Here is a 144179-nt window from a genome sequence, read left to right as displayed (position 1 = left end):
CAACCTCAGTGGAAAAAACCTGCTGCATTTACCCTATCTGTACCTTCATAATTTTGCATACTTCCAACAAATCCTCAAAACAATGTATAGTTTCCTTGTTTATGCTTAGAGCCTTGTTTAGGTGCATAAGATGATGAGGGGCATTGATCAAGTGGATAGTCAGAGGCTTTTCCCAGGGCTGAAATGGCTAACAGGAGGGGGCATAGTTTTAAGGCGCTTGGAAATAGATACCGAGGGAAAGTCAGGGGTAAGTTTTTGCATAGAGAGTGGTGTGTGGGTGGAATGCACTGCCAGCAGCGGTGGTTGAGGCAGATACAATAGGGTCTTAGACAGGTACATGGAGCTTAGAAAATAGAGGGCTCTGCGCGAGGGAAACTCTAGGCAGTTTCTAGAGTAAGTTGCATGGTTGGCACAACATTGTGGGCTGAATGGTTTGGAATCTGCTGTGGATTTCAATGTTCTGTGTTGAACAGTGAAATAACTTTGGCTATCCTACAACCCTCTGATAACCACCCTCCCCCCACCCCCCATTCACTAAGGATGATTTGGTTATCTCTGCTAGGGGCCCGACAATTTCTGCACTTGCCTCCTGTAGGGTCCGAGGGAGCACCATGTCATGTCCTTTTCCACACTCCCATAGACCCTGTGTCCATCTCCTGAGAAAATAGAGATGAAAACATATTTAACATCTCCCCATCTGCTTTGGTTGCACACGTGGATTGCCATTCTGGTCTTCCAGAGGACCCACTTTGTGCCTTGTAATCCTTTTGCTCTTAATCTATCGCTGGAATCCCTGATGATTATCCTTCATCTTTTTTGCGACAGCAACCTCATGCCTTCTTTTAGTCATCCTGATTTATTTCTTATGTGTTCTCTTGCATTGCTTATACTCTGTAACAACCTACCTGCCTATCCCTGTTATACAACTCCATTTTGTGCTTCACCAGGGTCTCAATATTTCTTGAAATCCAAGGTTCCCTACAGTTTCTATCTTTACCTTTTATTCTGAGAAGCACATACCCACTTTGCACTTTCAAAATTTCACTTTGAAGGCCTGCCATTTACCAAGCACACCTTTGCCATAAAGGAGCCTGTCCCAGTCCACAGTTGCCAGATCCTAGTGTCATAATTCCAGGTGTTGATCCATGCCCTGAACACATCCGCCTTTCCTACGCTGCTCCTTACATTGAGATATGACAGTGAGAGTAGGAATGGAATTAGGTGGAGGATGAATGCGTGGTTGAGGGATTGGAGCAGGGGGCAGGGATTCAAGTTTCTGGATCATTGGGACCTCTTCTGGGGCAGGCGTGACCTGTTCAAGAAGGACGGGTTACACTTGAATCCTGGGGGGACCAATATCCTAGCGGGGAGGTTTGCTAGGGCTACAGGGCAGACTTTAAACTAGTAAGATGGGGGGGTGGAAATCAATTTGAGGAAACTATGGGAGAGGAGGTTAGTTCACCAGTAGAGCAAGTAAGTAGACAGTGTGTGAGGGAGGAAAGGCAGGTGATGGAGAAGGGATGCGCTCAGCCCGAAGTTGTAGGGGAGAAGAAAGAAAAGGATAATAAATTTGAATGCATTGCTAGGGATGAAAAGAGAGGAGGAGGTGGAGAGTATCTTAAATGTATCTATTTTAATGCTAGGAGCATTGTAAGAAAGGTGGATGAGCTTAAAGTGTGGATTGATACCTGGAATTATGATGTTGTAGCTATTAGTGAAACATGGTTGCAGGAAGGGTGTGATTGGCAACTAAATATTCCTGGATTTAGTTGCTTCAGGTGTGATAGAGTAGGAGGGGCCAGAGGAGGAGGTGTTGCATTGCTTGTCCGAGAAAATCTTATGGCGGTGCTTTGGAAGGATAGATTACAGAGCTCCTCTAGGGAGGCTATTTGGGTGGAATTGAGGAATGGGAAAGGTGTAGTAACACTGATAGGAGTGTATTATAGGCCACCTAATGGGGAGCGTGAGTTGGAAGAGCAAATGTGTAAGGAGATAGCAGATATTTGTAGTAAACACAAGGTGGTGATTGTGGGAGATTTTAATTTTCCACACATAGATTGGGAAGCTCATTCAGTAAAAGGGCTGGATGGTTTAGAGTTTGTGAAATGTGTGCAGGATAGTTTTTTGCAACAATACATAGAAGTACCGACTAGAGATGGGGCAGTGTTGGATCTCCTGTTAGGGAATGCGATAGGTCAGCTGACAGATGTATGTGTTGGGGAGCACTTCGGGTCCAGTGATCACAATAGCATTAGCTTCAATATAATTATGGAGAAGGACAGGACTGGACCTAGAGTTGAGATTTTTGATTGGAGAAAGGCTAACTTTGAGGAGATGTGCAGGGATTTAGAGAGAGTGGATTGGGTCAAGTTGTTTTATGGGAAGGATGTAATAGAGAAATGGAGGTCATTTAAGGGTGAAATTATGAGGGTACAGAATCTTTATGTTCCTGTTCGGTTGAAAGGAAAGGTTAAAGGTTTGAAAGCGCCATGGTTTTCAAGGGATATTAGAAACTTGGTTTGAAAAAAGAGGGATGTCTACAATAGATATAGGCAGCATGGAGTAAAGGAATTGCTCGAGGAATATAAAGAATGTAAAAGGAAACTTAAGAAAGAGATTAGAAAAGCTAAAAGAAGTTACGAGTTTGGTTTGGCAAATAAGGTGGAAGTAAATCCGAAAGGCTTCTACAGTTATATTAAAAGCAAGAGGATAGTGAGGGATAAAATTGGTCCCTTAGAGAATCAGGGTGGTCAGCTATGTGTGGAGCCGAGGGAGATGGGAGAGATTTTGAATGATTTCTTCTCTTCGGTATTCACTAAGGAGAAGGATATTGAATGGTGTAAGGTGTGGGAAACAAGTAAGGAAGTTATGGAACTTATGACAATTAAAGAGGTGGAAGTACTGGCGCTTTTAAGAAATTTAAAAGTGGATCAATCTCCGGGTCCTGACCGGATATTCCCCAGGACCTTGAGGGAAGTTTGTGTAGAGATAGCAGGAGCTCTGACGGAGATCTTTCAGATGTCATTAGAAACGGGGATTGTGCCGGAGGATTGGCGTATTGCTCATGTGGTTCCATTGTTTAAAAAGGGTTCTAGAAGTAAGCCTGGCAATTATAGACCTGTCAGTTTGACATCAGTGGTGGGTAAATTAATGGAAAGTATTCTTAGAGATAGTATTTATAATTATCTGGATAGACAGGATCTGATTAGAGAGTAGCCAGCATGGATTTGTGCGTGGAAGGTCATGTTTGACAAACCTTATTGAATTTTTTGTAGTTACGAGGAATGTTGATGAGGGTAAGGCAGTGGATGTAGTCTATATGGACTTCAGCAAGGCCTTTGACAAAGTTCCACATGGAAGGTTAGTTAAGAAGGTTCAGTCGTTAGGTATTAATGCTGGAGTAATAAAATGGATTCAACAGTGGCTAGATGGGAGATGCCAGAGAGTAGTGGTGGATAATTGTTTATCGGGATGGAGGCCGGTGACTAGCGGGGTGCCTCAGGGATCTGTTTTGGGCCCAAATGTTGTTTGTAATATACATAAATGATCTGGATGATGGGGTGGTAAATTGGATTAGTAAGTATGCTGATGATACTAAGGTAGGAGGTGTTGTGGATAATGAGGTGGGTTTTCGAAGCTTGCAGGGAGATTTATGCCGGTTAGAAGAATGGGCTGAACGTTGGCAGATGGAGTTTAATGCTGAGAAGTGTGAGGTTCTACATTTTGGCAGGAATAATCCAAATAGAACATACAGGGTAAATGGTAGGGCATTGAGGAATGCAGTGGAACAGAGAGATCTAGGAATAACAGTGCATAGTTCCCTGAAGGTGGAGTCTCATGTAGATAGGGTGGTGAAGAAGGCTTTTGGAACGCTGGCCTTTATAAATCAGAGCATTGAGTACAGAAGTTGGGATGTAATGTTAAAATTGTACAAGGCATTGGTAAGGCCAAATTTGGAATATTGTGTACAGTTCTGGTCACCGAATTATAGGAAAGATAGCAATAAATTAGAGAGAGTGCAGAGACGATTTACTAGGATGTTACCTGGGTTTCAGCACTTAAGTTACAGAGAAAGGTTGAACAAGTTAGGTCTCTATTCATTGGAGCGTAGAAGGTTGAGGGGGGATTTGATCGAGGTACTTAAAATGTTGAGAGGGATAGATAGAGTTGACGTGAATAGGCTGTTTCCATTGAGAGTAGGGGAGATTCAAACGAGAGGACATGATTTGAGAGTTAGGGGGCAAAAGTTTAAGGGAAACATGAGGGGGTATTTCTTTACTCAGAGAGTGATAGCTGTGCGGAATGAGCTTCCTGTAGAAGTAGTAGAGGCCAGTTCAGTTGTGTCATTTAAGGTAAAATTGGATAGGTATATGGACAGGAAAGGAGTGGAGGGTTATGGGCTGAGTGCGGGTAGGTGGGACTAGGTGAGATTAAGAGTTAGGCACGGACTAGGAGGGCCGGAATGGCCTGTTTCCGTGCTGTGATTGTTATATGGTTATATACAGGGCTCAGCATATTCACTGCAACATGCTCAACGTTTTTCATTCCTGACCTTGTCTGAGGTCTGAACAACATCTGTCTCCACAACCTCTCCTCTATCTGTTCTGTCATTCCCCCTGCAACTTTAGTTTACCCACCCCCCCATGCCCCACCCCCCACCATGCAGCTCTATCACCCCTTTGGCTTTCATCTCCCAGATCAATAAAAAGGAGGTGCATACCAGGTACAGGCAGATAGGAACAAATGGGCTACTTATGAGATACAGGAAATTCAAGTGAACACTGATGAAAGAAGGCATGAGGTTGCCCCAGCAGACAAGGTGAAGGAGAATCCTCATGGATTCTGCAGATATGTTAAGTGGAAAAAGATTTCAAGGGAAAAAATTAATCCTTTGCAAAATTAGAATGGTAATCCGTATGAGGAGACAAAATAGATGGGGGAGATTTTTTCTGCATTCGTATTTACTCCGGAGGTGGACACAGAGTCTATAGAAGTGAGGCAAAGCAGCATCAACTTCATGGACCCTGTACAGATTACAGAGGTGGAGGTGTTTGCCGTCTGAAGGCAAATTGCCATGGATAAATCCCCAGGGCCTGACAAATTGTTCCCTCGGACCCTTTGGAAGACAAGTGCAGAAGTTGTCGGGGCCCAAGCACAGATATTTAAATCATCCTTAGTGACAGGTGAGGTACTGGAGGATTGGAGGACAACGAATGTTGTTCCGCTGTTCAAGAAAGGCTCTAAAAATAAACTAAGAAATTGTACATTGGTGTGCTTGACATCAGTAGGGGGAAAGTTATTGGAACTTATGTGCAGGAAATGGATATATAAGTATTTGGATAGATGTGAATTGATTAAGGATAGACAACATGGCTTTGTGCTTGGTAGTTCATGGCTCACCAATCTTATAGAGTTTCTCGAAGTTATCAGGAAATTGGATGAAGGCAAGTCAGTGGATGTTGTCTACATGGACTTCGGCAAGGCACTTGACAAAGTCTCATATGGGAGGTTGGTCAAGAAGGTTCAGTCACTCAGCATTCAAGATGAGATAGTAAATTGGACGAGACACTGGCTTTGGGAGAAGCCAGAGTATGGTAGCAGATGGTTGCCTCTCTGACTGGAGGTCTGTGACTAGTTGTGTGTCATAGGGATAAGTGCTTGATCTGTTGTTGTTTGTCTTCTATATCAGTAATCTGGATGATAGTGTGGTTAACTGGATCAGTAAATTTGTGGATGACACCAAGATTGGGGTGTAGTGGACAGCGAGGAAGACTATCATGGCTTACAGTGCGACCTGGACCAGCTGGAAAAATGGTTTGAGAAATGGAAAATGGAATTTAATTCAGACAAGTGTGAGGTGTTGCACTTTGGTAGGACCTACCACTGTAGGTCTTATACAGTGACTGGTTGGGCACTGAGGAGTGTTGTAGAGGAAAGGGACCTGGGAATACAAGTCTGTAATTCACTAAAAGTGGTATCACAGTTAGGTAGAGACGGAAAGAAAGATTTCAGCCCATTGGCCTTCATGAACCAAAGCACTGACAACAGTAGATAGATGAAAGTTGTAAAAGAGGTTCCGAGAGTTCAGAGAAAATTCACAAGGATTTTGCCAGGTCTGGAGGACTTGGGTTACAAGGAAAGATTGAACAGGTTAGGACTTTATTCCTTGGAATGTAGAAGATTGAGGGGAGATTTGATTGTGATAGAGGGGCATAGATAAAATGCAAGTTGGCTTTTACCACGGAGATGGTGTGGAACTACAACCAGAGGCCATGGGTTAAGGGTGAAAGGTGAAATGTTAAGGGGAACATGAGGGGAAACTTCTTCACACAGATGGTCATCTGGGTGTGGAATGAACAGCCAACACAAATGGTGAATGCGAGCTGGATTTCAACATTTAAGGAGTTTTGTGTAGGTACCTGAATGGTTGGGGTGTGGGAGTGGGGAGTTTAAATAGTTTAGCACAAGCTAGATAGCCCAAAGGGCCTGTTTCTTTGTTGGTACTTTTCTGCAAGAACCTTTAACAGCTGTGCGGACCAACCATTCATCTCAGCAAGAAATTTTTATAAGGCATTAAAATTGTGGCACTTTAAGTTAATAATACATATAAGAAAATCCCAGCTGCACGTCAAGAAAGACTATTTGTGTGAGAATTTTTCAGTTACTCTGTGGCCAGGCACCCATGCAGCTCAGCAGGAACAGGGAATAATACCAATGGAGGGAGCCAAACTGAGCCAAGGCACAAACTGGAGACCACAGAAATGCCCCATTCCTATAGAAACAAGAAGAGCATCAGGGAATTGATGGTTATTTCAGATACCAGCACTGTGCCCAGTTAGAAGATGATTTCTCTGTGCAACTTGGGTGGAACCTCACTGTAACAGTGTGATGCTGGATCAAACCTTGGCAACTCAAACCTTGGCAATCTCATCCGAAGTGTTGACCTACACCCATTGATGGATTTTGTAAATCTTTTTACAGGTTAAAAACGAGAAGGAATTTGTCTCCCGGAAGCTCAGACATGGCACACCAGTTTTCCTGTCTCTGTCTAGATATTTAAGAAGTGAAGCAAGGGATTCAATCGACCATCCTACCTGATCAGACTACGGGGCAGGATTCACTCAGTCATTTGACCAACTGGCACGCCCGTCATTTTACACAGGGGAGAGCCCATTCTTCTGCTCAGACATTGGGAATGGATTCAGACAGTCATCTCAACTGAAGGTACATCAGCAAGTTCACACTGAGCAAGGTCATTCACCTGTTCTGTGTGTAAGAAAGCACTTAGTCTGTCATCCCACATGTGGACACACCAGTCAGAAACTGGTCATCTGCTGATTTTCTGGGAAAGGATTCACTCTGTCATCTGACCTGATGGCACACCAGCGAGTTCAGACCGGGGTGCGGCCGTTCACTTGCTCGGACTGTGGGATGAGATTCACTCGGTCATCCACCCTACAGAGACACCAGAAAGTTCACACTGGGGAGAAGCCGTTCACCTGCTCAGTCTGTGGGAAGGGATTCACTGAATCATCTAAACTGAAGGTACATCAGCGAGTTCACACTGGGGAGAAACCGTTCACCTGCTCAGTCTGTGGGAAGGGATTCACTGAATCATCTAAACTGAAGGTACATCAGCGAGTTCACACTGGGGAGAAACCGTTCACCTGCTCAGTCTGTGGGAAGGGATTCACTGAATCATCTAAACTGAAGGTACATCAGCGAGTTCACACTGGGGAGAAACCGTTCACCTGCTCAGTCTGTGGGAAGGGATTCACTGAATCATCTAAACTGAAGGTACATCAGCGAGTTCACACTGGGGAGAAACCGTTCACCTGCTCAGTCTGTGGGAAGAAATTCACTTTGTCATCCAGCCTGCAGAGACATCAGTCAGTTCACACTGGGGAGAAACCGTTCACCTGCTCAGTCTGTGGGAAGGGATTCACTGAATCATCTAAACTGAAGGTACATCAGCGAGTTCACACTGGGGAGAAACCGTTCACCTGCTCAGTCTGTGGGAAGGGATTCACTGAATCATCTAAACTGAAGGTACATCAGCGAGTTCACACTGGGGAGAAACCGTTCACCTGCTCAGTCTGTGGGAAGAAATTCACTTTGTCATCCAGCCTGCAGAGACATCAGTCAGTTCACACTGGGGAGAAACCGTTCACCTGCTCAGTCTGTGGGAAGGGATTCACTTGGTCATCCCACCTACAGATACATCAGCGAGTTCACACTGGAGAGAGGCCGTTCACCTGCTCTGTCTGTGGGATCGGATTCACTCAGTCATCCACCCTACAGAGACACCAGAAAGTTCACACTGGGGTGAAGCCGTTCACCTGCTCAGTCTGTGGGAAGGGATTCACTGAATCATCTAAACTGAAGGTACATCAGCGAGTTCACACTGGGGAGAAGACGTTCATCTGCTCAGACTGTGGGAAGGGATTCACTCGGTCATTTGACCTAATGGCTCACCAGCGAGTTCACACCGGGGAGCGTCCGTTCACCTGCTCAGTCTGTGGGAAGGGATTCACTGAATCATCTAAACTGAAGGTACATCAGCGAGTTCACACTGGGGAGAAACCGTTCACCTGCTCAGTCTGTGGGAAGAAATTCACTTTGTCATCCAGCCTGCAGAGACATCAGTCAGTTCACACCGGGGAGAAACCGTTCACCTGCTCAGTCTGTGGGAAGGGATTCACTGGATCATCTAAACTGAAGGTACATCAGCGAGTTCACACTGGGGAGAAACCGTTCACCTGCTCAGTCTGTGGGAAGAAATTCACTTTGTCATTCAGCCTGCAGAGACATCAGTCAGTTCACACTGAGGAGAAACCGTTCACCTGCTCAGTCTGTGGGAAGGGATTCACTTTGTCATCCAGCCTGCAGAGACATCAGTCAGTTCACACCGGGGAGAAACCGTTCACCTGCTCAGTGTGTGGGAAGGGATTCACTCAGTCATCCAACCTGCTGAGTCATCAGTCAGTTCACACTGAGGAGAAACCGTTCACCTGCTCAGTCTGTGGGAAGGGATTCACTTTGTCATCCTACCTGCAGAGACATCAGTCAGTTCACACCGGGGAGAAACCGTTCACCTGCTCAGTGTGTGGGAAGGGATTCACTCAGTCATCCAACCTGCTGAGTCATCAGTCAGTTCACACTGGGGAGAAGCCGTTCACCTGCTCAGTCTGTGGGAAGGGATTCACTGAATCATCTAAACTGAAGGTACATCAGCGAGTTCACACTGGGGAGAAACCATTCACCTGCTCAGTCTGTGGGAAGGGATTCACTTACTCATCCAGCCTGCAGGGACATCAGTCAGTTCACACTGGGGAGAAACCGTTCACCTGCTCAGTGTGTGGGAAGAAATTCATTTTGTCATCCAGCCTGCAGAGACATCAGTCAGTTCACACCGGGGAGAAACCGTTCACCTGCTCAGTGTGTGGGAATGGATTCACTGAATCATCTAAACTGAAGGTACATCAGCGAGTTCACACTGGGGAGAAACCATTCACCTGCTCATTCTGTGGGAAGGGATTCACTCAGTCATCTAACCTACTGACACACCAGCGAGTTCACACTGGGGAGAAGCCATTCACCTGCTCAGAATGTGGGAAGGGATTCACTCAGCCATCTAACCTACTGAGACACCAGCGAGTTCACACTGGGGAGAAGCCTTTCACCTGCTCAGAATGTGGGAAGGGATTCACTCAGTCATCCAGCCTGCAGAAACATCAGCGAGTTCACACTGGGGAGAAACCGTTCACCTGCTCAGTCTGTGGAAAGGGATTCACTTCGTCATCCAACCTGCAGAAACATCAGCGAGTTCACACTGGGGAGAAACCGTTCACCTGCTCAGTCTGTGGAAAGGGATTCACTTCGTCATCCAACCTGCTGAGTCATCAGTCAGTTCACACTGAGGAGAAACCGTTCACCTGCTCAGTCTGTGGAAAGGGATTCACTCGGTCCTCCACCCTACAGAAACACCAGTCAGTTCACACATTTTGAACTATTCACCTGCTCAGAATGTTGGAAAGGATTCATTCAGTCATCCCAACTACTGGCACACCAGTCAGTTCACATTCTTATTAATTCCTTACTTTTGCTTGCTGAGGACATTCATTTTAAGAGAGCGAGTGATTAAGAAGGCAAATCAGTCGGGCTTGCAGCTTGTTTACATCGCTCACAGCTTGTTTAGTTTTAACCGAGGACTCAGACACTCAGAGTCAGATGGAGATGAAGGAGGAAAAATGGAAGGATCGAAACCAGGGAACTAGTAGCCAAGGGTCACTGTTTAGAGCTTTCCTATGCCCACAAGGGTGGGTTAAGTGTTGATTCACCATACATCGAATGTGTGGTTATCACCTCATTTGATCCATAGGTGTGGATCGGATTTGGGGTATCCTGTGAAGACTACTTATGTGTTAACGCTTGGCTGGGTGTGGTGTGATAATTCACTTGAAGGCGATACCCATTGTGACAAGTCACTTTCGGTGATAATTCGTATGTGGATTTGAAACGATGAAGCATAAAATCTACAGCAACTGTTCTCTCGTTTCACCACAATGGAACCTTTGGAAATCGACGTAATTGCCTTCTCTCGACATTTACCCTGGATTACAAATATCTCTCTCTCATCACCTATTCCGTGGATGAACTGAACTTCCATACTTTACCATCTCAAGACTCTAAGCCTTGTTTCCCCCGAGCTCAATAGTTTGGGAGTTATATTTTGTTACGCCTGTGCCCCAACTCTGAGGGGCTGAAGGGTACAAAGTAGCCCCCACCTTTTTGAGAATCGCAAGATCGCTATTAATTCAGGTCAGGAGACGCAGGAAATGAGAGAAAGACACGCAGAATCCACATGGGGTTTGGAACGTCCTGGCCCCTCAGCAATACAAAGCCACGGGAAATGGCCATTGTCTCTTGGAGACGGAATTGTGTATTGAGTGCTGTACTATTTATTTGAAGCCCTCAGGGAATGAGCCGAGGGGGCTGGCTGAGAGATTGCATCATCCCAACCTGATTGACATCTGAGACCCCATGAGTAAGGATAAAAGAGGGTCTGGGGAACAACCCCTTTAGACGCACCAGGAGAAACGATAGAAATCCCGTGACAGCGTTTAATAGTGACTGCCGGTGGTGACTTGTATGTGTGTCCATCCTTGCTCGGATGACGAGTTTTCCACGGAACGGCTTAGCTAAAGGACCGACTACAAAAACAGAACTCTCGAAGGATCGACATCATAAAAAGGAAAGCAGGCAAGTTTAAAACATCTGTCTCTCTTGACTCCAACAAAAGGCTGCAGCCTGCATGAACTTGAGTGACTTTTATATTTCCATCGGACAATACATTATCCCCTACACAACGATAGAGTTATTTCTTATTGATTATTATTATACCCGCGCTTTTAGATTTAGTATTGATGACGTATATATCTATGTTTGCATTGAGATTATTTTTGTGTATTTTTATCAATAAATACTGTTAAAAATAGTACCATCAGATTTCAACGGACCTCTCTATCTTTGCTGGTAAGTGACCCAGTTTTGGGGTACGTAACAATTTACACACATATATACACATAAAACTGTTAACTTTTGTTTATCTTGCTTAATTTACTTTATTATAAGTAAATACTAATAAAGATAGTGGTTTTAACATCAAAACTAGGCTCCAGGAGTAGTCTATTGTTGCTGGTTAATTTCTAAAGCTTTAGTTTCTAAATATTTGTTCATAACAAAATTGGGGCCTGCATCTGGGATATGAACAAATTTGAGGGCGTGTTGATTAATTAATTATCGATTTCATTGGGGAAATCCCTTTTGATTTATTTGTGTGTGCAAAATCAGCAGCAATGGATGTTGATAAATGTCTGGAAGCACCAACCTCTGAGGCATTAGAGGACGCCAGAAGGATCATGTTGTTGTGTATTGTGAAAAGGTTTAAACTTGCTAAGGTGAAATTGACAATCAGGAAGGCACAGATGCAGAGGATTAGATAGATAGATAGATAGATACTTTATTCATCCCCATGGGGAAATTCAACATTTTTTCCAATGTCCCATACACTTGTTGTACATACAATACTTAACTCAGTAATAATATGATATGCATCTAAATCACTAACTCAAAAAGCATTAATAATAGCTTTAAAAAAAAAGTTCTTAAGTCCTGGCAGTTGAATTGTAAAGCCTAATGGCATTGGGGAGTATTGACCTCTTCATCCTGTCTGAGGAGCATTGCATCGACAGTAACCTGTCGCTGAAACTGCTTCTCTGTCTCTGGATGGTGCTATGTAGAGGATGTTCAGGGTTTTCCATAATTGACCGTAGCCTACTCAGCGCCCTTCGCTCAGCTACCGATGTTAAACTCTCCAGTACTTTGCCCACGACAGAGCCCGCCTTCCTTATCAGCTTATTAAGACGTGAGGCGTCCTTCTTCTTAATGCTTCCTCCCCAACACGCCACCACAAAGAAGAGGGCGCTCTCAACAACTGACCTATAGAACATCATCAGCATCTCACTGCAGACATTGAATGACGCCAACCTTCTAAGGAAGTACAGTCGACTCTGTGCCTTCCTGCACAAGGCATCTGTGTTGGCAGTCCAGTCTAGCTTCTCGTCCAACTGTACTCCCAGATACTTGTAGGTCTTAACCTGCTCCACACATTCTCCATTAATGATCACTGGCTCCATATGAGGCCTAGATCTCCTAAAGTCCACCACCATCTCCTTGGTCTTGGTGACATTGAGACGCAGGTAGTTTGAGTTGCACCATATCACAAAGTCCTGTATCAGTTTCCTATACTCCTCCTCCTGTCCATTCCTGACACACCCCACTATGGCCGTCTCATCAGCGAACTTCTGCACATGGCAGGACTCCGAGTTATATTGGAAGTCAGATGTGTACAGGGTGAACAGGACCGGAGAGAGTACGGTTCCCTGTGGCGCTCCTGTGCTGCTGACCACTGTGTCAGACCTACAGTCTCCCAACCGCACATACTGAGGTCTATCTCTCAAGTAGTCCACTATCCAATCCACCATGTGAGAGTCTACTCCCATCTCCGTTAGTTTGTGCTTTAAGATCTTGGGCTGGATGGTGTTAAAGGCACTAGAGAAGTCAAGGAATGTAATCCTCACAGCACAACTGACCCCATCTAGGTGAGAGAGTGATTTGTGCAGCAAATACGTGATAGCATCCTCCACTCCCACCTTCTCCTTATACGCAAACTGAAGCGGATCCCGGGCGTGCCTGGTTTGTGGCCTCAGATTCTGTATTATCAGCCGTTCCTTGGTCTTCATCACGTGCGACGTCAAGGCAACAGGTCTGAAGTCATTCAACTCCTTTGGTTGTGGTTTCTTCGGTACCGGGACCATACAAGATGTTTTCCACTGTCTGGGTACTCTTCTCTGATCTAGACTCATGTTGAAGATGCGCTGTAGTGGTTCTCCCAGTTCAGTTGCACAGGCCCTCAGTAATCGTGGGGAAACTCCATCCGGTCCAGCCGCCTTGCTGGTACAGATCTTCCTCAGTTGACCTTCCACCTGTGCAGCTGTAAACCTGGGCGTGGGCCAGGTCTCCTGTGAGTGGATATTTTCCTGTGAGGGAAGTAAGCCTGGTGTGGAGTTCTGCAGTGAGGGTGAGATTGTGCTGTCGAACCTATTGAAGAAGCTGAACATCATGTATCTGAGGTGTGTTTAAAGTGGAGGAGTTGGAGGTGTTTCCTGAAAGTAAACCTAGTGAGCTTGAGCTCCATTACAAGTTAGAAAAATTAAAGATGGAGCCTGCGGAAAGGCAGAGGCAGTTTGAGGCTAGAGAGGCAGAAAAACAGAGGGAGGAAGCAGAAAGACAGAGGGTGTTCGAGCTGGAAAACATAGAGAGATTGCAGAAAAGGGGTCTAGCGTTAGACTCTGGTGATAAGTTTGAGGACAGTCGGGAAGTTAAATTGGTACCTCCACTTGACGAGGCAGAGGTTGATAAATACTTTCAGCATTTTGAGATGGTTGCTCGGAGTTTAAAGTGGCCAGAAAAGGGTTGGCCTATTCTCTTACAATGTGTAATTGAGGGGAAGGCTCAGCAAGCCTATTCTGCTTTGACAGTTGATGAAGCAGCTGATTATGACATAGTGAAACAGGTTATGCTCAAACTTACAAGTTGGTCCCAGAATCATACAGGCAAAAGTTTAGAAATTCAAGGAAATCTGTGAACCAGACTTATATGGAATTTTCTTGTGAGAAGTTTGTGTTTTGGCTGGTGCAGATATAAAAATATAAATGATGATTTTAACAGCTTGAAAGAGTTGGTTGTAATTGAAGAATTCAAAAGGTGCGTCCCTGATGACATAAAGACGTATTTAGATGAAAAAGATGCTGCTACATTGCAGGAGTCTGCTAGATTAGCAGATGAGTTCGCTTTAACTCATAATGTTAAATTTACCCAGAATAAGAGTTTCCAAAAAGAGTAGCAGGGATCACTAGGGTAAACCAGAAATTAAAGCTGGGACTAGTGACACGAGTAAGGATGTAGGGAAGCAGTTGAAGGAGAAATATTCAGGTCTTACTTGTTACTATTGTAAGAAGTTGCTCATATGATGGCTAACTGTTCTATCCTGAAGAAGAAAAAGAAAAAGGAGGCAGTCCCAAATGCCTGTGTTCAGTATGTTGAAGCACCTATAACCCCACAGGGTTCTGAACATTCTGTTGAGACTCAGTTAAGGACTGAGAGGTCTGACCGAGTTAAGAAGGTATTTGATTATTTTATGTCTGATGAGTTTGTATTAGTAAAGGAAGGGTCTACGAAGGTACCAGTGAAAATTCTTCAAGATGCTGAGGCTTCTCAGTCACTTATATGAGACAGCGTTCTAAAGTTTGGTGATGAGACTGACACTGGTGAGGTAAATCTTATTAAATGTATTGGGGGCGGCGTGGTTTTTGTGCCATTGCCCAAGGTACCTTTACAGTCAGGGTTGGTTTCCAGACCTGTTAAGATCAGATTGTGCTCCAGTTTACTGGTGGAAGATGTTACTTTGCTGTTAGGGAATGACCTGGCAGATGGTAAAGTTGTTCCTGTAGTGCAGTTGACAACTAAACCAACCACTGACGACCCACAGATGGATGTTAACATTTATCCTTCCTGCGCAGTAACTCACAGTATGGCTAAAAAGTCTGCCGACGCAGACAGTTCTGTGCAGCATGATTCTGATACCAGTGATAGCCAAAATTGGGATTCAAATTATGCTGACTTGTCAGGGACTTTTCTGTCGTCATTGTTTCAACAGGATTCATGTAGACAGTCTGATGAGAAAGACTTATCCCTGTCTCGGAAGGAGTTTATAGCAGAACAGAACCGAGACCCTGAGATTGAAGCTTTAAAAGAAACAGCTCTCTCTGATGATGAGATTAAGAAAGTGCCAGTCGGGTATTATCCCAAGGATGGAGTGTTAATGAGGAAGTGGATGCCACCTGCTACACCTGTGAGTGAGAAATGGGCAATTGTTCACCAATTTGTAGTTCCTAAATTTTCAGTCCTGTAAACTTTAACTTCGCCCCACAGTATGTCCTTAGGTGGCCATTTTGGAGTGAATTAAACTGTAAAAAGGATTATGAACGAACTTTACTGGCCTAATTTGAGGAAAGATGTTGTGACCTTTTGCAGAGCCTGTCACACTTGTCAAGTTGTGGATAAACCTAATCAGGTCACCCCAGTGGCCCCACTCCGGCCTATACCTGCATTCAGTGAACCCTTTTCCAAAGTTATAGTGGATTGTATTGGCCCATTGGCAAAGACTAAAGCTGGCCATCGGTATTTGCTAACTATTATGAGTACCTCATCCAGATTCCCAGAGGCAAAACCTCTCAGGAATATTAAAGCTCAAACTGTGACAAAGGCTCTTACTAAGTTTTTTTACTCTATTTGGTTTGCCTAAAGCAATCCAGACTGATCAAGGAAGTAATTTTACATCTGGTTTATTCCAGCAGGTGGTTTATGAACTGGGAGCTAAATGAATTACATCATCTGCATACCATCCGGAATCACAAGGGGCTTTAGATAGATTTCATTCCACCCTCAAAACAATGAATAAGACATACTGTGTTGAAAATGGAAAATACTGGGATGAAGGAATATATTTGTTTTTGTTCACAGTAAGAGAGTCAGTACAGGAATCACTGGGCTTTAGTCCATTTGAATTTGTATTTGGTCACTGCGTGAGGGGACCTTTGACCTTGTTAAAGGAACAGTGGATTGATGGGATGTACATGTTAACTTCTTAGACTATGTTTTGAAGTTCAAAAACAAACTACACCAGTCCTGTAGCCTAGCAAGACAAAACTTATAGATTTCTCAAAGCAAAATGAAGTTTTGGTTTGATAAGCAGGCTTGTGAAAGAAAATACCAGGTGGGGGGTGAGGTGGTTGCCTTATTTCCAATGTGGATGAATCCAGTTAAGGCGAAATTCAGTGGACCGTATGAAACAGTCTCTCGTTAATGATGTGAATTATGTTATTAAGACACCCGACCGATGCAAACCAACACAGGTGCTACACATAAATACGATACAGACTTATTTTGACAAGCAGGCACCATCTGTGGGTTTTATTATCAAAACATATGAATCTGGCAACCCTGAGAATGAAACAATTAACTCATCTGAGACTTTTCACAAGCCAAACACGGTCCCAGTTAGGCTAATGAACTCGGTTGTTCAAGAAAACATTGATAATAATTTGGCTCATCTGCAGCCAAAGCAACAACAACAGCTGAAGAAATTAATTCTGAAGTTTAAAGATTTATTTCCCAATGTTCCCAGGCAAACCACGGTCTCAGTACACGACGTAGATTTCGGACCAGCCAAACTGATTAAACAACACCCATATTGCATGAAGGTAGAAAAGTGTAAATTGGTTGAGCAAGAAATTGAATATATGCTGAACAATGGTATTATTAGACCTGTGATTATGGACTGTGCCTCCAAGAACCATGTCTGTAAAAGAGAGAGAGAGAAGAGCACAAGCAGCTTGTTACAGAGACAGATAGAGCGGAGGGCCTGCATGATGGACAGCTGGTGTTCAGCACAATGGTATTTAAAGGAGTGTTGCTGTTTGTTTCATAGGACAGGCAGACACACGAAGGCTAGTGGGAAGAGTTGTCACTGAAGTTTTAAATGCCCACGGGGGGTGGGGGGAGGAGGTTGAGGATCAGTTAAGAGGAATCAGTCTGTGACTATTAGTGCGTGTAAGAGCGACCCTGTGAAATCTGCTAGAAACCCTTGCCTGGGTTGGTAGACTGTCACTTGAAGACGGTGCTCTTAAGTTGGTCATGTTTGGCTAACTTGGAAGATTTGGAGGACATCGGAAGAGGGTCGACAACACCTGTTTGGATGCCAGATCTCTCACTCACTTCAATCCCGTGAACTGAACTAAATATCCTTACCACACCAGCGTAAGACTGCATCATTTACCAGCTAAGTTTGGAAAATATATATTTACACCTATATATGCATAACACTGCTAGATTTTGCACTGATTATGGAAAGGTAAATGAAGTAACAAAAACAGATGCATATCCTATCCGTAGGTTGGACGATTACATCGATAAGGCTGGAAAAGCTAAATTTCTTACAAAGATTGATCTGTTGAAAGGGTATAGGTGTGTTCCATTGACGGACAAAGGTAGAGAAATTTCTGTGTTTGTGACACCTTCTGGGTTGTACGAATACAATGTTTTGCCCTTTGGAATGAAAAATGCTCTAGGAACATTCCGGAGAATGATTGATTCTGTAATTCGAGGGTTGGAACACACAGATACCTATACTAATGACGTAGTCACAGGGAGTGACACTTGGAATGACCGTATCTCTGCAGTAGAAAAGCTGTTTGACAGGCTTTCCCAGGCCAGACTTACAGTTAACTTACCTAAGAGTGAATTTGGCCATGTCACTGTGACATATCTCGGCAATGTTGTAGGTCAAGGCAAATTGGTTCCTGTTCAGGCAAAAGTCCAGGCAATTTTCTGAATTTTCTATTTCGACTGGTAACAAGGCTCTTGGAAGGTTTCTGGGAATGGTTGGATATTATTGTAAGTTCTTTAAGAACTTTGCTGGTATCGCTCTTCCGCTAACTAATCTCCTGAAGAAGGGTGAAAAGTTTGTTTGGACCGAGCCTTGTCAGAAGATTGATTGAAAGTTATTATTTGAGATTAGGCCAATCAGTGTAGTGTCGTCAACAAATTTAATTCGCAGATTGGAGCTGTGAGTGGCGACACAAGTCATGGGTGCACAGAGAGTAAAGGAGGGAGCCAGGGAGACAACCCTGTGGGGTATGTGTGCTGAGGGTCAGAGAGACAGAAGTGAGGGAGTCCACACTTAGCACCTGCTGGCGATCTGACAGGAAGACCAGGATCCAGCTACACAAGACAGGGTGAAGGCCGAGGTCTCTGAGCTTCTTGTTGAAACTTCACGCCTTGGTATGGCTACTGCTCTGCTCATGACTGCAAGGAACTGCAGAGAGCTTTGGAGAACAGAGAACATCAGAGAAACAAGCCTCCCCTCCATGGACTCTTCCTACACTTCCCCTGCCTCGGAAAAGCAGGATAAGAACTCAAAGATCCTCACAATCTGGACATTCTTGCAGCCAACCTGCTCTCCCTTCAAGGAAGCTATACAAAAGCCTTAAAGTGCATACCAGAAGGCTCAAGGTCGGCTTCCTGTCTGTGGTTATAAGCCAAATGTATGATAAAATGGACTCGAGCTCACAATGTAACTTGACATGACACTGCACCATATGTCTATCTGCACTGCAATTTCTCTGCAGCCATAATGCTTTGTTACAGTTATTGTCTTGTCGTATATCAACTCAATGTACTGTTGTATTGTATTGATCTGTGTGGATGGTACATCAGGCAAATTTTTCACTGTAGTTCAGTACATGATGATAATAACAATATCCCCATTTTAATTGTGTGGAAAGATTAGACAGACTGAGCTTCTGCTTTGGAATCACAGAAGGAAAATTAACTGTTGCCTTTTCTGAGGAATGCAAATAAATAGAAAAGGCTTCAATCTCGCATTACAATCTGCGGTAACTGGGATCAGGTGACCGGTGGTGGGTCTCCAATATCAGAATCAGGTTTAATAGCACCAGCATATGTCATGAAATTTGTTGTCTCTGCAGCAGCAGTAGAACCTAACTCATAACAATAGATATTGACAATTGTGAGTTAAAATAAGAATATACATATTAAAAGGTTAAATTATATAAGTAGTACAAAAAATGTAATAAACTATTTTAATAGTGTGGAACTATTTGACTGACTGGGTTGTTGCTTTGGAAATTCTGGAGTGAAGCTTCGCTGAACTGTACACATTTATGAGAAGCTGAGATAAATCAAAAGGCTAAATTCTCACATAAATGGGTCACACATCCAGAAACATCGGCTGCACTTCAGCAGGTAAAACAGTGGAATGAAACATGCTGAACGTATTGCAGAAAAAAACATTGTCCACCCACCATGAGAGGAAGTGACAGATCTGGATCTCACTGCCTTGTCTGTACGGGTGAAAGATGAAGCTACACATACACGTAGAGCAGTGACCCACAGATGCTGCAGAGAAACGTGAACAGGAAACGGGATCAGGTGGCGGTTGGAGGGTCAACCACCTGAACCAGTGACTCTGCTCCTCACCCTCACACGCTGCCCGACCCATTGGCCGCATTTCCCACATTATTTCATATTTACACCAGATACATATTTCGTTCTTCCCTCCATGTCTTCCCCATCCCTTTCCCTCCACCTCCAGGTCACAAAGTCATGGGCTCGATTCACATCCCAGTCCAAGACACAACTCAGACCCAAACAGGAAGTGCGCAGGTTTCATTTAAATCAGTTTATTCACATTCCTCCAGCCTCACTGGACAGGAACACTGAGACATCAAGTGAGAAACAGCAGGAAGAGGCCATTCAGCCCCTCTAACCATCAATGAGATGGTGTCTGCTCTCCCATCTCAGACAAATGTTTCTGCCCGATCCTCATTTCCTCGATCCCTTTGGTCTCCACACATCTGCTGGCTTCGGTTTTATGTGAGGACGGTCACTGAGGGTGGTAATTTACAGACAGTCGCCACCTTCAGAGGGGAGACATTTCCCCTCATCTCAGTCCCAGACAGTCCACCCCATTTTTCAGAGACTGGGATCCCTGGTTCAACTGGTAATGATGTTGTGCATTTCAATGTGTTCACCTCTCAGTCCTCGATTCTCTAAATGAAAGGGTTATCACATTTGATCTTTCTCCATCTGATGATGACCCACCACTCCAGGGGCCAGTCTGGTAAATCTTCATTGCACTCTCTATAACAAATACTCTCTAACCTCTTTGTTAATCCTTTATGGAATTTATTTCCATCGTCTGCAGCAATGGACGATGTTGCCATGTTGCCCCAACCACTCACCTCCCACCCCTGTCACTATTTCCACCTTCCCACCTCCCCCCTCACCTGGATCCACCTCTCACTCCCCAGCTCTTGCCCCATCCCCACCCCTCACCTCTTTTCTCTGACTATTTCCCGTCCACTCTCAGTCCAGAGGGAGGGTCTCGGCCCGAAATGTTGACGGTCCATTTCCCTCCACAGATGCTGCCCGACCCACTGAGTTCCTCCGGCAGTTTGTTCTTTGGTCTGTATAACCCGTGTTAGTATGGGGAGCGGGATTTTACACCACATTCCAGGGACAGTCTCAACAAAGACAAATAATTGTCACTTTGCCCGGACCATTGGCCCCGCTTGCAGGGCAACAGTCTGCCGGTGTTTGCCCCCTAATGTGGTGAATCCCTCTGCTCGCCACCACCGTGGGCTCAGACATTTCCACAGATGAGCCCCTCCTGTCCCCACCGGGACAAACATCCTGTCCGCCCCGTCTCTCACCATCTTCATCCTTTCAGTAAAATCCCCCTCTCCCTCCCTCCCCGGGGAAACGGCATCAAACCGACGGGCCGAGCGGTCTCCTCCTACCTCTCAGTGATACATCAGACTCCGGCCGCAGGAGACGCTGCACAAACGCCCCAACTTCCCTCGGAGGGAAATAGAAATCAGAAAGCGGACATTTACATTGAGATTTGTTCCGCTCTGTCCAGACTCCGGCACCGCAGCGAGAGACGAACTCAGCGGGGTAACGCCCTCTCGGCTTGTCCGCTTCCGCTATTGGGTGTAACCAGTGATTGACATTCCTGCGCACCAATGGAAAAAGCGAAGCTCTTGAAGCTTTGTTTTTCAGCGGTGGGGGAGGGGATGGTCACGTGATTGGTAGCTCAGCCGTTAAACCGATAAAGCTCGAGCTCTCCAGCGCGCGGGTGACGTAAACACCGCGCACGCGAGGGCAGGTCCCGGTGTGGGGAGCTCCCGTGTGACGTCAGTCGCGTGGATTCACCTATGTGACGTCACCCGTGGGAGAGCGCTCCCATTTGAAAACACCTGAATGGACGTTTCTGATGATTTCAGTGGGACAACAACATTATTCACGGGTTTCTTCAATGAATCCAGTGTTGTCTGATGTAAAGTTCCCTGTTATGTGTCCGGCTGTGCCGTGTTGATGGTGGAGTGGGCAGCGTGGTGTTTGTCTCGATACGGGTCACACCACCAGAATTGCCAGCGGGGTCCACACACAGTGTATTAGTCAACAGAAAATCTCTCGTCCCTGCAGTCTTTGTCTCCTGGTAAACTCAACACCCTGACAATGTGGACCATAGACACCCCTTCCTCTTTAAAGTCAGTCATTCATTCAGACAGCTGATCGCTGAGAGGAATTATATTTATTGGTCATTAAAGTTCGCCCAGATTCGTTTGGACGGATTTGATGTGGAGTTCGGGGTGTCACAGTGAATGGGCCGGACGGCCGAACTCTCTCTGTTGTCCAAACATCCTTCCAGGTGAGGCGACACTTCACCTGTGAATCTTCCGGGGTCGCCTATTGTGTCCGCTGCTCCCGATGCGGCCGCCTCTACACTGGTGACACCAGCTCCTCCGCAGTTGTGCGGGGTAGGGTTGTATTTTGGGGGGTCGGTTCAATGTTATTGTTCCCTTCTGTGCTTGGGGGTGGGTTTTGGGGTTTGATGATCGGGATGCCGTTCTTTTTGATGCGGGGGGTGGGGTGGGAGTTTGATTTTTCTCTCTGAACGACTTTCATGCTCTTTCTTTGTTTTGTGGTTGTCTGGAGAAGAAAAAAACCCGCGAGAAATGTTTATGGATACCTGCTTTCATAATAAACTGATCTTTGAACTATCCGCTCCCAGCGGGACTTCCCGGTGTCCAAACATTTTCAATTAGATTCCGATTCCCATTCCCGTCCCGACGTGTCAACCCATCGCCTCCTCTTGTGCTAAGCTGTGGTCACCCTCAGGGTCCAGGACCTGCACCTTATATTCCGTTCGGGTAACACCCCCCCCCCCCCACCACCACCACCTGTTGGCAAGAATATCGATTTCTCCTTCCGGTGAACAAATCTCCCTCCCTCTCACTCCCTTTCTTCCTCTCTGACTTTTCACGTCCTCTCACGTGCTTATCACGTCTCTCTGGGGCCACTGCTCCTATTCTCCACTCTCCTCCCCTATTAGATTCTATTTTCTTCTGCTCGAGCTTTCCCACCTACCTGGCTTCACCTATCACCTTTCAGCTAGATATTTCCTCGCCTGCCCCGATTTTTTCACATAATTCCCCCATTCCATTTCAATCCTGAAGGAGGGTTCACTTTTCGATAGATGCTGCCCGGCCTGCTGAGTTCCGCCAGCATTTTTGTGTGTGTTGCTCTGTATTTCCAGCATCTGCAGACTTCGTCGTTTGTGATTTACCTCTCCGTTGTCCCTCCGCCCTCCGGCCACAGGTGGTGATGTGCAGACCTACAGCCACTGGTGGCGCCATACAGACCTCCGGCCACTATTGGCGCTACGGTGAACCTCCTGCGTCTTGCCGACCGCAGCGTTTGCCGGTGTTTTTCCTATTTGGGCGGTGGCCAGCTCCGTGTTAAATGTTTAACCTTCACGGTGACTGAATGAAGCTGCAGGTTCATGAGGGACTGTTACTGTCAGATTCGGCAGTTCTTGCGGCTGCTCATCGGACCCAGGACTGATGTTTAATATTGTGGATCTGTGAATGTTGAATAGGTTCTGTATCAAATCCCCTGTCACAGGTACTTACTGTCTCTACCACACTCACAATGTACACTAGAAAGACCACTCGGCCAATCTGGTCCCAGCCCATATTTCTGTTCCGTATCAGTATATCAAAATCTATTCCTGCTGTTCACCTCTCACTCTCCCCGTGATGACAGGTTGCAACTGGTCACCAGTTCGTCGGAGAAGAGATTTCCCTTGAATTTCAGAGAATCACAGAAATCTACAACACATTACATGACCTTCGGCCCACAATGTTGTGCCGACCATGTAACCTACTCTAGAAACTGCCTAAATTACCCTACCTCATAGCCCTCTATTTTTCAAGGCTCTATGTACCAATCTAAGAATCTCTTAAAAGACCCTATTGTATTAGCATCTACCACCGTCGCTGGCAGCGTATTCCGCACACAGACACCACTCTTTGTTTAAAAAACTTGGCTCTGACGTCTCCCCTGTGCCTACTTCCAAGCAGCTTAAAACCATGCCCACTCGTGTTAGCCATTTCCGTCCTGGGAAAAAAGCCTCTGGCTATCTGATGCGCCATCAATAACTCTCAGAGACGTGAGTCAAGGTAGGCTTTTACTGGCTGGAAGAAAGCACCGTCAGCAGCAAGCAACCACCACACAACATCCTGGAGACTGAACGAGGAGCAGTGCCTCCAATAGCCTTTATACAGGGGTTTGTGGGAGGATATATGTCAAACTCAAGGCCCGCGGGCCAAATCTGGCCCGGGGTGGAATTATCTTTGGCCCGCGAGATAATATCTAATTACTATTAAAGCTGGCCCCAGTAATCGAAGCGCCTATGGCGTATGATATGGTTAATACTGAGTTTATTCAGGTACCAGGTTTTCAGGGTTTTTAGTGTTTATTCGGCAGTCTTCTTCATAAGAAACGGAATTTGTAAAGTGAAACACTTTGTAGTTATAGCAGAGACTGAGACACATGAGAGCAGGCTGAAAAAACGGAGGCAACGAAAGCTGCGTTCGCACGCGTCCGACTGATCCGGCTCTCATGAAGCTGCATTTTGCTCAATCTGGCCCGTGATCTCAAATGAGTTTGACACCCCTGAAGTAGAGCATAGAATTCAACAAACTCTGCAAATGCAAATATAATTAAATATCAATGAATAATGAAAGCAATGGGTGTAACCCTGGGGATCCTCACTAGGCTGGGCCTCGAGTCCAATTAACAGCCTCCCACCATCACTCTCTGCTTCCTACCATCAAGCCAACTGTGCATCCAGTGAGCCAGCTCTCCCTGGATCCCATGTGATCTAACTTTCCACAGCAACTTCCCATGCTGAACCTTAGCAAAGGCCTCACTAATGCCCATATCAGCCTCGATCCTGGGACAGACGTGTCACAGCTCAGCGAGCATAGATTGAAGCAGAGGATGAAGAGGTTTAGAGGGATCTGAGGAAGAGATTTTTCACTCAGAGGGTAGCTGAAATCTGGAACACACTGCCCGAGGTGGTGGTGGTGGCAGGTCCCTTCACAACATTAACGAAGTGGATGAGCATTGAAACTGCCAAGATACAGTCGGCTATGAACCAAGTGCTGATAAATGAGACCAGTGTAGACAGTGAGTGGATGGTCAGAACAGGTATGGCCGGCCAAAGGCCTGTTTCTGTGCTGTGTGACCCTCCACTCTGGACACACTAAATTAACGATGGTGGCACCACAAGGGATTGATCTCAAAACTCCACACCCCTGTCCAACCTGAAATAAACCAGACTGCACCCCTTTGTCGCCACTGCAAGTATCTGTTTCTCTCAAGGTAACATAGATTGGTCACTTCTGCTGAACAACTGGCAATTGATGAAGTTCCTGTGTCTTCTTCCATTAATATTGCTTCCTTACAGCAAAACTAACCCTCTCACTGTGACAGAATCAGTGACTAAATCTGCCCCCAAACACTGTGCTTTCATCCCTGCACATTGTAACTTGAACCATCTCACTGAGGGTCTGATGGAGACACAACACCTGCCCCTGCTTCTGACATTTTAAATACCCCCAGAATGGTTTTCTGATTCAGTCTGAAGGTGAAGGTACAGTCAGCTCATCATCAGACCTGACAAACCATGTCTTCCCACAGCTGGTCCCACCTGTTGGTGTGTCCTCTTTCCTCCACCTCCGGGGAAGCTGCATCTCCACACAAACTCCTCACTTGAGTCGACAGTCTGTACCCGTGACACAGGAAATCACATTACTGTCACTATTCCAGCTGCCACCATGCAGGAAGTGGTACCGCAACATAAAAGGCCGGACCGACAGGCTCTGGGACAGCTTCTTCACCAGGACATCAGACTGATGAACGCATGCTGATTTGAGTGTACTCTATATTACATTGTCGGTTTTATTTATTATAAACTATTATAAGTTACTATGATTGCACGTTGCACATTTCGATGGAGACATATCGTAAAGATTTTTACTCTTCATGGATGTAAGAAATAAAGTCAATTCAATTCAATTCCTGATTCTGTGTCTGACCTACTCGCCTCTGGGTATCCTCCGTCAAGAAGCTTCTTCCTCAGTCACCACCTGTGAGATTACACACAAAAAACAATCAAAACGATCTATTAGACAGCTCCTGTACACCTCCACCCCTGAACATGTTTAAACTCTCTCCTCAGCCCCTTCCCTATTACCTTTCCCATTCAGACTCCCGATGTGCCAGCAGATCTCATAGGAGGCTGTACAAACCCGTGACCTTCTCTGATGTACAATTCAGTGACCTCGTTCCCTATCCGCACTCGCAGCCCATGACGACTGTCCTAGATTCTGGGGCTCTGTAACACACAATGTTGTAACACGTAATCATGTTAGTAGCGAGATTGGACAGTCATTAAAATGTTTGTTGTTTCCTGAAAAGACGCGAGCTAAGCTGTCTGATCCAATTCACCAGATCCCGCCTTGTTTACAGCTTACTTCGTCTCGGGACCCGGACCCACACTCCACTCATAATCTCTACCCTCACACAGACTGACCCGTCCCTTCACCACAACCCCCTCGGAGAACCACAAGGAATTGATCCCACAGCCGGGGCTCGGTCGCAAAGTTAAAACCGGGGCTGAGGAGAGCCTGGAGCCTCCAGTCGAGACAAAACCGCGCTGCCCACTCAGTCAACAACTGGACACAGGACTTTACATCACACAGCACCGGATTCAGTGCTGAAACCCTAATTTAATTTTGTTGTTCCACATCGTACGAAACAAAAGGTGTTTTAAAATTGAAGCGCTCCCCCTGACGTGACGTCACACAGGAGCCCCCACGCGCCTGACGTCACCCACGGTCTCCTCATACCTGCATCTGCTGTCACGAGCACGGTGCCTTACGTCACACACGCGCTGCTGTGCTCGAGCTTTTTCGGTTTAACGGCTGAGCAATTAAGCACGAGCCAACGCCCCCCTCCCCGAACAGTCAACAGAGGAATTGAATTGATTGCAGAGCTGCGCTATTCCCATTGGTGCGAAGTGATGTCAATCACTGGTTACACCCAATAGTGAAGGCGGACCAGCCGAGCGGGCGTTGAGCCGACTGCGGCTGCAGCTCGAACTGCACGTTAAAGCGGAATGAATTTCAAAGAAAATGTCCCGCTTTTTGAATTATATCTATTTCTATCCGAGGAAAGTTGGGGGCGTTTCTGAAGCGTCTCCGACAGCCGGAGTCTGAGGAGTAGTAGGAGACCACACGATCCGTCGCTTGATGCCGCTTCCCCGTGGAGGGATCAGACATAAAAAGTGAGGAGAGGCGGGATTTTATTGAAAGAATGAAGATGGTGTGAGAGGGGCGGACAGGATGTTTGTCCCGGTGGGGACAGGAGGGGCTGATCTGTGGAAATGTCTGAGCCCACGGTGGTGTCGATCAGAGGGATTCACCACATTGGGGGGCAAACACCGGCAGACTGTTGCCCTGCAAGCGGGGCCAATGGTCCGAGGCAAAGTGACAATTATTTGGGATTTGTTGAGACTGTACCTGGAATATGGTGTAAAATCCCGCTCCCCATACAAACACGGGTTATACAGACCAAAGAACAAACTGCCGGAGGAACTCAGTGGGTCGGGCAGCATCTGTGGAGGGAAATGGACCGTCAACATTTCGGGCCGAGACCCTCCCTCTGGACTGAGAGTGGACGGGAAATAGTCAGAGAAAAGAGGTGAGGGGTGGGGATGGGGCAAGAACTGGGGAGTGAGAGGTGGATCCAGCTGAGGGGGGAAGTGGGGTTGGAAATAGTGACAGGGGTGGGAGTTGAGTGTTTGGCGAAACACGGGGCTACAGAAGATGGAAATTAATTCCATATAGGATTACCAAAGTTTTCAGAGAGTATTTGTTACAGAGAGTGCGATGAAGATTCACCAGACTGATCCCTGGAGTGGTGGGTCATCAGATGGAGAAAGATCAAATGCGATAACCCTTTCATTTAGAGAATCGAGGACTGAGAGGTGAACACATTGAAATGAACAACATCATTACCGGTTGCACCAGGGATCCCAGTCTCTGGAAAAGTGGGTGGGCTGTCTGGGACTGAGATGAGGGGAAATGTCTCCACTCCACGGGTTGTGAATGTCTGTAAATCCCCACCACACAGGGCTGTGAAGACTTGGTGACTGTCCTCACATAAAACTGAGGCTGGCAGGTGTGTGGAGTCCGAAGGGATCGAGGAAATGAGGATCGGGGAGGAACGTGTGGCTGAGATGGGACAGCAGCCGTCATCTTGTTGATGGTTAGAGGGGCTGAGTGTCCCACCTGTTTCTCACTTGATGTCTCAGTGTTCCTGTCCAGTGAGGCCTGAGGAATGTGAATAGAAATTAGTGTTTATAAACATAGACTGATTTAAATGAAACCTGCACATTCCCTGTGTGGTCTGAATTGTGTGCTTGACCGGGATGGAAATCGAAACTCTAACTCCGAGAACTCTGTGACCTGGCGGTGTAGGGAAAGGGATTGGTTAAGATACGGAGGGAAAAAGTTAAATACGTATCCGGTGTACGTATGAAAATAGGATAGGGAAATAATGAAATGATGTGGGAAATGTGGCGGTGGATTGGGCAGCGTGTGAGGAGAGGAGCAGAGACTCCGGGTCACGTGGGAGACACAAAGTCACGTGACCATGTTTCACCGCGGATCCGCAGCACATTTTTTTTAAAGCTATTATTAATGCTTTTTGAGTTAGTGATTTAGATGCATATCATATTATTACTGAGTTAAGTATTGTATGTACAACAAATGTATGGGACATTGGAAAAAATGTTGAATTTCCCCATGGGGATGAATAAAGTATCTATCTATCTATCATTTGGGTTTGTTTCTGAGGCCCCGCCCACTGCCCGATGACGCTATTACAGATCGCGCATGCTCCGTTGTTTTTCGTTCTTTGTGGAAGCGGGTCGGCGGAGGGATCGGGATCGAGAGGGGTCCTCCACCCCTAGGGCGTGGAGCCAGGAACGGATTATTCTCTGCGGGGCAACACCAACAATTTCCCTTCGGTGAGTACTGAAGCCGGTCCCGAGCGGGGAGGTCTGACGTCGGGCAGTGAGTTAAACTCAAACAAGAGAAAATCTGCAGATTCTGGAAATGCGAGCAACGCGCACAAAATGCTGGAGGAACTCAGCAGTCCGGGTAACAGCTAGGAAAAGAGTACGGTCAACGTTACCGGCCGAAACCCTTCGGCGGGACTGGAGAATAAAAGATGGTGGGTGGGGGGCGGAGAGAAGCACAAGGCGATCGGTGAAACTTCAAGGGGGAGGGGATGAACTTCCCCGAACTGGCGGCCTCGCCTCGCTTCCTTCACAGAATCTGCCGGGGTCGGTCCGGGTTGTAAGACCTTCACACCGACCCGTCTGAGATGAGCCGCCGCTCAGCGCCTGTTGCTCTGGTCCTGTTAGCAGGATGACGTTAAACGTATTTCTATCTCTTTACTGACGGAGAATTGTATAACTTATGTTCTGTGTTATCCGAATGTACTTGCCTGTGATGCTACTACAAGTCAGTGTTTCTCCGTACTTGTGCACTTGACATCAAATTCAGCAGGACCTGAGAAATCTCAGTGAGATTTGATCAATGATGATCATCTTGGCAGCTCGGTAGGTCGAATGTATGAGACACACACTGTTAAATGCAAAACCCTGAACAGTGTTGATGATCAGAGGGATCTCAGACTCCAAGTTCATCGCTCCCTGAAAGAGACTGTACAGATTGATCGGGTGGTTAAGAAGGCAAATGGCATGGTTGTCTTTATTAGTTGAAGCATTGAGTTCAAATGTCGGGAAGTTGTGTTGCAGCTTTATAAAACTAGTTAGAACACATCTGGTCGCCCTCATTTTCGGAAGGATGTCAGGGCTTTGGAGAAGGTGAAGAAGAGGTTTACCAGGATATTGCCTGGATTAGAGGGCATGAGCTATAATGAGAAGTTGGACAAAATTGTGTTGTTTTCTCCGGAGCTGTGCTGGCTGGAGTGAGACTGGATAGACGTTTATAAGATTACCAGAGGATTAGAAAGGCAGCGTCCATTATTAAGGACCTCCAGCACCCAGGGTTTGCCCTTTTCTCAATGTTAGTATCAGATAGAGAGGTACAGAAGCTTGAAGGCACACACTCAGTGATTCAGGAACAGTTTCTTCTCCTCTACCATCCGATTACTAAATGGACGTTGAACCCCTAAACACTACCTCACTTTTAAAATATATAGTTTTTCTGTTTCTTGCACGATTTTAAATCTATTCACAGAAACATACAAAACCTACAGCACAATACAGGCCCTTTGGCCCACAAAGTTGTGCCGACATGTCCCGACCTTGGACATTTCTAAAGTTACCCATAGCCCTCTAGTTTTCTAAGCGAGTTTTTCTTTTTTTCTCTGATGTCTCCAGGTACCTATCCAAAAGTCTCTTAAAAGACCCTATTGTATCCGCCTCCACCACTATTGCCAGCAGCCCATTCCACACACTCACCACTCTCTGAGTAAAAGACTTGTCCCTGACATCCCTCTGTACCTATTCCCCAGCACCTTAAACCTGTGCCCTCTTGTGGCAACAATTTCAGCCCCAGGTAAAAGCCCCTGACTATCCACACGATCAATACCACTCATTACTTTATGCACTTCTGTCAGGTCACCTCTCATCCTCTGTCGCTCCAAGGAGAAAAGGTCGAGTTCACTCAACCTTTTTCCATCAGGCATGCTCCCCAATCCAGGTAACATCCTTATAAATCTCCTCTGCACCCTTTCTAAGGCTTCCACATCATTCCTGTAGTGAGGCGACCAGAACTGAGCACAGAGGGGTGTATCAAGGGTCCTATATAGCTGTGACTTTACCTCTCATCTCCTGAATTCAATCCCACGATTGATGAAGGTCGATACACTGTATACCGCCTTAACCACAGTGTCAATCTACATAGCAGCTTTGAGTATCCTATGGACTCAGACCCCAAGATCCCTCTGATCCTCCGCACTGCCAAGTCTTACCGTTAATGCTATATTCTGCCATCATGTTTGACTTTACAAAATGAATCACTTTACACTTAACTGGGTTGAACTCTATTTGCCAGTTCACAGCCCAGCCGTAACCTCTGACAGCCCTCAACACTATCCACAACACCCCCAACCATTGTGTCATCAGCAGATTTACTAACCATCCCTCACTTCCTCATCTAGGTCATTTATAAACATCACGATGAGCAAGTGTCCCAGATATACATATACTGCATATATGTCAAACTCAAGGCCCGCGGGCCAAATCCGGCCCGCGGTGGAATTATCTTTGGCCCGCGAGATAATATCTAATTACTATTAAAGCTGGCCCCAGTAATCGAAGCGCCTACCGCGTATGATATCGCTAATGCTGAGTTTATTCAGGTACCAGGTTTTCAGGGTTTTTAGTGTTTATTCGGCAGTCTTCTTCATAAGAAACGGAATTTGTAAAGTGAAACACTTTGTAGTTATAGCAGAGACTGAGACACATGAGAGCAGGCTGAAAAAACGGAGGCAACAAAAGCTGCGTTCGCACGCGTCCGACTGATCCGGCCCGCATGAAGCTGCATTTTGCTCAATCCGGCCCGTGACCTAAAATGAGTTTGACACCCCTGATACTGTAACTGATCTAGTTATTTATTTATATTGTTTCATTTTGTGTTTTCCTCTCTTCTGTATTATGCATTGCATTGAACTGCTGCTGCAAATTTAACACATTTCATGACACATGCCGGTGATAATAAACCTGATTCTGATTCTGAGAGGCACATTCAGACAGTTCAGAGGTAATGTACTGTAAACAGAGTACAATTTGTCCGTAAATGTTTGAAAATGTTTTTTTTTTCTGTGCACTTCTCTCACCGAATCACCTACTGCAAGTTCTAATCTGTGATTAAGACAGTGCGAAATTGTCACATCAGGGTAATGTTCCTTGAGAATTGTAGCAACACCAGATTTGACACTATGCATTACACTCACTCCGTCACTAGCAAAAGCTACAAGGTTCTGTTTCAGGTAAGAGTCATCAAACGCATGGTTATTGAGACAGTTCAATAGATGCTTAGCAATAGTTACAGCTTTCTGATCAGGCAGTTCAATTAGATCTAAAAACATAAAATGGGGACCACCTGCCTTATCACTTTCACATTTCAAACCACCTGCCTTATCACTTTCACATTTCAAATAATCTATTAGGGTGGTCTTAATGCTTGTTGATTCATCCATGAGAACAGAAAATTTGACATTTATCTGCTTGATATACTGGCAAATTTTCTTTTTCATGTTAATGGCCACAGTTAAAATGCAGAAGTTTACACACATTGTAGCCAATTACATTTAAACTCAGTTTTTCACAATTCCTGACATTTAATCCTAGAAAACATTCCCTGTATTAGGTCAGTTAGCATCACTATTTTAAGAATGTGAAATGTCATAATAATAGTAGAGGGTGTAAAAGAGGTTTACAGGATAATGTCTAGATTAGAGTACATGAGCTATAACGAGAGGTTGGACAAACTTGTGTTGTTTTCTCCAGTTACCCGGGCTCATCAAAAATGTGTAGACTTCTCTTCATTTGCATTCAGTGATCCAAACCAGGAGTCCGGGCTGTCTATTTCCGCAGAATTGAAAAGGAAGTCCCGCCAGCAGGTCACTTGAGGCTTTTTACCGCAGATCTGGCCTGCCCTCTGTTTTGTGATGCAAGATCACGTGGTGTGTTCGTACAGTCCCCGGATGGGTGGTGATGCTTCCTCTGTGTTGTGTTGGGACATCTGATGTTGGCCACTGAGTCCCGTTAACTTCCCTCAACTGGCCTCGCTTCCTTCAGCTTTATGGCTGTTGTTTCTCCCCAGTTGTGGTGGGTGAGAAAGAAGAACGTCCCAGGTTGTGGGGATCTTTGATTTCACTGCCTGCTTTACCGAGGGACTGGGAGGCCTAGGGGGGAGAATGGTTTCTGTGATGTGCTGATCCAAAGGTCTCTGTAGTTCCTCGCAGTCACGGGCAGAGCAGTTACCATGCAAAACCTGAACTGTTCAGATGGGAAAGTTTCTATGGTGTGTTGATAAAAATGTGGTGAGGGTCAAAGTATATATGGCAAAGTTCTTGTTGTTTGTTCTAACTTTGTCATTTTAGAATCTTTCATAAGGTAGTGTATGCTGTTAATTCAGTATCTGTGTATTGATCACTGATTGTCCTTGATCCCTTCTCCCACCTGGTTCCATCTGCTCATTCCCTGCCTATCTTGTTCAACCTCTGTCCAGTCTCCTCACTCCTGCTTCAGTGATATACATCAACCATCTGGGTCAACCTCGGTCCACCCTGTATCCCACCTCCGCAATGTTATATATCAGCAATCTTTCTTTTAACCTTTGTCTTCATTGTGAAGTGTTCTTTTGCACCTTTGGCCTTGCTGAGTTATTTCCAGATTGGTTTTTGTTAGCTGGAATGACAGAGGGTCATCAGGTACCAGTTGTGTTGTGCATTGGTGTGGAGGTGCCAGTTTTTGAATAATGACTGGCTGACACACTATAGCATTTTACTGGCAGCAAGGAGTACTGGGAGAGTTGGTGCTTGGGCTATAATCCTGCGATTGGCATTCCAGGCATATGGAACTGTTGGTGTTTTGGCTTTGACTTTGGTTAGTGCTTCTACAGATGGGGCTGGATGCTCGTCCTTCTGCAATGAAGAAGATATCTCGAGAAGCTGGACATTGGTTGTGGGGAAATCCCGGATTGCACTACCCAGTCTGAGATGTGCTGACGATGTGTGAGACTCTGAGGGTGGGTAAGTGGCAGGTTCAGCTGTGTGACTCTGTGAGGTTGGATATCACAGTTTTAGATCCAAGTAAAATGCCCTTGGGGATCAACCTGTCAGACAGTGGGAATCAAACAGAAACTCAAGATACTGGACATCTGTACTAAAAACTGAAAATATTTGAAGCCATTCTCATGAAACGTTATTAACCTGAATTGCAAGGATTGTTCCTCTCCCCACAGCTGTTCCTTACCTGCTGAGTGTTTCTGGTAATTTCAGCTTCTGTTTATTACATTCACCCTGGAATGGTTTATATTTCCTGAAATGGACCTGTTTGAACCTGGAAATGGAAATGGCTCGTTCTGTGATAGTAGTACAGTGAAGAAAGCACAACTTTGCCTGCAAATTACCCTGGTACCAATTTGTCTCTTATTCCTGGAAATGTGTGCAGTACATTTATTGCTAACAAGGTTTGCAAGAATAATATCAGCAATGATTGGCTTTATGTATGAGGAGCATTTGATGGTTCTGGACCTGTGCTCATTCGAGTTCAGAGGGACAGTGGGGGTGGTGGAGGGATGTATGGTTAAGTAAACCTACCGAATGCTGAAAAGCCTGGATACAGTGGACATGGAGAGGATGTTTCCATTAGACAGATAATCTGTGATCTGATAGCACAGTCTCGAAATAGAGATGTTTCTCTTTAAAACTGAGATGTGAAAAAATATTTGGCCAAAGAATGTCTGATCTGTGGAATTTGTTGCCACAAAGGATGGTTGAGGCTGCCATTTGGGTATGTTTATGAGAGAGATTAATATATTGATGATTGCTAAGTCACTTCAGGGTCACAGTGGGAAGGCAGGAATATGGTGTTGGAATAAAAATCAGCCATGGTTGAGTGGTTGGGCAGACCAGATGGACTGAATCACCTAATTCTGTTCTGGTGTCTTATGTCTAACCATGACTGAATGATGGCTCCTTCTTATCCCTTATTGTTTTGTGACGTGTGAGCGGCAATAAAAGATTGTTCATTGAGATCATTCTATCTGCCTTCAATGTTTACATTTCAGTGAATTTTGCTCTTAGTAACATTAAGCAGAAATGTTTGGTTCTCCTTTTTATTGTTATTGTTAACTTTATCTTCCATGTTAACGTTAGACCTACGGTGAGAGATTTATTGGCAGAAAAACTCCAAATAGAAGCAAACCACGACTGAAGACAAGGTAACATCAACAAGCGAACCTGCCCGAGGATTGTGAGCATCAACTGGAGAGAATCCATCTGACTCAGAGATTCCAGTCAGGAGAAAGTTTGGTGAGTCTCATTTACTCAATCACTGGTCCTTTAGAGATTGCATACCTGTTCAAGGGAAGGTAGGAAATAGTTGGAGTGAAACTGAATGTGCCCAAAAGAACCAGTTATGCCTCTGTCAGATCCAGTTGCAATCACTCCAGGTCTGGTAATGTGCTTCCAGCAGCCCAGTCCTTTAAAACCACTCCCATTCTGTGGAGGGCGAATCCAGATAAAGTCACTCAGAAATTGTATAAATACAAACTCTTTACTCCAAGCACCCAGGGCTTACTCAGTTAGACGCTCAAACAGGAACAGTCTATGACTGTTACCGCTCAATCCACTAACTGACTAACAATTCCCCTTACACCACAGATATATCCGTCCGGATACTCCCCACACAAGACAGGCTGGAGCCAAAGTTATTTACTACGTGACAGCCCCTAAAGACTATTTACAAAATAGTCATAATGGCTTACACACACAGACCAGACTGTAGCTGTCCTATCTCTACGCATGTGCTGAAGGAGATAACCATCTTGAACCCCTTGCTAGCTTACCTCAAGAAGAAATATGGCTCAGCATGGCTTAGCACATCTGTTGATCATCAGCAGTTTCTTTCTTGTTTAACAGGCTGCTCTTGTTTAACAAAGTGTTAACCCTTTTACATACATTATCATTCCCTCCGTTTGATCATTATGTACAACTATTGGGCCATAATGCAATATCATGCCCGACATATTACCTAACAGGTCTTCAACCCTTTGGTGAACCCCTGTAAATCCTGCCCTACTTTCTGGATGCTGTCAATCTCCTTGGCAGTGTGCTCAGAGAGGGATGTAATGTTAGTAGACTCATCAGGGATATAGGTGCAGCATTCTGTGTCAATAATAACACAGGTTCCCCCTTTCTCAGCAAAGATAAACTCTAAAGCCAAATGATTCTGTAGGACTGTTTGCCGGATTGCAATCATTTCAGTGGATATTTCTGTTACTTGGGCCTGTGTTTCTGTCAGGGCCCCTGCAGTATTGTGGCCGGCTCCTCAAGTGCTGTAGCCAAATTGATTATCTTTGGTGAATTCCTGGCTACTCCATAGGAGAGAAAAGTGATCATCCAAAATCACTCAGTCTCAGTTATTCCTCTCCGCTGCTGGGCACCTGCAAGTCTGGCTAGGATGCATGCTTCCCAGTCTAGAAAGTTGTGTTTGGTGGGGGCCTGAGGTACCATCCCTCAGAACACTGACAGCCACAGTCATCTCTGACTGGACCACAGTTCCTCACCTCACTTCCACGGGTATCATTTGTGAAAGCCCAGGCTAAGAGTTCCTCACTCTGGTTGTGCGGGATTACTAACATTGGAATCATAGTTTTACCATGCTGTGGAATTTTGACACAAACCCAGCAGGACCCTAGTTCTACCTGTTTGGCATCGGTGTGACAGAGAGACAGAAAGGTGTTAACATGGGGGGCCCCGGATGTTGAGGTGAGCCCTCTCAAAGACATAAACACGAACACCACAATCAACCAATACATTTTCCTTTAGTCCGAGAGAGTCCTTCTACTCAGTTCCTTCAGTAACACATTTGTAGTCTGTTCGATGTATCCACTGAGATTGCTCTTCAGTCTCAGAGCCGTGGAGTGGTCAGTAACACCTGATATGGTTGTCTCCACAGAGGTGCGAGTTTCCCACAATCCCAGTTCTTGATCAGGACAATATTCCTAGGTCCTATGGTGGGATAGTCACTCCTCTGTGCAGGGTAGTTCTCTTCCTTGTAAGCCTGTTGTACCTGTGAATGTAATGCTTGGAGAATCTTGGTTGGTTGGCATATATATTTCCCCATCACTTCCCCACAGGTATGCAGATCCAATTTTGCTGGTAGACTTTCTGGGAGCAATGGTACACAAGTCCCCAGAGTGTCCTCATGGGCTGTCCATAAATGATTTCAGCTGGTGACAACCCTGTTTTCCCTTGTGGGGTAACCCTCATGTAGAATAGGCTAGCAGTATGATCTTCAACTGAGTGAGTCCAGTCTCCAGATGTTGGTTTGGCTAATTTACTCTTCAGAGTGCCATTGGTTCTTTCCACTATGCCAGTGGCCCATGGGAGTTGTACACAGTGGAATTGTTGCTCGATAGCTAGTTTGTTACATATCTCTTCATTTACTTTCGCCACAAAGCGTGGGCCATTGTCAGAGCTCAGCATCTGCGGCATGCCATACCTGGGAGTTATTTCCCATAATAATACCTTCACAACAGTCATAGCAGTATTATTGGTAGTTGGAATAGCTACAATCCATCTACTAAACACATCTATAATAACTAAGCAGTATCTATAGCAATGTACTCTAGGCAATTCAATAAAATCAACTTGTAGACACGAAAAAGGTCCACCTGTCAAGGGAGTCGTACCCAGTGTGCAGGGTACAGTTTACCAACCATTCCCTGCTTTCCCAGATGTGTACAATTACATATAGTATCAACTAATATTGGTAAAAGCTGTGTAGGAACACATACCTATCCCGCTGGGGTGATCCAAAAACCTAGTTCAGGGTCTTTCTGGCACCCCATCTCGGACCACAGTTTGCGCTCCGCCTCAGAGGCGTCCCCTGAAAAGTACGTACCTCCCATATGTCTGGCAAACCCTTTCTGCTTAAGTCACGGAAGGTTGATTGACTGGAACCCTTGTTTCGTCCAGGTGTAAGCGAGGAACCCTAGGGTTTTGGCTTGAACCCAGGACAAACCCAAACGGTGGTATGGGGAACCACCAGTCCTTTCTGTTGCCAAAGGAAATCCGGAACTTTGGCCAGAAATGCACTGCCCTCTCTTCCTTTAACCTCTCCGAACACCGTGACTGGGTTCTAACGGCCCTCGAGGGGTGCATAGTATTGGCTTACCTCAGTTGAGCACCCCATAAGGTCATACCACAGAGTCAAATGATAGTTGGCCGCTGCCAGAAGGGGTTCAAACGCAGTGGAGTCCAGATTAAGTGCCCACCACTGGGTGGTCAGAAACTAGGGAAGATGTCGGGTGTTCGCTAGTTCCAGGGTGATACCCTTGTCCGTGCATAGAATCTCGAGTTTCAAAGGATAGAGCATGCTTTTTCCTGGTGGATTACACCCCCGACTGATGGTGACTGTAAGTGAAACCTCACGTCGGTTCTCCTGGAATTCCACCTGTAGTGGCTGTGTATGTGAATTCGTACGTTCCGTGCCTTCGAACCCAGACAGACTGATTGTAGCGTCTGATACCTGGAATCCCTTTTCCGATACTATTTCCTGATTGAGAGTGTTTGTGGTTGCCCCACATCAATCAGAAACAGAATTGGAATTCCAGCAACTTGCAATACTACATTGGGCTCTTCCTGCGGGGTGGTAATCACGGTAGGAAGCATCATTGATTGTCAATTTCTAAACAGGTTGTTGCCCCCACCTGTCCCTTGGTAGGTTTTTGTTCCCATTTCTGATCCTCAAATATAGCCCGCTCACGTCCTTCTTCCCACTGAACATATTTGCCTTTAATATTAGTTCCCTTCGGGGTTGATCAGGATTCGAAGGTTGTGTCCCAATAATTTGTCCAGGCTCATCACATTTGATTTCAGTCATTGTCTTGACAATCCATATTATTTGTTTCAATCATGTTGGCTAACTTCATTGGTAAGCGTTGGAGCAGTAAGGCATTAAACTGAGGGGACGGATTTCCACCATTAAAGGCTTGATCTCCTGCGAAAGTGCCGTAGCAGGCCACAAGTCACTCCTGATGGTCCTGATTCCCCAGGCTAAAGTTTGCATTCAAGTACTTTAGTGATGTTTACAGGTTGCTGGAGAGCCCTTTTGAAGGCTTGAATAATCTGGTCTGTCTGTTCATTCTCATTATGGTTTCCCATCTGTAACTCCTGATAGGTTTGGTATCTCAATTCTGCTTTCCATTTCCACCCCTCATCAGCTGAGAGAATCATGCAGCAGAGACCGAATAATTCTTGCGGGGTGGCATTAAACATTTGTATAGTACTGTGGACACATTGAGCAAACTGTGCTGGTTTTTCTTCTCTATCTGGGACCTGATTCATGATCATTATCATTTCTTGAGGCTTCCAGGGTGCAATCACAGGAATGACTGAGGGCTGTCCTTCCTTCTCGTGGATTGGGCAGCATTCAGGTGGGCAATTGTCTTTGTAGAGCCATTAACTCTGGAGTTTTTTTGGATTCTTCCCTCCCTGTCTCGGAGTAATCCTTGGTATTCCCTTTCTGGATCTCAGGGTGTAGGGACCGCCCTTTCCCCATGCTGCTGTTTTACCCGGGTGGCCACCATATCTGAGTACTGGGAGGATTGGGGTTCGGGGGCACTGGCAAGGTGGGGGAGTACGGTGGGTGCCCGCTCCTCATCATGGTCACTGTCCTCAAAGAGGGTCGGTATACCAGACATGAGGAAATCTGCAGATGCTGGAAATTCAAGAAACACACACAAAATGCTGGTGGAACGCAGCAGGCCAGGCAGTATCTATTGGGAGAAGCACTGTTGATGCTTCCGGCCGAGACCCTTCGTCAGGACAGCCAGACATGGGTTCCGGATCCCTTGTTTCCCTATCAGTTTGAACCTCAGACTGACTTTCCAGCCCTGCTGTCCTATCTAGACCGGCTCTGGTTTGCTTATGTTGTTTTTCCTGCTCTTGTTTTTGGCGCCCATCCACCTATTCACGTTCCGCTGTTAGCGTCTCCCAACCTTTGGCCTTCTGCAGTACATACCTCTATCCCTTTGTCACATGCATCATTCCTCCAACTTGCTAATAATATACTGTTCCACTTTGCATCTGCCTTTTCTTCCATTCCCTTTTCAACAATTTCCACTTCTTTCCACAGTTCCTTTTCCATATCAAATTTACTGCTTGTTCTCATGAGGTAATATTGCTGGTTCCTCCGCCACATTTCCCCCCCAATTTCGCAAATCATTTTCCTTGTCTGGTAAACTCTCACACATATTGTGTAGGGCTGCTCCTGGCCCACTCGTATCAATCGACTGCAATTGACCCATGCTCTCTAACTATTTTACCCGGCACAAAGCCTCCTGCTCAATTAGCAATCGGATAAATTTACTTGACTGGCACTTCCTGCCCACTTAATAAATTTACCCGGCTGGAACCTCCTACACAATTGATAAATTTACCTGGCACATCTTCCTCCTGCCCACTTCATAAAATTTACCCAGTACTGCCTCCTGCCCATTTAGTAAAATTTACCTGATACCGTGTCCTTTCCACTTCATAAAATGTTGCCTACTTTATAGGAGTCTTCCAATAGACTCTACCCAATCCCGTCAAGGTATGTGATTAGCCTTGGGCGAGGGACCAACGGAGAGCAACAAAATGTAATATACTTATGGGTGACAGACAGATGTTCATTCCTGTCCTTATCAGTGAGTCCTCCTCTCTTTATTCAAACAAGGATACAATGTATAATGTTATGAACTCTCAGTGTGTCTCTCTGCAAGCCACAGTGAACTGGTAGTGAGCCTGTCTTGTTGTTCGTCATCGTCATCGTCGATGAAGACCTCGACGCCATTATGATGATGATGGTGTCGAGACTAGAGCATGATTTGGATTTAAGTGAAGGAGAGTTGCGCAGTGTCAGCCTCACTCTGTCTTCCCAATTCCCATCTGGATCCAGTGGCAAGACAAGAGTCGAGACGACTGGAGATGAGAGTAGGCACAGTGGATGACCAGGATGTCTTCTGTGTCTTGTCCTAGTCTACACGTTCCACAATGTATGCAGAAACTGCCTTTTTGACTGTTGGACCTTCCACTGGTTTCGTACCCTCAATCCGCCGGAGTCTGTCTTCACTCCCTATCCCACTGTGCGTTTGAGACCCGTCGGTTACCCTCACCTGGTTTAGCCGGCTTGTTGTAGCCATTGCCCGGGGTGTGGCCACTGTTGCTTGCAAACAGCTTCGGGGAGCCACAGGTGAGATCTGAGTGCCAGGTGGGGACCAAAGATGGGCTAACTGCCTTGAAAAGGAAGTGACATGTTCCCCCACCAGAGGTGTTACCTCTCCCTGAAACCCCATACATCCCAATGATCCTGTCTTAGCTAACCGCTGAAGACAGAGTTTACTTCAGTTCAAAAATTCCAATTCAGTCCAATTATTCTTTGTAGCCAGAAGTTACATTGGTTCAAAATGATTTTGATATATCCTCAATTCCTCAGGAGGGTTCAAGGGAAATATTTATGTCCGTTTAGAAACTGGTGTTACCTGTGTGTATTGTGGAGATGCAACATTTGCTGGAGAATTTGCAAGTGGGAGGAAGAGGAGTGATACTTGGAAATCTGACTTTTGAAAGCATAATTTAGCAAGCAAACCACATGGACAAAGTGCAAAAGCTCTGTTAAGAAAATCTTTCATTACCAGTTACAAGCCTGGGGAACAGAACAAGAAGGGGACTAATATCTTAGTGGTAAGGCTTGCTAGAGCTAGTGTGGGAGTGCGGGTGATGTGGTTAATATAAGTTGTAGGGGAAATGGGAGCCAGAATGACAGAACAGATAGTGGAGAGGGTGAATTGAATTGAATTGACTTTATTACATACATCCTTCATAAACATGAGGGATCGAAACCTTTACATTATGTCTCCGTCTAAATGTGCAATGTGTAATTTATAATAGTTTGTACATAGGACAGTCAATATAACATAGAAATGCAACAGTATCAGCATGAATTAATCAGTCTGATCGCCTGGTTGAAGATGATGTCCCGGAGCCTGTTGGTCCTTTTGCTGTGGTACCGTTTTCTGGATGGTGGCAGCAGGAACAGTTTGTGGTTGTGGTGGATTGGGTCCCCAGTATCCTTTGGGCCCTTTTTACACAACTGTCCCTGTAACTGCCCTGAATCATGGGAAGTTCACATCTACAGATGCGCTGGGCTGTCCGCACCACTCTCTGAAGGGTCCTGAGATTAAGAGAAGTACAGTTCCCATATCAGGCAGTGATGCAGCCAATCAGGATGATCTTAGTTGTGTTCCTGTAGAAAACTCTTAGGATTTGGGGCCCCATCCCAGACTACTTCAACTATCTGAGGTGAAAGAGGTGCTGCTGTGCTCTTTCCACAACACAGCCGGTATATACAGACCATGTGAGATCCTTTGTGATGTTTATGATGAGGAACCCAAAGCTGTTCACCCTCTCAACCCCAGATCCATTGATGTCAATATGGGTTATCCTGTCTCCATTCCTCCTGTTGTGCACAATAAGCTCCTTTGTTTTTGTGACAATGAGGTAGAGGTTTTTTTCTGGACACCAGTCAGATGTTCAGACCTCAGATAGAGTCAGCAATCAAATGGTTGAGCATGGTGCGATGAATGTGCTGAGCTGTGTATATCACAATGCAAGAAACATCGTAGGAAAGCCGGATGAGCTCAGGACAGGGAATTATGATATTGCAGCCATTACTGGGACTTGTTTGCACCCAACAGTCTGAGGGATTTAGAGGAACAAATTTGTAGAGAGATCGCAGACTATGCCAAGAAACAAAGATTGATTCAGTAAGTGATTTTAACTTTCCATATATTGACTGGGTCTCCCATAATGTAAAAGGACTAGATGGGGTAGAGTTTGTCAAATGTGCCCTGGATTATTATGTAGAATTCCTGATGTAGGAGCGTGCAATAAGCTGTTAGGAAATGATCCAGGGCTGGTGAAAGAAATTAGTGATCATAGTGACGTAAGATTCAAAGTAAATATGGAAAAAGAGAGGTCTGGCCAACGGAATGAGATTCTAAATTGGAGGAAGGTCAATTGTGTGTTGCAAGGACGTGGCGATGGATTGAACCCAAGTGCTGAACATGGGCGCAGAGGCTGAGGAGAGAGATGCTGCCGTCGTAGTGAGCGTGGAAGGGTTCCAAGGGGGTTTTACCCGGAGTCTTGCTCTTGGTAGATAATTCAGGAACAAGGTTAGACTTAGAACTGATAGTCCTAAACACCATGGAGCAAGGTTACTCGTACACGAGTCGACCAACGAATTGGTACCTTCTAATAGTGGTCACAGGATTCTGATACTACGCTGGTTGATCGAATGCAGGTGTTCGTAATTATTGGATCCTGGAAATAGATTGGGAACTGAACGAGGTGTTAAAGGCCCAATTTCTGAGTAAGACAGCCAGGTGCCAGAAGGGACCATGACAGTACCCACCCCCTCAATGCGAGCCTCCCGGCGATACTCCAGGCCTGTCTGGATGGTCCCGATGGAAGTCCTGGATGAGGGAAGGGTCTAGGATGAAGGAGTGGGAGACCCAGGAACACTCTTCAGGACCGTACCCTTCCCAGTCCACCAGATATTGGAGACCCCTGCCCCAACGGCACACATCTAGCAGTTGTCGGACAGTGTATGCCGGATGGTTGTTGATGAGCCTGGCAGAGGGAGGAGTCGCAGCTGGGGAAAACAAATGGCTGACAGAGACTGGTTTTAACTGAGACAACATGAAAGGTTGGGAGAATACGCATGGACTTTGGCAGCCTGAGGGTGGAACGCTGTGGGATTGATAATCCTTTCGACCTTGAATGGTCCCAGGAAGCGGGGGGGGGGGGGGGTGCGAGTTTCCTCGGTTCACGTTTGAGCGGGATGTCCTTGGAGGAAAGCCACACCATCTGCGCTGATTAGTACTCCGTTGCTGGAGTCCAGTGTCGGTTGGCCGTTCTCTTATTCTTATTGGTTGATCTGAGTAGGGCCGTGCGAGTCTCCTCCCAAACCTTCCGGCACCGATCAACATGGTCCCGAACCGACGGTACAACGATCTCTTCTTCCTGAGCGGGGAACAGCGGGAGTTGGTACCCAAGGGAGCACTCGAACGGGGACCTCCCAATGGCAGATCTCACCAGGGAGTTGTGGGCGTACTGAACCCACGGGAGATGGTCGCTCCAGGTTGACGGGTGGTTTGCCGTTACACAACGTAACGTCGCCTTCAGGCTTGGTTGACCCGTTCCGTCTGCCCGTTCGTCTGGGGCTGGAAGCCGGATGACAGGCTGACCTTTGCACCTAAAGCTTGACAGAAGGCCTTCCATACCTGTGAGATGACTGGGGCCGTCGATCGGAGATGATGTCCGTGGGGATTCCGTGGAGGCAGAAGACGTGGCGGACGAGCAGATCTGCGGTTTCTTGAGAGGATGGGAGTTTAGGGAGGGCCACAAAATGCACTGCCTTGGAGAATCGGTCTACCACGGTGAGGACAGTTGTGTTTCTGTAGGAAGGGGGTAGACCAGTGACGAAGTCTAGGGTGATGAGTGACCAGGGACAGGGTGAGGATGAAGTAGACCCGCCAGTGGTCGATGAGAGGCCGTTTCCCGGGAACAGATGGGACGAGCTGAGACATAAGAGTGGGTGTCCCCCTCCATGGACGGCCACCAAAAGTACCTCCTCAGGAGAGCCAGGGTCCGCTCACTCCTGGGGTGGCAGGCAAACCAGGATGTGTGCCCCCATTGAAGGACCTGGGGCCTGATGGAGGCGGGCATGTACAGGCGATCGCCGGGTTCACTACCAGGATCGGGGTCGTACAGCTGGGCTTCTCTTACTTTCGCCTCAATCTCCCACGAGGGGGTGGCCACCACGCAGGTTGGAGGGAGGATCGTCTCGGGACTGGAGGAGTTCTCCTTGGAGTCATGCTGGCGGGATAGCGTGTCCGGCTTCCCGTTCTTGGATCCTGGACGGTACGTGAGGACAAACTGGAACCGTCCAGAAAACAATGACTAACCGGCATGATGGGAGTTCATTCGCTTGGCGGTCTGAATGTACTCCAGGTTCTTATGGTCCGTCCAGACCACAAACGAGTGTTCTGCCCCCTCCAGCCAGTGCCTCCATTCCTCCAGTGCTAATTTGACTGCCAGTAGTTCCCGATTCCCCACATCGTAATTCCGCTCGGCGGGGGACAGTCGGCGAGAGTAAAAGGCGCGGGGGTGAAGATTTTCGTCCGAACTTGGGATACGACTGCTGCTGCCCCGGAGTCGGAGGTGTCCACCTCCACGAAGAATTGACAGGATGGGTCTGGATGAACCAGGATGGGGACAGTGGTGAAATGCCCCTTCAGGTTTGTGAATGCTGAGTCTGCTTCGGAGTCCCAACAAAACGATGTGGTAGGTGAGCTAAGCCGGGTAAGGGGAGCCGCCACCTGACTTTAGTTTCTAATGAACCGGTGATAGAAGTTCACAAACCCCAGGAACCGCTGGAGTTGCTTGCGGTCCGTGGGTTTGGGCCACTCCGCCACAGCCCGGATCTTCTCGTGATCAGCTCTCACCTGTCCCCTCTCGATGACGTACCCTAGGAAGCTGACTGAGGGGACGTGGAATTCGCATTTCTCCACCTTTATGAATCATTTATTCTCCCACAGCCTCTGCAGGACTTGACGGACGTGGCGCACGTGATGATGGGGCTTGCTGGAAAAGATCAGGATGTCTTCCAGGTAAACAAACACGAAGCGGTTAATGAAGTCTCTTCGTACATCATTAATCAAGGCTTGAAAAACTGCAGGGGCATTGCTGAGGCCAAAAGGCAGAACTACGTACTCAAAGTGGCCTAAAGGGGTATTGAAAACCATCTTCCACTCGTCTCCCTCCCTTATCCGGACCAAATGGTAGGCGTTTCAGAGGTCCAGCTTCGAGAAGATGGTGGCTCCGTGAAGTGGCTCGAACGCAGAACTTATAAGAGGCAGTAGGTACTTGTTCTTAATGGTTATATGATATAGGCCTCGGTAGTCGATGCAGGGACAGAGAGAGCCATCTTTCCCCTGCGCCCCCCTGGGGAGGATGAGGGTCGAATAATGCCCGCCGCGAGAGATTCACTATGTAACATTCCATTGATTGCTTCTCTGGCCGGGGCAAGTTAAATAGGCGACTGGTGGGTAGCGGGGCCCCTGGGAGAAGGTCGATTGCACAATCGTATGGGCGGTGCCGGGGCAGGGAAAGGGCCCGCTGTTTACTGAACATCTGTCCTAAGTCATGGTACTCCTTGGGGATGCGGGACAAGTCAAGGGGTTCCAAAACAGGTGGTGTCACGGTAGCTTCTTTGGAAGACAGGGCTGACCTCAGACAGTTGGTATGGCAGGATGGGCTCCATTTGGCTATCCTCCCGGTAGACCAGTCAATACAGGGATTGTGTTGGTTCATCCATGGGTATCCTAGGACTACCGGGGCTTGAGGTGATTGAATGAGGCTGAATCGTACTTCCTCCCGATGGTTGCCGGATAGAATTAAGGGCAGTGGTGGCGTACTGTGGGTCACCCGAGCCAGCAGATTTCTGTCCAGAGCCCGGGCCTCCGGGGGGTGGTTAATGGCTCGCGGGGTATTCCGGCATGGGCGGCTATCTCTTCGACCAGCAGGTTGCTCTCAGCACCGGAATCCACCAAAGTAGATAGGGATAGGGACAATTGTTGGCAGCTCACGGTTGCTGGAACCTGCATCCGGGTCTGGGAGGCTGAGCGGAGTGTCGTCGGACCCACCAGAACAGTAGGAGCGGGAGCTCTGTGAGCAGCGGTGAGGGAGAGAGGTTAGGGCTGGTTGGAGAAGGTAAGGTGGACCGTGGGGTGGCCCGATGAACGGGGTAACCGGTCTTCTCTCTCAAACTTTCGATAATCTAATCCGATTGCTAGCAAGATCAGAGAGTCCAGACTGTCCGTGACATCCCTCGTGGCCAACTCATCCTTTATCTGATCTGAGAGGCCCTGTCGAAACACCTCTCGTAGGGCCTCGTCATTCACCCGGAGTCTGCGGTCAATGTCAATGGAATACTGGGCTGCACTTCGGGAAGCCTGGTGAAGAGTATGCAGCCGTCTTGCGGCATCCTTGCCGTGAATGGATTGTTGGAAAACCCTCCTCATTTCTGCAATAGAGGAGGAGTAAGAGGAACAAACTTCCGGCCGGTTATCCGACACTGTGGTTGCCCAAGCCGAGGCATCCCCTTGTAGCAGCCCCATGATGTACGCGATCTTCGATTTGTCGGAAGCGTGGGTACGTGGCTGCAGCTCGAAAACCAGGGAGCATTGTAGCAGGAAGGCCCGGCACCTCCCTAGGTCCCCGGCGTAGGGTTCAGGCTCGGGCACAGACAGTTCTCGAGGGGATGGGCTTGCGGACTCCGAGGGCGAAGCCATCCCGAGCAGTGCAGTTTGGGTAGCTGGGGTTCTTGGAGGGGGTGGGGAGGCAAAAGCGGAGACCCAGTCCATTCGTTTAGTCACCTTCTGCACATTCATGGTTAGCGTCCGAAGGATGTCTGTGGTCTCCCGAAGTAGGTGGTCGTGGGCACCCAACAGGTAGCCCAGGCTGGTCAGGGCCTCTTGTACGGGATCCGTGTCTGCTGGGTTCATCGTGGCCAGTTCGTCCTGTCGCGAGGACGTGGCGCTGGATTCAACCCAAGTGCTGAACACGGGCACGAAGGCTGAGGAGGGAGACGCTGCCGTCGTAGCAAGCGTGGGAAGGGTTTCAAGGGGGGTTTTACCCGGAGTCTTGGTCTTGGTAGATAATTCAGGAACAAGGTTAGACTGAGAACTGATAGTCCTAAACACCATGGAGTGAGATTACTCGTACACGAGTCGACCAACGAATTGGCACCTTCTAATTGTGGTCACAGGATTCTGATACTACTCTGGTTGATCGAATGCAGGTGTTCGTAATTATTGGAACCTGGGAATAGATTGGGAACTAAACGAGGTTTTAAAGGCCCAATTCCTGAGTAAGACAGCCAGGTGCCAGGAGGGACCATGACATTGTGATGGTGTTAGAAAAGATTTGATGTGTGGTTTGGGACAGGCTGTTTTCTGGCAAAGGAGTACTTGCTAAGTTGAAGGCCTTCAGAAGTGAAATTTTGAGGGTGTAGAGTTTGTATGTGCCTGTCACAATAAAAGTTCAAAGGTGACGGTTGCTGGGTACCTTCATTTTCAAGAGATATTGAGGCCCCAGCTATCTTGTTCCTCTAAATGCCTCAGACTGCTGGGTGCTACCGACTCATTAATGACTACAATATCAGAATTCCATGCCGTGTGCTCATCTGACTTTTTTTAATCATCTTCTATTGGTTTCTGAAAGCTTCCCAATAGCTTCTGCTCTTTTGTTTGCCCTCTCTTTTGCTTTTATATGGGCTTTGGCTTCTCATTTCAGCCATGACTGTGTCCTCCTGCCTTTCCAATGCTTTCACTTCTTTGGGATGTATCGATCACTCAGGTCCTGAATAGATCCCAGAAACTCCAGCCATTGCTGCTCCATTGTCACTCCTATCTTTTCCCTTCCAAACAAGCTTGGCCAGCTTTGTCATAGAATCATGGAGAAGTTCGGTTTGGAAATAGGCTATTTGGCCCATCTAGTCAATGCTGAAAAAACATTTTAGCTGTCTAATGCATCTACCTGCACTAGGACCATCGCCCTCCTACCCCTGCCATCCAGGCTCCCATCCAAACTTCTTTTAAATGGTGTGTTACGGATTCAGCAACAATAAATATATGAGTGAGGCAGGGTTTTTATAACAAACAAAACGTTTATTAAACACTGAAAAACAAACCCCCAAAAGTAAACAAACAACTAACGTAACCGGAAATCAGCTGCTCTGCGGCAGCTTAAACAGTTCTTAAAGCAATGAAGCGTAAGCAGTTCTTAAAGCGATGTTGCAAAAACAGTTCTTCAAAGTAATACTGCAAAAGTTCAAAATGCTTGCAGTCCATTTAAGGAGAGACTTTGTAAGATGGTTTAAATTCTCTTTCACGTCATGCTGCTGTGATTCCCAGTCGAATTATACTTTTCCCACGAAGAATTTACGAAGTTGGAAAATGAAATGGCTTAAAGGCACTGACCTTTCCTTTACAACACTGTACTCAATCCTTTCTGCTTTTTCACAAGGATTAACATGAACACAGTCAACGAATTCCTTCCCAATAAGCATCAAGCAAGGTTGAACCTGTTTTACCGTCGAAATCGACTTTCCTCGATCTTTTAACTCCTGAACTCCGATCTTCACTCTCCACTGATTCTCAACTAGCAGCATTATAAAGAAACTGCTGGCAATGACCTTTTAAACTTTAGGCATTAAATAAAACTCCACTTTTCAACTAAACTGCGTCATAACATTAAATCACGCAGTGGCATGAAGTCAGCATGGCAAATCTAGCCACGAACTGCCTCTCCTCACAGGGAGGGGTCCTCCTCTTATACCCTGTAAAAAAAACCTGTCACATGACCTCTACTGGCGGGAAAATGACGTCACTCCACCATCACAAGACCATTACCTCAAGTCCAGTATAGTTTCAACACCAGTGACATGACAAGTACACCACTGTCACATGTCATGGGTATGTAACACATCCCTCCCAAACATATTTTTTTGTCTGTCAAGAACAAAAATTTTGACAATTATTTACAGGAAAAACAAATGTATAAATTTTATAACGTATACAATACAGTATCATCATATAACATCTTACAACTCACAATACAGTAGGAGTGTTACAATTGTAAAAAAAAACTCCATAAAAAAATTACATTGTACATTCAGCATCGAGATAGACAATCAGCTACCACATTATCTTTACCTTTAATATGAGTTATCACAATATTGTACGCTTGTAACATCAAACTCCAATTTAATAACCTGTTTTTGTTTTTCATCCTACTCAGAAAAACTAACGGATTATGATCACTGTAAACAATAAGTGGTTTTTGAGTTGTACTAACATATACGTCAAAATGTCCTAAAGCTAAAACAAGAGATAACAATTCCTTCTCTATTGTCGAATAGTTTCTTTGATGCTTATTAAATTTCTTAGAAAAGTAAGCTACTGGATGATCAACCTCATCACCCTCATTCCTTTGCATTAATATTGCTCCTGCAGTCTCATCACTAGCATCTACAGCTAATGAAAAAGGTTTTTCAAAATCAGGTGCCTTGAGCACAGGTTGTTGACATGTCATAAATTTCAATTTTTCAAATGCTTCTTGACAAGGCACTGTCCACATAAACTTCACATTCTTCTGCAAAAGGTTAGTTAATGGAAGGGCAACATTAGCAAAATTCTTACAAAATTTTTGATAATATCCTACCATTCCCACAAATCTTCTGAGAGTTTTTTTCCCCCGTTTGAGTGGGAATCTCTAAAATTGCCCGAACTTTTGCCTGAACAGGAGCTACCTTACCTTGACCCACAACATAACCAAGGTAAGTCACAGTGGCATGTCCAAATTCACTCTTAGCTAAATTAGTAGTTAAGTTAGCTTTTGAAAGCCTTTCAAACAATTTCTCCACCGCAATAATGTGTGCTTCCCAAGTATCATTTCCTGTCACTAAATCATCAATATAAGCATCAGAATCTTTCAATCCCTGAATCACAGAGTTAATCATCCTCTGGAAAGTACCTGGGGCATTCTTCATCCCAAATGGAAGAACATTATATTCATATAGCCCAGATGGAGTTACAAATGCAGAAATCTCTCTATCTCTGTCCGTTAGTGGAACACACCAATACCCTTTTAATAAATCAATCCTTGTAAGGAACTTTGCTTTTCCAACTTTATCTACACAATCATCTACTCTAGGAATTGGATATGCATCTGTTTTTATTACAGCGTATACCTTCCTATAGTCCGTACAAAACCTAATACTACCATCTGCTTTTGGCACCATAACACAGGGTGAACAATTCGAGTTAGAAGGTCTAATAATATTATTCTCTAACATATATTTAATTTCTTTCTCAGCAAGTTCACATTTTTCTATGTTCATTCTATATGGGTGTTGTTTAATCGGTTTGGCATCTCCAACATCTACATCATGTGAAGCTATAGTAGTCCTTCTCGGAACATCTGGAAACAAATCCTTATATTTAAAAATTAATTCCTTCATCTGCTGTTTCTGCTCTGGCTGTAAATGTGCTAGTTTCTCATCAATATTTTCCAGAATGGTTGAATTTGGTAACCTAATGGAAACAATGTTGAATTTAGAATGAAATTCAGATGAATCATCTATCATGTTCCTCGTTAAATCAAACTCATTATCATTAACCACAACAGTCACAGTATCAGATTGTTTCTCAAAATATTGTTTTGTCATATTTATATGGCAAAGTTGTGTTGATCTTCTACAATCTGGAGTTTTTAATCACATAATCCACATCATTGATTTTAGACACAATTTCATAAGGACCATGAAATCTAGCTTGTAAAGGATTTGTTTGCACTGGGAAAAGATCCAATACCTTATCTCCAGGCTTAAACATCCTCATCCTTGCTTCTTTATCATACCAAATTTTCATTTTCTCCTGAGCCAATTTTAAATTTTCCTTGGCTAAACTACAATATTTATGTAACCTGTCCTTAAATTTCAAAACATAGTCCAACAAATCAGTGTGTATTTCCTTACTAATCCACTGTTCTGTTAATAACGCTAAAGGTCCTCTAACTCTATGCCCTAACACGTTCAAAAGGACTGAGACCTTAAATTTCTTGTACCAATTCCCTTGCAAATAAAAGTAAGTTTATACCCTCATCCCAATCACTTACATTTTCCACACAATATGTCCTAATCATATTCTTGAGAGTAGAATGAAACCTCTCCAAGGCACCTTGCGATTCTGGATGGTATGCAGACGAAGTGATTTGCTTAGTTCGCTATTTATAAACTATTTGTTGAAACAATCCAGACATAAAATTTCTGCCTTGATCAGTTTGTATTTCCTTAGGTAATCCAAAATAAGTAAAGAATTTTATAAGAGCCTTTGTCACAGTTTTAGCTGTTAAATTCCTAAGTGTTACTGCCTCTGGAAACCTAGACGAAGTACACATTATATTCAACAAGTGCTGATAACCAGTTTTTGTCTTTGGTAGTGGACCAACACAATCTATAATAACTTTAGAAAACGGTTCACCAAATGCTGGAATAGGTTGTAATGGAGCCACTGGTGTAATTTGATTTGGTTTACTCACAATTTGACAAGTATGGCACGTTTTACAAAACATCGCCACATCTTTTCTTAGACCAGGCCAGTAAAAATGTTTTAAAATCTTGTCCACTGTTTTCCTTACCCCTTGATGTCCACCTAAAGGCAGACTATGAGTTAAAGTCAAAGTCTCATTTCGATAAACTTTAGGGACAACTACCTGGTAAACAATATTCCATTCCTCACTTGCAGGAATTGTAGGTGGTCTCCACTTCCTCATCAACATTCTTTTTTCCAAGTAATATCCTATTGGCACCTTCTCAATTTCACTATCTAGTAGAACTTGTTCTCTTAATTTTATAATCTCAGGGTCTCTATTCTGCTCTGCTATCATCTCCTTTCGAGACAGAGATAAATCTTCATAGTCAGACTTACTCCCAGAATCTTGTTCAAACAACGAAGGTAAGAAAGTCTCTGACACAACCTTAAAACTCGAATCCTGAGTTGAACAGTCATGAGTAACAACCTCATGCTGTGCATCAATCTTTTTAGCCATAGCTCTAGTCACAACACAGAAAGAATCTGTGTTAGAATTTATCTCTGGTTCCTCTGACTCCATTGTCAAATGCACTTCAGGAAAAACTTGTCCACCTGCCAAGTCATTGCCTAACAATAAAGAAATATCCTTCACAGGTAAGTTAGGCTATAATTTGCCTTTAACAAATCCTGTAACTAACTTTGACTTAAAATTTACTTTATGTAAATGTACAGGCATAAAATCACTCCCAACACCTCTTATATAATTTACCTCACCAGTATCAGACTCTTCATTAAACTTCAATACACTGTCTAACATCAGTGATTGAGAAGCTCCAGTATCCCTAAGGATTTTTATTGGCACCAGAGTATCCTTCTTTCAAGGATACAAACCCTTCAGTTATAAAATGATCATATCCCTTTCTAACTTGGTCAGACTCTAAAAAAACCTCATTTGTGTTTATCGAACCCAGTAATTTTACAGGTGCTTCAGTATGTTGCACACAAGCACCTGGAACTGTTTCTTTCTTTTTCAATCGGAAACAGTTATTACATGGCCAGGTTTCTTACAATAGTTACAAATAAGACCAAACTGTCTTTCCTTCACAGGTTTTCCTTCCTCCTTACCTTTCTCATTAACTTCTGATTTAATTTCTGATTTACCTTGAGTCTCCGTGTTATTTTTCCTCTTAAAAATTCTGCCCTGAGGAAATTTATTCTTATGGATTAAAACATACTCAGCTAATCTAGCAGAGTCCTGCAATGTATTAGTATCCCTTTCATTTAAGTAGGTCCTTACATCAACAGGGATGCTTCTTTTAAATTCCTCCATTAAAATCAGCTCTTTCAATGTATTATAGTCCCCATTTACATTTTTGAAGAAACCCATCACTCAAAACAGATAGCTTTATCATAGGCAAATTCCACATAAGGTTTTTTCCACAGACTTCTTCAAACCTCTGAATCTTTCCCTATATGCTTCTGGGACCAATTTGTATGCTTTCAAAATATGCTTTTTCACAATATCATAATCAAGTGCTTGCGCCGCAGATAAAGCTGTATAAACTTCTTGTGCTTTGCCTTTAATTACACTCTGTAACAACACTGACCATTTATCTTTCGGCCACTCTAAAATCTGAGCAAGTGTTTCAAAATGTTGCAAACATCTTTCCACTTCTGTTTCACTAAATGGAGGGACCAATTTAATTTCTTGACTAGCAACAAACGGTTTTCTAGAACCAGGAGACTGATTCCCAGACCTTAATTCCGTCATCGCATATTCAAATTCCCTTTTTTATTATCAGCTTCTAACCTACAACGCTCCAATTCCGCTTTACTTTGTTCCAAGTTCATTTGTTCGATTTGCAACTGCATCTCTATATTACTTATTGGAAACGACTCTAAAATTGATTCATCAAAATCACCCGAATCCACATAATGTGATAAGATTTTTCTCTGTATTAGAGCCTTTGATGTAGACTTCAAAATACCTTTAAGTTGCAATCTACTAGCTATCTCAGACACCTCAGTTTTTTTCGCCTTCGCTAAGAACTCCGTGTCTGGCTAAGCCAGAAACTCATCAATATTCATTGTTGCCGAATACCACTCACAAGCCAATCAAACAAAAGAATCAAGTATTCCCCTTTTCCAAAACACCGATTCAAAATTTAACAAGCATTTAAACTCAAATGATTCATCCCGGATGAGCCCCCATATTTATGTCACGGATTCAGCAACAATAAATATATGAGTGAGGCAGGGTTTTATAACAAACAAAACGTTTATTAAAACACTGAAAAACAAACCCCCAAAAGTAAACAAACAACTAATGTAACCCGAAGTCAGCTGTTGTGCGGCAGCTTAAACAGTTCTTAAAGCAATGAAGCTTAAGCAGTTCTTAAAGCGATGTTGCAAAAACAGTTCTTCAAAGTAGTATTGCAAAGTTCAAAATGCTTACAGTCCATTTAAGGAGAGACTTTGTAAGAGGATATAAATTCTCTTTCACGTCGTGTTCCTGCGATTCCCAGTCGAATTATACTTTTCCCACGAAGAATTTACGAAGCTGGAAAATGAAATGGCCTAAAGGCACTGACCCTTCCTTTACAACACTGTACTCAATCCTTTCTGCTATTTCACAGGGATTAACACGAGCACAGTCAACAAATTCCTTCTGAATGAGGATCACACAAGGTCGAACCTGTTTCACTGTCGAAATCGGCTTTCCTTGATCTTTTAACTCCCGAACTCCGATCTTCACTCTCCACTGATTCTCAACTAGCAGTATTATAAGGAAACTGCTGGCAATGACCTTTTAAACTTTAGGCATTAAATAAAAATCCACCTTCCAACTAAATTGCATCATAACATTAAATCATTAACAATCAATAAATCATTAAATCAATAACATTAACAGTGGCATGAAGTCAGCATGGCAAATCTAGCCACGAACTGCCCCTCACGGGGGGGGGGGGGGGCGGGTCCTCCTTTTATACCCTGTAAAAAAAACCTGTCACATGACCTCTGGCGGGAAAATAACGTCATTCCACCATCACAAGACCATTACCTCAAGTCCAGTATAGTTTCAACACCAGTCACGTGACAAGTACACCACTGTCACGTGTCACGGGTACGTAACAGGTGAAACCGAGCTCATATTCACCACTAGTGCTGGCATCTCATTCTGCACATTCACAACCATTTCATTGAAGAGCTTTTCCAAATGTTCCCGTTAAGTTTTCACCTTCCCCACTTACCCATGAACTCTGGTTAGCATCCCGCACAACCTCAGTGGAAAAAAACTGCTTGCATGTACCTATCTATACCCTCATAATTTTGTATACTTGAAACAAATCCTCAAAGTGATGTATAATTTCCTTGTTTATGTTTGGAGCCTTTTTGAGGTGTATAAGCTGATGAGGGGCATCGATCCTTCGTTTTTAAGGTATTTACCTTTGTATACACCTTTGTATTTAAGGTGCTTGGAAATACATACCGAGGGGATGTCAGGGTTAAGCTTTTTTAGACAGAGAGTGGTTGGTGCGTGGAGAGTATTTCAGTTCCTGTGGGACCAGGCATCTATGCAGCTCAGTGGGAACAGGGAAAAATATCAATGGAGAGAGTCAAACTGAGCCTGGTCACAGATTGGTGATGGCAGAAATGATCTCATCTGAAATGTTGCCCTACACCCATTGATGGATTTTATAAATCTTTTTACAGGTTAAAATGACAATGAAGTTGTCTCCGGGAATCTCAAAGACAACACGCCAGTTTTGCTGTCTCTATCCAGATATTTAAAAAGTGGAGCAAGGGATTCACTCGATCATCCTTCCTGCTCAGACTGTGCAGAGGGATTCACTCATTCACCTGACCAACTGGCACGCCCATCATTTTACAGAGGGGAAAGGCCATTCACCTACTCAGACAGTGGGAATGGATTCACTCGGTCATCTCAACTGAAAGTACATCAGCACGTTCACACTGGGCAATACTATTGACCTATTCTGTGTGTGAGAAGGGATTCAGCAAGTCTTCCTATCTGTGGACACACCAGTCAGTTCCCACTGGGCAGAGGCTGGTCAGCTGCTGAATTTGTGGGGAAGGATTCACTCGGTCATCTGACCTAATGGCTCACCGGCGAGTTCACACTGGAGAGAGGCCATTCACCTGCTCGGACTGTGGGAAGGGATTCAATTCCTCATCCCAACTGAAGGTACATCAGCGAGTTCACACTGGGGAGAGGCCATTCGCTTGCTCAGTCTGTGGGAAGGGATTCACTCAGTCATCCCAACTGAAGATACATCTGCGAGTTCACACTGGGGAGAGGCCATTCACCTGCTCGGACTGTGGGAAGGGATTCTCTTGCTCATCCCAACTGAAGGTACATCAGAGAGTTCACACCGGGGAGAGGCCGTTCACCTGCTCAGTCTGTGGGAAGGGATTCACTCAGTCATCCCAAATGAAGATACATCTGCAAGTTCACACTAGAGGGAGGCCATTCACCTGCTCAGACTGTGGGAAGGGATTCACTCGATCATCTAACCTGAAGGTACATCAGCGAGTTCACACTGGGCAGAGGCCATTCACATGCTCAGACTGTGGGAAGGGATTCACACAGTCATCCCATCTATTAGCACATCAGTCAGTTCACAGTGGGGAATGGCTATTCACCTGCTCAGACTGTGGGAAGGGATTCACTTTCTCATCACACCTGAAGATACATCAGCGAGTTCACACGGGGGAGAGGCCATTCACCTGCTCAGAGTGTGGGAAGGGATTCACTTTGTCAGCTCAGTTACTGAGACACCAGTCAGTTCACACTAGGGAGAGGACATTCACCTGCTCAGACTGTGGGAAGGAATTCACTCAATCATCTGATCTACAGATGCACCAGCGAGTTCACACTGGGGAGAGGCCATTCACCTGCTCAGTCTGTGGGAAGGGATTCACCCAATCATCTCATCTGAAGGTACATCAGCGAGTTCACACCGGAGAGAGGCCATTCACCTGCTCAGACTGTGGGAAGGGATTCACTCAGTCATGCCACCTAATGTCTCACCAGCGAGTTCACACTGGGGTGAGGCCAGTCACTTGCTCAGACTGCGGGAAGGGATTCACTTGCTCATCTCAACTGAAGGTACATCAGCGAGTTCACACTGGGGAGAGGCCATTCACCTGCTCAGACTGTGGGAAGGGATTCACTCAGTCATCCCAGCTGAAGGTACATCAGAGAGTTCACACTAGGGAGAGGCCGTTCACCTGCTCAGACTGTGGGAAGGGATTCACTTGCTCATCCACCCTACGGAGACACCAGTCAGTTCACACTGGGGAGAGGCAGTTCACCTGTTCAGACTGTGGGAAGGGATTTACTCAGTCATCTGACCTAATGTTTCACCAGCGAGTTCACACTGAGGAGCGGCCATTCACCTGCTCAGACTGTGGGAAGGGATTCACTCGCTCATCTGAACTGAAGGTACATCAGCGAGTTCACACCGGGGAGAGGCCGTTCACCTGCTCAGTCTGTGGGAAGGGATTCACTCAGTCATCCCAACTGAAGGTACATCAGCGAGTTCACACTCGGGAGAAGCCATTTACCTGCTTAGACTGTGGGAAGAGATTCACTTATTCATCCACCCTACTGAGACACCAGTCAGTTCACACTGGTTAGAGGCTATTCACCTGCTCAGTTTGTGGGAAGGGATTCACTCAGTCATCCCAACTGAAGGTACATCAGTGAGTTCACACTCGGGAGAAGCCATTTACCTGCTTAGACTGTGGGAAGAGATTCACTTATTCATCCACCCTACTGAGACACCAGTCAGTTCACACTGGTTAGAGGCTATTCACCTGCTCAGTTTGTGGGAAGCCATTCACTCAGTCATCTAACCTTATGTAACTCTCACTTCAGCTAGCAGCTTAATAATGGGGGTGATTGCCCCGCCCCCCCCCCCCCCCCCGAGCCTGGCCAAACTTAAGAAATCTCATTTGGGTGGATTCTGCGTGATGTGTCCCCTGCTACAAATCAGTACCCCGAAACAACAAACAGTACACTAAATGTGATTAAACGATTGGGCTTTTAAATCTTACTTTGACTTTAGGGTTAGTAAAGAAAATGAAAATAAAAGAAAAAGGGCCCAGTCTCTCCATTCACATCTTCTCATCTCTTCCTGGCAAAAGACCACGAAAATCTCTCTTCCAGACTCACAAGAAAGAACAACATTTCTGTCATTGGATAGCCCCACACTCCAAAACCCTGTTATGTCTAGTCGTACCCTAAACATTGCTGCTACAGTGAAACCATTACCTCAGCAGTGAAACATTACCGAGAGGCCATTACATTAGCAGTGAAACCTTACAGTATGTTACACTTGTGACACACTACCATGTTCACACTGGGAAGAAAGTTTCATAAGCTTCATGCTGGATATTTGTCCATCACCATTGCTGAATGCAATTTCGAGAGTGACTGTCGGTGCTGAACTCTGCAATTATTGCTGCTTCTCACCATACCCAGTTCTGCACCCTGGTCACTGGGCATGGGTGGAGTTTCTTCTGCTGCATATTCCAATTTAATGTGACTTGAGTTTAATATTCTGGATCTCAGACAAATAAATCCGTTTATTTTAAACTCTGTCTCTGGTATTTGTTTAATTTATAACACACCTAGTGTATAGTGGAGAGTTAACTCAGGCCGGCTGGACCCCGTCAGTTATTCTGTTCCTTGACAGTCCATTTAAATCCTCCCCTGTTGTTCCTTTCGCTCTCCCTGTTATGATAGGTTCCAAACAGTCACCACTCTGTTGGTGAAGAAGTTTCCCTTGATTTTTCTTTCTTTCTTTTTACAGTATTTTTATTCAGAAGAAGAAAAAACAAGACTTACAGAGTGCAACACATAGATACATCTCACCATGGTGTACATTCATATATTGTAATAAAATGCTATAGCACATCACATACCACTCCGTAATCAAAAACTTAAAGATAAGTCATACATCATAAAAGAAATTTTTATGTACAAAAAATCAACCCCCTACCAACTACCAAAGAAAAAAGCTGATAGATGATAATGGATAATTAGAAAAAAACATTCGCTTAAGAAGGAAAGATAGAAATATACATAAAAGTCTGTGCACTGTTAAGCTTTATAAATTGGAAAAATATTTAAGGAAAGGTCCCCAGATATCATAAAAAGCTTGTTTCGAATTTAAGGCTGAGCAGTGGATCTTCCTTAAATTTAAAGAAGACATAATATCACATAGCCACTGAAGATGTGTAGGAGGTGTAGACTCCTTCCATTTAAGCACGATTGCTCTCCTTGCTAAAAGAGAGGTAAAAACTAAAACCTGTAGATTAAAATATCACCAAGACCAAGGAGATGGTGGTGGACTTTAGGAGATCTAGGCCTCATATGGAGCCAGTGATCATTAATGGAGAATGTGTGGAGCAGGTTAAGACCTACAAGTATCTGGGAGTACAGTTAGACGAGAAGCTAGACTGGACTGCCAACACAGATGCCTTGTGCAGGAAGGCACAGAGTCGACTGTACTTCCTTAGAAGGTTGGCGTCATTCAATGTCTGTAGTGAGATGCTGAAGATGTTCTATAGGTCAGTTGTGGAGAGCGCCCTCTTCTTTGTGGTGGCGTGTTGGGGAGGTAGTGTTAAGAAGAGGGACGCCTCACGTTTTAATAAGCTGGTAAGGAAGGCGGGCTCTGTCGTGAGCAAAGTACTGGAGAGTATAACATCGGTAGCAGAGCGAAGGGCGCTGAGTAGGCTACGGTCAATTATGGAAAACCCTGAACATCCTCTACATAGCACCATCCAGAGACAGAGAAGCAGTTTCAGCGACAGGTTGCTATCGATGCAATGCTCCTCAGACAGGATGAAGAGATCAATACTCCCCAATGCCATTCGGCTTTACAATTCAACCGCCAGGAGTAAGATATGTTAAAGTGCCGGGATTAGGACTCAATGTATTTAAGTAAACTACTTAAGAACTTTTTAAAAGCTATTATTAATGCTTTTTGAGAGGGCGATTTTAGATGCATATCATATTTTTACTGAGTTAAGTATTGTATGTAATTAGTTTTGCTACAATAAGTGTATGGGACATTGGAAAAAAAAGTTGAATTTCCCCATGGGGATGAATAAAGTATCTATCTATCTAAATACCGGTAATAAAACCATTAATAAAAGGTTTTAAATTTAAAAGATCGTCCAGTAACTTTTTAACAGGACCTATAGGAAAAGTAGTTAATTGGGAAGGTAAGAAATCTCTAATTTGAAGGTATCTGTAAAATTGTGTTTTGGCAGTGCAAATTTAGTTGACAATTGGTCAAATGAAGCAAAAGACCCTGAGATAAACAGGTCCCAAAAACACTTAATACCTAATTCTTCGCAATCCTTGTCAGTCATGGAAGGGATAAAAAGAATAATTAAGGAGAATGGGAGATGATTGGGAAATGTTTTTTTCTGCAGACTGGAGAAGTCGATCTGCCTGCAGTTCTGTCTGAGATGTTCTTCGCCCCTCATATCTCTGGGCTGAAGAAGAATGGAGGAAAAATGGAGTCAAGTTAGGAAAAGGGGAAGTACAACAAGATCTAGGTGTTTTTCTACATCAGGCAAAGAAAGCAAGCATGTAGGTATAGCTGAAGAAAGCTAATGGCATGCTGGCCTTTATAACAAGGAACTGAGTATAGGAGTAAAGAGGTCCTTCTGCAGCTGTCCAGGGCCCTGGTGAGACCCCACCTGGAGTATTGTGTGCAGTTTTGGTCTCCGAATTTGACAAAGAACATTCTTGCTGTTGAGGGAGTGCAGCGTTGGTTCACAAGGTTAATTCCCGGAATGGCGGGACAGTCATATGTTGAAAGATTGGAGCGACCGGGCTTGTATACACTGGAATTTAGAAAGATGAGAGAGGATCTGATTGAAACATATAAGATCATTAAGGGATTGGACGCGCTGGAGGCAGGAAGCATGTTCCCGCTGATGGGTGAGTCCAGAACTAGAGGCCACGGTTTAAGAATAAGGGGTAGGCCATTTAGAACAGAGAAGTGGAAAAACTATTTCACCCAGAGAGTGGTAATATGCGGAATGTTCTGCCCCAGAAAGCAGTGGAGGCCAAGTCTCTGGATGCTTTCAAGAAAGAGTTAGATAGAGCTCTTACAGATAGCGGGGTCAAGGGATATGGGGAGAGGGCAGGAACGGGGTACTGATTGTGTATGATCAGCCGTGATCACAGTGAATGGCGGTGCTGGCTAGAAGGGCCGAATGAGCTACTCCTGCACTTACTGGTCTATTGTCTATTGAATGACATTGGTAGTTAACTTCCTTATGCACAGCTCATTTCCACATTATGAGTCATTTTGCCTGCTTCTAAAGGGTTGTTAGAAAAAACAACTGTCCTCTAGAGACTGAAAGCAGAATGGGAAACCATCAGTTGGATGTTCAACGGATCAGGCTCAGACACCAGAGGTGGGTCTGCACAGGGCAGAGTTTGGGGCACTGGACGATGGTCAGGATAAGAACGTATGATGAAGAGAGGGGAATCAGCAAAGGGGCATGACTACAAATGACATAATAGCAACATTTGGATGCTAATTGGCAGTGAAAATAATATGCTTGTCTGACGGATGACACAAACAATGCCTGTAGTGAGGTGCATTGTGTCGACGCACATGTGTGTGTTGAGAATGGTTATATCTATTGAGGGAGTTGTTCCTCCTTGTTTATACTGTAATATTATATCCGAATGTTTATTTTAGATTATCCTGTCTATAATAATGTATTGATTATCATATAAATTGTGAGATTCTGTCCCTTACTGCAGCAGGCTTGAATTTATTCTGCATAATGAAGTTACTGTAGTCATTCATGAGTTTGTAATTTAAAGCAAGATTTTGGTGAATGAGATTTGCCACTTGATTGTACCTGCATAAGTAATCAGATGGAGTTAAACTGCTGCAGGATCCCAGAATGTGTTGGATTGTGTCTGGTTTCTCTTTGCATTTTCTGCGTATTGCCTTGTTTGTTTGTATTGTATGTATTTATTCTGTTTTTTTTTCTTTTTATTAATCATCTTGTTCTGTACTTCTGCAAGGAACCCCTCTTTTTCTAGGAAGAGGTCTCCAAATCTCAGTCAGGTGCTCGATGCTTCCTTGTCAACATCTAGTCTGCTCAGATTGTTGGGATGTCTCCCATGGGGGGTCAGACTCATTGTTAATGTTTTCTTGCCTATAAATTATTTATTTTTCTGGGTTAGCCTCTCATTTAAGTTTTCTGGTCTGTATCTCTTAACACAGTTGCATTCACACACATGGAGCGTTGAGTCCTGCTCATTATTTATGAAAATATGCACTTAGATGTTTTATCTGACTGTTGTGTGATCCGTTTTTCATGTGTGTTATTTAGCTTCCTCCTTCTGTCTAAGGTAGGAAATGGGACCTTAGATATTTTTTTCTGACTGAAATGGGACCAAGATATTTTCATTTTAAAATTTCCTTTGTTGTATTTGTTAACTATTGAACTCTGCGAGGCAGGTTTTTTTTTAAGCCTTGAACTAAATTTTGTCAAAGGTTCTCCTGATTTTTTGCACTACTTTCTATTGTCTTTGCTTGTTGATTTTCCAGATACGTGGGTATCAAGAGTCCTGATGAAGGATCTTGTCCCGAAATGTTGATTCTCATCCATAGATGCTACTGGACATGCTGAGCTCCTCCAGCAATTTGTGTGTATTTCTCCAGATTTTTAGCATCTGCAGGTCCTCTTGTTTCCCAGGTATTTATAACTTTCTTGAAAGAACGAACTTGTAATGGGGTTGTGTGGCTCTGTTTCTAAAATATTAAATAAAATCATTAGAAAGAGGTGGCATGGGGTTGGAAGGTGTAGAATTTGAGGCTAGAATTAAGGAACAGCAAATGTAAAAAAAAGGTCCCAGATGGAAATTGTATAGAGACCACCCAAGCAATAGTAGAGTATGTGGTCCACAAATTACAACGGGAGATAGAGGGTAATGTTACAATAGTCATGGGGGAATTGCCATGCAGTTGATTAGGAAAATTAGTAAGATCCATCAAGAAGGCAGTATCCATTATTAAGGATTCTCACCACCAAGGATATGCCCTCTGTTCAATAACTCCATCAGGGAGGTGGAACAGGAGCGTGAGAACACAGATCAACATTTTAGTAGTAGCTGCTTCCTCTCTTCCATCTGATTTCTGAACGGCTCATTAACTCATTGACACTACCTCAATATTTTGATCACTTTTTGCAGTATTTATTTTACAGCATATTTCTTCTTGTAGTTATTTACTTGGGCACATCGATCCTTGTGGAGCACAGATCATTAACGAACTCCTATCTCTATCGTTCTCTGAAGTCGTGACATGGCTGAAGTTCATCAACGCTTCTTCAATGCATTCCACCGGCTTTACAGGCGTATAAGAGCCCTGTGGTCCGGCCTTGCCCGTTTCCACCCCTCACGACACAGACGTAGGATATTTCTTATTGCAGTGTATAATGTAATATTGCTGTGAACTGCTGCGCAAAACAAGACCTTTCACGACGTATATCAGGGGAAATAACCCTGATTTTGAATATGAGATGTTCGTAGACAGGGTGCAGAGGAGATTTACAGGCATGTTGCCTGGATTGGGGAGTATGCCTTATGAAAATGGATTGAGTGAACTCGGCCTTTTCTCCTTGGAGCGACGGAGGATGATAGGTGAACTTGATGGAGTTGTACAAGATGATAAGAGGCATTGAACGTGTGGATAGTCAGAGGCTTTTTCCCAGGGCTGAAACGGTTGCCTCAAGAGGACAACGGTACTGGGGAGCTAGTACCGAGGAGATGTCAGGGGTACGTTTTTCACTCAGAGTGTGGTGAGTGCGTGGAATGGGCTGCCAGCAACGGTGGTGGAGGCAATACGATAGGGTCTCTTAAGAGACTTTTGGATAGGTACATGGAGCTTAGAAAAATAGAGGGCTACGGATAAGCCGAGCAATTTCTAAGGCAGGGACATGTTTGGCACAACTTTGTGGGCCGAAAGGCCTGCATTGCGCTGTAGGTTTCCTATGTTTCTATGTTTTAAAAGCAGAACATTGATCTCAGAGTATAGTCTGCGTCTACTACCCGTTAATTTGAACATGGCATGTGACACCCGCCTTCTAAATTCATGTACAATGTTTATCTATGTCATCTGATAGCCATTGACATTGTGGAAACACTTCTACGAACGGAGATTCTTACAAGCGAATTGATGCATCATCGGTCTCTCCACACGATAATGAAAACTTGCAATTTGCTTTTCAGTGAAAGATCTGAATAGGAACAGTGGTTAAAGATGTCTGCTTGATATCTTTTGTTTTTACTTTGAACGGATTAGCATTTGTTGGAATATGTTTTTGTTGTCTTGTAGTTCTCATTGTTTTTCAACCGAAATGACAACTTTGATATCGAATTCCATCTGATTTTTATTTTATTTTATGTTTTCTTGATCTTTATGTTGGGCGATGCAACATTGAACGTCTGTAACCATTAAAGATTAACGCTTTCTGAAATCAACCTCCGTCCAATTGAACGCCCTCCCAAACTTTGCCCACACCCCGGGCTCTATTTGCACCTGTTATGGTAGCAAAAACGATAAAGAAAAAGAACGAGATAAATTAATTGATAAAGGAATGTAATTCATTTCCAGAGTTTGAATGGCATAATTTATTCATTCCAACTGTGAGTATTAAGCATAATAAAGAATATCTTTGGCAAGTTATATAAGAAAAGGATAAACATCAACTTAAGCAGTTTCTGACCAAACACGGAGGTCCAATCAGCGGATTCCAGAGGTGCGATCAGCCTTGGGAGCAGAGGACATTGAGGAGATGATTCGCAGGGCGGCGAATCTGGTATTAAAAGGGAGTTTTGTGGGCATTCCAGAGACCCAGTCAGTGTTGGAACAGAGCTCTTTGAATTAAATAAACGTATGGAAGGGGCAAGCGGGACGGCATTGTCTTGTGTAGGCCCCCGGTGAGACTAGGGGCTTCATACTTTGTCTCATGAGGCGTGGACGAAACGAAACAGAAGCCAAAGAAATACATTAGAGAACTTGGTCGTGGTTGCCCATTGTACAAAGCAGGCAGGATTGTAGTGGAATGCTCCTCCTGTAGGATGTGGAAAATCATGGAACCTCAGGATCCCCCGGATGACTACACACGCGAGAAGAGCAGCCAACTCCAGCTCATGAAATACCGCATGAAGAATCTGGAGCTGGTGTTGGGTGAGCTTAGGACCATCCGGGAGACAGAGCATTTAATAGATAGGACTATTAGCCAGGTGGTTACACCCAGAGGGCAGAATTCGGGCAATCGATGTATCGATGTACCAAGAGAGGTAAAGGGAGAAGTAAGTAAGTGCAGGGTCTTTCTGCAGCCGTTTCCCTCAGCAACATGTAAACCCCTTTGGATACTGCTGAGGGCGATGACATAGCTGGGCACTGTGGTCGGCTCTGATCTTCAGAACGGTAGGGTGAATTCAAGCGGAGCAATAGTCATAGGTGCTTAGATAATTGGGGGGGGGCAGATGGGAGATTCTGCGGCAGCAAAAAGGACGCCGGACGTTTGCAGAATGTTCTTGAAAATGATCCAGAGGCCGCGGTACATGTTGGTACCAATGACACAGGCAGGAGAGAGGTAGAGGCCTGGGCAGTATTTTTAGAGAGTTATGAGGGAGGCGAAGAGCAGGACCTCCAAGGTGGTAATGTCTGGATTACTCCCGGTGCCAGGAGCTACTGAAGGTCACAACAGGAATATAGGCAGATGAATACGTGACTGACGAGGTGGTGCAGGGTTTCATATTCTCAGATCATTGGAATCCTCTCTGGGAAAGGAGTGGCCTTTACAAGTGTGACGCGAGTCATGTGAACTGGAAGGGAATCAATATCCTGGAAGGGAAGTTTGCTGACGCTGAAGTGAAGAGGCAGAGGATGGGGCGGTTGCCGCACAAGGAATGACAGGTAATGAAGCACTGAGCCCGATGGTTGGAAATGTGACTATTTTAATGCAGGTGGAACCATAAACAAGGCAGGGCGGATGAACCTGGATCAATACGTTAAACTATGATATTTTGGCCATTACCGAAAGTTGGATCTCTCGGGGCAGGAATGACTGCTGAGTTTTCCGGGAATCAGATGTTTCAAAAGGGGCAGGGAGGGAGGAGAAGAGGTGGGACAGTGGTACTACTAATCAGGGCTATTACACGGCTGCAGAAAAGGTGGAAGCGATGAAGGGACTGTCCACTGAGTCATTGTGAATGGAAGTCAGAAACAGGAATGGGATAATAACTCTACTAGTTGTTTTTGTAGTCAACACCCCAAACCCGCAAACAGAAACATTGAGGAACGGATGGGGAGGCAGATTCTGGAACGCTGCAATAATTGTGTTGTTGTGATGGATGATTTTAACTTTCATAATATTGACAGTCATCTGCTTAGAGCAAGGAGTTTTGATGTAGTGGAGTTTACTAGGAGTATTCCGAAAGGTTTCCTGACACGATATGTCGGTAAACCAACTGCAGGAGGGGCTGTATATGATCTGTTATTGGAAAATTTACCTCGTCTCGGTGGAAGAGCATTTTGGAGGTATTGATTGCAACTCTATCTCCTTTACCATGATGCATGAGCGAAATAGAAGCAGACAATTTGCGAAAACATTTAATTGGATTAGCTGGCGAAACATGATGTCATTAGCCAAGATCTTGGGAACATAAATTGGGAGCAGATGTTCTCAGGGAAATTCATGGCAGAGATGTGACAAATATTGAGGGATCATTTACATTGCGTTCTGCAATTGGTATCTTCCACTGAGGCAGGAAACGATGATAGTGTAAAAGAACCATAGCGTACAAAAGTTGTAGAAAATCTAGTTAAGAAGAGAAGAAATCTTCTGAAATTTCAAGAAACTAGGTACTGTTTGAACTCCAGAAAATTATAAGGGTGCCAGGAAGGAGCCCAAAAATGAAATTAGAAGAGCTAGAAGGAGCCACGAGAAGGCCTTGGCGAGCAGGATTAAGGAAAACCCCATGGCATTCTATAAGTATGTGAGGAGCAAGTCGATGACCCTTGTGAGTGTAGGACCAATCAGGAGTGAAAGTGGAAACATGCGCATGGAGCTGGAGGAACTAGCAGAGGCCCTTTAAGAATACTTTGCTTCAGTAGTTCCCAGTGAAAACGACCTTGGCAATTGTGGGGAGGACTTACAGCAGACTAAAACGCTTGAGTGTATAAACATTAGGAAAGAGGATACACTAGAGATTTTGAAGCTATTAAGTTAGATAAGTCGCTGGGACTGGATGGGTTGTACACCAGACTACTGTGGGAAGCGAGGGAAGGGATTTCTGAGACACTGGCGATGATTTATCGTCAGCAGGAAAGGGAGAGGAGCCATTGGATTGAAAGGTCGCAAACGTTGTTAGTGTGTTCAAAAAAGAGAGAAGAGATCAGAAATTATAGATCAATGAGTCTTGCTTCAGTGGTGGGCAAGTTATTAAAGAAGATACTGAAAGGCAGGATTTATGAGCATCTGGAGAGACATAATCTGCTTAAGCATAGTCAGCATGGCCTTTTCAATGGCGGGTGCCTAATGAAACTGACTGAATTATTTTGAGGATGTAACAAAGCACATTGATAAAGGTAGAACAGTGGATACTCTAAGGATTATAATGATTTCAGTAACGCACTTGCTATCGTCCCCCATGCGAAGCTCATTCAGAAAGTAATGAGGTGTAGCATCAAGGAGACATTGCTTTGTGGATCCAGAATTAGCTTGCCAAAAAAAGGAAGGGACGGTTGTCCCCATGGTTCATTTTCAGCATGGAGGGCGGTGACCAGAAGTGTTCTGCAGTGATCTGTTCAGGAACGTCTCCTCTTTGTAATTATTGTAAATGACCTGGATGAGCAAGCTGAAGGGGGAAGTGGGGGTTAGCAAGTTTTCTGAGGATACAGAAGTTGGTGTTGTTGTGGATAGTCTGGAGGTTTGTCAGAGGTTACAGCGGGGCATTGATAGGATACAGAACTGGGCTGGGAAGTGGAAGGTGGAGTTCAGCTCAGATGTGTGAAGCGGTTCATGACGGTTAGTCAAATTTGAAGAAAACATACTATTAATCATAAGAGTCGTGGCAGCGTTGCGGATCAACGAGAGCTTGGGCTCCGTCCCCACAGGACAGGCAAAGCTGCTGCGCATGTTGACAGTGTTAATAGGGCGCATAGCGTGATGGTCCTCATCAACCGTGGGACTGAGTGAATTGAAGAGCCTTGCGGTAATGTTACAGCAAGGGAAGACCATAGTTAGACCCCACTTGGAGTACTATGTTCAATGCTGATCAACTCGCTACAGGAAAGATGTGTATACTGTGGGGAGAGTGTAGAGGAAGTTTACAAGGAGGTTGCCTGGAGTGGAGTGAATTCCCTATGGGAACAGGTTGAGTTAACTTGGCCTTTTCTCCTTGAAGCGAGGGAGGAGGAGAGGTGATCTGACGGAAGTGTAAAAGATGGTGAGAGGAATTGATCGTGTCGATAGCCAGAGGCTTTTTCTCACCCAGAGCTGAAATGGCTACCATGAGTTGGCATAGTTTTAAGGTGCTTAGAAGAAGGTAGACAGGAAATTTCAGAGGTATATTTTTCACACAGAGAGTGGCGGGTGAGTAGAAAGCAGTGCCAACAAAGGTGGGAGATGCTGATTAAATTGGTTCCTTTAAGAGAGATAAGTAGATGAAGCTTGGAAAGAGCCATGCGGTAGGGAAATTCTCGACAGTTTCCAGAGCAGCTTATATGATGGGCAATACACTCTGTGCCAAAGACCCTATGATGTGCCGTAGATTTCCGAGTGTCTATGTTTTCATCAATACGTCCGTTAGTGGGAACACAGCAATACAAAATAACAATCTGAAAATCTGCGTATTCATCTTTCTTGATTTGGAGAAAAGGACATTCTGTCAGTGTAATACATTTCATTTGATGTAAAATCAATACTGTCAATAGTAGAAGAAGCTGTGCACTTGTTTATAAATTTGGCCTGCCAAATAAATCGAAGTTATTTCTTGTTGTATAAAAGGGGTTGCAATTAAATGCCAATACCGATAGGAATATTGTTTTCGTGAATATATTAAAGTGTCTAGATTTTAAGTGTGCAACGTAATCGCACTGACAGTGACATTAACTTTCAAATTGATTACAAGCATCGCTAAAGTATGCTACCTCAATAGAAATGTGCAACTTAATTCAAAACCAGCATATGGAATTCTTCCCGCAGTTATTATAGTAGTTCCATAGACCTTCGCTAATATTTGAATATGTCACACTTTATTGTGCTTATATTGAACAATTCTACAACAGCGTACTTCACAGACAATAACATATAGAAAGTGCAAGCAAAAGAGGGCGCAGTTTGTTTTTCGGTCTTCATCGGGCTGATGTGAAGGATGGGAATGACCCGTCGACGATTCGAGCTGCAAGTTACTTGGAAATCCTGAACTGTTGTCGTTCATTTCATCATTGCTGTCAATCGAAGAGAAAATGGAAAGCCAGATGTAAGCGAATCTAGGACTGGGGCTCTGTTCGAGAGAAAATGACTGGCGTCATATTGAGCACAAAAACACAGTTTCACCAAACAAACAACACACACAAACTGCTGGTGGAACGCAGCAGGCCAGGCAGCATCTACAGGGAGAAGCACTGTCTACGTTTCGGGCCAAGACCCTTCGTCAGGACTAACTAAAAGGAATGATAGTAAGAGATTCGAAAGTACGAGGGGAAGGGGAGATGCAAAATGATAGGAGAAGACCGGAGGGGGTGAGGTGAAACTGAGAGCCGGAAAGGTTATTGGCAAAAGGTATACTGAGCTGGAGAAGGGAAAGGATCATGGGACGGGAGGCCTAGGGAGGAAGTAAGTGGGAGGGGTGCACCAGAGGGAGATGGAGAACAGACAGAATGATGGGCAAAAAGAGAGAAAAAAAGCGGGGGGGTATCTAAATATATCAGGGATGGGGTAAGAAGAGGAGGGCGGGTATTAACTGAAGTCAGAGAAGTCAATGTTCATGCCATCAGGTTGGAGGCTACCCAGCGTTATATAAGGTGTTGTTTCTCCAACCTGAGAGTGGCTTCATCTTGACAGTAGAGGAGGCCATGGATTGACATATCAGATTGGAATTTGTCTATCTGATATCTGATATATCTATCCATGGCCTCCTCTACGGTCAAGATGAAGCCACTCTCCAACCTAATGGTGTGAACATTGACTTTTCCAACTTCCGTTAATGCCCCTCCTCCCCTTCGTACCCCATCCCTGATATATTTAGTTTTTCGTTGCCCCCTTATTTTCCTCTCTTTCTGACCATCACTCTGCCTGTTCTCCATGTCCCTCTCGTGCTCCCCGACCCATTTTTTTTCTCCCTAGGCCTCCCGTCCCATGATCCTTTCCCTTCTCCAGCTCTGTATACCTCTTGCCAATCACCTTTCCGGCTCTCAGCTTCACCCCACCCCCTCCGGTCTGCTCCTATCATTTCCCATTTTACCCTCCCCCCTCCTACTTTCATGTCTCTTATTACCTTTCCTTTCAGTTAGTCCTGACGAAGTGTCTCGGCCCGAAACGTTGACAGTACTTCTCCCTATAGATGCTGCCTGTCCTGCTGCGTTCCACCAGCATTTTGTGTGTGTTGTTTGAATTTCCAGCATCTGCAGATTTCCTCGTGTTCACCAAACAAAGTAATGTTTAACGAAGAGCAAATTGGGAGAATGTTCAATGTGGAGTGAAAACAAATAATTTCTTTGAAATAGCCATTGTTGGCAACAGGCAGTCTGCAATATTTCTGGTTTGTACAACCAGTCCGCTTCAACTTTTAAAAGTAGTATATTAAAAGAACATGTGCAGTGTGCAAATTCACATAGTTCGCTTTAAGCTCGGAAGTCATGTTTTGCACACATGAAAACAGAGCTTCTCGTAAGCCTCTGACGGAAACCTGACGTATATTTGGAAACAGAGCGTTAAGCGGACTCAAAAATACATCAGAAAATACAAGGCAATCAATGAATATATATGTCTGGTTACTGTGGATAGGCTAGCAGAAAAGAAAGAACTCGTCTTGTTTGTTCTGAACAATATCGGCAATAGAGGGTTGCAGAATATCAGGACAACCGCTGTCCGTCACATTCACACAGTCTAAGGAATAAATTATGGCACCCACAGCATCATTGCGATCGTCAGGAACCAGATCAGGGAGCGATTATATATAAAACATTATTTCTGCCGATTGCCACTGTGCAACAAATTACTTGGGATGTTGAACTATTTTCTCATACTCCAAACTTGCTCATTTATTTCATTTTTTAAGGACTATAATTCAAAGTGATTTAAAAGAGGGGAATCAGTCATGTATTAAATTGACTACAGGCTTTAATAACACGCTTCTTGTAACCCAAGATCCTCACAAAACCACGAGATTGTTCAATCACATCAATACACACATGGTACGACAATTTTCTTTGCCGGTTTATGATCACAGACAGATTGGACTAAAGTACTCAAAATGAAAATAAGTGTACCGACCGTGAATATTGGAGAACATACCTTCAGGGTCTTGTGGAGCACGACATGTACTATATAGATCGTCGTCGGTGTAATATTCGACTTCATTAATGGAATGACTGGATCCAGTAACTAAAATTCAATGAAATAGATATTCAAGACATTTACTTGGTATTTTTCTTGTTTTTGTGATGAACACATCATTCAATCATCACATCAATGACAGTATCATCTTTACCATACATGGCATAATCGTTGAATACTGTTCATAGAAGGTTAAAGGAAGATGTGTGTTCCGCCTTGAATTGATAATAAAACAATCGGTACGTGTACATGGAATCGATTTTATAGCTAACTCGTGTGTGTAGTGCTTTTTGAAACGGTATCGTTGACGGATGAAGGTGACTACGGCAATCCTGCTGGAGGAGAATGAGGAAATATATAGATGGAAACAAAGATAGATTGATAAAGCAGTACGATGAAAGGGTACTTATCACGGGTTTCCTTTAAGTGGGGACAGTTAATGTTACCGGTTACAGTTCAGTCGCTATTTTAAGTAGAAATAAATTAAGCTAAAGTGACTGAAGTCGTCATCCAGTTAGCAGAACATGTTTAGAGGGAGAATGCGTTCACGTTTCTACTTAATGTCTTCGTACTAGAATGCGAGTAGGTATGTCCCTGGAAAGTTTGAAAGAGTGAGCTATAGTTCCTGGTGGGTAAATTATTCGAGAGGATAGTCTGTGAAATAATTTACCTGCTTAAATCACGCTTAGAATATCACGCTCACTTCCGGTCAGCTCATTTTTAGAACGGCATGAATCCTCAGAGACGGTGTAGAAGAGATTTAACAGAATGATGCCCGAAGTAGGGGGCGCAATTTTTAATTATAGATTGCTCGGTGTAGAGTGCTCCTCCTCAGAGCCTTTTCCAAGATCGGAAATGGCTAATATGAGGGAGCTACCTTTAATCTGATTCGAAGACATAATGCAGTGTTGTCAGTGGTAATTTTGCTAGGGGTGAAAGCGCGGAACGCCCTTTCGAGGCTGTTATTGGAGATAGATATATTAGGGCCATTTAGGAAACATTTTACGTGGCCTCGTGTGGTCAATTGCTTTATGTGAAAGCGACTAAAGAATGTGTAGGATGGGAGAGCAAAATTGATCCCTTTGTAAGTTAACAGGTCGTCACAACATCGTGAGCGTAATGAACCGTACTGTGCCATATTGCTCGATGTTCAGTGTTCTCTGTTCTACATTCTATTGCCGTACAGAGAAAAGTTTAGAAAGAAGGCTCTTCGAACTTGCTGAAAAAAGTGCTAGTTGTTTCAGGAAAGAAAAAAGGGAATGCCTCTAATACTCTGAATTACTGGAGACTATATCAGCAGATGCTGCCAGAGTATGCTTCAGATTTGTATTATTCATTGAGGTTCCAGACAATGATCGTGAGTGATATCATACCACTCTAGACTCCAGACTGAGATAGCTGAAACCTAGTTCACAGCGTCCCTCACAATTCATATCTAATGTGCTACGGAACAATGGATATGCATTTTCATCGTCTATTTACTGCATCTATTTATGCCCTCGAAGCTTATGACTTAATTCCCCACGTGCCCTAAGGTTTCCTTGCCTCTCATCCGATCTCGCCTATCACCAACCAACCTGCCCTCCTTTCCCATGCTCCAGCTCCTTATTTTGGCTTCTGTAACTCCTTTACAGAGCCAATAAAATGTTTTGGTTCTAAACGTTGACTGTTCATTCTCTACCATAGGTGCACCTTGATCTGCTGAGTTCCAGTAGAATATTGTGTGCTCTGCTCAAGATTTTCAGCATCCGCAGAATCTCTTGTGTTTATTGTGTGACACCCCATTATTATTTTTGTTACAATTTCATTTCTGAAGTAACTACACAACCGTGAGTTTTTGTTATTTCTTGATTTTGTTAACAATATTGGATGAATTGAGACGGTATCAATTTGTACATCACGGATTCTGTGTCATAATACACACCTGAATCTTGCATCTCAGAAAAATTCTGGAATGGTGGAATATTCTCAATTTCCTCATAAATTGTTTGGTAAAAGTCAACAGGTAATCCTTGGCCACTCATTAGTGTACCTAATGAAGAGGGAGTTGAGATGAATATCTGCATCAACGAATTTGTACACGAACATTAGGATTAAACTAAAATTAATTAAAATGACTTTAGTCAAGGTGAAGAGTCAGTGAACGTGATCGTTGAATCGGACTCATGTGTGCATTATGTTCCTGGCCAATCAACCGAATAAATTTGAGATCAGAAAGTCAAAGGGAACGGTACAGAAGAACGAGTATATTTCCGATCATTGTTTCATAATGAATGCACGTCACATTTGAATCGATGACGAGTTTAATATTATTATTAGATAGATGTAGATGCCATCAGTATGGCAGCGGATGGAGACAGGATGGAAATTCACACCTCACTTCAGCACATGACAGAGAATGTTTGGCTGTGTCAACGGAATTTAAAAGCATTGTGAATATAGAATGATAAGAAGATAAAGAATGGGGAAAATGCATTCTCTTACTTCTATTGGGGGAACCGAATCAGAATATTCGAGGATACACAACAGATTCTTGAAATTTATACTTCCAGATGTTCAGCGCATGGATGTATTACAGTGAAATAAACAGTAAAGCAGCTAATTTCCAAATCAGATTTAACCTTGAATTTCCATTACGACATAATGAAAATTAATAATAAATCCACGAAAAATAAGGGACAGTGAAAGCCACCATTATAAATGTCTCACGGAAGTCAAATTAATTTCGAACTAAAGCGGTGAAAACATATTTAATTTAGTCATTTTTGCACAAAAATATTTTTTTCGGAATACGCCAACAAACTGAAAACGTCACAATAAAAAGTCGTTGTAAAGATTTGTCCTCACCACTGATTGCTGATCGTCTCCATGCTATCGTGAAAAGTATTAATAACTCAATGATGAATATAATTCCAAGAGTTATGCAGACAGTAACCATGATGGATGGGGTCCAGCTTCCAAAATCTTAAAACGAAACGTAAAAACATATATTTCGATAAACGAAAAACAAACACTATAGATCCAATGCAACGAAATTTTGAGCGATGTTTAATGAATTTAATCATATATTCAGTTATCACGATTTTTGTAAGTTATATCCCTATACATTTCATGAGAGAAAGAGCGGAGCGGAGACACAAAGTCTCTTTCACAATAAAGCCGGATATGTCAGAAGTATTTCCCAGAGCAATAAACGTTCTCTCCAGCCACTTGGTATCAGATCAGGATTAACACCCCAAGCAACGTCGTGTTCAAATTCCATTTTCCCGCACATTGCTGGATTGGAACAGCAAGAGGGAAAGTGAGTTTAATTTTATGAAAACATTTCCAGGAAGAAAAATATTTCAACGTACTTATCATTGCATTTTTTCTTATCCGTCTCTAATGAGCAGAGATTTAGCTAATAATTAGCTAATAATTTAAAAAGAGTCATTCTTGGACCTCCACACCTTTCCTTTCTTCCACCACCCTCCACATTCCCCTCAGCTGTGGCGAGGAGGGAGGGCCACAGGGGTTAGGAGGGAACTGTGTGAGGGGAGTGAGGAGTGACATTGTGGGAGGGGGTGAGGAGGGAATGTTGTGGAAGGGGAGTGATCTAACACGATTAACTCAACCCAGACGAAACGCAATGGTCCAGAAAATGTTGGTAAGCTGCCGATAATTACCGCTGGCAGTCTGTATGTAACTAGCAGCTGTGGATTTTTTTTTCCATTCCACATATGCATTCATAGGCCAGGTCCACATAGCCATGTTGGTCTTTATGAAGTCAGGGCAATACAGAGGAAATGGGATCTCATAGCCTTAATATTTCTTCCTCAACGGGTGCATGGAGGGTTCAAAAATAAGTGAGCACTTGCACTCTTACAGAACGTCACCAAATCTTGAATATTATGTCCGGTCCAAAATATTATTCAACTATACCGCCGTTGAGCACACATTACATGCTGCGCTGTCGCAGGATGACTAAATACTCATCAGGTCATGCACTCTTAGCGCTGATGTCATCAGGAAGGATATACTGGAGCCTTGGGTCCACACAACTGGGCTCAGGAATAGTTATTATCTATCAACCGCTATGATCCTGCTAGGGTGCGTAACTTCAATTATTCCAGTGGTGAACAGATTCCACAACGTATATTTGCTTTCAAGGGTTACATAACTCTTGTTCTCAGTATTAACTTTTACTGATCCATTTGTTCACATTTTTTTCTGATGTTGCATTTGCGTACTTCGTTGCCTTTTGGTATTTGTTATTTTTCCACGCTTGTTTTTGTGAATTTCTTTACAATTTCTGTTATATTTCTATGTATGTACACTGAATGTCGTAGGAAAATGAATCTCAAGGCAGTATATGACGATATGTGGATATCTGATAACAAATTTCCTTTTAACTTTAATCTTTACTATCTGCAAACATCAAAACTTTCTCAAGACTATCAAATGTGCAACTAGTTGAGTCACAAAAATGTTTGAACGGGAGTGGAGTTCATGTTTTTAAGAATTCTGCATATTCCTGCTTAAAATAATTGGCGAGACGATCGGGATCCCATGCAGTTTCTAAAGCATCAATTGTTAACAGCATTTAGGCAATACAAATAATTAATTCTTGATATCTGCAGCATTAATGCGATATTTAAGCGTCAAAAATCCATACCTGAATTGTTGCGTTCAGTAAGAGTCACTGTGGAACCTGTGTACATATTGAAAATAAATTTCAACAAAAGCATCTCTATTGGTGTTTATAATTTGTTATTTCTAATTACGAAATTAACAAATCATTTGAAGAAAAATTGGAAAGGTCAGACAAAGCACAAAGCCTACCAGAACAAAGAACGATGACATCTTCTTTGTGATCACAGTCGTGTTGACCAAATGATGAGGATTGACAGCTGGACAGTAACGATTCCCTTCCGGTGCATTTTACTTCATCAAGCCAGACAGCACCGGCTGCCTGGGTCATCTTAACATCTTCTGGAGGCCAGAGAGCAAGGCCACACCCTAGCTGTCTGCAGACTACATTGGCATCGGCCAGATCCCAAGAGTCGTCACACACCGTGCCCCAGCTGTTATTAAACAGTATCTCAAGCTTCCCGGAGCAGTTGTGACTGCCGCCAACAAAACGCAATGGAACATCTAGGTATGAAACTACAAAATGAAAATTTATTTAATAATTAGTCTGGGAATCTGAAGTTCGTCAGAGGGAAAATAGAACTAATTAAATTAACAAGGACGCAACCCGGCCCACCATTTGTTAATCCAACACTATGCAAATTATACCACCTCTCTTCTGCCTCATATAATCAATATCGCTCAAATATTTACACTTGCCTACTCCAGCGGAAAGCCTTTTAAAGACGATAATTGTAAATATTTCTTATATCACTCCTCAAAGCCCGTTCCAAGCAAAATCATTCTCAATTTGGGAATAAAGGTTTTTCTCTAACACTTCACTTAAGCCGTCGTTTTGTCACCATAAATGCGTCCGTTAATGTTTGGTATGTTTTACAATGTTTCAGACTCTCTACCTGACCTGTCTCACCTAATATTATGCATCTATTAGGACTAATTTTAGGTCCGCAGAATGAGTCTGAGGTGTTTCCGTCCTTTCTAATCCAGGCAGACTCTGAGTAGTTCTCTTTTATAGCCCCCACATACTTTTTGAAATGCGATATATCCACAAACACATTTTGCAGTCAATTCCTTGCTGAATGAACACGCAACATATCTTATTCTTACCATCAGTGTCCGATTAATGTAGGCAAGTCACAGACCTTCCTCTTCAACTCATATCTCATCACGAAATGCTCAAACACACGATGAAGACACTGTCAGCCACTTTTTTTTTCTATCTTTAGTTCATAACGGCGAAGAAAATAGTCGAATACAGCTCATGCATATTTTTCAACTCCAACCATAAATTGCGGGCTTTGAACATATGTCGACCTATGTTCTGTCCATTTTACCACTTGTGTTATTTTGGTAATGTAACACAGTCTGCCTTGAGGTTTCCTTTCCTCATTTTTCCAACCAAATAGATATATTTTTCTATTGATCGCAGCCTTTATTCTTCTTTCTATATTGCCCTACAGCCTGACCGTTTTTATGCATCCTGCGGTTTACATATATTTACTACATTTATTTTGACCAAACCAACAATGTCTCTCGCCTTCGAATATTCCCATTACTTCCATCGTTCACTTCCCTCCTTCCTAGGTAATACCGATTTCCAAGTCCGTCCAGCTGGTCATAAGACAATTACTGCATATCATTTATAATCTTGCCAGATAACAAATGCTCCCAATTAATTCCAATTAACTCCCTCTAACTTCTGTCTGGGCATGGAATTTTTCACAAGACACTCCCATTTGGCAATGCTCAACAGAGTCACGGGAAACCAGGATTCTAGTCAATGCGGGCACAATTTCGTTGAGGGCAAAAGGAACGAAATTGATTTTTCTAATAGCGACCTTTATACAAGGTTTTCTGATTTCAGCAAAGGCGTTTTCGAATTCGTTACCTTCTGAAGGGAAAGAGGAGAATGTGTTTTCTTGCAAGCAGGCTTTTTCAGTGAATCCTTCCGTCATGTTGGTTTCTGTTGGCAAAACAAATATTTTGACGATTTTATACAGAAAGATGTAAAACGTAAATAGATATAAGACTCTCTTATTTACCCTCACATACAACTCCTCCGTCATTGGAATGGTCACACTGGTGTTTTCCCCACGGTTGTGACTGACACTGCCAAAGGGTCGATTCGTGTGTAGTACATTCAATCTCATCCAACCATATAGGTCCAAGTCCCTTTCCAAATTGATCTGAGTCAGGATAAATATTTTGTATTGGTCCACATTTTATTTGTTTGCAGATCACTTCTGCAGATTTGGCATCCAGTTTCTTGGAGCACACTGTTCCCCAGGTCCCGTTGTACCACACATCAATTCTTCCTTCGCATCGACTACCTCCGTTCTGCAGACGCAACCTTTTGTGCTCTGATAAGGATGCATTTGAAACAAAGGTTTTCGAAAATTAGAATACAATGGTAATCGCGTTTTTTCTACTACAGCAAAAGAAATTAGCCCTTTGTGTGTGTGTGTGTGTGTGTGTCTATATGTGGTGTGTAGAGCTAGGACAATCAAATTAAAAGAACACATTCAGTAAGAAGTGATAGATTAGCAAAATTAAGCGAAACCAAGAAGCACGGAGTGATATATTGTGCTGAATTACTGAAAGGAGAGAAGGGGTTAATGACGGAAAATTGAGGAATAGCGGACTGATACTGGAATCTCATCGGATTCACCAACAATTGAGAAAGGTAAATATTTGAATTCCTTTAGGGAAGAAGTTGAACAGCAAGGAGAAACTGTCCATCCTCTGCCCTTAAAGAAAAGTATGAACTGAGTCGTTGGAAATAAGTGGACCGAGACAAACTGTCACTTGCTGTTCGGGGCAAAAGCGGTACGTGGTTAAATGTGTTGACTGTACCTCAGTACCTTATTCTTAAGACCACACCTACTAAATCCAGACTAATAGGAGACTGTGATGAAATAAAGGCGGAATTACAATATTATTTTCATTTATTCTATCCCCCGATTCGATAACAGTATTTGAAACAGAATTTAGGATTGATTTTTTAAAAACATTATTTATATATATTCCAGGCATTGTCTTCAGAGATTCTAATGTGATCACCTACACTATTTAATCACATGCAAAACCCGCGTGTTTTGAATTCGGAAAAGCTGACGTCACATGAGCTTCCGGCTTTTTGCCACTTTACTTCATTATGCCACAAGTACTCTGATTGTGTTATCTGACGTTTATTCTTTTCTGCGGCATTACAACTCAATAGAATATTCGTCTTCTCTGGACACATTACGACCTTCCAGTCTCAGTATCAAATTTCTAACGTTGGCTTTTCTAGTTGATTTTGTTTCGGAGGGGTTCTTTTACTTCAGAGACTTTTGTACCAATTGCTTTAATAAGTGAGAAGGAGAGGTAAAGAAACATGGGGAGAAAGAAACAATAGAAATTGAAAAAATAAACTAGCAATGGTATGATTTTGAATCCAATTAGTATTTTTTGTGTTTATTACGTGGAATTTGGATTTTCCAGTTTGATAAATTGTATTATTCTGTCTCTCCTGGTTTGGATTGCTATGTTACTTCTCGTCACCAGCTGGCCCTGCGTAATTGTATGTTCACAGCTACTTACTACTGCTTTGCTCAGTAATTGAATTTCCTCAGGAGATCGGGCATTTAAGAATGGCTTGTGTATATTAGTCAGACGCACTTTTCTATGGGTCGAAGTATTTTGGATTCAACAGTTGGATCTATCTTTTGTAAGAACGCTTCGCAGTGCAGTCTTTCTCACAGCTCCTTCAGTAGTGTAAAGATTTGGTGAACAATCAGTCCACCATCAAACTGTATCGACGCAGAGACTGGTGATTATTTATTTACCTAGCTTGAGTAAAGAAAACGGGGAAACACTGGAGCGAGGGCAGAAGAGTTATTAGGCAGAATCAGTACTGAACTCAGGATGATTAATGCTATGACATTAGTAATGGGAAATATGAACATTTCAGATATGTAGGGAATAAGTTGATTGTTTCTGCATAAGTGTGCTCTCACGCATTATCAACATTTAGACAGTTCATCCTGGCCCAATGGTCTCCTTTCCTGCTTTACATTATTTATTACATCTCCGTAATCACTGCGTGCTGCAAAGACAAAGAATAATACATTTAAAGAAAATTGAAATTTTCTTTACCGGAGCAAGTCAATATCACAGCTTCTTTTTGACTGCAGTCATGTTCGCCCCATGGTGCTGATGGACATTCCCAGAGAAATGTTTCGTTACCCGAGCATCTCACTTCATCTAACCAAACTGGGAGAGAGCGTCTTCCGCAGTAAACGTGAGTTTTATCCTCCAAGGCATATCCACAACCCAGTTGTCTGCAAACCACGTTAGCGTCAACCAGATCCCAGGAGTCATCGCAAACCACGCCCCAGGATCCACGGTAATAAACCTCTAGCTGACCAGCACATGAATCTTCACTTCCGGAGAGCCGTAACTGCAAGTGGCCTATCGAACAGTAACATGGAAAGTAAAGCAATATATTGGAAATTAGAAACATCGCCAGTTTGTCGTTTATAAAGACGATTCTGCAATTATTATTATTACTCTTAAAAAGATTGTGCCGTGATGTAACAATTATTCCGGAAATGAGAATGTTTGAAATCTAAGCATAAAGTGTAAAAGTTTGGAAGAATAGAACATATCAAGAAGCGTAGAGTTGCTTCTCTCATTAAGGACGGAACTCAGCGGCTGGTATTTGGACGTTTTATCACATCTGCTGCCTTTCCATTTCCCTGCCTTTTGCACAAACGAGGAAACTACAAGCCAGTTAGCCTGATCTCAGTGTTTGGAAATATATTGAAATCTATTCTCAATGAGAATGCAGATAATTAAAAAAAAGTCTGACAAATATACTAGCCTGACAAATCTGGTGTAATTATTTTGCAGGATAGACAGAGGAGAATGGGTTGATTTTGTGGTACTTGGATCATCAAACGGCCAACGTCAACTGGCCACACATGTGGATGCTTAACGAGTTAGAGCCCATGGTATTAAAGGAAATAAACCAGGATGGATAGAGCAGTCGCTGATTGGCAGTAGGTGTGAAAACTCAATACCTCCAATTTGTCATGCTGACGTTGAGCAGGAGTTTGGTGCTGTGGCACCACTCCTCCTGATTTTTAATATCCATTCAAAATGCTGTTGTGTCACCAACTTTGATTCCGCGTTCGTCAGTGGTGTCGTCAGCAAATTTGAGTATGGCAGAGGTGTAGTTTAAAGCGAATGAAACACGAAGCAGTGCTCGCAAACTTTTGGATCACCAGTGCTGATGGAGATTTTAGACCAGACGTTGTTGTCATTCAGAACATATTGTGTAGGTCAATTGTATATTAGTTATTGGGGTACCCACTTCAACTTTCTGATCAGTTTTAATGGGATGGTGGCATTTTATGCTGAGCTGCAGTGAAGAAACAGCCCTATAATGTGTGTATCTTTGCTGTCCAGATGTTCCTGGATAGTATGAAGAGCCAATGAGATGACATCGTTAGTGGACCTATTGCACCGGTAGGCAAATTTGCGATGTCATGGTCCTTTCTGTCAAACCCCACCTTGCTGTTTATCTCCGGAATTGGGCCTCAATCCCCTCGTTTAACTTCCAATCTTTCTCAGATTCCACTAACTACACTCTTCTGCTTTCCATCAGAAAATGCAGGATAAAATCAACAAAGAGCTGACAGTTCGTTTGTCGACTCCGGTGTGAGTAACTTCGATTAATTGTTCTTAGGACTGTCAGTTCTAAGTCTAACATTGCTCCTGGATTCTCTACAAACCCTGGACTCCGGGTAAAGACTCTCCTGGATACCGATTCCACGCTCGCTATGTCAATAACGCCTCCCAAATCAGCCTCCGCGCCCGTGTTCTGCACTTGGGTTCGTCCACCGACACGCTGTGTAATACGGACATATCTCCTCTGAGGCAGAGGTTGATATGTTCCATTAACAAATTCTCTAAACACTTCCTCATTATTGCTGCCATTGTAACTGACCGATAGTTCTTCAGGCAGATCATCAGGTTCTCATAAGAAATCGGTATGCGACGTTTACTTGTACCTCTATCAGACTGCCGAAGCAAGATGCTAAAGATCTTCCTGAGCACGCCAAGCAGTTGATTGGCTCAGGTCTGAAATACCTGGCCAGATATCCCTTCTAGGCCGGATGCTTTTGGTGACTTTGCCCTCATGAACGCTAATTGCATGCCAGCTTCACAGACTTAAATCACAGAATTATCGGGGGTTTCGGGAATTCTTGGTTTCTCGTCCACTTTAACAGTTAAAGCGGGCATAAAATGGATTGAGCCCACCTGGAAGCGACAGGTAATGTTGCAGCTATATAGGAAGCTGGTCATACCCCACTTGGAGTACTTTTCTCAGCTCTGATTGTCTCACTACAGGAAGGAGTTGAATGCCATAGATGTTGCCTAGATCGGCGAACATCCCTTATGAGAATAGGTTGAGTGATCTCGGCCTTTGTTTCCTTTGGAGCGCCGAAAGTTGAGTGGGGACATACTTGAGGTGTATAAGATTATGAGAGGCACTTTTTCCCCACAGAGTTGAAATTGCTAGCGCGGGAGGGCACAGTTTTATGGTGTTTCGAAGTAGGTACAGAGGAGGTGACATGGGTAAGATTTTTTTAACGCAGGGAGTGGTGACTGTGTGGAATGGGTTGTCGGCGACGATGGTGGAGGAGGATACGTTAGCATCTTTCAACAGACTCCTGGACAGGTACATAGAGGTCAGAGAAATAGAGAGCTGTAGGTAAACCTAAGCAATTTCTAGGGTGAGGATATGTTCGGCACTGCTTTCTGGGCCGAAGAGGCTGTATTATGCTGTAGCTTTTCTATGTTTCTATGATTCTTGTGTAGTGTGGGAATGTCCTTCTCCCCTGGCATTTCTTCCTGGGCATAGTACCATGGCCACATGTAGCTTTCCTGCTCACCGGTCTAGTATGCCTCTTATCTGGTCCTCGCCAGATTGCGAATCTCATGTATCATCTAATTTTTCGTTTCTGAGTGATTTTGTACGTCCACACTGGTCTATAATTAATTATATGAAGTATGTAAGAGCCATGGTGTTTTCATTCAGATCCATAGATAAGTTCTTGAACTCAGCTCAGTCCTCCGAAGAAAAGCATCCCGTAGCCGTCGCTCCTTCCTCCTGCGACGTCCCCTTTGCTGTCCAATTAGATAGCGCTTATCTGCTTTTCTGCAGGTACGAGAAAGGCGACCACTAAATCAGATTTACCGAAATCCGCTACGGTCATGGAATGACATTTTCCTCAGTTATATATCCGAATATACAAACTACAAGAACGACAAATTAAGAATTGCTCAGTTAGATCGCGGGAAGATTCTGGCAGCGATGACAACAGATGAGAAAAGGCTGAAATTTCTGGTCAGGATAGGCAGGACAGATATGTCCCGCAACGGAAGAAATACTCAAATGGCAGGAGTAGGCAACTGTGTCTGACAAAGGATGTTATGGAGAGAGTGATATTTCAAACGAAAAATACTTGGAAAACACAAAGGTCTGAAGGTAGATAAGTCAACTAGACGAAATGGACCAAATCCCGGAATTCTGAGAGAGTTTGCAGAAGAGAAAACAGATGCATTGGTCGTGACCTTACAAGAATTACTTCATTCTGGCTTGGTCCTGGAAGACGGGAGAATTGCATATATCACTCTACGAAAGGAGGAAGGAAAAGGAGAGAGAATTATAGTCCAGTTTACCGATCCACAGTGGTTTGGAAAGTGTTGGATTCTATTATATCTGATGATGTCCCAAGGTACTTGGAGAATAATGATAACATAAGTCAATGTCAGCATGTTTTGTGCTGAGGGAAATCTTGTCTGATATACGTGTTAGAGATCTTCGAAGAAGTAATAAGCAGAGTGGACAAAGGTGAGGCAGTGGATGTCATTTACCTGGACCTTCGAAGTCGATTAATAAGGTGCTACACATAAGGTTGCTTAACAAAATTAAATCCTACGGCGTTTAGGAAAGGAACGGAGATAGATAATGGAATGGCTGATAGGCAAGAAGCAGCGAGTGGGAATGAAAGCGGCCCTTTCTGATTAGTTGCCAGTGACGCACAGTGTTCCTCCGGGGTCAGTATTGGGACCGCTGCTTTCCACAATGCTTTCAGTGATTCGGATGATGGGTTTGATGGTCAAAGCTTGCTGATGTTACGAAGAAGTGTGTAGTGGTAGGTAGTGCTGAGAGTCCAAAATGCAGGCAGCAGGTGTTAGGCAAATTGGAAGAATGGGCAGAAAAATTAGCGGATGGATTACAGTGTTGGAAACGTATGACAAGGTATTTCGACAAAAAAGGAGCAATATGCGGACTATTATCTAATTGGGGAGAAGTTTCAAACATCAGAGGTGCAGAGGGACTTAAGAGTACAAGTGGAAGACTACCAGAGATTAATTTAAAAGTTCAGTCTGTGGGAGCAAAAGACCAATGTATTGTTGACATTGCTCGTAAGTGGAATAGAATATAAAAGCAACAAGAAAATATTGTACCTTTATAAGACACTAGACAGACCGCACTTGGAGTATTCTCAGCAGTTTTAGCCCTATCTTTCTGAAAGGGTGTGCTCTTATTGCAGAGAGTGCAGAGAAGATTGACGATGATGATTCCGGGAAGGAAGGTGTTAACATCTGAGGTGTGTCCGGCAGGTGGATCTGTACTCACAGGTATCCCATTGAAATCTACTGAATGTTGACGGGACAAGATAGGGTGGGTTTGAAGAGGATGTGTCCTATGCTGTGGGTATCCAGAAGTAGATGACGCAGCCTCAGTTTTGAGGGGCGCCCGTTTAAAAGAAGGGTACAGAGGAATATGTTCAGCCATCTAGTAGTAAATATTTGTAATGATATGCCACAGACGGCGGTGGAGGCCAAGTCGGTATGGACAGTTAGGGCGGAAGCTCATCGTTACTTGATCAGACAGAATACCAAAAGATATGGCCAGAAGGCAGGTGTATGGTGTAGATTGTAATCCGAGATCAACTTTGATAGATGCGTAGCAGATTCGGTGGGCTGAATGGCCTAATTCTGTTCCTATGACTTTTTTTATACGATAGCATCAAATTTGCTCACAACCTACTACAATTTTCAGGATAAACCTATCAAAACACAAGTGCAGCAAAATAAATTGGAATCCCTGCAAGAGGGGAAATGATTGTCAACGCCGATTTGATGAAACAAATGGAGATATAAATATCGTCAAGTCTCAGTGTTTCTAAATGTATTTATCTATAATTAATAGACACACGATATTACAAATTAATATTTCCACTTTTCCATGTTATTCACCTGAACACAGGACGCCAATGCCGATGGTGTCGGAGGAAGACCGATTCAATATGGATGTCCTGCAGTTTTGAAGATGCGATTCGTTTCCTTCACACTGAAGGTCGGTCACCCACACGGGCCTGTCTTTCCCACTGTGCCCAGAGGCGATGTAGGAGGAGGATGTGGCCACACCGCAACGCAGTTGCTTACAGGCAACGTTGGTTTCATTGATATTCCAGAAGTTATCCTGAATTCTGCTCCATCTGCCGTTATCGTAAACCTCCACCTGGCCGTCGCAGCGGCTTCCCCCTTCGGTCAGCCGCAGAGACCAAATGTCATCTATAATATGGATGGGATTGTGTAAAACAGTTAATAATTAGCCAATGTATCCCAGATATGTTCAGCTATTAGCGGCAAAGATTAGTTTATACACTGATTTCCTACAAGGTAATCACCCCAGAAGCCATTTAACCTCTCTTCTCAATCCGCAGGATAAAAAAAGACACACACATAGCGGTTCTGGGTATTATTCTTACTCGCCGAACATAAAGGAAGCCATTTTTAAAATTATTATCAGTCGTCGTATTTTTCAACAGTTTATAATATGAGTGAATTCACCTGCAAATATTACATCTTTATTTTTACAGATTCTAAAATGGTACTACAATTATTAACTTGAAACACCAATTGGCATAATTCTCTGCACTTTCAAATATTTTTTCCTCACATTTTAGTTTTATTCACTGTGTACTCACGGTCTGGATATCCACAATAAAACAGTCCAAATTGCAAACACAGATTGTTGCCACAAAAATTTAGAATCGTGACATAGTTTTGCCGGAAAATATTGGATACAGTCAATTGTTATTTTTGCTTATTTTTGTCTCTGTTATGGATATCTCTACGACCAAAGAAAGGTTTCATTCAGACAAACGCTTCAACAACTCACCGGTGCAGATCAGGCCGGCGTCATCTCCATGCGAACAACTGATCTGACTCCACGCTGAGACTTGACAATCAGCTAATCGGGACTCATTGCCCAAACAAATGTAGTCATCCTTCCACATTGACTCGTTTCCTGAGCCAAAGTATGCATCTCTGGGAGTTGCATTTACTGCACCACACTGTAGCTGTTCACAGACCACGGCAGCATCTTCCAAGCTGAAGTACTCATCACAAAGTGTTCCCCACTGGTCCCCGTGCCGAACTTCCACCCGGCCGGAACATCTGTTGTCCCCATCAACGAGTCGTGCTTCATGATTCCCTGTTTTATTCATAAAAGAAGTCAGTTAATTAATCGCAACATAAACCAATTAAAAGAACTTGCACAGGATAAGACCGCCTTCCAGTGCGTCTGCTCGGCAGAGCTTCGCGAAAATAACACCGTATAGCACTATGCAGACATGTTATTTTTTTTAAAATCTGATTGACCTGCAATCATTTTTCAAATGAATTTTCAGAGTGTTGTGAATAATATGCATATACAACGACAGGAATCTCGCGTTATTGAAGGTTTTTAACAGAATGAATACCATTGTTTTAAACATTGGGCCATGCAGGTGAAGAAGGGGTTCCTTTTCTGATTTCTATACAGTACTCCTGATTCTGTTGATCGTTCAGTTTCATGCCCATCACTCAAAATGTTATATTCTGTCCAAGTTGAAAATACCGTTATTCAGCACCATATTCGACCCATGCAGTTCTTTCCCAGTCAATGGTCGATAGGCATATGTATTACATTTATTTATTTTCTTATTTATATGTAATATTTGAGGATGCTTCATGAAGAAGGGTCAATGTTTTCGGGCAATATTCATTAACCCATCAACGTATCAATACTGAAATAAGTGATATTTAATTGCTTTGTGTTGTTAGAGATAGCCGTTATAGAGCTAGAAAACCTGCTGCGCATTTTAACATTTAATCCGTTTTATGTCTGTGCTCAGACATGTGACAAAATCCAGTATCATTAAATTTATTCGAATTAGTAATTTTGACGTTGAGGTGTACGGTATAATTTGAAAGGCGTGCTGAGAAAATTTGCGGAATATACTTCACACTCAATTTCTAAAGGAAAATACTAGTTCACATTCTTTATATATATTTTCCACTGCGATAATGTATTGTTTAATTTATAATAACGCTGCATGACCAACTATTTTCCGACAAACATAGAAATGCGTATGGCTGTGCAGGCTTATCTTTATGAACTTAACGCATCTTAACCTGCACGTTTCTGTGAGAGTAGTATCATCGTACATAAAGCCTGTCATTAAGTTCCCCGATGAAACAAATTTCACATCATTAAGGACACTCAGTGTCTTGATGCAGAAGTAAATGGGTGAATCTACAAACTTCCTTTGTTCTAGGCTATCTAGTTTTATTAGCGTAATTGTTACGCTTCTGTTGGTGATTTTTGTTTTCAACTTATTAGCAAATATCAAATATCCTAATTTATTTCGTCGAAACCAAATTGAAGTCAAACATTATTTTATTCTTCCAGCACTTTCACCCTCTTAATCTGTCCGTCAATGTCAGATGAAAATCATAGTCAACAGCGCTCCGCTGATGCAATTTCCAAATCGCTAATGGGAGAATTATCTGTAACAGATATCTAGATCCTAGGTACTCACCAGAGCAGATCACACCGACATCATTCTCATGGGTGCAACGATGAATTCCTGAGGAAAATGGACAGTCCCATAGCCTCGACTCATTACCCTGACATTCAAAGGCATGAGTCGAAACATGTCCTGTTCCTTCCCCAAAATAAGCTCCTCCCCGCACAGCAACAACGACTCCGCATTGAAGCTGACTGCACACCACGTTGGCATCATTCATATCCCAGTGCAGATCACACACCGTTTTCCAGGTGTCTCCGAATTGCACTTCCAGTCTTCCCGAGCATTCATCATTTCCGGACACCAATCTTGGAGCTCGGTGATCTGAGAACAATATGAAGCACAGTCAGGGAAAAAAAATGGACAATATGCAGCGAATTCCTTTTTTTTAATTGAATTTTGAAATAGGTTACAGAACGAAAAAAAAATTATCAACCCTTCCCCCTCCCCTTAACCCCTCCCGCCAACATATCCCTATTGAAAAAAAAAGAAGTAAAAAGAAAGAAAGAAAGAAAGAAAGAAAGCCTGGATATCGGAAGATCCCCACATGCTCCATAGAGTTCATAGTAGCTTTAATATGTGCATTTCTTTCCTTCCCCAGATAAACAATAATTTTATCTTCGGAGCATCTATATATTTAATCCTATTCTTTGTAAATATGGGCGCCAAATTTTCAGAAATATTTCATTTTTATCTCTTAAATTATAAATATTTTTTTCAAGTAGGATGCAGCTAAAATTTTTATTCTTCCAACGATCAATAATTAAGTATGAATCCGATTTCCAAGTAACTGCAATAGCCTTTTTGGCAAATGCCAATGCAATTTTAATGAATTCTTTGTGATATTTATTCAAATTGGATTTCGATTTTATCCCTTCAATGTCGCCTAGTAAAAATAATGTTGGATTATGTGGAAGTTGTATTCCAATAATTTGTTCCAGTAAAACTCTTAAATTTGTCCAAAAAGGTTGGATTTTAAAACAAGACCAAGTAGAGTGTAAAAAAAGTACCAATTTCTTGATTACATCGAAAACATTGTTCAGATAAATTTGAGTTTAATCTATTTATTTTTTTGGTGTAATATATATTTGATGTAAAACAGTTATATTGTACTAATCTTAGTCGAACATTTACTGTATTTGTCATACTGTCAAGACATAATCTTGCGCAACTTGTTTCATCAATTTTAATATTCAAATCAGTTTCCCAGTTTTGTCTTGACTTATGAATTCCTTGTTTAATTGCCTATTTTTGAATCAAATTATACATACCAGAAATAACTTTTTAAAATTTATCCTTTATGAATTAAAGTTTCTATGTCATTAGGTATCGGCAATAATATTGTTTGACCCAGTTTATCTCTTAAATAAGCCCTTAATTGGAAATAACAAAAAAGAGTGTTATTTGATATTTTATGTTTATTCTTTAATTGGTCAAATGACATTAATATACCTCCTTCAAAACAGTCTCCTATATATCGAAACCCTTTGTGAAACCAGTTATATAAAAATGGATTATCCATTGTAAAAGGGATAAGTTTATTTTGAATTGAAGGTCTCTTTGCTAATAAAGATTTCATTATCTCATCATTAACTTTTACCTTATTCCATAAATCAATCAAAAGACCAAGGAGATGGTGGTGGACTTTAGGAGATCTAGGCCTCATATGGAGCCAGTGATCATTAATGGAGAATGTGTGGAGCAGGTTAAGACCTACAAGTATCTGGGAGTACAGTTAGACGAGAAGCTAGACTGGACTGCCAACACAGATGCCTTGTGCAGGAAGGCACAGAGTCGACTGTACTTCCTAAGAAGGTTGGCGTCATTCAATGTCTGTAGTGAGATGCTGAACATGTTCTATAGGTCAGTTGTGGAGAGCGCCCTCTTCTTTGTGGTGGCGTGTTGGGGAGGAAGCATTAAGAAGATGGACGCCTCACGTCTTAATAAGCTGGTAAGGAAGGCGGGCTCTGTCGTGGGCAAAGTACTCGAGAGTTTAACATCGGTAGCTGAGCGAAGGGCGCTGAGTAGGCTACGGTCAATTATGGATAACTCTGAACATCCTCTACATAGCACCATCCAGAGACAGAGAAGCAGTTTCAGCGACAGGTTACTATCGATGCAATGCTCCTCAGACAGGATGAAGAGGTCAATACTCCCCAATGCCATTAGGCTTTACAATTCTACCGCCAGGACTTAAGAACTTTTTAAAAGCTATTATTAATGCTTTTTGAGATAGTGATTTAGATGCATATCATATTTTTTACTGAGTTAAGTATTGTATGTAATTAGTTTTGCTACAACAAGTGTATGGGACATTGGAAAAAAAAGTTGAATTTCCCCATGGGGATGAATAAAGTATCTATCTATCTATCTATCTATGTTTTAGTATAGGAGATTCTTTCTTTTCCCGTATCCATTTAGGTTCCCATTTATATATAAAATCTTCTGGTACATTTTCTCCTATTTTCTCTAATTCTATTTTAATCCATGCCGGTTTATCTTCATCAAAAAAAGATGCAATAAATCTAAGTTGATTTGCTTTGTAATAATTCTTAAAATTTGGTAATTGTAACCCTCCTAGGTCAAATTTCCATATCAATTTTAACAAAAATATTCTTGACATCTTACCTTTCCAAAGGAATTTCCTCACAATTTATTTAACTCTTGAAAAAAATTCTGCGGTAATTGTATTGGTAGTGTTTGGAATAAAAATTGTAATCTAGGGAATATATTCATTTTTACAGCATTGACTCCACCTATTAATGTTATTGGTAACATCATCCATTTATCAAGATCCTCTTGATTTTTTTAATAATGCAAATAATTTAATTTATATAAATTCTTTATATCATTATCAACTCTTATACCTATATACTTTATACCATTTATCGACCATCCAAATTGAGTTATTAATCGACATTGACTATAATCTCCTTTAATAAGAGGTCGAATTTCACTTTTATCCCAATTTATTTTGCACCCTGATATTTTCCCATATTCTTCCAATCTAGAAGATAATTTACGCAACGAATGCAATGGTTTAGTTAATCAGAACATCATCAGCAAATGTTAATCTTATATTCCTCCTGATTATCTCTGAAACCCATAATATGAGTCAGTTCTAATTAATTCAGCTAATGACTCTATCGCCAACACAAATAAAGCAGGTGATAATGGACAACCTTGTCTAGTTGACCTTGTTGACTGAAATGATGTTGAAATTTGGCCATTTGTCACCACTTTATAAAAGATGCTCCTAATCCATATTTTTTCCAATACCTTAAATAAAAAATCCCATTCCAATCTATCAAATGCTTTTTCTGCATCCAAAGCATCTGCCACACGCATTTCTTCCCTTTTTTGGGCCAAATGAATTCTGCTAAGAAACCGAGTTACATTATCTGACGATTGTCTATTTTTAATAAATCCTGTTTCGTCCATGTGTATTAATTTTGGTAAGTATTTAGATAATCTAGTAGATAAAATCTTTGCTATTATTTTATAGTCCGTATTCAACAAAGAAATAGATCTATACGATGTTGGCTTTAAACGATCTCTGTCTTTTTTTGGCAATCCTATTAAAATAGCTGTCGAAAAAGATTCTGGAAGTTTATGCATTCTTTCCACTTGGTGTATTAGCTCCATAAAAGGAGGAATTAATAAATCTTTAAACTTTTTGTAAAATTCAGGTGGAAAACAATCTTCTGCTGGAGATTTATTACTCTGAAGTGATCCTAGAGCTTCTTCGACATCTTTTGATGTAAAAGGCACATCTAATCCCTTCTGATCTTCCAAATTCAATTTTGGGAGAGTTATTTGTGATAAAAACCTTTCTATCTCAACAATATCATTTTGTGATTCTGATTGATACAGTTCAGAATAAAAAAAAATAAAAGTTTCTTTGATTTCTAAAAGTTTATGAGTAATTTTATTTACACATGTTCTAATTGCATTTATCGTTTTGGAAGCCTGGTCTGTTTTTAATTGCCAAGCAAGAAGCTTGTGTGATCTTTCACCTAGTTCATAGTATCTCTGTTTAGTTCTCATAATTCCTTTTTTCTGTTCGGTATGTCTGAAGTGTATTATATTGTAGCTTCTTATTAACAAGTTGTCTTTGTTTTTCTTCTGTCATATATCTTTCGGATTCTTTTTTCTAATTTTGTAATCTCTTTTTCCAATTGATCTATTTCTACCATATATTCCTTCTTAATTTTAGAAGTATAACTTTTTATCTGGCCTCTCAAATATGTCTTCATCGCTTCCCATAATATAAATTTATCATCAACTGAATGTGAGTTGGTATCTAATAAAAACTGTCTGTTTTTTCATAAAATCACAAAAATCTTGACGCTTTAATAATATTGTATTAAATCTCCATGTGTAAATCGATTCCTCCTTATCCATCATTATCATTGTCGTTATCGGGGGCAGTGATCTGACAATATTCCTGCTTTATATTCCATATTTTTCACCCTGTCTTGAATATTCGCTGATAGTAGGAACAAATCTATCCTTGAATAAGTTTTATGTCTATTTGAAAAAAATGAATAATCTATTTCTCTTGGGTTAATTCTTCTCCATATATCAATCAAATTAAAATCTTTCATCAATGATAAAGTTAATTTTGCTACTTTTGCTTTTCTAACAACCTTTGTTGACCTATCTAAAACTGGGTATAGACAAAAGTAAAAGTTTCCACCTATTAAAATTTTATCGTGTGCGTCAGCCAAATTCAAAAAAAGCCTCTTGCATAAATTTTACATCGTTTGCATTTGGTGCATAAACTTTCATTAGAGTCCATAGTTCTGATAAGATTTGACAATGTATAATTACATATCTTCCCGCAGAATCAATTAATACAATGTATTTTAATTGGTTAGGTTTTGTTGACCAAAATTGCAACTCCCCTCGCTTTTGAATTAAATCAAGGTGCTATATCATTTCCGACCCTATCTCTCTTTAATTTCTGATGTTCTATCTCTGTTAAATGTGTTTTTTGTATAAAATTATCTATTTTCATTTTCTTAATGTATCTTAAAATTCCTTTTCTTTTCACCGGTCCATTAAGCCCATTAAGATTTAAACTTAAAAAAATCAGTAAATTAGTCATTATTTTTAACGGTGTTACACCAGTCTATAATAATACATAATATTTCAACTCTCATAGTACCTTGGAGAATTATTTTAAAATTCTCCATGTTGCTATGTGTCTCCCCTCCGATCATCCAGGCAAAGAAAGAAAGATAAAAGAAAAATAGATTATAAAGAAAAAAAACCCTGCTAATGTTGTGAATGAAAAAAACACACATTTTTATTCTCATTTTACTTTATTCTCAAATTTTTATCATACTCCGCTGTATCATATAATTAAAAATATATTTAAATATTCTTCTGTCCTTAAAGTCCATCAACGCACTTCAGTGTCCCCGTCTTCATCTTTAATTAGTTTCGCTTTTAAATCTTTTCTGTGTCTAGCGAATATTTGGGAGTTCTTGTGCAAACTCTTCTGCATCCCGATGATCAGTAAAAAATCTTCTTTTTCCATCACCCAAAAAAATTATCAGTGTTCCCACGTGGCGCAATATAATTTTATAACCCTTTTCCGATAAAACTTTTTTCGCTGGGTTAAATTCCTTCTTTCTCTTCATAACTTATATCAGGATAGAAAATAACTGCTTTCCCTTCTATAATCAATGGCTCATTTCTCTTTCTGGCACATTGGGCAGCCGCCTTCAGGATCTTTTCTTAATCTTGATATATAAAGCATTTTATCAAGATTGATCGTGAGTTTTGATCAGGTTGAGATTTTTGTCCTAAGACTCTGTGGACCCTTTCGATTTCAATCAACTGGGTTCCCTTTTCTATTTCCAAATTTTCCGGGATCCATTTTTGAAGCAAAAATATTGGATCCTCTCCCTCTATTCCTTCTTTAAGACCAACAATTTTAATATTATTTCGTCTACTAAAATTTTCAAGCACGTCTATATTTTCCATCAGTCGTTTTCTTTCTGATGTCCAGACAAGAATATTATCTTCCATTTTATTCACTCTATCAATAGTGTTTCCCGTTATTCCTTCCAGCTTTTTAACTTTCTTGTCCATTTTCTCCTGTTTTTTTACCATTTTATGAAACATAGTCTTCATATTTTTAATATCTTCTTTTATTATTTTTAATGTTTTTAATTATTTTAATTCATTCATTCTTTGCACCAAAGCTTCTTTTTCGTCTTCTTCTTCTTCTTTGTCTCCAGAATACCTTCCACCTCCAATCTCTTCCTGTTGTCTTCTTTTACCTCCTCTTCTACATCAGAGAATCCGAATCCTCCTCGGGTTCATTTTCACTTCCGCTTCCAATCGTAGCAAGGATTTGTAGTTCAAATTGCTCATGTTTGTGCATGGCCTTTCCTGCGCGCACGCGCAGTTCCTGTTGTTCCTCCTTGGAGACTGTTGATATTGCCGCCGATTTCTGTTCTGTATCGCCGGAGTGAGTCCGAGGCTTCTTCATGGTGCCCGGCCGAGCTTGTATTGTCTTCAAAGTAGAAATTTTCTTCTTTGTCTGTTTAGGAGGCATATCTAAGGAAAATCCTGAGTAGTTTAGACGTAGTTTTTAGAAAATATTTACTTACTTTTCCTCACTTAAACATTAATTTATTAGTTATTTTACGGGAGAGCTGGATTTCCACTTATCGATCCTACGTCATCACGTGTCGTCCCCCATGCAGCGAATTCCTATTGCATTCATTGTATATAAAGTCCAAATTTGTTCTAAAGCAGATGACATGGTTTTCCACGTCCAAATTTCATAATGGGATATCGGAACTGAGTATCAAAATTTCTTTTTCCATTTGTCGTTAATGAAGGCTATATAATAGATTTTTAACACTTTTATTTGTCTTTTTTATATCCTCTTTTTACTGGAGAAAATATTTTCTTTCTTATGGTACGATAACAAAGGCATGAAAATATCATAATAATTATGGAAAAAGTAAGAACATTTATAATAATAATAATAATAATAATAATAATAATAATAATAACAACAACAATATAATCATCATCATCATCATTATCAGATACGGTGACGTTTGTATCGGAATTCCAAAAGCTTCATTCATTTTAACAAAGAGAATACGCGGAAATGGAATCGTAAAACTATATACTGCAACTTCCCCGTCGTTGCCCTGTGGTGAAGTCAAGTATTCACTGAAAAACGTGTGTACAAAAGAATGAAGTAAGCATTATATATAGGAGACAAATGCTTCAAACATGAAATAAATCTGACGAAATTAAGTCATCATTTTCGACGAAGAAATCATGGTTAAATAATAGCAGTCCGCATTCATTATTTCTGATTCAGAATTTTATAAAGGCGAGGAATGCATACACGGTAATTAAGTTAAATGAAGACTGAGTGCATATTGTTCTAGATTTGATAGGAAGGAGAATCGCCTGTTTAACCGACTGCACTGTCATTCAAAGAAATAAACGTTGGCGAATTTTGTCAATTTGGTTATATTTAATCCATTTTCCTCAAGCTTTTGCCTCACAGGTAGATAGGGCAGCTAAGAAAACTTTGGGGTTTTAGCTTTCATAATTCGAGAGAGAGAGTTTAAGAGACGCGATGTAATGATGCAGCTCTATAAAACTCTGCTTAGGCCCACTTGTAGTACTGTGTCCATTTCTGGTCGGCTCGCTAAAGGGAGGAAGTTGAAGCATTGGAAAGGGTACAAAGGAGATTTACCAGGATGCTGCTTGGTTTAGAGAGTATGCATTATGATCAGAGATTAAGGGAGCTAGGGCTTTACTCTTTGGAGAGAAGGAGGATAAGCGGAGACATGATAGAGGTGTACAAGATATTAAGAGGAATAGACAGAGTGGACAGCCAGCGCCTCTTCCCCAGCGCACCGCTGCTCAGTTCAAGAGGACATGGTTTTAAGGTAAGGGGAGGGAAGTTCAAGGGAGATATTAGAGGAAGGTTTTTCACTCAGAGAGTGGTTGGTCCGTGGAATGCACTGCCTGGGTCAGTGGTGGAGGCAGATACAATAGAGAAGTTTAAGAGACTAGGAGACAGGTATAGGGTATAGAATTTAGGGTGGGGGTTATACTGGAGGCAGGGCTTGAGGGTCGGCACAACAATGTGGACCGAAGGGCCTATAATATGCTGTACTATTCTATGTTACTATGTTTTCTACAAAAGCGCCATTCCAAAAGATTCTCAAACTTCGTCCATCTGTACATTTTTACTAGTCCTTTTGTCATCTTATACGTGGGTTCCATATCTACGGTGGCCCCTAGATTGGAAAAAATGCAGTGATGCTGTTCCCTACCGTTGAAATTAGGTAGCAGTGAGGCTTCACATCCAACATATGACTCTCGTAACATCTTCCATCTCTAAAGAGACCCTACGCTAAATTAATTTTTATGCCTCCCGTCCTATGTATGCACACGACGTTTTCCACAGGAAGCGCTCCCTCCGTAGTTCCCTGCTGCAATTATGCCTCCCCTCTAATCTCTCTCTCTCTGGGCATTTATCCCTGCAAGTAGCCAAAATTCTACTCGTCTTCAATTCCCCACTCTAGCCTCTTATGGCGTCTCACCTACCTAGCACTTCCCTTGCTATCCCTCCTCTTTCCATTTCTCTGAAGTAACAATTCTACGCATCTACGTATTTCCTTTTACGCTTCTGCATAGTTTTCCCACCCACTTGCTTTCACCTACCAATTTCTAGCTATATTTCCACACCACCTCCCATCTTTTCATTCAGGTGACTGCCCCTTACCAAACTGTTCTAAGAAGTGTTCGCCGAATCGTTTACTCATTTGCATGGATACTGAGACCCTGTGCTGTGCTCCAGCAGCGTTTTTGCTGGCTACTGTAGATTTCCGGTGTCTTAACAGTTGCATTTAATGCCACAGAAATGTCGACAATATACATCTTGAAATTATTGTTCTTCGTAAACATCGATGAAAACAGAGAAGTGCCCTAAAGTCTGAATAACAGTTAAAAGGTTGGAACCCCGAAACACATCCAGCTCCCCTCCCCCGCACATGCAGCTTCAACTCAGCGATAACCCACCCACCAACAAAAATCATCAGCAACCTCTATCGACCACTCAAGCGTGCAGCAAACTATCAATAAAGACGCAGAATTGCAGAATCCCAAAAACGACGTACACCTGTCATATCACAGGCTGGCTCTCTCTTTAATTAGGGAACAAGAGGTGTCCGCGTTTCACAATGAGAGGGGGAGATAACAAACAACTCGCTGACTTACGTTTTTAGAAGTTTGTTGTGTCGCTTTTCCCGAGCACTCCGGCCAGTGAGTCGGCAGCAGAAAGGCACTGCTTTCCGGACAGACAATCCACGGCAGTTACCTGCTGCCGAACTTGTTGTCTATTCAACGAGTCATGTTATATATGATGCAAATATACTATACCAATTTCTAATTGGCATGTCATTGTCGGTAAGCAAAATACTCACCCCAGGTTCTCTATGTTCAGCAGAAGACCTCAAGATCTATATAATAATTCTATATATTCGGATCTCTTCTTATTTCGTAAAGTATAACACTATACATCTGAGTTAAATTCTTGAAGGCATTTTTTTCCGCACATTACTATTTGATCTAATTCCAGTTGTAACTGCAGGCAATATTCTTAACAAAGTAATGTATCAGTAATTTAATGTCATCGAAAGAGCTATTAATCATTATATTTGGATTGTAACGCAATTCGTTATGCGATATGGCAGAAGCAAGGAAAATGATTTTCCTCGGTCGCAAAACTGAAAGACAAAAACAGTACCTCAGTGTGACTCCCCGTGTCCTATCAACAACAAAGTTTAGTAGCGATACCAAGTGAGTAAACTATATGGACCAAACTTCCATAAATGTCATGGAGTAAACATTTACCTCCTTTCCTCGTCGGTTCTCTTGTTTAGCTTTTCGAAAACCTCAGTTTCTTGACAGATGACACATCGAGGAAAAACGTCAAAGCGCATAATACGAAATTCATACAAACACTCACATAGAATCCACTCCCAATATTGCACATGTAACACGCTGTACGGCTTCACTGCTAAGGCTAATGTAATGGCTTCAGTGTAATGTTCTACTGTTAAGGTAATTGCATCTCTGTGGCAGCAATGTTTGTGTTATGACTGGAGATAACGTGACTTTGGTATTCAGTGGCTAGCCAATAAGAGATTTTTGCTGTGTCTTGTGATTCTGGAAGCAGTTGTTTGCGCGGGCTTTTGCCAGTGGGCGAGAAAGGGATGAATAGAGAGGACGTGATTGGGGAGATTCGGTTGGCCGCCAGACGGAGTGGACTCCGAGCGGGCGTCCGTAGGTGGGCGAAGCTCGGAGAAGATTGAATGTTGGAAGGTAGACTACTGAGTGCCAACGATTGTGCACAGACTGTTTCATAGGATTGGCACTCTTTTTTCTTCTATATATTGTCCCTCTAGTAACCACATAGTCAAAGTAAGAGTTATAAACTTAATCATTTAATCGCATATTGTGTACTGTTTGTTATTTCGGGTTACTGATTTGTAACAGGGGACACATCGCGCAGCATCCACCCAAACGAGATTTCCTAAGTTTGGCCGGACCGGGGGTTAGCACCCCCGAGATCAAGCCGCTCGGCGAAGCGAGTATTACACACCTTTCATACAGTTTATTGTTCTCAATACTCGATTGTCATTGCAGTCAACATAAATAAAGGCTTTACATTAAACTCACTGCACCTTCAGCTGTATCACCTGTAGCTAACGAACATGCATTTATCTTTGCCAGGTTTTAATAATTCTGCATTTGTTTCTCACGACCTTTTGGGATAGCATTCCGAAATTGACAGAAGAAGTAGATTATTATTATTTTTTTTCTGCAGAGAATAGAGGTTATCAGGAAGACGCATTCACATGTTGACATTTTTTCTTTGGCAGTACATTCAAGATGTCAGAATCATGAGTACTGGTCTGTGTAATATCCAAGACATCGTCAAGGAGCGGTGCCTCGAAGAGGCGGTGTCAATCATTAAAGAGACTCCCTTCACCAAGGGCATGACAATTCCCGTTGGTAACATCAAGAAGCGGGGACAGAAGCATGAAGGCTCTCACTCAGCGATTCAAGAGCAGCTTCTTTCCATCTGCCATCTGATTTCCGAATGGCCACTCAACCCATGATCACGACCTCAGTATTCTCTTTTTCTGTTTTTGCACTCTTTATTTAAATTAACTATCACACGCACACATATCATGTTATATATATATATACACACACACACACACACACTCACACACACACTCACACACACACACACACACACACGCACCCAGACATCACGTTACATCACGTGGTTTGTTCATCCTGCAGCATGTGGGAAATCAGGGATACTTCCAGTGTCCCTGACGACTATATGCGCAGGAAGTGTGTCCAGCTGCAGCTTCTGGCAGACCGCATTGAGCGTCTGCAGTTGCGATTGGATTCATAATGGAGCATCCGCGATGCTGAGAAAGTCGTTAATAGCACGTTCAGTGAGTTGGCCACACCGCAGGTAAAGGCTACACAGGCAGAAAGGGAAGTGATGGCCACTAGACAGCGTAGCAGTAGGCAGGGAGTGCAGGAGTCCCCTGGGGTCATCTCCCTCCTAAACAGATACGCTGTTTTGGATACTGTTGGGGGAGATGTCTCATCAGGGGAAGGCAGCAGCAGCTGAGTTCATTGCACCATGGGTGGCTCTGCGGCACAGGAGGGAAGGTAAAGGAGTGGGAGAGCTATAGTGATAGGGGAATCGACTGCAAGGGGAATAGATAGGCGTTTCTGCGGCCGCAATCGAGACTCCAGGATGGTATGTTGCCTCCCTGGTGCAAGGGTCAAGGATGACTCTGAGCGGCTGCAGGACATTCTGGAATGGGAGGGTGAACAGCCAGTGGTCGTGGTGCACATAGGTACCAACGATATAGGTAAAAAAAAGAAACAGGATGAGGTCCTACAAGGTGAATTTAGGGAGTTAGGAGATAAACTAGAAAGTAGGACCTTAAAGGTAATAATCTCTAGATTACTACCAGTGCCACGTGCTAGTCAGAGTAGAAATAGGAGGATATTTCTGATGCATACGTGGCTTGAAAAATGGTGCAAGGGGGAGGGATTCAAATTTCTGGAGCATTGGAACCAGTTCTGGGGGAAGTGGGACCGGTATAAACAGGAAGGTCTGCACCTGGTCTGGACTGGAACCAATGTCCTAGGGGGAGAGTTTGCTACTTTATTTCAGGAGTATTGAAACTGACGTGGCAGGGGGATGGGAAGAACTGCAGTGAGACAGAGGGGTGTACATTGAGGGTAGAAGCAAAAAGTAGTAAGGTGAAAAGTAAAAGTGGCAGGCAAGCAAATCCAGGGCAAAAAGCAAAATGAGCCACTTTTCAACATAATTGTATAAGGGCTAAGAGTGCTGTGAAAACAAGCCTGAAGGCTTTTTGTGTCAATGCGATGAGCACTCGTAAAAAGGTGGATGAATTGAATGTGCAGATAGTTATTAATGAATATGATACAGTTGGTATCACAGAGACATGGCTTCAGGGTGACCAAGGATGGGAGCTCATCATCCAGGGATATTCAATATTCAGGAGGGATAGACAGGAAAGAAAAGGAGGTGGAGTAGCATTGCTGGTTAGAGAGGAGATTAACGCAATAGAAAGGAAGGACATTAGCCTGGAAGATGTGGAATCGATATGGGTAGAGATGCATAACACTAAGGGGCAGAAAACGCTGGTGGGAGTTGTGTACAGGTCACCTAGCAGTAGTAGTGAGGTTGGGGATGACATTAAACAGGAAATTAGAAATGCGTGCAATAAAAGAACAGTAGTTATAATGGGTGACTTCAATCTAAATATAGATTGGATGAACCAAATTGGTAAGGGTGCTGAGGAAGAGGATTTCTTGGAATGTATGCGGGATGGTTTTCTGAACCAACTTGTCGAGGAACCAACTAGAGAGCAGGCAATTCTAGATTGGGTATTGAGCAATGAGGAAGGGTTAGTTAGCAATCTTGTTGTGCGAGTCCCCTTGGGTAAGAGTGACCATAATATGGTGGACTTCTTCATTAAGATGGAGAGTGACATAGTTAATTCAGAAATAAAGGTTGTGAACTTAAAGAAGGGTAACTTTGAAGGTATGAGACATGAATTAACTAAGATAGACTGACAAATGATACTTAATGAGATGACGGTGGATATGCAAAAGCAAGCATTTAAAGATCGCGTGGATGAACTGCAACAATTGCTCATCTCAGTTTGGCAAAATAATTAACCAGGGAAGGTAGTGTACCCGTGGCTAACAGGGGAAATTAGGGATAGTATCAAGTCCAAAGAAGAAACATATAAATTAGCAAAAAAAAAATAACGGCACACCTGAGGACTGGGAGAAATTCAGAGACCAGCAGAGGAGGACAAAGGGCTTAATTAGGAAAGGGAAAAATGATTATGAGAGAAAGCTGACAGGGAATATAAAAACTGATTGTAAAAGCTTTTATAGATAAGTGAAAAGAAAAAGATTGTTCAAGAAAAATGTAGGTCTTTTACAGTCAGAAACAGGCGAATTGATTATAGGGAACAAAGACATGGCAGATCAATTGAATAACTACTTTGCTTCTGTCTTCACTAAGGAGAACATAAATAATCTTCCGGAAATAGTAAGGGACCGAGGGTCTAGTGAGATGGAGGAACTGAGTGAAATACATGTTAGTAGGGAAGTGGTGTTAGGTAAATTGAAGGGATTAAAGACAGATAAATCCCCAGGGCCAGATGGTCTGCATCCCAGAGTGCTTAAGGAAGTAGCCCAAGAAATAGTAGATGCATTAGTGACAATTTTTCAAAACTCCTTAGATTCTGGATTAGTTCCTGAGGATTGGAGGTTGGCTAATGTAGCCTCACTTTTTAAAAAAAGGAGGGAGAGAGAAACCGGGGAATTATAGACCGGTTAGTCTGACATCGGTGGTGGGGAAAATGCTAGAGTCGGTTATCAAAGATGTGATAACAGCACATTTGGAAAGAGGTGAAATCATCGAACAAAGTCAGCATGGATTTGTGAAAGGAAAATCATGTCTGACGAATCTTATAGAATTTTTTGAAGATGTAACTCGTAGAGTGGATATGGGAGAGCCAGTGGATGTGGTATATTTAAATTTTGAAAAGGCTTTTGACAAGGTCCCACACAGGAGATCAGTGTGCAAACTTAAAGAGCACGTTTTTGGGGGTATGGTATTGATGTGGATAGAGAATTGGTTGGCAGACAGGAAGCAAAGAGTGGGAGTAAACTGGACCTTTTCAGAATGGCAGGCAGTGACTAGTGGGGTACCGCAAGGATCAGTGCTCGGACCCCAGTTGTTTACAATATATATTAACGATTTAGAAGAGGGAATTAAATGCAGCATCTCCAAGTTTGCGAATGACACGAAGCTGGGCGGCGGTGTTAGCTGAGAGGAGGATGCTAAGAGGATGCAGGGTGACTTGGATAGGTTAGGTGAGTGGGCAAATTCAGGGCAGATGCAGTTTAATGTGGATAAATGTGAGGTTATCCATTTTGGTTGCAAGAACAGGAAAACAGTTTATTATCTGAACGGTGGCCGATTAAATAAAGGGGAGATGCAACGAGACCTTGATGTCATTGTACACCAGTCATTGAAGGTGGGCATGCTGTTTCAGCAGGCGGAGCAAAAGGCAAATGGTATGTTGGCATTCATAGCAAAAGGATTTGAGTACAGGAGCAAGGGGGTTCTACTTCAGTTGTACAAGGCCTTGGTGAGACCGCACCTAGAAAATTGTGTGCAGTTTTGGTCCCCTAATCTGAGGAAAGACATTCTTGTCATAGAGCGAGTACAGAGAAGGTTTACCAGATTGAGTCCTTGGATGGCAGGACTTTGATATGAAGAAAGATTGGATCAACTAGGCTTATACTGACTGGAATTTAGAAGATTGAGGGGGGATCTTATTGAAACGTATACAATTCTAAAGGGATTGGACAGGCTAGATGCAGGAAGATTGCTTCCAATGTTGGGTAAATTCAGAACGAGGGGTCACATTTTAAGGATAAAGGGGAAGCCTTTTAGGACCGAGATGAGGAAAATCTTCTTCACACCGAGAGTAGTGAATCTGTGGAATTCTCTGCCACAGGAAACAGTTGAGGCCGGTTCATTGGAAATATTTAAGAGGAAGTTAGATATGGCCCTTGTGGCTAAAGGGATCAGGGGGTATGGAGAGAAAGCAGGTACAGGGTTATGAGTTGGATGATCAACCATGATCATACTGAATGGCGGTGCAGGCTCGAAGGGCCGAATGGCCTACTACTGCACCTATTTTCTATGTTTCTACGTTCTATATATATATATATATATCACATAGCCTAATATATATGGAACAAATGGATCAGCCGATCAGCCATGAAGTGGTGGAGTGGTGGAGTAACCCCGTTACCAACAAGTGTGGGATCATCACCCACTCTCACAATGAGATCCATGCGGTTAGATTAGGAACCCAGTTCTGGGGACATCCGGCCACCATGGACCTCCACCGACCCAGGTATATCGGACCACGTTGGCCCTGAGAAGACCGAGCACCTCTTGGCCTGGGGATCCGCCATATATATATATATATAAAATATATATATATTTTATATATTTTCATGTATTGCATTCTACTGCTGCTACAGTGTTAACATATTTCAAGACAAATGCCGTTAATACTAATTCCGATTCTGATTCCGGAAACCCAATAGTGGAAGCAGTAGCTCTCAATAAACGGCAGCATGTACTATGGAGCTATTTTTATTTCCACTGTTCATAGAAACCCCTTTCAGCCGTATCTCCAGTTTTATGAGGTCGCGAACTCCCTGTGAATTCCTTGCTGTCTGTTTAGTGTTCAGGCAATCTACAGCATTGTCCCGAAATGGAACGATGTTGTTCATATTTTTTCTATATACAGGACTGGTGATTAATCCAGTTCATCCGGTGGTTTAATTTTGTTCAAGTTTCCTGCCGTCCCGATAGCTTTTGATCCTCTGAAGTGTGAATAATCTGGGAATAATTTCCTATGAAAAAGTAATTTCGGAATTGCATTAACCCTAATTTTTTTCACATTGTTTTCATACCAAGCAATATTGATAATCTGAAATCATATTCATATTTTCTCTCAGAATGAATGTGGAATCTAATCCGGAGGGACGTTGGCATTCACAATGCCGTTAGGTACCCAGAAGACCATAAGATATAGGAGCAGGAGCCATTCGGTCCATCCAGTATGTTCCGCCATTCAATCATGGCTGATCCAATTTTTCCAGTCATCCCCACTCCCCTGCCTTCCCCCCAAGCCCTCTGATGTCCTGACTAATCAAGAACCTACTTACCTCTGCCTTAAATGCACTCAATGACTTGGTGTCCACAGCCGCTCGGAGCAACAAACTCCACAGATTTACCATCCTCTGACGAAAGTTGTGTAACCGTATCTCCGTTTGAAATCGTCCTTCAATCTGTTCAGGACCTTTAACATTCCGAATGTTTCTATAAGAACTTCCCTCATTCTCTGGAACTCCAGCGAGCACAGTCCAAGAGCTGCCCTTCAATTCCTGGAGACATTATCACGAAACTTCTCCGAACCCTCTCCAATGTCAGAATATCGTTTCTAAAATAAGCAGGCAAAACCGCGCGCAATACACTGTGTGGTCTGCAACTAACTTATAGAGCCTCAACATAACATCTCAGCTCTTATATTCTGTACCTCTAAAAAAGAATGACAAAATTGCATTTGCCGTCTTCAGCACCATCTCAGCCTGAAGGTTAACCTTATGGTATCCAGCACAAGGCCTTCCAAGTCCCTTTGGATTTATGCATTTTGAATACTCTCCCCATCTAAATAATAGTCTGCCCGTTTATTTCTTCCCCATGCACATTCGAACATTGTATTTCATTTGTCACGTATTTGCCCATTCCCCTAAACTATCTGTCTCTAAGCACTACACGCTCTTCCACCTATCTTTGTATCATCGGCAAATTAAGGCACAAGTCCAGTAATTCCATAGTCCAAATCATTGACATATATCGTAAAATGCAGCAGTCCCAACACCGACCGCTGTGGAACTCCATTGCTATTCTGCAGACATAAGATCTGTTTGCTCCAATGCTCCACCCATGCTAGTAACTCCCATGTAATTCTATGGCTCTTACATTGCTAAGCACCCGCATCTGCGGCACTTTGTCAAACGCCTTCTGAAAATCAAGGACAACATTTCTACTACATCTCTTTTGTCTACCCTGCTTCTACGTTCCTCAAATAATTGCAATAGTTCAGTCATGCAGTATGTTTTTCTTTCAAGAAACCATGCTGGCTTTGGTCTATCTTGTCATGTGTCTCCAGGTATTCCGTAACCTCATCCCTATCAATCGATAGGTCTCTGGTTTTCTCTCTGCTGCCACCCTCCCTTCTTAAATTGTAACGTAACATTTGCAATTTTCTAGTCATGCTGTGCAATACCAGAATCTTTCGACTCTTGAAAGATCATTGTTAAAGGCTCCACAATCTCTGCAACTAATTCCTCCAGAACCCGAGGGTGCAGCTTATCAGGTCCAGAAGATTTATCCTCAGCCATGTACTGCAGATGTCTTCCATTGTGAAGCACAATGCAAAATACGCATTTAGTTCCTCTGCATTCTGTCTCTCAGTACAATATCTCCAGCGTCATTTTCTATTGTTTCAATATATACCCTCAGCTCTCTATACTTCTCAATGCATAATATTTTTTTTTGTTTTTTTTTTATATTAGTCGCCAGCGTCCTTCCAGACTTCATCTTTCCGTTCCTAATGACCTTTCTTTTGGTTCCTTCTCTCATTTTTCGCAGAAACTCCAGCCATTGCTGTTCTGCTGTCCTTCCTGCTGGTGTCCATTTCCAGTCACCTGGTTCAGTTCCCTCCTCGTGCCATTCTAATTTCACTTACTCCACTCAAATACCAACACATTGGGATTTAGTTTCTCCTTATCAAATTGCAAAGTGAACTCCATCATATTCTGATCACCTTTCCTTAAGGGTTCCTGAACTATAAGCTCTCTTATCACCGCCAGATCATTGTGCAACACGCAATTCAGCACAGCCGATCCCACAGTGCGATCATCAACAAGCTGTTCTAAAAAGCTATCCTTTAGACATTCCAAAAATTCCCTCTCTGGAGGTCCAGTACTGACCTGGTTTTCCCAACCCATTTTCATGTTAAAGTCCCCAACCAATACTCTTCTGACTCTGTCTTCAGAAATCTGCTGCAATTTCTAGTCCACATTCTGTATGTGGTTTGGAATTCTTTGTAAAACTGCCAGTAGATTCTGTCATACGGGAGGCGTTGGAACGGACCCATATTTAAGACACAGACACTTAAGTACTAGGGAGAGGACTAGGTGTATCAAGAAAACAAGGGAAATGTGGTAGAAACGACACTGGACAAGACACAGGCTCTGGACGAGACTAGGAGACAGGGCCTGGGCTAAAACTAGACTAGGAAAGTGGGACCTGGACGATGAACTAGGAATGGGATCTAGGAGCGAGGAACCTGGACAAGGACTCCGAGCCAGAGACTGGACAGGGACCCGGACCCTGGGTCTTGACTCGGGCTTGGACTCCGGATCCAGGCGAAGACTGAACGTGGCAAGGCAACAGAACTGGACGCGGTGGCAGGACGCGGGACTCCAGAGCTGGACGAGCTCAGACTAGGTCTTGGTGGAGGGTGAGCAAAGCAGAAGCGGGGAGCGGCGTAGCTGGACACGGACGCTGGCCCTGGACGAGACCAGGACGAGACCTGGACGAGACCTGGGCTACGACTTGAACACCGACTGGAACCTCCCCGGAGCCTTGTACACGGACTGGAACCTCCTCCGAGCCTTGGACACGGACTGGAACCACCTCCGAGCCTTGGACACAGACCGGAACCTCCTCGGAGCCTTGGACACCGGCTGGAACCTCCTCCGAGCCTTGGACACGGACTGCGATTCTCCACGAAGCACAGGAAAACCGAGTCTTTGTCTGGAGCACCGGAGCACAGAACCCAGAGCAAGGGCCCCTCCTTGGGAACAGGACGTAGGGCCGGGGCTTTATACACGGACACTAAACACAGGGACACAAAGAGACAATTCCAAGCTCAACGATAGACAGTTCATTCTGTTGCCGTGGCAAGGATCCGGTCTGACTCCAACGGCTGAACTTGACGGCGATACGGGCGAGGATGCAGACGAGGTTGTCGGCAAGGCTTCAGATGTGGGCAGCCGGCAAGTTTTCAGGCGAGGGTAGCAGGCAACGATTCAGGCGAGGGTAACAGGCAGGACTACAGGCGTAGGTAGCAGGGAAGGCTTCAGAGGGAAGGAAAGGAACTGTTCAGCCTCAGGGTAACGGTAAAGACGGCCTGACTTACCCCACGGAGGCAAGGACAGGAATGATCACATGCCACCATAGGGTAACGGCAAGACCGACCTAACTTACCCCACAGAGGCAAGTATGGTGTACCGACGTGCCAAACCAGCAACCTCACTCGAGCCCAGGATCACTTATATTCCAGCCACAATATGAGAATCAGGTGCCTGATTAAGCACAACTGAAACAACAGACAGCCAGAATACCGGGATTCCGAGGTCCACGGACCAGACCGTGAACCGGAATGCTAACTTTACGGAACGGACCATGACAGGTTCCTTTTACCCTTGCCAGTTCTTACCTCACCCCAGAGAGACGATGCACCTTCCGATCCTATATCATCCCTTTCTAATGATTTAATATTATTTCACATACACAGGACAACACCGCCTGCTCTGTCCACTATCCAATCTTCCCGCCGCACCATAGATCCTTGAGAGATGTAAGGGCAGTTTCCTAATCCCTTACTTACTACAGGAGTCATCACATTTTATTCATAGTTCGAAAGAAGCTGAAGTTTACTGACAGCTTCGAAATAAGACGGAACGCAGGCAGACTAGCAACAGCTGTGGTGCAAGGGAAATTGCCGAAACACCGAGTTTGGACTATGTTAGTCCTGACGACAAAATTTTGCATTTTCTTACCCACAGATGTCGCTTGATCCGTTCAATCGTTCTGGTGGCTGTGCCGGCTGTCACGTATTTACGTTTTTATGTAGGTGTTTGAAATCAGAATGCTATCTCATCATGACGGTAATAATCTCTAAACAGATAGATTTCGTACCCGATCTCTCGCGGCGAGCGGTAAGCTTGTGTTATTTTGACTTTCCGGCAGCCCGGATCAATAAAGACAGGGTGTACCCAGAGAAAAGGGGCTCGATTTACCTGCGCAGATAACTCCGGCATAGTCGGGTCGAGGATGGCCGTAGAAACTCCATTCTTCTGATTTACATTCCCGCAGAGCAGCCTCGGTCCCGTCGCAGGTAACATTATAGGTTATAATGCTGTAGAAAAACTTTCCAAGGTGATATTCGTGTGGGGCTTTCAGCGCGGCGCCGCAGCTCAACTCTCTGCACACCACAGTTGCATCCAGCAGATCCCAGCCGGAAGCACCAATAGGTCTCCAGTTTCCCTCATGGTTCACTTCCAGTCTCCCGGCGCATGGACTGTCTCCTCCTCCCAGTCTCACATTCCTACTTTCTGGAATAAAACAACGATTAAACGTTAACACAAGTGTTTTTGAATAGGCTAGAAATGTTGAGCAACAGACACAAAATGCTGGCGGATCTTTGCGCATCAGTTAGCATCCATCGAGAGGAGCAAAGCACAGAGAATACGAACATTGATTATTCACGCTGAGGAATGGCCTCAGCGCGAAGCATCGATTGCTTGTTGATTTCTGTAGATATTTCATTTAGATACTGTATATATTTGTTAATTAAGTAGGCAAACAAACAAATAAATACATATATAGGCAGTTAAATTGATCAACTAGTATTTTATATAGATATTCATTGGTATGTTAGCATATCTGAAAACAGGTTGAGTGAACTCGGCCTTTTCTCCTTGGAGCGACGTAGGATGAGAGGTGTTCTGATAGAGCTGTATAAGATGGTGAGAGGCATTAATCGTGTGGATTGTCAATGGCTATTTTCCAGGGCTGAATTGGATGCCACAAGAGGACACAGGTTTAAGGTGCTGGGAAGTACCGAACATATGTCAGAGGTAAGTTTTTCACGCAGGGAGTGGTGAGTGCGTGGAATGAACAGCGGTAATGGAGGCGGGTATAATAGGGTCTTTTCAGAGACTTTTGGAGCTTAGAAAAATAGAGGGCTATGGATAAGCCTAGTAATTTCTAAGGTAGGGACATATTCGGCACAACGTTGTGCTGAAGGCTTTCTGTGTTTCTATCTGACCATCTATCTGCCTATTTCGCGGCAGCTATATAATTAATTGTTTATTTACTTGCTTGTTCCCTTATTTCCGACTGACACCATTATTTATTATAATTTAAAATGGATCAATAATTGAAATCATAGGTGTATCATGAGAGATGGGAAAAATCAAAAGCACATGAGAGCCACAACCTCTTAACCCACATGGTGGTAGGTGCACCAGCGAACTGCGAGAGAAAGTAGGTGAAGCAGTTAAAGACACGCAACTTTAAATGCACTTCGACAGATATCAAGATAGAACATGTTAGCAGAGATATGGGACACCATGTGTCAAATCAGATCAGATGATCGTGTTGACTCTCTTGTATAGGTTAGCGGGCAGAACTGTTGCGGTGCTGAATTACACTATAATCAATGGCTGCAAATTGTGGAATTTGGAGCAACTGAAAACAATTTGGGCGAAATGACGAAACGGTCATCATCTGCTTCACATTGATTTTGACTTTGATCATCAAATTCCAGACGTTTCTGGTTCCAGTCTGTGCAGTCCAGACGGCGATAAATTAATGCGCGGCTGAGATGCTGGTGCAGGGGATAGGGCTTCATGATCTTCGGTAATTGGAATCACTGCTGGGGGATATATAACTTGTACCAAAGTGTTGGGTTGCGCCTGAACTCCATGGGTGTCGATATAATGGCGGTTAAATCATTGGCTGACTGCTAGGAAACAGCGAGTGGGAAAAGCCACTGTCTAGGGTTGTCTAGGGTGCCATTTCGCAGGGTTGGGTTTCGGAATTGCTTCTGTTTACGCTGTATGTCAATGATCTAGATGATGAAATAGATGGCTTTGCGGTCAGGTTTGCAGATGAAATGAAGATTGGTGGAAGGACAGGTAGTGTTGAGGAAACTTATCGGCTGCAGAAGGACGTCGTCACATTTGGAGAACAGGGAAGAAAGTTACAAATGAAAAACAATGATGGAAAATGTATGTTCATAAACTTTGGTAAAAAAAATATAAAGGTGCAGACTATTATCTAAACGGGGAGAAATTCAAAACAAAATCTGAGCTGTAAAGGGACCTGATGCAAAACACCCGAAAATGTTACCTTGCAGGCTGAGTCTGCAGGTGGTGAGCAGGGCAAATGCATTATTTTGCTCTAGCGTCTTCATTTCCAGACGACTAGAAAATAAAAGCGCAGGGATGAGATGCTGAGGCTTTATACGCACTGGCGAGGCTTCACCTTCAGCACTGTTAACAGTTTGGTGCTCCCATTCTGAGAAAAAGATACGCTGGTATTGAAAAAGATTCAGAGGAAGCTGCGACGATGAGTCCACGAATGAAAGGATTCTCACAGAAGAAGGTTTAATCCCACGGATCTGTACGCGCTGTAATTTAGAAGGATGGGGAGGGGATCTCAGTTAAATTTTCAATTGAAAAAATGTGAAAAGGACGTTTCTCGTGTCGGAGGATTCTTGGACAAGAGGGAGCTGCTTCACGAAAGAGAGACGTCCATTTCGAACAGAGATGCTGAGAAATTTTGTTTTGCCAGAAGGAGGTAAATTTGTGAATTTATTACGAAAGACTGCGCTGAACGCCGGATCGTTGGGGATATTTAACACAGAAATTGATCAGCTTTTGATGGATACGGCAAGCGAATTTAAAGAGAGAAGGTGGGAGAGTGGAGCTGAGGAGGGGGAAATGATCAGCCTTGACTGAATGTGTAGCAGATCATTGGATCAAATCGTCTAATTCTGCTCATGTCTCTCATGGATTTACGGAAAATTACTCTTCCACCACAGATGCTGTTCGACCTGGTCATACGATCGTGTAGTTGTGCAGAATGGCAAGTATTGTTACGCTGGTTAACATCAGTTCAGGATATGTTAACACAAATAGTAACTGCAACATGACGAAAATAATCCCGACGCAAACTAGTTGATGCCGAGGACGTTCTGTTCGAGTTAGTGATATGCCGGAGGACATCAAAATCGCGGGAGTACAGATATAAAAACATGACTTTTACCTTTACAAACAACACCAGCATCCTGACTGTGTGAATAGCCAGTGTCACCCCATGGCTCTGATTTACACTCCTGAAGAGCGGCCTCGCTCCCACCACACTGAACGTTCGTTGTGAAAACAGGTCCGGATCCTTCCCCATAGTAACCATCAGCATAGACTTGCACTGCAGCGCCGCAGCCCAGCTGCCGACACACCACATTCGCGTCCCGCATATCCCAGGAATTACCATTCACAGTCCCCCAGTTTCCTTTGTAGTGAATCTCCAATCTCCCGTCGCATCGACTGCCACCATTCACCAATCTCAACTCCACGCTTTCTGGAAAATATCAGAAAAAAAAACAATCCACGGTTAACAGCGGTTTAAGCTGGGGGCAATTGGCGCTCGGCGCATTGCGTACGCTACTAAACGACGCCTGAAATTTCCAAATTCTGCATGCAAAATGTGTGATCAAGCGGGAGGTCAGGATAGAGGAACCCCTTTTGAGCTGCTTAACGTGACAGAAAGACAAGAAACTAGTTGTCGACTGAGAGCTAGAGGCAGTCTGTCGTCCCAGGAAAAGAATCGGGTCGCTCCCCAAAAGAAAAGGTCATATGCATTCTTCAGAGTGCGGCAGATCTGCTAATCTGTCATTGTTCTATTGCACCCAGTCAACATGCATTGGGTAATAGAAATCTTTTTTTTTGGAAAGAGTTGAACTGAGACTTGGCGTGTCGTCAGCATCAGCAGTAAGAGGATGAATTTAACAATGAAAGCTTATTTAAACTTGGGGAAAAATAAGACCAGGGAAAGTAATTTCTCTGTTATCTCCACTGTCTGGAGATGACTGATTATCGTCCCAAGTAAAAACAAAATCCTATTTCCTTACCGGAAAGATACTGACATGGGCAGAGGAATGACTGGCAGGCAGGAGGCAGCGTCTGGGAATAAAGGGTGCCTTTTAATTTGACTGCCAGTGACCGGTGGTGATGCTCGTGGGCAAGTATTGGGGCCGCTACTTTTCACATTGTTTGGCAATGAATTAGGTAATAGAACTTATGACTTTGTGGCAAAGTCTGAAGATGATACGAAGATAGTATGAGGAGCTGTTACTGGAGATAAAGCATTGCGATTGCAGAGGAACGCAGACAAATTGGAAAATCGGGCAAAAAAAGTCTGTTTGATGAGACATTATGTTGGGAATTGTATGAAAATACATTTTGGTAAAATTAACAATGGTGCAAATTATTGTCTAAATTGCGAAATAACTCAAAACCTTGTGTTTTTGTGCAAAACTCGTGCAGGATTCCCAGAAGGTTAATTTACAGATGCAGTCTGCGGCATAGAATGCGAATAGGCCTTCAGTTCGAGGATATTAGAGTAAAAAAAAACAATGAGGTAATACTGAGTTTTACAAGACACTAGTCAGGTCGCACTTGGGGTATTGTTAACTGTTTGGGCCGCATATCTCAGAAAATATGTTTTGTCATTAGGGAGCGTTCAGATGAGGCTCACGTGGGTGATTCCCCACGAAAAATGGTGTTAGCATATGAGGAGCGTTTGGTAGGTTTCTGTCTGTACTGACTGGAATTGAGAGGAATGCGGAGGGGCCGAATCTCTTTGACTCCAAACAAGTGTTGAATGGATGAAGGTGGACGAGGAGAGGATGGTTATTATAGTGGTGTATCCAGAATTAGAGCGCGCAGCCTCAAAATTGAGCGGCGACGTTTTAAAAGAGAAGTAAGAGGGGATGTTTTTAGCCAGACGGCAGTAAATCTCTGCCATGCTCTGCCACAGACTTCGGCAGAGGCCGTTCTGGTTATATTTGAAGTGGATGTTGATGGTTTTCTGATTAGTCAGGGGATCAAATATTATGGCGAGAATGCAGGTGTATGGGGTCGAGTGTGATCCAGAATCAGACATGACGGAACGGCAGAGCAGACTCGATGGGTTGAATGAACTCATTCTGCTCTGAAGACTAATTGTGTAGTCACCTATCAACTGGAGTTTCAATAGTTGTAATTGCCCAGCCCTCCGCGCAGTGAAAAGTTAGCAAAGTTACCTGACGGTTCTGGCTGACAATCCCTGAAGCGGCCTGAAATGAGAAATACAGAATTAGATTTGTTTGTGAAGTAGTGAGATTAGGTTGTGTGGTCGTAGGATGTTGGGCGGGATATTCAGCAGAAGAGAAATAAAGACAAAAACACAGGACAGATTAAGCTGTATCTGTGGACAAGTGTTATTTGTATTTATTTTTTTCTTTTCATAGATATTGCGCATTCTACCTGAATGCTATGTGGATTTCCCAATTCTTTGTTGCCCGTTTCCCTGGGTGTTTCCATTTGATACAGCAGTCAAGTATTAAACATTCTATACAAAGTGCTTGAAAGGAGGTAAGAAAAAAAATCGTCGCATTTTCCATGAGAATCTAAATCATGATCTAAACCAAGACAGGGACTGAGAATATAAATTTCAACATGTCACTAATTGTGATTCGTCGCATCCATGCACTGAACTCAGGAATATGAACTGCAAAACAAAGTGTTTTGTTGCATTTCTCCAGACGCACAATAAAAGGGAAAACTAAATATAAAATGTGATACATATTGTAATATAAGACCATAGATAACGAATCAAATACTAACACTGTATAGTGGATTAAAACTACAAGTTTTCGAATGATTGAAGAATAAAACCAAAATTATTAGTAAATGTTCACTGTTTTGCAGAATGATTTCAAGGATGTAAAACGTTTCCAAAATCTAAGTCTAACTACATTTTTCAAATTCCTTTACTTGAATATGACAGATGGTGACAGAAAAAGCTGTAACTAATAAACAACACTAACAGGGTTTTGTACAAGTCTTCAGCCAGGAACAACGGCAGCTTTGTGTGCAACGTGCATTCACTGAGTTATTCATTCCGGACGCCATAGATTCCTAACATCAATTTATCTCCAGTTCTAACCATTTCCGATGTACAATCTGTTTGGAATATCATTTGCAAACAGCCGCTGGTTTGCAGAGGGATAATTTTGGAGTTGAGACAGCTCCCTTAGTGTAGGTGCAATTTCAGAGTGAACGTTTCACAAAATCCTCGTTAGGAGGTTCAAATGTGTAAGTCCATGTAATTAATGGAAACAGTTCTCTAACGTCAGCGATTCCAACGAGAACTTGCTCAAACAATGGAATAAAAATAAACATTTTCATTGAAGCGGAAAAGTAAACAAATCTCAGTGTTCAATCTTCATCGTCATGAATTGCGAAGAAATATGCCTGATTGCTGATCCATTCAGCCTTTATACTTTAATCATACAAACAGGTTAAGCTTTCCTTCACACGGGAAATTCGGAGGGGACGAAAATGTTTCGATATATCAATATTGCGTAATCATAACGTTATTTCTGTGTTTTTCTTTCCATTCCACTCAATATTCAGTAAGATTGCTATAAACGAGCGCATGTGAACAGTTTATTAATAATAATATATATCTCTACATTGCCCAATAATTTCCATATTCTTAATATACTCACTAGTCCAGATATGCATCATCGTCAGTGCCACAACAGTGTGCAGCATTATTGCGGTGGTCATTTAGAAAGGTTTCTGCAGACTGTTAGATGAGCCGGTACTGTAGACAGCTATGAATCTCTCCAAAACCTTCTCACGTTCCACTTGATCAGAACTTATTTTTTTTCGCCGAGTACTCAGTATTTCTCTCTGAACTGTCAAATTTCACATATTGAGTTGTGAACTGCAATTTGCTGAAACGCACCAATGAGATAACTCTTGCCCTTTAATGGACATGATGGGGCCATCGTCTTTCATTGGCTGTGAGAAACCAATGAGCTGTGAGAAACTGAAAAGGACATGAATCACCGACCCGATGTGTGCATCGAAACATATCATATCCTGTAACTTTGTTTTAGATTTGGTAAGCTTCCTCTGAGAGCAGATTACTCAACTCCCAATTTCCCAACACCACGTTGTTGAGCACATTAACAATTTGCTCAGCGATCCTGTCCCGACTCACACTGTCATTATTTGCATGACCGTATCACACCTTTTTGAATACTTCTTTAATTCATGTTCCTTGCTGATCAGCTTCCGGTGCCGAGATGGGGGTGGAGGTTGCAATATAAAAATAATTCATTCTGTTGTCAACTTGTCCATCTATGTCTCTCGATTTCAGGCGGAATATTTTATGTTATCTTCATGCAAAATCCCAAAGAAAAAATAAAGGAGTATTGTATACCATTCTCTGATGATAAATGGAATTATCTGAAACAGATGTCTCCAAAAAGAAGATTCTTTCGCAGCAATTCATAAATCTCTAGGAATATTAGAACGCATTCCAGAACTTAGTATGTTTTTTCGCGTCTTAAAATGATTGTGAGTCTATGACACTGAGTTCTCAGTTTCCCTCTTTTTTTTTTGCTCGATGCTTTATTTCCCGGCAGTTTACTCCATGGAGATGCTCTCTCTCGCTCAATCAGTCTCTCACCCGAATCAAGTTTCTCATATCCCCCAGTTCACTGACTTAGTCCTTCGCCATCGTTTAGCGTGAGCGGCAAGCTGATGCACAGAAGAATTTTGAAACAGGCTGACGCCAGGCACTTCTTTTTCAGTGAGAGAATTCAGAAAGCGAGGAGACAAAGAGGCGCCAATGTGATTGAAAATGATGAATGCAGCAGGTATAATTGACATTATATAATTATAATGTAAGTAAGACTTGCTTGTAATCAAAACAAAAGGGAAGGTCCGCGGTATAGTGGCAGCTATTTTGATGAAGTTCCGATAGATATGCGGCTAGTAGGTTAAACTGCGGGCGCTGATCAATACCAGGCGTCACTAATGACATCAAGGTTTCAACTGTTTTCATTCCAGCTACATCGTGCTGCCTCTGAAGAGCTGCAACTGGACATATTTCATCAGGCATCATCTTCAGAGACACCAGGAAACCAGATATCTGTTATCAGATCCCAGACTTCATTGTAATGGGCAAGGTGCAACAACAAAACCGCAAAATAAGTTTTTTTTCTACTTATTTGTTCGGTTCGTTGCATTTTATTTTGTTGGATGGACAATAATGGCACTCTGTATAGTGATGTGATCCTTCTGTCAGGTTTGGGAGATGACGGAGCATTCAAGCGTCCCTGAAGACTATGTCTGAAGATGTATCTTCAGATCCAGCTCTTTGGAGGCTTGATGCGGTGGATGGAATGAAAGCTGGAGCCATTGACCAGCTAGAAGCAGAGACAATTGTAGTTAGTCGGTTCAGGTATGTAACAGGCTAGTATAGATTTGTGTCTGCCGGGGGATGTGTGCGTCTTGCATGCATTGATGGGGTGCCCTGGGGATATGCAGATCAAACAAATATACCATTTATATGTTGTTGAGTTACAGGTTACCTCAGGAAAACTAGGAGCAACAGTCACAGAGAGGAACCAGGTCAGCCATTGTTGAATTGCAAGGCAGACAAAGTCCAGTCGAGCAAATGCGAGAGGGAATTCTAAATTCAGCGGTACAGGAAGAGATTTCTGTGATCGCAAACCTAAATTCAGACTGATATGTTGCCTCACTTGTTCCAGAATATACGATGTCTCTGAGCAGGCACAGAATATTCCGATGGAGATAGTGTGCTGCGTTGATTCGTCTTCATTTTGAAAAGCAAAGTCATAGCCATGAAGGAAGCTCGAGATCTGCTAATTTAATTTCGGGAGTTAGCCTGAAGTTAAAAAGAAGGAAATCCGGAGTTATATTGAGAGTATTACTTTCTGTACCATGTACTAACGATGTAAATAATTGGAATTGAGAGCGCAATGGGGGCTTCAGAAATTTTTCCTAATAGGCGTTTCATGAGGAAGCAGGGAATTTTGCAGGGAAAATGGGCTGCAGCTAAACAGGAAGGGTTCTAAGTTTCACTGATTGTATTTGTAAGTACAGTCGGCCTGACCAATAAATCTGAAATGAAAGGCAGGCAGGGAGCGCTTCAGGTATATAGTGGGCATTATAGATTGAAGTAAGTTTATCTCTAATCAACGAATATCATGGGTTAGGCTGATGATTCAGAACCTAGATTAATGCTTTCAAATATAGCGTTCACTCCATAATACAGCCATGATGATATTGGGACTAATCTGCCAACTCAACGTCCCATAATGTTTATATGTTAGAAGTGATAGGATGGGAAATAAAAATATTAGAGAAGTTTTACGGGTAATTAGAGAAAATGTTACTGCTCTACTCAGAGAAGACATTCATCCCCTGAGGCAAAGTGAGTAAATCTGAAATGAGTTACACTGGTGTGATTATTTTATTAATTCCCAATATCCAGTAGAAGCATGGGAGCAGATCTGCAGACAGATTATGACTGATTTAAATGAGTCAAATGTGTTGTCGTGTTTAATTTTACTTTACCAATATTGGTCAGTACAGCATTGCTGCAAAACCAAACAACAAACAAATCAAGAAACAAACTTTTTTGAGGCAGAGTTTTTCAGCTGCATTTTTATTTTTTAAAGCGTGTGACAGTACTGGAGTTTCCATTTGTGAAATGAATGTGTAAGGGTGACTAATATTTCTGTGGAAGAACACATTAGAACGGGCGGTAATAATTCATTATTTTTCAATGCATTAAGAAATAAGGGCTAATTTGGTACCAACCAGAAGAACTGAATTGGCTCAAGGTAAATCACAACATTGACTGAGGATTCTGGAAATGTAAATTGCGAGCAGGTGACATTGGAAAGTCAACATTTGACTTTTGGAAAACCATTGAAGACGATATTACCAGCAGTCAGGTAAGGCACGTTCAGTGAGTTTGAATGATGCAGATGGTAAAGTAAAAGGCCTTAGGTGACAAAAGAAGTTGTGGTTTTAGTCACTAAGGGGGATAAAAAGAAAAACATAGCTCATGAAATCGGACAAGGTATTCGGAGATATAAAGAGAACTTAATCAAGTAAGAGAACCACCAAGGGTTTCAGAACGATCTTAACATCTTGCTCAAGAAGAATACTAACTACATATGCTGCAGATTCAGTACAAGAGACTGACTATGGAGAGGGTATTACTGCTGAAGGAGCATGGAGGTAATTTGTGCTAGGAGTCAGAGGATGTCGGCAAAGTACAAAATCAATTATTTGCATTTATATTCACTAAGGGAAGATACAGGGAAAGTGAGATCCGAGTGTGCTGTTAGAATAAGCTACTGAATTGTGAAACAAAGAGGTAGATGTTATTAAGAGTTTTGAAGGACATTAACATGGACACATTCCCATGGCCTATTAGGACGTATCCTACCTTACGGAGATGCACGTGGGAAGAATGTTGTGGAATCGATGAAGATTTCTGTATTTACTGTCTATTCAGCAGAGCTGGCAGTGAAGAGTGGAGATGAAAAGCAGAATAGATTTTTTTATTAGAAAGTTCAGCATTCTATTTTTAGAAACTAAAACTTCAGAAAAGTCCGGAAAAATTGGAAGTATTTGTGCAGAATGGAAGATGAATTTCTAGCTGGATTAGGCGCTGCCTCAAGCTGTGTTTTCCCTATGCCAAAGTTCCTTTGATAATGATCTGATCATATTAATTCTGGATTGTATGCAGTGCATCCATATACAGAACAGCGCTAATACAATGAAGCCTGTGAACATACCGATAAACACGATGGTACTGTATCATAACATAATGAGAAATAAGGACACACAACATATGACAATGGCCTCGTCATCGACTCATTTCGAAAACTAAATTTCCGCATGTACTATCTATCTGTAACATGTCACCACTGATTCCAATGAATACTGTTTTGCTACTCCAAACCCAGATCACCAAATGCTTTTTCCCCAATTTCAAAACATTATTGGTGTTATATGCTTAACTATACTCTTGGTATTTCTCGCACCAGTCATTGCTGAGTACAGCTTTGAGACGACAGCAAGCTATATAAAAATTAACATAATTCAGCCTCTGTTTACGTCTTCAATCAGATCTTTAATGTTAAACTGTTTGTTCTGTTAATTTACAATAGCAATTTGAAAAATTCTGCTGCATTCAGATTGAGCTAGTTATTTATTGTCAGATCCTGCACTCGAGGTATTTTTCTGTTCTGGCTGTTAGAAGAGATTGCATTGATTCCAAAATTTGCCAATGCAATCAATTTCTCCTCTCCCTCCCCCAACACTGTTGACACTACGAACATCTGTGTTTTCTTTCAGTTTTCGTGGCATCTTGCCACGAAATGTAGTCACTCCTACTTTAAAATAGCATTTCCAAATGTGTCTTGCACTTCTTGCCCCGAGGAATCTCCAGAAATAATATTTGCACAGTAATAATTGAATATAGTGCCTAATATTTATTCATTCATTCTCTGTATATATAAACTATCCTGTCACATTCTGCAGCAATGTCGCTAAAAAACTGTTTTTCTGTTGAGCTCACAGGAAACACCTGTTGTTGCACATATCTCTAAAACATCTTCACCTCTGAAAAACTGATACGCGGTTTCTACATTTATTTTGTAATTACATTCTGACATACGTTTATGGGCCTACTTTTTATTCCAGACTCTTTATCCAATTCGTCGCAGTGTGAATGTTTAGTTTGAGTTTCTGAATAGTTATTGAGGAGAACTTACTGAGTTGCTGGAGGAGCAACATTACATTTATCGACAATTTAATTCTGAAATGGGATGAATCTTGGAATGAAAGAAGGTTGGCGTCATTCAATGTCTGTAGTGAGATGCTGAAGACGTTCTATAGGTCAGTTGTGGAGAGCGCCCTCTTCTTTGTGGTGGCGTGTTGGGGAGGAAGCATTAAGAAGAGGGACGCCTCACGTCTTAATAAGCTGGTAAGGAAGGCGGGCTCTGTCGTGGGCAAAGTACTGGAGAGTTTAACATCGGTAGCTGAGCGAAGGGCGCTGAGTAGGCTACGGTCAATTATGGATAACTCTGAACATCCTCTACATAGCACCATCCAGAGACAGAGAAGCAGTTTCAGCGACAGGTTACTATCGATGCAATGCTCCTCAGACAGGATGAAGAGGTCAATACTCCCCAATGCCATTAGGCTTTACAATTCTACCGCCAGGACTTAAGAACTTTTTAAAAGCTATTATTAATGCTTTTTGAGATAGTGATTTAGATGCATATCATATTTTTTACTGAGTTAAGTATTGTATGTAATTAGTTTTGCTACAACAAGTGTATGGGACATTGGAAAAAAAGTTGAATTTCCCCATGGGGATGAATAAAGTATCTATCTATCTATCTATCTATCTATCTATCTATCTATCTATCTATCTATCTATCTATCTATCTATCTATCTATCTATCTATCCATCTATCTATCTATTTGCAGCTGTATTGTTTCAAGAGTTAAATTATACGACCAGAGTCCAAAGGCCTGGAGCATTGTTCTATTAGTGCAACTGGGCAATGTTATTTCACGTAATCACATGATTATTGAATGAAAACCTAACTGTATTCATGAAAATTTTGAAACAAATTTACTGTTGATGAAACCCACCTCACTACAGAAAAGGATCTTGGCGACTGCAGGGATGACAAAAAGCGGACTGAAAAGCCTGAGCGTATGGATATTAAGTATATTAAGAAACAGGATATGCTGGACCCACATGTGACTCTGTGCTATGACCCTCCGGGGTGCTCAGCTGAGGAAAGCCAATATTATGCACCCCTCGAGGTACAGAGGGTCCCAGTCTCGGTGATTCGAGAGGTTAAAGGAAGAGAGGGCCGTGCATTACTGACCCAATTTCCGAATTTCCTTTGGTGACAGTCAGGACTGTTGGTTCCCCAGACCACCGGGAGGCTTTACTCTGGGTTCAAGCCAAAGAGCCTAGGGTTCCTGGCCTACACCCGGACGAAACAAGCGTCCAGCCGAGGGATACTGGCAAGACCTGGCCGGGGGCCAACTCCGATACTGGAAGGAGTCAAAGCTGAAGACGGGACATCTGGCAAGACACTCTTTAATACTGACCGCACCCAAGACTTTGTAATACATCTCTGTGAAATTTCAGGCCATGGAGTCGACCGCACCAACAGCCCCCCCCCCCCCCACCCTCGTCCGGATCACCGAGAGAGAAGGACAGACTCTCCCATCCCTGCAGCAATACCCCTTCCAGCCCGAGGCAACGTTTCATGAGGCTGTAAGCTATTTTGTGGATCCAGCAGGAAAACGATGTTCAGTCTATGCGATGTGACGACAGTGAAGTAATTGAGCAAGTCTCCTTTGCAGCAGCTGTCTCCGCCCAGAAGGCTGAGCTACTTGCTCTGACTCCTGCCTGTATCCTAGCAACAGACTAAAGTGCAGTCTAACCGCGTACTCAGTTCTGACTTTGAGGAATCCACCATAGAACTAATTCTTGGTAGAAGACCTTAAACAAACAACGCAAAGTCATAAATGAAGTTGACTTTGAGGAGGGAGTTCACAAATATTTGGAACAAAGTAAACAGGGCCTGAATAAGGGCTTCAGTAGAGGAGCCAGAAGTACTAGCCGAAGCTGGAATTCTCTTTGATTAACGTTCCGAATTTTAAAATGAAAAAGCCTGTGGAAAAGAAATCACAAACAGATTAAAATGCGAACGTTTACATAGACCCGTACCCCACATTTTCAGTCCCCTCGGGAGCCCAGTAAGCTCTTATTAGACAAAATCTAAAGACAGGTATGACGGACATGGGGGGAAACGTAACTGACATCGGGGGAATATATAAGTTCCAGGGCGATGTCCCTGAAGGAGAACACAAACTACCATCCCAAATGGGTTACCACCTTCAACCTCAGACAAATTTCTGGGTGACCCCTGCAGGACTGGTTTGCGTTCCCTCTGTGTTCTTATCTATCTTGATAGATTGAGTAAATAATTGTACACACTTGGGCAGGGAGGGAATGGCTAATATCTTGGTGGCGCCCTGATTTCCAGGAAGCAGCTGAAAAGCGAGGCACAGCATGAAAAAAAAACACGAATGCTGGAAAGGGAATGTCTTGTGTTTCCGGAACGGGTGGACCTTTTCCTTCTTTACAACTTGATTTTATAGAACTGCCTAGAGCACATTATTGTAAACATTGCTTGGTAATAGTAGATGTATTTAGCAGATAGATAGACGCTATACCCGCCAGTAATAATACCGTTGTAAAAATATTACTAAGTGAGGTGATTCGCTGTTTGGGATTACCTGAATCAATAAGCTCAGACAATGGGCCTCATTTTATTGCTAATATAAATGAAAAACATCTGTAAAGAACAGGCAATAAAACAGCAATTTCACTGTGCTCACCATCCAAGAGCAGCCGGTATAGTGGAACGAGCAAATGGAATCTTAAAGAATAAGCTAACGAAACTTATGCAAGAAACTGGACTAACCTGGCTTAAGGTTTTACCTTTGGAATTGTTCCATATGAGAGTTGAACCCTAGACTAAAACTGGATTATCCCCAGCAGAAATCATCCATTGAAAGCCTATGTGTACCCCATGGACACCGGGGTTAACTCGTCCCCTCCCTGATAAAATAGAGATGTATACTCTAGGGGAGGAAATGGGAAAATATTTGTGTAAACTAACCAAATATTTTCCAAAGTTTGCACTTGCAGGTTCGCCGGGCCCACCAAGAGTACGAGCATTAAGCTAAAGGGGATTGTCCCACTGTTAATCCTTCAGACTTTGTCTTGATAAAGAATTGGGATAGAAATAAATTGGACACTCGGTGGAGAGGACCCTATCAGGTGCTACTGACCACACCCACGGCCGTGAGGGTGGAGGGACACCCAAGGTGGATTCATCGATCGGACTGTAAACCCGTCTTTAATGAAGTAGAATAAACAAAGGGGGAATAATATCATGATGGCTGTACTAATGTTTCTTTTTGTACTATGTGCACAAGTCTCCAAACAAATACTTCCCTTTCTCTATGCCACACATATGCAGAACCAAAAAGGCTGTCGGCCTTTTGGGAATGTGCCAGGTTATCCCAGCATGCGGAACCAGGATTGCCCTTGGAAGAAGTACCTTTGAATAGTAGTGAGATGTTATCGGTGAGAATTATGAATTATTTGAGTAAATCCTGAGACCCATTATTGGATCGCTGGTGGATATCAGGATGTAGAAGAAACCAAAATTCAGGGTGTCTCTGTTTTAAGGGATGCCATTTACGAATATCTACAGAAGTGACCTGAGAGAACTTCTGTACAACCTGCCCATACTCTGAGTAAGGTAAATGGGACCTGTTATTGTCGTACTGGAAGAATAGAGGAAACGTTTTTGGGAAGTAGCTCTTGTACAGAAATTAGGACTGATCCCCCTCAGTACGCTGTTAATGGAACTTATTGTGTATGTGGTAAGAAGGCACATCCGTGGCTCTCAGGGCCTTATGATGACAAGGGAACTATCACGGTGAGAAATTGGACGGGATGTTGCTACTTAGCTTATGTAGTACCCTCTATATATTCATTAGCCAAAATTTCTCATCGTACTCAGCTGGAAGGAAATAAGAGAGAAATTACAGAAAGTGAGAAATTTTGGACGATATCGTTTCCTTTCTATGGGATAGACCGAAATTCGTGAGAAGTATACAAGTTGGCAGCTGCACTAGAACAGTTGGCGAATAGCACTGCGAATGTTTTAACTGATATCCAGACCCAGATTAAGGGTTTAACTACTGAAATATCAGCTCTGAGGATGGCAGTTTTACAGAATAGGATGGCACTGGATTTATTGCCAGCAGAGAAAGGGGTGATATTTGCTGTCATAGGAAAGGAATATTCCAGATGAGGCGTCTAATGTCACAGATCTACATCAGCATATCACTCACGAAATCCAGAAAATTAAGGGAATTAGAGAAAAGATGCATGGGTTCACCGATAGTAAGAGAACCTGGCCATGGCCTTTTAACAGTTCTGGAGACTACTGGGGAATGCTTCTGCATGCAGCTATGATAATAGTTTTAATTATAACCATAGTAATTCTTATAAGATAAATAACGACACTTTGGAATTTAGTCCCTTAGACATTCTACAAATTCTCTCTTTTGAGGTCCAGTAGTGGCTTGTTTTTCCAAATCTACCAGCATGTTAAAATTTGTAATGATTATCATGACATTGCCCTTCTGACACGCCTTTTCCACATCCCGGCTGCCGTTTGGAAGCCAGTATTCAGCTGCCATTAGGGTACTTTTACCCTTGCCATTTCTTAACTCAAACCATAGAGACTCTACAGCTTCCGATCCTATGTCATCCCTTTCTAATGATTTAATATAATTTCTTATACACAGGGGTACACACCCCTCCCCTGTCTACTAACCTATCTTTCTGATACACCGTATATCCTTGAACATTCAACTCCCAATGGCAGCCATCCTTTAGCCATGTTTCGGAGATGGCCACAACGTCATACTTGCCAATGTGTATCTGGATTTCAAGATCGTCCATTTTATTTCTCATGCTGCTGTATTCAAATGCAACACTTCCAGTCCAGGATTTACTGTTTTTACTGCACCACGCCTCTATTACCCTGTAACTCACCCCACTGGCTGTGATTAAGCCTCATCTCCTGCCTTTGCTTTCTGTCATCTCTGTTGCACGCTATCTCTGATTTATTTCTGTTTTCCGCTTCCTCAGTCCTATCACTCCGGATCCCAAAGTTAACTCAAATTAGTTTAAACTCTCTCTAACAGCTCTATTAGAGCTCCCCTCTAGGATTTTGGACCGCTTTGGGTTCAGCTGTAATCCGTCGTTTCTGAACAGGCCGCACCTCCCCGAAGATGCCCCAAGGATCCAGGAAACCGAAACACTGTCCCCTACACTAGTCTATCACTCACGCAATGATATGCCTGATCATGCTATTCTTGCGCTCGTTAGCATGTGGCATGGGCAGCAATCCTGAGATTACTACCCTGGAGGTCCTGCTTTCCAGATTCCTACGTAACTCCTGAATTCTCTCTTCAGGACCTCCCTTCTTTTTTCAAATCGTTATCTCGTGTTGGATGCTGTTGAGGGGATGACCACAGGGGTGCTCTCTAGTATCTGAGCTCTTCCCATTCTTTCCATGACATTCACCCACTTATATAACTCCTGCAGCCTCGGGGAGACTAACTCCTTGTATCTCCTATCTATCTCCTGCTCACGTTCCATTACAAGCTGTAGGTCATCAAGCCGCAGCTCCAGATCCCTAACACGTTCTCTCAGAAACTGCACCTCGGTGCACTTGGCGCAGGTATGGCCATCTGGGAGACTGGAAGATTCCCGGGTGTCCCATATCTTACACGCACAGCGAAGTACTAACCCTAGAGACATGCTATCGTCCATGTTTATATGCTCACTAAATTTGTTCACTGCTTAATCGCCTGGAGGAGGGACGGGATGTGAGATGTCCAATCTGCTGAGAACACAGAAACAGAGGAAGAAAATGTAATGACGACGTTGTGATTCTGCATCAAGTAGTTCAAATGGCATAATCTCTAATCCCCGCACAAAGAGTAGAGATTATGTACTGGGTCGGTGTAGCTACCATCGTACAGGGTACTAATGAGGCTACACCTCGAATTCTATGCACGGTTTTAATCCCCAAGCAGAAATAAATCTTAAGAGTAGCTGTGGAGCCAGTCAGAGCGGTTTTACCAGGGTAATACATGGGATGACTTGTCAGCAGAGGTGAGCTAATTTGACCCTGAATTTAGAACACTTTCACAAACAATAGGGTATTTGTGGAGCATCCTGATAGAGTATCGCTCCTCGTCAGTTAGAGAGGCACAGAGAGGGTTCATTTCAAATGGAGATGTGTGAAAATTCCTGGAATTTTATATTTTCTCTTTAATTTCGCTTTGTGATCAATGAGGTATCTGTCTATTTGAGCGTACAATCTTTGGGATTCACTGCCCTGAGAGTGTGAAGGCCGGTTGGCTGGGTATTTTTGAGATGGAGATAGATAATTAATTAAGGGGAACGAGGGGCATGGTCACAGGTGCTTTGATCATACACGGTCGCGATGAATAATCCTAAGATCATAAAACGCAGCAGGAGAAGTTTTCCTGTTTTCTGTTCTAAATGGAGGTCCCGCTAATCTGTGTGCGTATTCCCCTGGTCCCCAAATACTCTCGACATGCACTCTTTCTCGGCTTTTCAGTATTCGAGAGCCTCCCTCATTTTTTTTCTAAACGCTATCGGATACAGGCCCAGAGACATCGAATGCTCCTCATGCGTTAACCCTGTCAGTCTCGGAATCATTTTGATGAGCCTCTTCTGGACTCGGTCCAATTCCAGCACATTCTTCCTGTGATGAGTCCCTACACTACTCATGATAGTCCGTGTGGTTTACCCAATGCCTGATAACGTCTCAACATTGTTTCCTTATGAATAGTCCTCTGGTAATAAACCCTAATGATGCATCTTGCTGTACTTTCCCCTCTCGAGGCTGGTCCCAAAGAGGGTGCCAAGCCTGCTTCACCAGAAAGGGGAAAAGCCCGCGCGCGGGACGGGTCTGTGAATGCGAGCCCCCTATAGCATTCCCGCCCGGGGAGGGCGGGATCAGGAAGGCTTTAAAGCGAGGCCGCGAAGTTTGAATAAATCTCTTTTGCAACTGCAGCTCTCCGACTACGTGTCGTTATTTCAGCGCTGCGTGTAGCGCACCGCTCCATCCTTATGAATAGTCCTGTCGTAATGAATGGTGACATCACATTTACATAACTTTAAAGGTGCATGGCCAGAGTGGAGAGTAGGAGAGAAGGCGATGGGCAGTGAGTTTTTTTTTTACTGGACGGAGAAATCGATATTCAGGTTGGAGCTACGCAGGTGGAATCTGATGTGTTTCTCTTCAACCCTGAGGCTGTCAATTTGAGCAACTCCAGCCATTGCTATTCTGCCATCGTCCCTGATAGTGTTCTCCCATACCTCCGCAGTTCCCCTCACTCCACTAATAATGATGATTTGTTGAACCTTTCCCATCTCGATGTGCAGGGTGAATTCTAACATGTTATGATCACTGCATCCACATGACTCCTTTACCATAAGCTCCCTAATCAAATTTGGTTCATTACAAAGCACTCAATCCAGAATTAACTTTTCCTTAGTTAGCACAATTACAAGCTGTTTTAAAAGGCATCTGATATGTATTTTCCAGATTCCCTCTCTTGAGATCAAGCACCAACCTGATTTTCATCATGTGCCTCTACCCATCCCGCTCATGGACTGTTTGTCCTACTCCCATCGGGGGTAGACTACGCAGCATCCTCACCAGGACAACCAGACTCTAAACAGCTACTTTTCCTAAGCGGTAAGGCTGATAAATATCTTTACCCACTAACCCACCATTCCACACGACCTCTATTTTTATATTTTCCTGTCTGTCATCTTATCTTTAGCCAACCAGTGCCAAGAGTCACTTTATGGATATACCATCCATCCGTGCACAGTATATAAGCTGTGGATATATGCTGTTACATTTGTGGCTTTGTGTTGCATTGGAGCCGGAATAATAATTTTTTCGACCTCATTTACACGTGTTTGCTGAAAAGGGAATTAAACAACCTTGAATCTTGAATAAACATTTCAGCAGGCTGAAGCGCCACATTTTTGTCTCTCAGCTTTATTGCGGCAGAGCGCCACCTGGTGACAATGGAGTGAATAAATCAGGGGGTCCTGTTATTGTGGCAAATCACCACCAAGTATAAGAGTTGTCCACAAAAGAGAGAGTTTTACAGCGATAAGGAGGGGTGTAGGGGCTGGAAACCAACTCTGCAAGTGGATAAAGTGCGAGATCTGCCCCAGACCACTCTCCTCACCACTAGTCAGGGTCCCAAACAGTCCTTCCACATGAGGCAACTTTTCAACATCGTGCCTGTCGGGTCATTTACTGTTTCCAGTTTTACAGGTGTGGCTTCTCCTCGACATTAGTGAGACCCGATGTAGTCTCTGCATTCTGCACCCTGTCCCGATGAGATGCTGCAGATGTTGGAGATGCAGAGTAACATACACAATATGTTGGAGGAAGTCAGGAGGTCAGGTAGCTTCTATGGAGGGGATAAAGCAAAACAGAGATTTCCTGCCGAGACCTTTCATCGGGACTGGAAGTGGGGAGAAGCCGGAATAAGATGGTGTGGGGAGTGGAAAGAGTCCAAGCTGGTAGATGATAGGTGAAGCCAGATATGACTGAAGCTGAGTGGGTGGGAGATGAAGTGAGACGCTGTGAGGTGGTAGGCGGAAAATGCAAAGGGCTGAAAAGAAGGAATCTGATAGGATAGGAGAGCGGACCATGGGGAAAAAAAAGAAGTAAAAGAGGAAGCAGAGGGAGACGATCCGCAGTGGAGAAGAGAGAAGTGGGGAGTCAGAATGGAGGAGACGGGCGTGTGAGCTGATGAAAAGAAAAGGTGGAAGTAGAAGTTAAAGACATCGATGTTCATGCCATCGGGTTGTAAACTACCCGGATGTAATATGAGGTGCTGCTCCTCCAACCTGAGAGTGAACTCATCGTGTTAGTTAAACAATGAACCGGAAAGGACAGTGGATTAATAATTTTACCCTGGAATCCCTATTAAATCCATCCTCTCTCACCTTCAACCGGTGCCGTCTGGTTGTTGATTCCACAAAAGTGGGAAAAGGACTGCACACATTCCCCATTTCTGTACACTCAAAGTTTGGAACAAGGTCAGTCTCAATCTCCTGCACTTCAAGGTGTGAATTCCCAAACTGCCCAAATTCTCTCCAGAACCCAGCCCCTCGAGTACCGGCACTATTCTCGTAAATCTCCCCTGCACTCAGTCCAGCTTGACGTCCTCACTCCTGTAGCAGAACGACCAAAACTGAATACACTAATCCAGACATGGATACCCTAACAATACTCTAATCCTAATGTAACCTCACTAGCCTCTTCTTCAGACCATGAAGCATGAGATATGAGACAGTGGCTGCTCAGCCAATCGAGTCTGTTCCGCCATTCCTTCATGTCCAATTGATTATCGCTCGCAACCCCATTATCCCGTCTTCTCCCCACAATCTTTCACCATCCATTTAAAATACACTCAATGACTTGACCTTTACTCCGTCCGTGGCAATGAATTCCAAATATTTACCAGTCCCTAACTGAAGAAATTCCTCCTCATCTCTGCTTTCAGTGGACGCCCTGTATATTGAGGCCGTGGCCTCTGGTCGCAGACTCACACAGTGTGAGGTGAATCTTCTTCACAGCTACTCTGTTGAGGTTTTTCAGTATTTAATAGGTTTCAATGAGATCCCCTCTCTTTCTTCTGGACCAGCGAGTACAGGGTCAAAGCCATCTAATTGTACTCATACATTACCCCTTTCATTCCTGGAAACATTCTCGTGAACCTTCTCGGGATTCGCTCCAATACGAGCACATCTTTTCTTAGATAAGATGTCGGAAACTGCTCACAATACACCAAGAGCGATCTGACCAATGCGTTATAAAGCTACAGTATCACATCCTTGCTCTTACATGCTAACGTTACAGTTGTCATGCTTAATCAACTCAATCTGCAAGCAAACGTTTAGGGTCACCTGCTCAAGCACACCCAAGTATTATGAACATCTGATTTTTGATTTTTCTCTCATTTATTTTTTTCTACGCCCTATCTCTTGCATTGTACATGAATGTACACTTGCATACGCTGTATTTCTTCTGCACCTTCGTTGCCTGTTCTCCAAATCTAACGAAGTCCTTCTGCATAATCTCGATTTGTTCTAAAGTACCTGTCCCATACCTATTTTTGTATCAACTGCAAAGTTCCTCATAAAGGTATCAATTCCGTCCTCCATATCATTCAGACTTTACAAGAAAAGATGCCGTCTCAATACTGACCCCTACGGAACACCATTAGTTACCGACAGCAAAACAGAATTGTCCACATTATTCTGACTCTTTCTCCCTTGTCAGTCAGCCAGTCTTCGATCCAGACAAGTATCTTTCCCGTAATTCCATGAGCTGTCATCTTGTTAAGCAGCCTCACGTGCAGCACCTTAGAAACATAGAAAATCTGCAACAAAATACAGGCCCTTCGGCTGTGCTGCAAGACAGCAGTATCTGGACTAATTCTCCTCCTGGGGAGGAGTGAAACACTTTGTAGTTATAGCAGAGACTGAGACACAGGAGAACAGGCTGAAAAAACGGAGGCAACGAAAGCTGCGTTCGCACGCGTCCGACTGATCCGGCCCGCGTGAAGCTGCATTTTGCTCAATCCGGCCCGTGCCCTAAAATGAGTTTGACACCCCTGGGCCACAGTGTCTCTGCGACACTGCCTTCGTAAGGTCCCTGTAACATAACATCACCGATATAGTGGTGTATTCTGACGTTAGTCTCCAAATCACGCACCACTATCCCGGCATAAGATAGGACTATGAACATACCCCTGTGGCAAACGAGTAAAGGAATACTGCCAACTGTTCCAGGTGAACGCGAACTGCTCCTGTGATTCCTCCTTCAAGAGAATCGAAAAGAAGGGGTTGGCAAGATCAATAACAGCATATCATCGACCATCTGTATCATCCGTAATATGATCAACCATCGTCCCTATGTCAGGCATAGCGGAACTCGACGGGGGAGAGTATCGATTCAATTCTCTATAATCAACAGTCATTCGACAGGACCCGTCTGTCTTCTTTACCGGTCAGACCGGGCTATTGTACAGGAACGTGGCAGGTCTTAATACCACAGCTTGCTACAATGAGGCAACAGTATCAGTTATTTCGCTGTGTCGCCCCGGTATCCGTAATTGTAGAATTGTCGAAATCTGCGTCGGTGGGGGGATAATCAGGGGCTTCCACTTAGCCCTTCCGACTACCACCTGCATGCTCCAGATCCCAAAATTAAAGGACCCTTCAACTGCATTCCGCGCAATGCATTCATTCCTGAGATACTTTCGGAGGTTTCATCAATCAGGACAGATACAGAACGCGGTGCGTTGTCGGCGATCGTTACATCCCCCATCCCTTCAATATTATACTCCAGTCCCCTGCACATATCGGGATCGCCCGGGATCACAGTATGACCTGCTCCCGTATCCACCAGAGCAACAAATCGTAGATCATTTCCCTTAGCCCAGTGGACACCCAGAGGTACATAAGGCCTAGGGTCCTCCCGGGTCCACATCAAATTAATCTTCAATGTCGGAGGAACGCGGACAGCCCCCTAGGTCCGGAAGAGGTTGTGAATACGCCATTTCCCGGTCTCCTCCTGTATGGCCTTCTTTCCTACGTCCTGCCGTTCAGCTAACGATGGTACAGTGAGGAGGCAGAAGGAGCAGGAGGGGCAGCCGGCGGCTTCCGAGCTTTCATGTGCTCATGATACACAGCATACAATACACTAATCGGTAAACCGCCAATATTGTCTTTACTGAGGCCTGCTTTCAAAAGAGTCGTGAAAATCTCCCTGAACGTTAGGGCGGGTTTCTGTCATGGTTCTGGTTGGCTGTACCCCTTTAACGCTTCTTTCGCCCTGATTATACCCTAATTTCAGTCATTAAATTTCCATTTACAGCTGGTTCACTTAATTACAGCACACCTGGTTTTCATCAGAGACTGCAATAAGTCCGATGGCGTCACTATCCCGGGTTGCCAGTTTGTTGGTCTATTCTCGTGAACTACTTCGTTCCCTTGTCCGATTAGAACCGTTAGTTCTTAGTTCAGCCCTAATTTCAAGATAGTCCCTGTAAATCCCGTCTCCGTGTCAAGATTTCTCCGGTTTGCTGTTCTACGTTCACGTCTACGCCAGCCTCCCCGACTCAGTCGACGTGCCGGTGACCTGCACTGGGGTTCTCCTCAGTCGCCCCGTGTAACAGAACAAACTGGCCACAATGAACCCAGCCAACGCGAATTCCTTGCAACAAGCCCTCGTCAGCCAGGCCATCCTCTCCGGCATGTCATGGAGAACCTCCGTTCCCTGTCAGTGAACGTAAGAAAGATCAGTTAACAGATCGACCGATTATCTACCCATCTGACCCCGTCGTCTCCGGGAACTCTGTCTGACCAGCCCAGACAGCCTGTACTGACGACGCCCAATGCGTCAACAACACGTCCGCTAAGAGAGACACACGTACCTGAACCAGAACCCTGCGCCGGAGATCTGGGGAAGTGCCGGGCTTTGCTACTGCAATGCTTCTTGTTGTTCGAGCAGCAGCCATCCACGTACGCCATGGACATATCAAAAATAGCTTACGTTATGGGGTTGTTGCAAGGAAATGCCTTAGCATGGGCCACCGCGATTTGGGATAATCAGCCAGAGACCTGCTCTTCCTTCCCCAACTTCATCTCAGAAATAAGGAAGATTTTTGACATCCCGTCCGCGGTAAACAATAGACAGTAGGTGCAGGAGTAGGCCATTCGGCCCTTCTAGCCAGCACCGCCATTCACTGTGATCATGGCTTATCATACACAAGCAGTACCCCGTTTCTGCCCTCTCCCCATATCCCTTGACCCCACTATCTATAAGAGCTCTCTCTAACTCTCTCTTGAAAGCATCCAGAGACTTAGACTATACTGCCCTCTGGGGCAGAGTATTCCACATATCCACCACTCTCTGGGTGAAAAAGTTTTTCCACTTCACTGTTCTAAATGGCCTACCCCTTATTCTTATACTGTGGCCTCTAGTTCTGGACTCACCCATCAGCGGGAACATGCTTCCTGCCACCAGTGTGTCCAATCCCTTAATAATCTTATATGTTTCAATCAGATCCCCTCTCATCCTTCTAAATTCCAGTGTATACAAGCCCAGTCACTCCAATCTTTCAACATATGACAGTCCCGCCATTCCTGGAATTAACCTTTTGAACCTACGCTCCACTCCCTCGATAGCAAGAATGTCCTTCCTCAAATTTGGAGACCAAAACTGCACACAGTACTCCAGGTGGGGCTCACCAGGTCCCTGTACAGCTGCAGAAGGACCTCTTTACTCCTATACTCAATTCCTTATGTTATAAAAGCCAGCATGCCATTAGCTTTCATCACTGCCTGCTGTACATGCATACATGCTTTAATTGACTAATGTACAAGAACACCTAGATCTCGTCGTACTTCCCCTTTTCCTACTTTAACTCCATTTAGATAGTAATCTGCCTTCCTGTTCTTGCCACCAATGTGGATAACCTCACATTTATCCACATTCAACTGCATCTGCCATACATTTGCCTACTCACACTACCTGTCCAAGTCACCCTCCGTTCTTATAACATTTTCCTGACATTTCACACTGCCACCCAGCTTTGTGTCATCAGCAAATTTTCTAATGTTACTTTTAGTCCCTTCATCTAAATCATAAATATATATTGTAAATAGCTGCGGTCCCAGCACCGAACCTTGCGGTACCCCACTGGTCACAGCCTGCCATTCCGACAGGAACAGGATAATCGCTACTCTTTGTTTCCTGTCAGCCAGCAAATTTTCAATCCATGTCAGTACTCTGCCCCCAATACCATGTGCCCTAATTTTGCCCACTAATCTCCTATGTGGGACTTTATCAAAAGCTTTCTGGAAGTCCAGGTACACTATATCCACTGGCTGTCCCTTGTCCATTTTCATAGTTACATCCTCACAAAACTCCAGAAGATTAGTCAAGCATGATTTTCCCTTCATAAATCCAAGCTGACACGGACATCGTTCTACTGCTATCCAAATGTGTCGTAATTTCCTCTTTTATAATAGACTCCAGCATCTTTCCTACTACCGACGTCAGGCTAACCGGTCTATAATTCCCTGTTTTCTCTCTCCCTCCCTTCTTGAAAAATTGGGACAACATTAGCCACCCTCCAATCAGCAGAAACTGATCCTGAATCTATAGATCATTGGAAAAAGATTACTAATGCGTCCACGATTCCTAGAGCCACCTCTTTAAGTACCCTGGGATGCAGCTAAGCGTCTACTCGCCCTCCGTCAAGGCTGACGTAGTGTTGCCGAATACTCCGTGGAGTTCTGGACGCTAGCGGTCGACTCGGGTTGGAATGATGAGGCACTGCAGCAGCTATTCCGGCAAGGCCTCTGTGATAAGGTAAAGGACAAGTTGGCTGCTAGGGATGACACTAACAGCCTGGATTCAGTTATCTACCTGGCCACCAGGTTGAAAAACCGACTCGGAGAACGTCAGAGAGAGAGAGAGAAACGGTCGTCCTACTCATTTGGCACCCCATGGCACGCTTTAACATCTTCTCCCAGCCCTACCTTCTCTCCTCTTCCCGTCCGTAGAATAGCACCCGACCTGGCCGTTTCCACCACCCCGGGAGAGGATCCAATGCAGCTGGGATGGAGCCGTCTTTCTCCCACAGAGCGACTCCGGGGATTCAGAGCTGGGGATTGTTTCTGTTGCGGTCAGTCTGGCCATTTTCGTGCTACCTGTTCCCTTTGGCCAAAATGGAGGGCTCACCAGTAGAAAGGGGGATGCTGGTGAGTCAGACAATATTCCCTTCTGTTCCCCAATCCGGGATGCAGATCCAAGCTACTGTAAGCTAAGCCAACAGTTCCTGAACTTGAGAGACTCCGGTGCTGAGGGCAATCTGTTGGATGAAAAAATTGCTTCCTAGGCTGGAATCCCTCGGGAGCCGTTGAGTACCCCTCTGGAAGCCCGGGCACTGGACGGAAGACTTCTGGCCCGAATAACTCACCGTACACCACCACTGTCTTTGATCCTCGCTGGGAGCCATCGGGAGCAGGTACAATTTAACTTAATTTCCTCTCCTCAAGCTCCTATAGTTCTTGGGTACCCTGTTAAGCCGGCATAATCCTTATATTGATTGGTCCGCCGGGAAGATAGCCAATTGGAGTCCGTTTTGTCACTCCACTTGTCTACAGTCGGCCCTTTCCCCTGTAAGAACCGCCACGACCTCATCTGCCGTTGAACCCCCCGACTTGTCCATGGATCCAGCGGAATACTACGACCTGGGACAAGTGTTTAGTAAACAACGCGCCCTTTCCCTGCCTCCACACCGACCATACGATAGTGCAATCGACCTTCTCCCCGGAGCCCATCTACCCACCAGTCGGCTGTATAACTTGTCCCAGCCAAAGAGGATTGCAAAGGTGGGTTACATCAGTGAATCTCTCGCGGCGGGCATTATCCGACCCTCATTCTCCCGGGTGGGCGCAGGGTTCTTCTCTGTGGGGAAATAAGGATGGTTTTCTCCGTTCCTGCATCGACTACCGAGGCGTAAAACATATAACCATAAAGAACAAGTACCCACTGCAGCTTATAAGTTCTGTGTTCGAACCACTTCACGGAGCCGCCATCTTCTCGAAGTTGGACCTGCTAAGCGCCTACCATATGGTCCGAATAAAGGAAGGGGGCGAGTGGATGACGGCATTCAATACCCCTTTAGGCCACCTCGAGTACTTGATTATGCCTTTCGACCTCACCAATGCCCCCGCGGTTTTTCAAGCCTTGATTAACGATGTACTAAGAGACTTTATTAACCGCTCTGTCTCTGTCTACCCAGATTAGATCCTAATATTTTCCAGCTGTCCCCAGCAACACTTTCATCATGTCCGTCAAGTCCTGCAGAGACTGGAGGAGAAAACAATATTCATAAAGCCGGAGAATTGCGAATTCCACGTCCCCTCGGTCAGCTTCCAGGATTATATTATCGACAACGGACAGGTGATATCCTTGAACAATTCTAAATGACTCCCTTCACCGTGTATCTCTGCACTTTTATGTTTGCCGATTCTGTTATCTGTTCCTCAATGTGCCCCAGAGTATGAGTTTATTCGAGTGATGTCCCACTCGTAAATAATATCACAATCAGTTCGATGTTCTTCGTTCTCTCAGCTTCAGGAATAAAATCGGCTGATACCGCTGACACTCATTGCCCGTGTGTTACCAGCACAACCATCAATACGTTTGCCTCTGGTGTAAATACTGGAGTGATATTTTTCTGTCATTTATGGATTCAACTCAGTAAACAGATGACTTTATCTGCTGCTTTATCATAAAATACCGGTTTACTTGGGGTTATCTCGAAAGTGCCCTGGTGGAAATAAACGCAGGACATCTAAACAAGGTGAGGCACCAAGTAATTTCAAATTAGAAACCATTATCACCAGAGAAACACATACAGACAGACAGAGACACACACACTTAGAGGCACACGCACACACACATACTCACGCTCACGCATACACATACACACAGACAGACTGACAGACAGACAGAGACACACACGCTTAGAGGCACACGCACACACACATACTCACGCTCACGCATACACATACACACAGACAGACTGACAGACAGACAGAGACACACACGCTTAGAGGCACACGCACACACACATACTCACGCTCACGCATACACATACACACAGACAGACTGACAGACAGACAGAGACACACACGCTTAGAGGCACACGCACACACACATACTCACGCTCACGCATACACATACACACAGACAGACTGACAGACAGACAGAGACACACACGCTTAGAGGCACACGCACACACACATACTCACGCTCACGCATACACATACACACAGACAGACTGACAGACAGACAGAGACACACACGCTTAGAGGCACACGCACACACACATACTCACGCTCACGCATACACATACACACAGACAGACTGACAGACAGACAGAGACACACACGCTTAGAGGCACACGCACACACACATACTCACGCTCACGCATACACATACACACAGACAGACTGACAGACAGACAGAGACACACACACTTAGAGGCACACGCACACACACATACTCACGCTCACGCATACACATACACACAGACAGACAGACAGACACACACACACAGGCAGACACAGACACACACGCACACAGACACAGACACAGACACACACACATACTCACGCTCACGCATACACATACACACATTCTCCATCTTTCACTCGCACACGCACACCCTCTCACACTCATACACACTCACTTTCCATCTCCCGCTTTCTCTCCAACTGTCTCTCTCTCTCTGTCACACACACGCACTCACTTCCTCCATCTCTCTCTCTCTCTCTCTCTCTCTCTCTCTCTCTCTCTCTCTCTCTCTCTCTCTCTCTCTCTCTCTCTCCCTCTCTCTCTCTCTCTCTCCCTCCCTCACACGCTCGATCTCTCGCCCCTTCATGTATTAAACTATTTGTCGATGTCTCTGTTCATGCCTTTCTCTCCCGACAGCGAAGGCTTCAAACAAGATATTATACGGTTGAACTTGCAAGTTGATTAAGGGACAGAGAAAAAGAAAACAGAAACGACATTGAAACGGTCGCACGGAATGCAACGGTAGCCTCATGAATGAAAAAAAAAACATTGGGTTGGGGGAACAGAGAGTACGTTTCAATCCGGAAATGAAGAGAGGGCTGATTTGCAATCCACTTGAAATACAAATTATTGAGAGGAAACGATAGCAGTGCAGGGACAATCAACAAACGGGAGACATTCAGTCCGATTATATGAGAGTGTGTGTTTCATTCTCCACCTGCCTGTCGCGGGCAGAGTGCGAAGAGGGGCGGTTCATTCTGTACCCATCGGTCTCCAGTGCAGTGTGAGACTGTACGGTTCATTTTGTAGATTTCAGCCCCTGGTATAAACTGAGAGTGTGGGATTCTGTAGGTGTCACTCTCTGGTTCAGTGAATTCATTCTATAAATACCAGTCTCTGCTACAGTGCGAGAATGTGGGTTTCATTCTGTATCTGTCAGTCTCTGCTGCAGTGCAGTGTGGATGTGTGGGTTACATTTGTGTCTGTCAGTCTCTATTGCAGTGTGAGAGTGCGGGTTTCATTTTGTGTTTGTCAGGCTCTGCTCGAGCAGAAGGTGTGTCGTCTCCGTCCAGAACCTGCGCACATCTGATACAGTGTGAGCAGGCGTATAATTTTCTCCAACTTTCCAGCTCTTCCTCAAATCAATTAAATATACTAAATCTAGTAAAAAAAAGAAGTAAAAAAAGATTCTGTATTCCCAGAACTATTTGTTAGGACAAGCGTCTTCTGCAGTCGGCTATGTTAAACGTGTGAGATGGACAGTGCACTTATGAATGATGACGTGTTATGGAGCAGTACGCCCTGTGTAATAGATTCATATGGCAAACAGACCGTTCGGCCCGTCTTCGTTGCTCAACCACATAGAGCCATGTGATTAGCGCCTGATCTGAAACTTTCTATGGCTTGGCAACACAAATCTGTACACGTTGTATGAAAATAAAGAGAATATTGAAATTAATTAATTTAAGTAAATAAGTGCCTAAGTAAGATCAGAATTTGGTAGGAACAAACCTCTGAAATACAGTGCGTGTCATGTTCCAGCAACATTTATGTGAATATATTTCACTGAGCAATTCGAAATTGCTACCCTCACCGTGTATCTCTGCACTCTTATGTTCCGCGATTCTGTTATCCATTCCACTATGTGCACCTCAGTATGAGTTTGTTCAAGCGATGTCTCACTCATAAATAATATAATATTCGTTTATATATAATATGACAGCCTCAGCTAGTGCGTAATATGTTTTGTATATTTCTCATGGTGTGTGATGTGACGGTGCAGAAGAAGCTGCACTCTGCGCCTGACCCCGTGTGAGTGTATGATGGGATAGTGCCGAGGGAGTTTCACTGTTTTGGGACATCCGTGATATACTGTATTTAATCAAGCAACTAATGCTGTCAAACCCCTGTCATGCTATCGCGATTGCATTACTGCGCTGGACCTGTGCTGGGTCCTCGGAGATACTGGCACCCGAGATTTTTACACTGCTCTCCGTGCCCACTGCTGAGCTGTGCAGGGCGCTCAAACTTTTGTTTCGGACTCTTTTCCTTTTTTGTCATTTGGAAACTGTAAAAGATGGAAATAATAATAAAAGTAATCTTGCTTAAAATATTAAATAAATGTCTCATCTTTAACTTTTTGTCTTTTCGATATCAGGTAATTTTTATCCGCTTAGCTGCTCACAGTAACATAAATTTTGACCAGGGGTGCCCAAACATTTGCATGCCACTTTATTTTGGTTATTTTTGTGCTGCAATTTATTCCTGCAACAATTTCTTCTTTTCACATTTCCCCCGACAAGTCAATCTCCGAAATCACATGCAGTATGAATCATTTGTGAATGATTCCCTCATTCGTGTGTCTCCATCCATTTCACAGTTTCAAAATACATATATTGTAATATTTTAAACATGTGAAATTCTGCACATGATGTAATCCAAAGCAACTCACAAAACGCTGGATCAACTCAGCAGGTCAGGCGACATCTGTAGACATAAATAAACAGTTGACGATTATTCCATCATCTACCCGAGACCTTTCTTTGCGTCTAGCAAGTAAGCGGGGAGACGCCATAGTAAATAGCGTGGGGAGGGAAAAGAAGAAGCGAAATGCGTATAAAAGATAAATCACTGGAGCTGTCTCAATCTGTTAAGAGGGGACAGAGGAGCACAGGGAAAACGGAGGCAGGACGGCGACGAGGTGTGAGGTGATAGGCGGGTGGGAATAAACATGAAGCCAGAGTGGTGAATAGAAGTAGAGGGAAAGAGGAGGGATGTTTTTAACCGACACTCATGACATCAGGTTGTTGATCCTCCGTCTTGAGTTCATTCTCACCGTGGCACAAGAATAAGCCATGAACCGAGAATATCGGGTCGGGATAAGGAAACAGAATCTAATGTCTGGACACCAGAAAGCTCCGCTTTTAACGGCTGGAGCGCTGGTGCTCGACGAAGTGAAGCCCAGTTCATCACGGGCCTCGCCAACGTGGAGACGGCCGCAACACATCAGGAGAAATGTTACCTCACCTTGAAGACTTGTCCCGGGGAGCTGAATAGGAGGAGGTGAATGGCAGGTGTAGTAGGCTGACCGCTTGCAGGGAAAAGTACCGTGAGAGAGATCAGTCTTGAGGGAGAGATGACAAAGGGAAATCACTCCTGAACGATCCCTCCCGACAGCGGAGTGCTGGGGTTGAGAGGTAGTGATATGTGTCTTTGAGCTATCCCTTTAAAAATATGGTCGGCCTATCCGCGCTCACCTAACCTTCCCACCGCCTTAACAGCGACAGTGTTCCTTTTGTCCTTATCTAAAACACAATGTCAACCCGAATTCAACATATTCTACATTTCGATTTCCACCATCCTACCAGGAATCTTATGTTTATTTCTCCCCCACCCTCGACTCTCCGCTTTCTGCACGGTTCAGGTGCAACGCCTTTTAATTCTGTTTGGGAAGCCTCCAACCTAATGGCGTGAATATCGAGTCTCCTACCCGTAAAAATGCTCCTTCGCTGCTCTGTTCTATTCCCCACACTGGCCTCTTCTCACTTTCCTATCACCCCGTCGTGGTCCCCTCCTTCTTCCCTTTCTCATATGGTGCATTCTCCTCTCTCATCCGAGTCCTTCCTCTCCAGCCCTTTAGCTTCCCTGTCCTGTTGGCTTCACCTGTCACCTTCTTGCTCGTCTCCTTCCCCTCCACCAGCTTTTCTATTCTGCCGGCTTCACCCTTCCTTTCCGATTCTCAAGAAGGACATTGGACAAAAGCACCAACTGTTTTATTTGTTCACTTCCGTGAATACTGTCTAAACAACTGAGTTCCTCCAGCATTTTGCGTGTGCTGCTTTTAATATTTGGTGGTGAGATATCGTGCCGGAGCTTCCGATTCGAATGTGTTATTGCAGTGTTCCTTTTGAGCCAGTGATGGCTCGTTGTATTCCAATGCTGAACTTGCGTTAAAAGCTGTTCCCTATAATGTTCAGGTTGGTAATGACTATGGAAACTTACACTGATATAATGAGTTTCAGAGGCCAGGAACTCCCATCCTTGCAGCGACGACAATTTGGAACTAGTTACTCTCAAGTACAGCAGGTTGTCATTGTTCTAACTATGTGATTTTGAGATGGTCGTGTGTCTAATATTACATTGCAGGAAGAAAGTGTTGAATTTATTTGTCAGTTTTACGGCTCCGGGTTGTGACTCGGAAAGGAAAGGCTGCACCTGCTTGAAACAATTGGGCTGGCAAAGGTAATGGAACCGAATGAACAGAGTTGCAGATGACAACAGATGAGTCTGTATCAGGGCAGCGTGAGTGTCAGGAAATGTTGAAACCAGGGTGTTGTGTCCGTCCATCTGGGAAGAATCTGGAGCGACACGGATAATCAATGGACAACATTCTGACCTCCTTCCTGAAAGTAGAGGAGACGTATGCTGGTCAGATGGACCCTCAGTATCGGATCCGTTTCCAAATGAGAGTGAGAGGGGAAGTCAGCACCTGCTTCAGCTGCTGCCTGAACTTAGTCTGGCTGACGGCGTAAAGAGCGGTGTTCGTGCAGCAGCTCAGAAGTTGCAGCATGTAGCACAGATCATTGAAAAATGTAGGTATCTTCAACCAATATGGGACGTCCACTGCAGAAAGCAGTCTGTTCCACATTGCCATCACCCCGTACAACGCCCATAACAGGATGAAATTTCCCGAGATGACCAGCAATAAAACGAGGGACTTTCTGCGGCTCTGCATCTCCGGGTCTCCGGAACTCTGACCACGGCTGGAAGCCCGGAGTCTGCCGCGGGCTCTGCTGACGAGTAAAACGTTCGTGATGGTGAAAGCATTCAGCAGGATAACAACGAGGAACGGGATCACAGTCGAAAATGCAGAACGAGCGACATCGATTACTGTCCAGAATAGTGACCCCAGTAATTCCCATCTCTGCATGCAAGGCCACGCTATGTTCGAGGAGGCATATATATCTTGGACCATGAAGAACCAGAAAACGTTCTTTAAACAACTCAGTGCAGTCACTGTGCACAGAACCACAGCCGCCGTTCTCCCATTGCAATACTTAGCGTTTAGATCCTGGAAGCAAATGGCCACAAATCGATCAAAGGTGAAGGCGACGGTGAACCAAACAGAGCAATCTGTGGCGGCCTGCAATAAGAAAACGTGGGTTCTACACACGCGGACGTAAAACAGGAAGGAAAAGTCATCCGGAAAAGCCTTCGGAATTTTCATCAATATAACGTCCAGGAAAACGACCGCTAGGTCTGCCGCTGACATGGCCATCAGATAGCGGGTGACTGTTTTAGAGAGTCCGCACTTTCCCCGTGATAGTATGAGAATCGTCAGCACGTTCACTGTGAAAAGCAGAAGTACAGATAATATACATCAAACTGAGAACATCGTTGTAAAATTTACTAAGAACAAAATCAAATACTTTCACGATTCAGAGGTCGAAGAATTTATCGTTGATTGGAGACAGTTTCTAGTTCAATCAGGGATTAATATTCAATACGAATGCTAATTAGTGGAAGTGACGTCATCCACTGGACAGAAGACGGTTTGAAATCCGATATCCGAGTGAGGACAAAAATGAGCGGATGTCGTTTGCAGCTTTTCTCTCCCCAAATAAAACATACAATCTGTGAGACGCAGCAAATATAAAGTTCAACATGAGCCACATTTCAATCGAACAAATCGTTCTGATATTTGCCCCGGTTCATTGCGGTATCATCGATCTCTGTACACCATGGTAACACACGGCCAAAATCAATAAGGCAAAGTTTGTTCTTTTTGATCGAATACCGTGGCTGCATGCAAAATGGAACTGAAGTCAATGAAATTCATAACGTTTCAGCTGGACATGGTTCGGGTAAATGCCGTAACCTTTGTATCTTCTGCTGCTTTGCTCCTGCGTTATCAAATCTGACATTTCATAAGGAGCCGCGGATCTGATCAATATATTTGCTGCGGAAACTGTCGGACGCTCATTGAGCGCCTCGGCCACTAGACCACAGGTGGAGTATATTTGGAGATTGTTGGAAAGCATTAATACCCAATGAACACACGGTTACACAGAGAGAGTGTGAGAAAGCTGCAGGGAATCGAAACTGGCGGCATAAACAAAAGCACGAATATTTAGGTCAACCCAAAGTGTAAAATAAAATAGTCATGTAGAGGTCCGGTGGAGAAAGTACAGCAATGTGACCAATAGTAAGTTAGGTACAGTTAGATTCAACGTGCAGTGAATGCGTTGTGAATGGCTGGGCTGGTCAATTTCAATTGCCTCAAAGCGGCCGGGTCAAGGCAAGAAGCTGTCTTGACAACATCAGTGAACCAACAAGCACGAATATTAATAGGGCGGGATACAGATTACGTAGTAACTCCACACACTGAATAGATGGGCTTCACGTTTTTATTAATTCCAAACCCATTGGTTTTCCGTCTGTCCCATTGTCGTCTTGCATTCAGTTTCGGATCGTACTGTAATATCCCGTACTATCTAAACTAACCCCCACCCCCCACCCCATCCCCGACTGATGGAGCTGTTATTTCCGGGCCATTTTACTTCTTTCGCTAAGGACATTAAACTGTTTCTACTAATCTTCCTGATTTGTTCCACAGTTACTCTTTCTGCGGATAGAAAATGTTCGACTGTCTGTCAGAAGTGCAGATGCCTGTACTGTGTGTTGGCTAACCCTATCAGAGTTTGCAGCCTGTGTTTTGGACTAATAAAATCATATAAATGCAGAAAGCACTCTTTTTTTCTTCTTCACGAATCACTGTTTGGCCGCGCTGAATACATGACGTGCCAGACCGGCCTTTAGCGAGAAAGTCAGACATGGTCCACGTTTTGGTGAGGAGCAGAGTCTGAGGTGCAGCACAGATATTGATTAGAGATTCGGAAGGGGGATAGAGTGTAGATGAGACTTCTCCCTCTACTAAACCAGTATTGAACAGGGAATTATGGGTTCATCATGCCCGGTGACAGAGTGAAACAAAGTCTTTATCAGCCGAAGAACTTTGATTCTACAGAGGAGGCGCCGATCTGTGGTGTTTACTTTGAATGTTGAGTAATGGAGAGGACAGAGGCTTGCTCTGTGCTCACAGTCAAAAACAAACAGGCGGATAAAGACGTCAATTGCAGCTGTCGTGTGATATTTATGGAAGGTTAGTGCAGCGGGCAGAGACAAATTTTGGAATCGGCGCAAATTTAAGTTTACATTCCCGATAGGTAAAAAAGCAACACAAGAAAATAGAACGGCGCGTATCTTTGAAAATCCCCGGTGATTGGTGCCGTCTACACGATACACTGGAGCAACTCAACAAGGCTCGTGGACAACTTCCTAAACTACGACTG

At 43.5% G+C, this 144179-nt stretch overlaps 3 protein-coding genes across 9 annotated transcripts in view; 2 read left to right on the top strand and 1 right to left on the bottom strand.

The window, feature by feature from the left end:
* Window positions 1–16709, top strand: part of LOC140722964 (uncharacterized) — a 19338-nt gene extending 2629 nt beyond the window's left edge. Inside the window, exons 2-4 of one of the 3 annotated variants that reach the window (XM_073037585.1) lie at window positions 6982–8266; window positions 8348–8682; window positions 9085–11775. In XM_073037585.1, the coding sequence (XP_072893686.1) occupies window positions 7375–8266; window positions 8348–8682; window positions 9085–10008 (2151 nt within the window). In that variant the 5' untranslated portion in view covers window positions 6982–7374 and the 3' untranslated portion in view covers window positions 10009–11775. Of the gene's footprint in view, window positions 1–6981; window positions 8267–8347; window positions 8683–9084; window positions 11776–15280; window positions 15476–15977 lie in introns of those variants that run through there. The other 2 variants (XR_012097777.1, XR_012097778.1) reach the window with 2 other exon arrangements.
* Window positions 16710–28531: 11822 nt separating this feature from the next.
* LOC140722965 (uncharacterized) lies at window positions 28532–60291 on the top strand. 5 transcript variants are annotated; one of them, XM_073037589.1, is made up of 5 exons: window positions 28532–28651; window positions 33285–33410; window positions 34543–34698; window positions 45036–45107; window positions 55308–58201. In XM_073037589.1, the coding sequence occupies exon 5, from the start codon at window positions 55714–55716 to the stop codon at window positions 57253–57255; it is 1542 nt and encodes a 513-aa protein (XP_072893690.1). In that variant the 5' UTR covers window positions 28532–28651; window positions 33285–33410; window positions 34543–34698; window positions 45036–45107; window positions 55308–55713; the 3' UTR covers window positions 57256–58201. The 5 variants fall into 5 exon arrangements, 4 of the variants coding, with proteins under 4 accessions (XP_072893690.1, XP_072893688.1, XP_072893687.1 ...); XM_073037587.1 differs by lacking the exons at window positions 33285–33410; window positions 45036–45107 and adding an exon at window positions 51924–52016; XM_073037586.1 differs by lacking the exon at window positions 33285–33410.
* A 14094-nt stretch (window positions 60292–74385) lies between these two features.
* On the bottom strand, window positions 74386–94289 carry LOC140722960 (scavenger receptor cysteine-rich domain-containing protein DMBT1-like). The gene is made up of 9 exons (XM_073037581.1): window positions 94090–94289; window positions 87797–88128; window positions 86113–86427; window positions 85185–85502; window positions 80004–80318; window positions 77909–78226; window positions 77755–77829; window positions 76059–76382; window positions 74386–74513 (listed from the first exon to the last, which is right to left on the bottom strand). The coding sequence occupies exons 1-9, from the start codon at window positions 94287–94289 to the stop codon at window positions 74386–74388; spliced, it is 2325 nt and encodes a 774-aa protein (XP_072893682.1).
* Window positions 94290–144179: the final 49890 nt, after the last annotated feature.

Source organism: Hemitrygon akajei, unplaced genomic scaffold (assembly GCF_048418815.1).
Source record: "Hemitrygon akajei unplaced genomic scaffold, sHemAka1.3 Scf000095, whole genome shotgun sequence".
In the NCBI taxonomy this organism is placed as follows: domain Eukaryota; kingdom Metazoa; phylum Chordata; class Chondrichthyes; order Myliobatiformes; family Dasyatidae; genus Hemitrygon; species Hemitrygon akajei.
Note: the sequence above shows the minus strand (reverse complement) of the source record. Positions and strands in the feature narration are given on the sequence as shown.

Coding starts and splice junctions, on each gene's coding strand:
- LOC140722965 (XM_073037588.1), top strand. CDS start 55,714: ATGGCTCACCGGCGAGTTCACACTGGAGAGAGGCCATTCACCTGCTCG.
- LOC140722960 (XM_073037581.1), bottom strand. CDS start 94,289: ATGAAGAAGCCTCGGACTCACTCCGGCGATACAGAACAGAAATCGGCG. Junction 78,227..80,003: donor TGTGATATTGACTTGCTCCG/GTAAAGAAAATT, acceptor CATCCTTATCAG/AGCACAAAAGGTTGCGTCTG. Junction 74,514..76,058: donor TGTCATCGTTCTTTGTTCTG/GTAGGCTTTGTG, acceptor GTTCCAATCCAG/CAATGTGCGGGAAAATGGAA.